This window comes from Anas platyrhynchos, chromosome Z (assembly GCF_047663525.1).
Source record: "Anas platyrhynchos isolate ZD024472 breed Pekin duck chromosome Z, IASCAAS_PekinDuck_T2T, whole genome shotgun sequence".
NCBI lineage: Eukaryota > Metazoa > Chordata > Aves > Anseriformes > Anatidae > Anas > Anas platyrhynchos.
The window spans coordinates 69,965,067-70,105,488 of NC_092621.1; the positions used below are offsets into that span (position 1 = coordinate 69,965,067).

At 45.6% G+C, this 140,422-nt stretch overlaps 5 protein-coding genes across 10 annotated transcripts; 3 read left to right on the top strand and 2 right to left on the bottom strand.

The window, feature by feature from the left end:
• The first annotated feature begins 4,267 nt into the window (after positions 1-4,267).
• TDRD7 (tudor domain containing 7) lies at positions 4,268-42,404 on the top strand. 3 transcript variants are annotated; one of them, XM_038170816.2, is made up of 17 exons: positions 4,268-4,404; positions 6,325-6,551; positions 10,464-10,605; positions 10,763-10,976; positions 14,462-14,547; positions 15,695-15,912; positions 25,682-26,259; positions 31,624-31,810; positions 33,437-33,548; positions 34,322-34,524; positions 34,663-34,797; positions 36,373-36,456; positions 36,610-36,744; positions 37,069-37,179; positions 38,727-39,226; positions 39,628-39,788; positions 41,907-42,404. In XM_038170816.2, the coding sequence occupies exons 2-17, from the start codon at positions 6,345-6,347 to the stop codon at positions 42,125-42,127; spliced, it is 3,294 nt and encodes a 1,097-aa protein (XP_038026744.1). In that variant the 5' UTR covers positions 4,268-4,404; positions 6,325-6,344; the 3' UTR covers positions 42,128-42,404. The 3 variants fall into 3 exon arrangements, with proteins under 3 accessions (XP_038026744.1, XP_038026745.1, XP_027302140.2); XM_038170817.2 differs by having other exon boundaries at positions 36,376-36,456; XM_027446339.3 differs by having other exon boundaries at positions 4,321-4,455.
• A 1,806-nt stretch (positions 42,405-44,210) lies between these two features.
• On the top strand, positions 44,211-60,707 carry TMOD1 (tropomodulin 1). 3 transcript variants are annotated; one of them, XM_038170819.2, is made up of 10 exons: positions 44,211-44,333; positions 46,453-46,616; positions 48,599-48,755; positions 50,166-50,285; positions 52,455-52,544; positions 53,466-53,596; positions 54,982-55,089; positions 55,678-55,821; positions 56,605-56,749; positions 59,194-60,707. In XM_038170819.2, the coding sequence occupies exons 2-10, from the start codon at positions 46,497-46,499 to the stop codon at positions 59,256-59,258; spliced, it is 1,080 nt and encodes a 359-aa protein (XP_038026747.1). In that variant the 5' UTR covers positions 44,211-44,333; positions 46,453-46,496; the 3' UTR covers positions 59,259-60,707. The 3 variants fall into 3 exon arrangements, with proteins under 3 accessions (XP_038026747.1, XP_038026748.1, XP_038026750.1); XM_038170820.2 differs by lacking the exon at positions 44,211-44,333 and adding an exon at positions 44,921-45,080; XM_038170822.2 differs by lacking the exon at positions 44,211-44,333 and adding an exon at positions 45,964-46,091.
• Positions 59,627-74,611, bottom strand: TSTD2 (thiosulfate sulfurtransferase like domain containing 2). The gene is made up of 8 exons (XM_038170818.2): positions 74,245-74,611; positions 73,583-73,691; positions 71,362-71,487; positions 70,120-70,225; positions 67,978-68,096; positions 66,759-66,917; positions 65,702-65,840; positions 59,627-64,351 (listed from the first exon to the last, which is right to left on the bottom strand). The coding sequence occupies exons 1-8, from the start codon at positions 74,592-74,594 to the stop codon at positions 64,092-64,094; spliced, it is 1,368 nt and encodes a 455-aa protein (XP_038026746.1). The 5' UTR covers positions 74,595-74,611; the 3' UTR covers positions 59,627-64,091.
• Positions 74,612-74,659: 48 nt separating this feature from the next.
• Positions 74,660-106,099, top strand: NCBP1 (nuclear cap binding protein subunit 1). Its single transcript, XM_027446939.3, has 23 exons — positions 74,660-74,859; positions 74,990-75,075; positions 75,313-75,413; positions 76,542-76,698; positions 78,734-78,841; positions 79,392-79,513; positions 79,956-80,025; positions 81,429-81,644; positions 82,208-82,305; positions 83,650-83,713; positions 86,894-87,004; positions 88,231-88,295; positions 89,004-89,066; positions 90,423-90,497; positions 92,197-92,300; positions 93,124-93,246; positions 94,515-94,617; positions 95,956-96,049; positions 98,576-98,679; positions 99,513-99,627; positions 102,134-102,265; positions 102,674-102,787; positions 103,678-106,099. The coding sequence occupies exons 1-23, from the start codon at positions 74,817-74,819 to the stop codon at positions 103,789-103,791; spliced, it is 2,382 nt and encodes a 793-aa protein (XP_027302740.1). The 5' UTR covers positions 74,660-74,816; the 3' UTR covers positions 103,792-106,099.
• Positions 106,100-107,186: 1,087 nt separating this feature from the next.
• On the bottom strand, positions 107,187-116,326 carry XPA (XPA, DNA damage recognition and repair factor). 2 transcript variants are annotated; one of them, XM_027446941.3, is made up of 7 exons: positions 116,183-116,326; positions 114,379-114,633; positions 113,658-113,789; positions 111,415-111,520; positions 109,644-109,809; positions 108,799-108,916; positions 107,187-107,418 (listed from the first exon to the last, which is right to left on the bottom strand). In XM_027446941.3, the coding sequence occupies exons 2-7, from the start codon at positions 114,542-114,544 to the stop codon at positions 107,270-107,272; spliced, it is 837 nt and encodes a 278-aa protein (XP_027302742.1). In that variant the 5' UTR covers positions 114,545-114,633; positions 116,183-116,326; the 3' UTR covers positions 107,187-107,269. The 2 variants fall into 2 exon arrangements, 1 of the variants encoding a protein (XP_027302742.1); XR_011805795.1 differs by lacking the exon at positions 116,183-116,326 and having other exon boundaries at positions 107,387-107,418; positions 108,799-108,951; positions 114,379-115,429.
• Between the last annotated feature and the right edge of the window lie 24,096 nt (positions 116,327-140,422).

Consider the following 140,422-nt stretch of genomic DNA (forward strand, 5'->3'; position numbering starts at 1 on the left):
GTCTTTCTGCAGCTTTGAGACCTGCTGGCCTCTCTCACAACTTTCAAAGCCTCTTTGGCTATTTTGTGACTTGCAAGTGTCCTGACCTCTTCTTCTGCCCTTTTATTGGTCTCCTCTGCCTGCTCCTGTCTGCTTTCTGACCATCTCCCTAGCACTATGGCTTTGCTCCCAGACTCCTTCCCAGTGCTGGAGCCATGACCATATATTGCTGTGGTGGAAATAAACCTAGGGGACTGCTTGTTCTCCTCCTCCTTGGTAGCTGGGGTGCTGGGAAGCTCCTTATGCCCAGGGACTTGAGGGCTACCAGTCTAAAACGGACCAGGGCTGGCACCGAGGTGTAGCCACCTCTGTGGTGGCAGCCAGGCTTGGTGAGGTTGAGGGGTTTTCTTCATGCTTGCCAGGAGCACAGCAGCCACATGTTTGTAGGCCTCCAGGCTGTGCAAGGACCAAAAAGCTGATAAGCTCCTGGAGGAGCTGCTTGGTGCACCTTGGCAAGAAGACACTGTATGTCCCCAGCAATGGCCTGCCTGTCTAGGCTGTATCTCCACACATTCATCAGGACAAGCTTCACAAAAGCTGCCAGTATCTGGTGATCTCCAAAGAGGCGCTCAGTTCCCACCACAGCCAGGGGAGCATGACCGATTCAGGAACCCCTTCATCCCCCACCACACACAGGCAGGGGAGGAATGCTCTGAGGAGATACAGAGAGGCTGAATGTCCTCAAGGCTTCATGGAGAATAATGGAGTGATTGACCGCAATTGCTGGAAAAACAGCCAAACACATCTCAATACCAGAGGGAACCAGAGGGTGCCTTTGTTTTAGACAGTTGGAATCAGCTAACCATAAAAACCAGTTGTGTAACTGGCTGTCTCTGACTTCAAGAAATGCAGACTTGAAGCAGAGCGACACTAGTTTTAGGGGGTGTACATACTGCTGTGTGTACACATAATGTATACATATACAGATACATAATGTGACTTGTGTATGTAATAAATGCTAAATGCTATGATCCTATGACTAATCAATATTTATTTATTCATTACACAGGTAACTGCAGCCAGTATTCAGCTTATTGTTTTACTTTTCTATAGAGCCCTGTCATCTCTCAGGAAGCGACTTTGCCTGTGGTGACTCTGCCTTTGCCTGGGAGCTGGTGAAGTTGCACTACAAACACCATGAAGCCCAAGGAGCTGAGATGCACACCCTGCCAGAAGGACCTCGCTCTGCAGTGGCTATGGCCTCAAGCTGCAGGTATGCACAGTTCACTCCTTCAGACCCAGAGGGTGAGGAAGAAAAAAATATGCTCACCCACATGTCACCTGTGGGACTGTTAACAGTCTTTAGCAGCACATGTTCTCTCTCTTTGCCTTATGATAGTAATTTAGCAAGTATAATAGGGTACAATTTAGCAAGCATAATAGCAAGTACTTCAAAATACCTCAAAAACAATGAACAAAGGACTTATAAAAACTGAACTCCAGGCTTGAATTGGTGGCAACCCACATATGTCTTCTTTGCAATTAGGGCCAGTCAGTAATGTGACCAAATGCATATTCTGGAGATGAATAATGAGATTTACAGTTACACTGCAATTTGACAATACACTGGAATTGCAGCAGTCTGTGAAGTGTAATGTGAATTTATATTGTGATTGCTGAATCATCGTACTGTTATAAATGAAGATACAACTCAATCTGAATTTAGTAATATTTATAAAAGGCAAGTAAACAGTGCTGGGTGCGCAGGGAGTCTGTACCAACACGCACACACAAACATCAAACTTTTTCTAAACATACAGAACATTGCTTTTACATACTAAACCCGAGTACACCTATACATATGTACAATCAGAAAAGGTATCAATTGAAACAGAAACATGGCAAAGTTTCCGAATTCTGGCAAGTGTTTAACAAACAATCCTTTAAGTCTGTTACTATTAATGTCTATGACTGGAGGAGCATAGTTGGAGTTGGTAATCCTGGTTGAAGTGCTCTCATATCTTCCATGACTTCATCAGTTTCTCTCAGATCATATACAAGTCTCCATTTTCCATTCCTTTTCTTGATTACAAACACCGGAGAATTCCAGGGCTAGTCATGGGAGCAATATGTCTCGCTTTAAGTTGTTCAGCAACTCGGCCTTTGGACTTTATGTATCCTATTCTTCCTGGATCGAAGGAAAACATTTCCAACTCCTTTTCAAGGCCAACAGAGCCTGGGTCAAAAGGCATGTTCAGGTCACCAGGGGGTGAAACAGCAAAGGCCTGCGATGGCTGTAGTGGTGTGGGGGCCTCTGGTGAAGCAGGAGTATCAGTGGACGAACCTGCAGCTCCCTCACTGTCTGGCAAACCACACGTGTCTGACTGTGGGCCCACAGGGCTCTTTAAGGCCTCAGAGACTGCTCGCCAGGTGCCGAGCAATCCCACTGCCACCTTCTCATTTTTAGCTGCAGAGTCCCACACCCTGACCTCAGTTTGGTCCCATGTTTCAGGCGCATAAACTGTCTGATTGTTAATAAGGAGAATAAGCTGTAAGGTTACCAGGACAGTCTTTGTTCCTAAGGACGTACGATTCCCCCTAACACACAACTGCTGACCAGCGAGGGGTAGTTGTTTGCGCGGCTCCGCTTCTCTCAGCTTGAGCTTCTCTCCAGCTCCGGTGCGACCATTTCCAGCGACTTTCTGGACGAGCTTCTTTGGGCAGTTTGCTGAGTTTGGCCGAACCTATCTTCATGAGGTAATCCATGTGCCTGTTCCTGTCCTGGTCTCTGTTCTGCCAGCCTGTCCCTATTCATTCATTTTTTCTACTCCTTACTGATGACATAACTTCATTATATCGTGTTGCCTTTTCATCTTGAGGACAGGCTCCCCTCTTACACCCTTCTCCCCACAGCAGTCCTTTTCAAAACAACTTTTCATTGGTCAACAACCTTGCCCAGCAACCAGCAACCCCCCAGCAACTTCCATGCCTTAATGGCTGGAGAACAAGCAACCCCAGACAGCATGGTCTCCTGAATGACCCTTCTTTGTTCCCTCTAAACTGTTTACATTTAAACTCTTTACATTTCTGATGGCCTCATCGTTAAGAGTCTGATGTTATCATCAACCATGGGGCTTGTCAACCCCCGTGGCCACACTCCCATATCTCCCCCTTCTTTATTAACATCAACCATCTTCTTGACACGAATTATTACTCCATATATCACAGTACTAAATCAAAATCCCTTGTAGATGCAAATAGCCTCAAATAAGTAAACTCCATATTAAACATCAAACTTCCCACGTGTGAAGTATCTAGAAAAGCCTCATCAGAGAACACAGGCCTGACAGGAAGCAGTCTCTAGAGGCTGTTGTGGTGGTGGCAGAAGGCAGCTGTCAGCAAGTCTTGGGCAGCCATTACAGGCAGCCCTTTACACGCACACTCCCATGCAGTACACAGCACAAGCAAGGTTCAGCATCTCATCCTCGGCCCCCGTTGTGTGCTCCTGTTGGCACTGGCTTGCTTCTGTGGGGCCAGCCTCTGGCTTGCCTTTGGCAGCCCTCCACGGATTTGCCGTCACGAAGCTTGGCCTGATGTCCCCTCTAATGCTGTCCTCGGGAGCAGATCACATCTCCACAGGATCACCGCGTTGTTTAGGTTGGAAAAGACCTCTAAGAGCACCGAGTCCAACCGCTGACCCAGCAGTGCCAAGTCTACCACTGAACCACATCCCTAAGCACCACATCTCTTTTGGATGCCTCTAGGGGTGGTGACTCAACCATGTCCCTGGGCAGCCTGCTCCCATGCCTCACAACCCTTCCTGTGAAGAAAGTTGTCCTGATATCCAACCTAAACCTGGCACAACCTGAAGCCATTAACTCTTGCCCTACTGTGGATAAGGAGGGGGTGTTGCTGTGGGCGGGATGTGGGGTTATGGGGCCAGGATGGTGGTTTTATTTGCTTTGGGCAGGTGGCAAGTGTGAGGAGGGACACCCCACTCTCACAGCGTTCACAGATGGAGATGTTTAAGTGAATTAACTTAAACCACGCTTGGCAGTCGGGCACGGCCCCGCCGCCGGGATCAAGGGGCGCTGAGGCGGAGCGGGCGGGGCGGGGCACCCCAAGATGGCCGCGCCTCCTCTCCCCTGAGGAGGAGAAGGGGGGGGGAGAGAGCTGAGCAACGCGCGCGCGCGCCTCACGGGGGCGGGGCGCGCCGAAGGGCGCAGCGAGGGGGCGGGCGCTGGTTGGCCGCGGGCGGGCGGGGGCTGATCCGCCTCGAGCAGCGATTGGGCGTCGCCTTCACTCCCGCCCCTCCCGGAAGGAGGAGGTGAAGCCAGGCCCCGCCCCCTGCCCCGCCCCGTTACGGGCAGCCCCCGCCCGGCTCTGCCCGGCCCCGCGGTGGCGGTGGCGGCGGCGGGAGCGGCGGTAAGGGCGCGGCGGGGGGCGCGCGGTGTGCCCCGAGCGGGCGCTGCCGTGGTGAGCGCGGCTGGGCTGGGGCAGGAGAAGGGGGGGTCTGGGAAAGGAAACAGGGATGTGGACGCGTTGTTAAAACGAGGGGGTGAAGGAGGAGGACCCCAAAAGCTCGCTGATGCTCCCGGGTGGACGTGGCACGCACCAAAACCGCGGTCTGAGCATGCAGCCAGGGAGGTTGTTGGTGGCATTTCACTGCCCCATGCACTTGTCCCGGCCGTGGCGTCCCCAGGAGAGCTGGACTTCCCGGTCCGCCCTGCTGGCAGGTGACCAGCGCCTCCTCTGCCTCCCCAAAGGGTGGCCGTGCAGCTGGGGCTCGCAGGGTTGGGGCTGAGCACCGTGGGGCTGCAGCCCCGTGCCCCCAGGAGGTGTGTAAGTGTGTGTGTGACCTGGGTGCCACCTGGGTGCTCTAAATCCGTGCTCTGCAGCAGAGCTGGAAGCGTTGTGAAGTCCTCTATGGTAGAGGCAGCTCCAGAATGAGCAAATGCAACAGCGCTGGTGTTTCTGCAAGATTAGAAGGTGCTGGGGTGCCTGCTCGGGGTGCCCTCCTGCCCCCGAGCAGAGCTAAGTGCAGCCGCAGCCATTTACCAGGTGCTGTGAGGTTTTACAAGCTGCCGGAGAAACGCTGGTCTCTCTGTGCGGTTTCACTGACAGCCTGCCCCCCTGCAAGAGAAAAGGCGTGTTGTTGAGCCAGTGATACCGAAACTTCTGTGACCTGCTGATTTGCAGCAGCTGATTACACTGCTTCTGTAGGCACATGTGCACGCGCCATGCTGTACGCCCGTGTGGTGTTGTGTAGGTCCACGGGTGTGTAAATATGAGCATATGTGAACACGGAAAACAGAGACACCAGCTTGGGTTAGTGAGCTGCTGTGTGTGCATGAAGTAAAGCTGCTCGGAGTCGGGCTTAATGCTGTGCTTTCTTGCTCAGAGTCACCCCATTGTGTGCTTGGGGTGCACCAAACCAGGCACAGTGTTAGTATCTGTGTGTGCACTGAAATGCGTACTGTAGCGCCTGAAACATGCTGAGGATTGGGATTTCTCTTCCGTTTCAAGTTGGTGTGATTTCCCCCAAAAAAGGGAAACAACGGGGAGAAGTGTCCTGGGGACCAGCCGACTGCACAACTAGTCTTTTAGGACCAAGGACATCATCCGCCTTGCCCAGAATTTATCCTCACTGGCTTGGGTAGGGACCAAATTGCTTTAATCTGTGCAGCCCTGCCCTCAGGCGTTGACTGGGGTTGGGCTCACCGGCCGTGCCCAAGCACCGTGCCCAAGCACCTTCCTCCCTCAGCATCACGGTGAGGCCAGGCATGGGCTGGGTTGGTGAGCATGAGGGGCTTTGACCCTGGTGGAGAGCGCCTGGAGTGGCTCATGTTGGAGAAGGAGCTCCCTGGTGCTTTGTAACCGCAGCTGGTGGACCCACATCTGGGAGCGGATGAGGGATGGGAGCTCCCCCAGCACCCATCTTCAGACCGGGGCCACCCGCCCTGGCCAGGAGGGAGCCCTGGTCGCAGCCCGACCCGTGGCGGGGGGCTGCCGCCTTGTCCCAGCAGCCATTTTGCGTGAGGGGGCTGCCATTTTGTTCCGCGCCACACAGCGGCTCTGTGATCAGCCCTTGGCCCCACCACACCTGGCGGGGTCCCGTGTGCTGTGGGAGATTGGGGGCTGCTGTTTTGGGGCTCTGTTGTGCCCCTCGTCTCCCTGTGCCACTACACAATCCACCTGCAGGACCCTGCCAGCATCCCCACAAATACATCAACATCTCCAAAGTCACCGAGCCATTTTGTGACCGCTCACCTGGAGGGAGGCTGAACAGCGAGTTGTGGTGTTAGCTGGTGTTTGTTAAAATGCTTCTTTTTCCTCTTTTTGTAGTGGAGGTGTTATAGGCGAAGATGCAGGAGCCTGACCTGGTTGCGAAAACGCTGCGAGCTGTCCTTCACTCCAACAAGCATGGCATACCCCTGTCAGAACTTCAGGGCGAATACAAGCTGCTGACTGGCGAGTGGATTCCCTTCCGGCACTTAGGGCACAACACGCTGGAAGGCTACCTGCAGAGCATCCCGGGAGTAGTCAGAATCGAAGGGAGTAAAATGGGAGAGGTAAGCATCCGTCATACATGAGAGGTGCAGCAAGCTGGAAACAGCATCTGTGTTTGTAAAGTGTGCAGAGTTCATAATTTTACCTCTGCTTATGTCATTATTTTTTTCTTTTTTGAGAAAAATGTGTGGTACACTAATGCTATCAGAGGTAGAATCTGTGGCATAGACCAGGTGCCCCTTACTTTCGTGAGTCTGTATATGGATCAGAAAGTACTATTTGCAGAAGGTGATGGGGACTTTTCTCCTGTGCAGGAGTTCTGGCTGGAGAGATACTTTGCCTGGCAATAGGGCTGTGGTCCCTGTTTCAACATTTTTTTCCTTTGGGGGGATATTAACGGGTTGTCATGGGAACAGAACATTTACTCTTGTGCCTGTGTCTTGAGCATGTTTTCAGGATGTGGTTCTGGCACCTTTTTCCTACACCAAAACTGTTGTAGGTGCCATTGTGTACAAGCCTGACAGTGTTTGCTTGAGGCTTAGTGCTCTTTTTTTTGGTCAAGAACTGCAGTGCTGCAGGACTTTGAAGACTTGCCATACAAGTCTGTGAAGAGCCCATAGAGGTGAAGTGTTAAGATGTGCCTCAGCTTAGTAAGTTTGTGAGGGACAAGCAGTGAGTGCAAATATCCTGGATCCACTGTTGTTTTTCTTTGTTTTTGTGGAGGAGGTGGAGCAGAGCTCAGCAGAGAAAATCAGTGTGGTAGAAGTTTTCCTTTATCTCTCAGCCTTGCTGCAATAGCCTGTGTTGCCTGTCAGCTTGGAAGCAGCTTGCCAGAACCACAGGCCTCCTTGTCCGAGTCTAAAGTTCCTGGTTGTGAGTTGAAAGGCAATGCTGTGCCTTTCTGCATCCCTTCTTGATGGTTGACCCATGAGCTGTATGACTGCAGATGATGTGTTAGAGAGGAGAGTTTGAAGCCTCTTGCTGGTTGGAGCCATTTCTGAAATCTGTGTCAGCTTGGGGAGAGCAAGCTAGCAGATGTTTGACAAAATAGTATGGCTGTAAGATCTCACCAGGTCTGGAGAGACAGTGATAAAGGCCAAGTTCATATGCTAGCTCAGCTGGGTCAGGGTGGCATCTGGGAGCTCAGAGTGAGGTCCTCCTGGTTAGCTGTGAGGAGTGTGATGAGAGGCATCCCAGAACTCTTCGGATTTCAAGCAGATGCCTGGAAAAGCAGTCCTGTTCTTAAGCAAGAGGATCCCTTGCTGCCTTTTTGCAACTGTCGGAATTTGCCCCTTTGGAACCAGTAAGCAAATCTGAGGTTCTCTTTTGCTTGCTCCAGGTCTGCATTGGCTGCAGCTATGCCAATAACATGAATGCAAATACCTCTGGGATGGTTTGTGGTGCTGCAACTTAATGCTTCCTCATGGTGGCTTGGGCTAATAGCCATCTGTTTCTAACTTCGGCCTTGCAGGGTGTAATCTGTTATCCTCCCTTTCCCTTGACAGCCTTGCTTATCCTGTAATGCGATGTGTGTGCTGAGAGCCTTGTGGACACTAGGGCAATGCTAGAGGCGGTGCCTTCCCTGGGGCAGCTGTGAGGAGAGATTGAAATGTAGCTGCACGAGGTAGAAAAAGAGGAAGAAACAGAACAGGACTCTTGAGGTAGTTCAGTAGGGCTCACTTTGGTGTTGGTGTGCTGGTAATGACTGGAGCAACTAAAAGGAAGCGCTCTGAAAACACAGGAGGCAGAAGTTGCTCATGAAGACTGAACCACACGTTGTTGCTTTATGACTCGCCTGTGTTTGCTCTTCAGAATGAGACCAGGGCAGGCACTGAGCAGAGGGTGGTTGTGTACTTGCAGGGGCTGGGAACTGCCTTGTTCTGGGCGTCTTTTGTGAAGGGGGAGGACTTCTTGCCCTCAGTTGTGTACCTTTTTAAACCAGGAGTGATGGAGGAAGGGTGAGGATGACCAGCAGTCACATGAGGGAATGGAGGACCAAGCCACAAGACAAATGTGTGAAGTGAATGAAACAGAAGAGTCGCTGACAATCAGGGCTGACAGTTGTGCATCCACGTGAACAAGGAAGTGCCTGTTAGGATTGTGAGGATTTTTTCTTTTTAGGAAATGAGCACAACTGAGCACCTCTCCCAAGTGCCTGCACACTCCTGCAGACAGCCTGTGGGGCATGCACAGGGGCAGTCTGAGGTCTGCGCACATCAGCAGGGCTGTGGTCTCACTGGGGTGACAGAGACCTGTTGTGGTGGCTGTGAGTGAGTCTAGTAAAAGCAGTAGCAAAGTGTGAACAAATTCAAAGGGAACAGGCTGCCTCTGAGCTGCTTTAAAGACAAGTGAGTGCTTCTGTCTGTCAGGTGTCCTTCCTGCCCAAGCAGCGGAGACAAGTTATTCCCTCCAGACCAAATAAGATTCTGACAAGAGGGCTCTGTTGCACTCTTTTGAACATGTCTCTGTGAAGGGATCTGACGAGCTGCTTAGTTTTGCAGGTTCTTTCACGTGCTCCCCAGGGAGCCCATAGTTTACAATGGCCATGCCTACTCTTCACAGGCAGAATTTGTTCTTTCTGTTGTGAAGGCTTTGGGCTGAATTGTCAGGAAAAGCCACTCTGTAGCATAGAGTTAGTGATCTCACAGTAAAGCCGTGCCCCTGAAGTCATTGTAAAGTGATAAAACGGGTAGAAGCTGACAACTTGCAGACTTAAAATGCTCAAAGGCTTACCAGAAAACCACAGAGACCAGCTGTTAATGTAAACACAGCGGGTTAATCAGGCAGTCTGTTAAGGCTTGCTGTGAGGGGGGTGTGCATCGCATGCTGGAGTCCAGTTTCATCTTTCAGTTTCGGTTTAGGAATATTGCGTAGTACAGCGGTACTGGAAACCTCCTGCTCTCAAACCGTTTCAGCTAAGGAGAGCTGGAACTGGAGGAGGGGAAAAAAAAAAAAAACAACAACAGCTCATCCTGTTGGACCAACAACAGCTCGTCCTGACAAACAGGGTATCAAATAAACCTTGCAGGAGGCACGCCTGGGTCAGCAGGGAGCTCTAGACCGAACTCTGCCTTTAAAGGGAAACTAAGAGGCAGGGACAGAATTGTTTGGGATGGAAGGAATACAGGGATGCTGCCTGTGCAGGGATGCAGTTAAGAAAAGCTGCAGCCAGCATGGAGCTGAATCTGGTGGAGGACGTGCAGAGCAAGATGAAACATTACTACGGGCTCATATCAGGGAAAAGGATGACTGGAGAAAATGTGGAGGAAGACACGTGGGTGTAGTCAGTGTGGGTTTGTGAAGGGAAGCCTCACCTGGGCAGCCTGGTGTCCTTCTGTAACAGGGTGACCTGCTCTGCGTGTTCACAGCGTGGCAGTGCTGTGTGATGTGCTGGTGAACAACCTAGGTGAGGGAGCAGAGTCTCCAGGTGACTGATGAGCGGAGAGCAGATGGATGTGTCCCCAGCCAGGGGGAGCTCAGCAAGTGGGATGCAAACTGGGCTCGTCCCAGGCTGGGCCCAACCTGAGGAGGGAAGGGATGGAGAGCCTCGGCTGCCTGCCCCGTTGGTCTCTGAGATGCTGTGGCAGCAGAGGGAGGCTGAGTCCTTTGCCAAAGTGTCTGCTGGAGGGGGAATGGGCTTAAGTTGCGCCAGGGAAGGTTTAGGTTGGATGTTAGGAAGAACTTTTTTACTGCGAGGGTTGTTAGACATTGGAACAGGCTGCCCAGGGAAGTGGTGGAGTCACCATCCCTGGAGGTCTTTAAAAGACGTTTAGATGTAGAGCTGAGGGATATGGTTTAGTGGGGACTGTCAGCGTTAGGTCAGAGGTTGGACCCGATGATCTTGAGGTCTCTTCCAACCTAGAAATTCTGTGATTCTGTGAAATACAGACTTGCTGTAAGCCCTTCTGCTGCCTGAGAATGAGCTTGGGCCTCGGTGACTGTTCCCACCCCCGTCCCCTTCCTGTCCCACACAGATGACTTGCCATGCTGTTGCTTGCCCCGAGACCGTGCAGATCGCTCAGCTGGTGGCCCGGCAGAGGAGTTCCAAGAAGAAGATGGGTCGGCAAGTGAACTGCCAGATGAGGCTGAAGAACACGTCTCCGGTTGTGCTTGTAGGTAAGCCCCGGGCTGCTGCGAAAGGCCTGCCTTTCTCAAGGGGTCGTGCAGCTGCTGAAGCAGAAATCATTTTCCCTGAGGTGCATCAGGGAGCTACTGGCTGTTTGGGCTGGGTAGGGGAGAGCATTGCTGACAGCTGCATCTGCAAACTCTCCAGGGAAGCCCAAAGGGATGCTGCGACAGCCCCAGTCCCTGAGCGTGCCCGAAGAAGGCGGCAAGAAGCCGGTTCCCCGCGTGCCGCGGGGCAGAGGGGTGGCGTGCGGCGTGGTGAAGCCCACCATGGAGAGCGCCCGCTCTGCTGTGCCTCCAGCCGCTGGGAGCGGCCCGCCCAAGGAGATCCCGATGCAGAGGCACGTCACTGTGGTCAGCAGGTCAGTGTGCGTGCCTGGGAGAGGCACAGCAGCGCGTGGCGGGTCCGTGGGTGCTGCCATGTCCCCGGTGTGCTTCAGGAATCCGGGCTGGAGGCCTGTGGGCATGTGGGTGGGTGCTGCGGAGGGGGAAAGGTGACCTGAGTGTCCTTTCTGGAAGCAGCCTGGGTGAGCTGGGGCACCCCGTGAGCCGGAGGAGCCGTTCTGCTGGGCTGGCACTCCCTGCCAGCATCCACGGTGCAGGCGGCTTAGGGAGCTGCTGGGCCATCATTTCTCTTTGTGCGCTGCTCGCTGACTGTGCAGGGCAGCGTTTGCCATCCCCATTGTGGCCCCGATTGTGCCACTAATCCCCCGCAGGCCCTGGGGACAGTCAGCAGCCCAGGGCAGAGCGAGACCTAATCCCACTGTGACATGGCACAGGCTGTTAGGCTTCGGCCCCGGTGGGTCTTTGGAAGGCTACAGAAGCATTTTTGTGGAGCTCGGAGATTTGCAGTGCTTGAAGTGGAGCTAGGTGGATTACAGCCCTGTTCTGACACACTGCGTGCTCCGTTTATGTTCCTCTCTGCAGGTTCCCCTCTGCTCCTTTCAGGGAACATCTTGTGTTCTCCTTTCATTTCTAGCATCTGTCCCTACCCTGCTCAGGAGGTGAAACTGCAGTGAAAATGTGCTTTGGCCCAGGTAGCTGTGGAGAAGACACCTTTAGCTGTTGGAAAGAGCCCAAGTGCTGGCCTCTTTGCATGGGCACCTGCTAGAGGTTGTGTTTCTGGAGGAGAGGATCATACACTGTTTTAGCATAAGGCTGTGTTGTGGCCCACGTGACTGGATTAATTCTTCCAGCCTGAAGCAGGAGCAGCAAGATCCACATCTGATGTCCTTGCTGCTGGGGATGTTTGTGCCTCCGGACCTGCTGTGTTTGCTTGTGTGGGCTTTGGGGATTGCGGGAGGGAGGAAAGCTGCTTGGAGCCAGGAGGTGCTGGCCTCCAGCCAGTTTGCAAGCGAGCAGAGGAGTGACCAGCACACCCAGAAACCTTGGCTCTGAGCAGGCTCTTCAGCGCCTTGTAGCCAAGCCCTGCAGTGAGGCAGCAGACGGCAGATCTCTTGTGGCTCCCAAGTCAGTCTCCCACCTCTCCAGTGCTCTCTGGTGTTTTGCTGGGGGTTTTCATGACCGTAGCTTCTGGATCTTGCTGCAGCTTGGTCTTGGGTGCAGGGAATCCAGCAGTTTCTCCTCCATATCCTATCACACATGAGGGAGAGATGCTGAAGGCAGCTGCAGTGGCAGCAGGTTGTTTGCAGCTGTGCTCCCAGGCCTCCCTGCAGATGCTGCTGAGGGCTCAGGGAGGCTGCCTTTCTATCAGCAGTCAGCTCATGCCAGCGTAGCCCTGCGCATGCTGCTGTGGCCCCACAAGCCCAAAGGAGGAAGACTTTGCTTGTAAAGCAAACCACGGGGGTCACCGAAGTGTTGGAAAGCGGTGGCAGAGATGAAAGCAGGTGGAGATGCTTGGTGACCCCCGTGCTTGGACCAGCAGGCAGCGTTTGCTGCCTGGCCCCTCTCCTGGGATTGTTCTCTGGCCTTTGGACAGTGCTGAGCTCGACGGCGTGGGCCCGGCCGAGGTAAGGTGGCAGGCGGGGAGCAGCGTGCCTGCCTGAAGGAGCAGGCTGTGGGCTGTGCACGGGCACGTGGCAATGCTGCATGGCTGGCCGAGCATTCATCTGAGAAGAGCCTGGCTGCTGCTGTCTTCTCTCCGTGGTGTGGTTGGGAGGCCTCTTGCTGGGAGCATGAAGCCTTGCAGGCCGTTGTGTTGTCTGTGTCTGCATGCTGGTGACAAGCACGTTGCCCCCGTGACTATAAAGCATCAATGCATGTATGGAGAGGTATTTGCAGGAGAAAGGGATCCTGGCTTTTAGGGTCTGCATGACCAGTCACGAGGCACCTAAGCAGAGACTGCTGCCACTGTGACAGGGGGTGTGAGCTGTGCCCGGGAGATAAAGGTGCTCCTGTGATGTGTCCAGAGGGTGGAAGTCTCTCCGTGTATGCCACGGGAGCTGTGTGTGAGTGTCTGTCTGGGTTTGGTGTGGGTGACCTTTACCTTTGCGCTTCCAAGTCTCATCCCACTTGAGTTTCACAAATGTGGTTGCAGTTCATCTGCTGCTCAGTACTGCTGCTCTCTCCTCTCTGGCTTTTGGGGATGACAGCACTGAACGGTAGCTCTCCTGACCACTAATGCTGTGGGACTGGTGCCAGTACAGAAGTGCTATTTTTGGTCAAAGATACAACCCACAGCTGATGACGGAGCAGTTTTGTCACTTCATGAGGATATCAGAAAAGCGAGGGATACTTCTTCTAGCTAGATCTTGAAGATACTGCCTAGAAGGGGTGTGGATGCAGGAAGCCTCTTTCTGATTAGTGGTTCTGCTCTAATTAATGGTCAGTGTGAAGGCACCTTAATAATGTGCTAGTCGTGGCTTCCTCTTGCTGTAGTTACTGACTTCAGCATAACACTTGACCCTGCCCTGCCTTTAGACAGCCCAGATGAAGCTGGGAGAATCTCTGCTGGTGTCTGTGTGGCTGGTGGTTTCCTCCAGAGCTACCCCAGGACTCCGGAGGTGGCCTGTCTCCTCGCTGGCCCTGTGGGCAGAGACCATCTGCAGAGCCAGCTCAGTGCATGTGCGGTGGTTGCTGTGGTTTGGGGTTCACAGCAACTTGTCACGCTTGTGTGATGGGCTGCACTGGTGTGTTTTCCACCCTGATTGCTGCACTGCTGTTCTTCCTAGCATGCATGTCTTTGGGAAGGGCTTCGTCCTGGCCCTTGAGCTCTTTTCTCCAACTCTTACCCCGTCTTGCTTGCAGTGTAAGTGCTGGTGTGGCCTCTCTGCAGTCAGGAGCTTGTTACACTGAATGTGCTCCCAGCATAAGCTGCTGCTGGCTGGGGGAGATCAGAAGAACACCTGCGAGTATGCTGCTGGTATCCTTTATGTCAGAGACCTCTCCAGAGAGGAATGTGTTGAGCAGCGTAGAAGCAGCATTGAGTTCCCATGTATTTTAGGTGTGCTGCTGACTTCTGAAGCCTAATGCTTTCAGGAGACTGACATGGCAACCAAAAAGGTGAGTGCAGTCCTGTTCAGCAGCAAGACTGAGACACCAGCCAGAAGAAAGACCAAATCATGAGGCTAAGCGTGTCAAATGTCAAGATTGCCATCTGTGTTGCTGGGCCTGGACGCTCTCTTTGTCCTAATTCTGTCTTGCCGTGTGTTTTGTTCCTCCCAGTGGTCAGGGTAGTAAGGCAAGCTAGAAAAACCACACGTTGATTTGCCTTGCCATTGCTAATCAAGCTGTCTTCCATGTTAGGACAATGTGAGTTTGCTCTTGTGCATAGGGCCAGCAAGAAGTTTGTGGACTACATATTATTTAATGTATAGGTCGTGTGAGCAAACAGAATGCTCTCCAGAGCCAGGAGAATGATTTGAAGCAATTCTATTTTCAATTTTAGGTCTGACAAGAGACTGACTGTCCCACCACGATTTCAAAAGGAGCTGCAAGTTCACTTGTCCAGAAAATCTTCTGTCGATTCAAATGGTAAGTTTGCCTAACAAGCAAGTTTTTTTTTTTTCCATTTCAGTACTTCTTTTGAATGAAGACAGTTATGGGTAAGGTATGAAGTCCTGTGAGTGAACACCCTCACTTTGACTTCATGGTGCTGAGGGAACATGAGCTTACTTGTCTGTCTCTTTGTTTCTGTCTTCTAGGAAAGTCCTTGTAGTAAATGTAAAAGCCAATCACATAGTGTGAGTGAGTAGCTTGGAAACTGGAGGACTATGCTTAACTTCACTGCTAGGGTATGGATATAATAGAGGAGGGTGAAATCTTGGTTTTCAGAAGGAAACAGCCACAGAAATCCTGGCACACTAACCTGGCTGTCCTTCCAGAAAATGTCCTTCTGCCTGCCTGTTTCCCAGTGGCTGTGTGGGGGTCAGGCTTGGCAAACGATGGTTGCTTTCTTTGGGACCTGCCAGGCTGATTTGTGAAGCTGCAGGTCTCGTAGTGAATGCTTCCCCTCCAAGGGGGAAATGGGGTAGAGACGAGGGAGCACTCAAGCCAGTGATGTGAACCTCCAGCTGGGATAATGACTGCCTTTCTCCTACACACAGTGTAGGAAAACCACCCAGAGTAGATAGACAGCTGCTGTTCCCAGCTTGGCTGGAGGGGTTCCTTGCATGAAGTAGCATAGAAGGACTGGGTGATGGATTCAGACTCTTGCTTGTGACAAATCTTAGAATAAAAGGTGAATCTTTGGTCTATTTTGTGTATCACTGAATTTAGAAACATATTCAATATTTTGCGGCATCTTTGTTGTGTTTGTACACAAAAACAAACTGTCCTCAGTCTGTCTTGGGATACTGCCTCAGCACTGCCTCTGAGCAGTGTGGATAAAGGTTCTGTATCATCTTCCAGGATCCTTTCTGAAAAAGCATTTAGCACCTTCTTAAGAAAATGACGATAGTGATTGAGAAAATAGCTCCAGACCAATTAGTTACTAGATGTCTGAGGCTTCCATGGGACTTTCCAACAGCAAGTAACTTGAAACAGTTGTGTTGTACAAGCGTGCAGCATTTTAGAGTTAGTATTATGCTGGGAGCTTCCATATTTAATTTTAAGTAAGTGGGTGGGCATCTGTCTCTGCTGATAAGGCCATTCACTTCATGGCTGTGTTTTTATTTAACAGATAACTTAAATACATCCATTGTGGAAACACGTACTGCTGCCTCTGGTCGTTCTGCCCCTAATATTAATGAAGTCCAAAACCGCATTAAGGAGATCTTGAACAAGTACAGAAATGGTATTTGGGTATCGAAGATGGCACAGATCTACCAGGAAATGTACTGGGATGAGCTCAGCACAGCAGTGCTCAGTCAGCTTGAGCATTGGCCTCATATCTGCACAGTAAGTATTGAATATCATTTTTGTGGAAGATGTCAGATTTCACTGCTTATTTGCCAAACGTTATTTTAGGTAGCCTTGCATTTTCTTTCAAGATATGTAGCTGTTGTGTTTTTATAAAAAGAGTGTCTTTGGAACAACATCCAAAAAGTCATTCCTTACTGGTCTGACATTGTTTTGGAGAAGAAAGGTCAGCCTTTGTGGCCTCCTGGCGCAAGTGCTCAGTGTTGCTGAGTTTCCACCTTCGCACCTTTGACACCAGCTGTAACACTAACAACCCAAATAATAGCTAATGACACTTCCCTACCATGCAGTGTTTTTTATTTTTCTCCTTTGCATTTTTCATTTTTTATTTTCACCCTTTGCTTTTCCACATTGCAGGGCCTTCTTTTCCCCTTCTAAATCTTCGAGCTACCAGAAAATTCTTCAGAACAGTCTTAGGTCTATCTGTAGTTTTTATCGTCCTTTGGACTTTTTAGTAGGTATTTCCCACATCTGAAGTCAAGATTATATGATTTTTATTGTGTAAGTTAGGCTTATGATGCAATTAGTTGAAAGTTAAGTGATAATGTTGAGGGAAAGGGTTACAGCTCTCCTCCTTCCTGCCCTCCACTGATGTCAGTTATCTCCTGCTCATCAGGGGCATCTTCATCCTTTGTATTAGGAACAGGCATCAGGCTGAGCCTACGCTTACAGGTCTGCCTAGTGCCATCATCACTGGGTTAAGGATCTTCAGTCGCTGTGCTTTTGTCCCTTCTCTGCGCTGTTCCATTTAGTGTTTAATGCCTTCTTTGCACCAAGGCTTTGCTTAGCTTTACTTTAAAAGGCCAGTTGTATCAGTGAACTTCAACATCTGTCAAACCAAGACACCAGAAGGCTTTTAAAGTAGTGAGAACCTGTGTCTGCCTGAAGTGATTTTCATTCCATATTGCTAAGTATTCTATCATAAACGTTAAATAAGTTTCACTGATAAATGCTTGCTCTTCAGGAATAGCAGCATTTGCATGCTATTAGCACATGTTGTTCTAACACATACATAAAATGCATTTGTTGCATCTTATTACAGACAGCAGTAATTTACACAAACAGCACCAATTTGTTTTGATGGCTGATGATCAGCTCCTATGTTACCCGTACAGCAGGCTGTTCTGATTTAGTTGCTTAATTCATGCAGCAAATTTTAGTCTTGTCTTTTTCTTGGATGATATTCCAGACAAATGTTAGTGTTCATGCAGGATCTTCTATCTGTATCTGCTTTCCATTTGCTTGTTATCTGTTGGGCCTCTTTTTTTTCTGGCAAATAAATACATTCATTTTAGTGTAAATAAGTGGTCATTAAATCTGTGGAAATATTCTAACACAGCAAGCACAGTACCACAGCAATCAGAGCTATCAAGTTGCCTTGGCACAGTCAGTCTTATTGTAGAGGACTGTTAATGAGCCTGTAGGGTCTGACTCGAATACTCTATTGACTTGTGTAAAGAACGCTCATGGCTCTGGCATGGAAAAGTTTGAACTGCTACCCAGGCTGCCTTGTATGAAGGCTACCATGCATGTCTTAAACAGTATTTATTTCTGGTTCAAACAAGTGGCCTGCAGGTGTACAACAGTGTAGATCCTTTGAAATGCCATAGGGCAGAGTCACAGAATCACAGAATGGTTGATATTGAAAGGGACTTCTGGAAATCCTCTAGTCCTGCCTTCCTGTTTAAACAGGGTCTGCTAAAGCACATTACCCAGGATTCTTTTCAGGCAGCTTTTGAATAGCTTCAGGGAAGAAGACTCCACAACCTCTCTGGGCATCAATAAAGAAGATTTCATGACTAATTTCTGAATTACTTCTGCATCTTTTGGTAGTTAACAATGCGTGTGTCTGCCAGCCTCGGAACAGGAAAAATGCCTGGTGTTTCTCTCAGCATCTTAGATAGACAACACACACTCTTACTGAATGTCATCTGATCAGTAGTAGCTTAGTGAGCCTTGTATTACTCTTCAGTATCACCAGACTAACTGTTTGAGGTCTCTGCCCTGGACAGTGTCACTTCTTAATAATTCACATCCTTAATTTTTTCTCAAGAAAGAAGGAATTTCATACTTTCCTTCCAGGGAAATGATCTTCTTCATGTTTAGGTTACAACCAAGAGTACTGGAAAAGTTTCCTATCCAGTGCGCTGAAGCCTCCAGAAATTGCTGTGATTTACAGGTGGATGGCCTTGCTTTCAGACTTCAACTTTCAGTCAAGAGGACCTACTACATCTGTTGGTGACTGTTATCCATTGGTCTGCTACCTCCCTTCTTTGGGTTAGTTTGCTTGAGCATCCTGCTTGTAGTATCTCATTTTGCACAGCTAGACACAAAAGTACAAAGTAATTATTCAGTGGCTATAATCTCACTGAAGTTTGGCTATGATCTATGAACAATTAGGCTGAGAATAAATAGGCTGATCATCCTTACATGATAACAGAAGGTCTCTGCTGGCCAGACAGACCTCGGTCAGGAGGACAGAGGTGTGTTTCAACAACTCTGTCATTCAGTTCCTCAGTGTTGCTGAATTGTCTGCTTCCATCGCCAGCAAGACTACTGCTGTGGTGGATCCATCTGACTCATGCCTTCATTTTTTCTTTCAGAATCTTACACCTTTCCATTTGTCAGGTTACTTTTTCATGCATCTCTGAGCTGTTAATGATACTCATTTCAGTGATCCTATCCCTGTGTCATTTCTTACCTTTCTACAGATTTTTTTTCACAAGTCTTTCTCACAACTTAACAAATTTTTTTTTAGAACTCTGAGCCAAAGTTGTGTAGCTCTGCTGTGTTTGGGCTTAGCCTTGAATCCTTGGGATGCAGGCAGCTGAACCTCTGAGGGAGAGAGAACACTACAGCAGAGGTATGGGAGTGAGAGGGATGCAGTCGTGTAAACAAACAAGTTCATTGTTTTTTGGAAGTCACAAATGATCAAAAGGTAATAATTTACTTTTGGTACTGTCTGCATGTTTTGTGGTATCTTTTGCAGTCTCCTTATAAACCTCCTTACTGAGCAGCATGTATGTTTTAAAGACTTTTTCCTTGCACTTGCTCAGCTCTCCTCGAGTATCTGAACTTCTATGCAGGTCACCAAGGATGGGATGAGTCAGGAAAGATGAAATTCCTACATCTTTTCTCAAAACATTTAGTTGGATTTCCAATGTGTTTTTTTTTTTAAAAAAAAAAAAAGCTTTTAGAGAATTACACAGTCTTAGGGCAATCGGAAAGGTCCTTGCATGAACGTGTAACTACTCTGAGATAGTAAACTTAACAAAACTGAAACGGTTAATTTTTCAGAAAGTCAGGAAATCATTCTGGGGTTTCACAGGGCTGCAGCTGGAAGTGTGCTGGTCAGGACTGTTGTGTTGGTGAAGGATGCGAATACATGCTGAGCTGGTTGATGATGCAGGGCAGTTCCAGGTTACAAAGACCCTGGCTCTCTGAAGAAGTGCAGAACTCCCTAATACCAGGTAGCTGGTCTGTAACATTGCAGCTGAAACTTAACTACAGCAACTGCAGTCCTACTGCAAGCACTCTGTTATTGCACGTAAAATCGTGGGTTCTGAGTGGACTGTTAAACTTGGTAAAAGTGATCTTGTTTTTTATGGTAACTTCATGAAATTTTTGTTCAGAAAAAAATGCAAGTGAAGGGAAGCACATAAAAAGCAATAGAGAACCAAAGAACAAACACTGTGCCACTGGGCAAATACGTTGTGCGATTACAGGTCAAAATCAGATGTGCTTCTCCAGACTCCACCCAGAAAATACTCAAACACTTCCTGAGAGATAAAGCAGAATGAAGGGGTGATTCAGAAGGATGACCAGGGTTAAGATAAGTGGTGGCTGCTGTATGAACAACAATTAAGTTAATTGATTTAGGTAAGGAAAGATGGAAACACAGGCTATAGAATAGTAAGAGACCTAGAGAAGGCGAATGGGGAGTGATCATCTTGGGTTCAAAAGCAACCAAATACATTCACAGGATAATCCCTGGCCTCAAGTAGCCATGAACTACTTTATTCCAAAGAAACTGTCACTAATCAATAGCCCTTGAACCATGGGATATTTAAAGTGGGAGGAAGAGGTGTCATTACAATTGTCCTCTACTCTGTGCTCTTTCCTAAGAACCTTGTTATTGGTTTCCACTTGGACATTTGTATGTTGACTCCTGGTTGCATCTATCCAGCACAGTTCTGGGCTTCCAAGTATAAAAGAGGCATGAACAGAGAGTCAAAGAGCCACAAAGATGAAGGGACTGGAACATCTTTCCTATGAGAAAGGGCTGAGAGAGCTGGGATGGTATAGCCTAGAAAAGAGAGATGGTTCAGGGGTGATCTTATTTATTATATAAATACCTGAAGGGAGGGTGCAAAGAAGTTGGAGTGAGTCTCTTTCCAGTGGTGGCCACTGACAGGACAAGAGGCAGTAGTCACAAACTGAAACGTGCAAAGGTTTACTTTGTACATCAGGAAACACTTCTGAACTGTGAGGGTGCCTGAGCACTAGCACAGGTTGCCCAGAGGAGCTTTGGAGCTTCCCTCCTTGGAGATCTTCAAAAGCCACGTGGATGTGGTCCCGGGCAACCTGCTTTTGGTGGCCCTGCTTGAGCCAGGGGGTTGGAACAGATGCCGTCCAGAGTCCCCTTCTGGGACTGCAATGAGTTATTTTGTTTGAATCAGTGTGATGGTTCTGATAAGTGTGTTTTAGAGCGATTTTGAGGACCTGTTTTATACCAAGAATAATGGAGCCAGGCTTTTCCTGTTCACCACAAAGTGAAGATGCTCTGCATCTGCTATTGAACACTACTCTCTACTGTGCATTTCATTGCCCTGCCTTGCAGAAGAATCACAGAAAATAGCTGCATGTGCTAATTGTGAATAGAGGCTTGAAAATGTCATTGAGTGACACTTTCTTACTAGAAACTCATTTCAAGGTGTTTTCTCCACTTCCTTCCTGGAAGGTATCCTATCTAGGGAGCTTGCCAGAGTAGCTGCTTTTTCATCGTCATTGTGCACAGCATTTAGACGAGACTCAGCCTTATCTTGGTCATTCTGGCACAGCAAAATGGATTTTCTTTTGATTTTATATATATATGAGCATAGTGATTTAGTTGCACATCATCAAGCATGCTTGTACAAAGCTTTTTTCCTAGCAATACATACAAGAGTTTGTCTGCCTTCATCACTCTGTATGTGTATATGAAAAGGAATTGACTTATTCTTCTTTTCCATTCTACTTGGCTTTCTCAGTTGCAGTGTCAGTATTTAGCCTGGAATCTTTTTTTTTTATTTGAAGCTTTATTATTTTGGACTCCAGATTTTAATTTTTAAGATCTTCCTCTGTTTCTCAGCCCTAGGACAAACATGTTTTTCCTCTTTGTAGCATGATTCAGCCTCTGTTGTCCTTGATAATGCGTTCTGACAGCTGTTGGCACTCTCTTGTACTCTCTAACAGAGAAGCAACAGCAGGCATGGTGTGCCTGCAAAGCAGGCCTGCCAGCTGTATTAATAGGATGGACCTTGCAGGTAAAGCTGTAAGCTCTGCTGCGTACCACGTTGAGATATTTGTGATAAAGAAAGGTGGCTGATTTGAGGAGTTGCTCACGAGTGAAGCTTTTTGCTTATAGTTACAGGCTTCCACAGTGGTGTGCATCCTTCAAGGTCTCTTGGCCATAGTAATGACTGGCAGAGTCTGTTTTTTCTTGAATATTAGTTTTTGAGCAAGAAATGTTAGCCCAATGATGTCCACCTGGGCTAAGTTATACTGAAGTATGTGGAAACATCTTATTGAAATAGGAGCATTTTCCTGCCTCTAAACTGTTGGCTCAGTCAGCATCTATCTACACTCTCCTCAAGAGAGAGCTTCAACGCCTGGAGGACCTCAGACCTATTATTGGAGCTAAGAGGCTTAAAGGTCGGTAAGGATCTTCTCTCTTTAGTCTGCTGCCAGTCTTCAGCATGTGAAGTTTAATAGTCCTGTCAGCTAAAATGTGTTCACCTCTGTTGCAGCACTAGTTAAACAGCTAGCCAAGAGACAGCAGTGCCTAAAGGTAAACTTTAGCCTTCTTGAACAGATCGTTGTCCTGGTAATGCCAAGTACTTTCTGGAACTGAAAGTTTCCTTGGCTGGTCCTTTAAGCAAATTCCTCAGTCTTGTACATGGCCACTTAGGGTATCCTAAAGTCCTCTGTGCCTAGAATGCCGTTACTTGCCAAGGCAGTGTGCTTTGATTCTTTTTTCTAGGCTATTCATTATACTTTGGTCTCTTGAGTACATTTTGTAGGCAAAGCGTAGATGGAGTGCTACACTTGCAAAGATTTGTTAGTTGTTTGTGCTTGTTTTTTTGCTTCTGTTGCTGTTTTAAACCAAGCTCCTTTCTTTGGCTGAGGTTCTAGGGGCACAATAAGATTCCTCATGCCAGAGGGTACAAATACATCTCAGTCCAGTTGCTTTCTCCTAGGACACGAGCTCGTAAGAGCAGTGCATGATGTTTCCTTTGATTTTAGAAAGGCTCTTGGCACAGTTGCTGTCTTGTTCACCGGGTGGGGTTGATGTATAAATTAGATCAGTGGACTAAAAGGTAGAGTGGAAAACGGATGAGACATCTGGTCTCTGATAGCTTTCAGCAGTATGAGGTGCAGTGAGCGTTTGCTTACAAGTATTCATACTCTGGAAGAGAAGCTGTGGGATACCTGTCCTCAGAGGTCTTGCCAGCACCTGTGCTTGTACTTGTTGTTAAATTATGTTGTGGAATAACACCTTCTGTAGGGAGAAGCTTCATCTGTGTATGGATAAAATGCTGTGCTTGTTGAAGAGGCCTTATAATTGCTAAGGGAATTTAAAGTGAGTTGAGATTACTTCATTGCCTGCAGTCTTTCTCTAGCTTAACGTCATTAGGAATAAAAAGGCCTGTGGACTTCTTCAGAGACTCTTTTTAATGCAAGATCCCATTTCAACTTAACTGTATTGTATCTTCAGGTCATACATGTATAATCTGTCTTGATTCATTCAGGGATAAGCGTCTTTATATCAACTACTTGCAGATAATAAAAAGTGAAGATTGGAGATGTAGACCTAAGAGCTTATTTTTACACATTCTGTACTTAAAATCTGTCTCTTTACTTTCCTGTGACATTCCTGGGTCAGGTAACAACAGCCTTCCAGATTAGGGCATTGTACTAATTTTGTTTTTTTGTTTTTTTTTCCCCCCCACCATAAAGTCAACAATAACAGCCAGATAAGCATCTTCTGGTTTTAAACTCTTAATTTTAACTTAAACTCTAGTTTTAACTCTAATTTTAACTGCATTATGACTTCCACCAAGATGTCATGAGTATTGTAGCCTATAACTCATATTCAGTTTTTGAGATACTGCTTTTGAGGCCCTGACCTCTGTATCTCTCTGATGTAGTTTCAGCTTAAACTGTAGTGGTTACATTTTTTTCCTGAGATCTATATTTTTGAAATTAAAAAAAAAAAAAGCTTCAGATTTAAATCCAGGTCAAAGGACAGGCTCCTCAGTGATACTAGGTTCTAGAACAGCCAAGGTTTTTCTCTTGCAGAGCTGATGATCTCATGCAGTTTAGCAGAGCCTGGAGGAAAGAAAGTGAAGGGGATATCTAATTAGTCTTCCACTGTCTAAAGGTGTTATATGGAGAAAACTAACTCAGAGGTGCTTAATGAAAGGGCAAGAATCAGGATTGCAAAAAGAAAAAATCTGTTTGTCCATGGTAAAAATAAATAAATAAATTCTTTACCATGTGAGTGGTGCAACACCACAGGAATCTCCGTCCTTGAACCTTTCAGAATTTTCAAAATTGAGCAAGGCTGTTGTGAACAATTTGATTTGCCTTTGGTGTCAGCCCTGCTTTGAGCAGGAGGTTGGGCTAGGGACCTCCTGACAACACAGACTTTTTCCCTTATTGGAAGATAGTGAGCCATGTACAGGTTCCTCCTGATACTGCAGGTGTCACTGTAAAGGTATTTTGACCTTCTAGTTGGTATGGCAGGGCACATTTTGTAACTTCTTGTATCTAGCTAACCAGCAGAGATCCTTATGAACTTCAATGCAAGTTCCACTGTCTCACTGATGAAGTCCTTTGTATAATTTTTGTATGTTGGTAGCCTATAGTAGATGCATACTCTTCACCATTTGGGCCAGCTGCCCTGGCTGTGTCCCCTCCCAGCTCCTGGTGCATCCCCAGCCTCCTCACTGGTGGGGCAGCATGAGAAGCTGAAAGGTCCTTGGCTCTGTGCAAGCACTGCTCTGCAACAACCAAAACATCTGTGTGTTGTCAGCGTTGTTCTCACTCTAAGTCCAAAACACAGCGCCATACCAGCTACTGTGAAAAAAATGAACATGATCCTAGCTGCAGCCAGGATATGTAGTAGCCCTTAATGGCTAAACAACGACTTAAGACTCTAAACAATGTGGGGCATGTGGCAATTTGGAATGTGTGAATAGCTGTGTGTAGGAGAAAATATGTGGTTCTTGACACAGTAATGGCCATTTTTAACAGCTGTTCAATGCATTGTAACTAAATGTTCTTGTCTCATTAATACTGTCTTGATAAAGAGACATACTGTTCTTGTGTAAAATAGTGCTTTAAATCTTCTTGTTCTGCTTATAAGTAGCTAACACAACAGCAAAGAATGATTTTTAGCAAGGTTTATAAAGTTCTGATGGGCATAGATACCACTATCCTGAAGGGAAATGCTGGGCCTGAGTAATAGCAAGTAATCTAACTATTCAATTTGTTCTTCACTGATCTTTCTCTGAAAAGGGCTTTGGCATAATGTCTACCCAGGAAACTGATGTAAGTTATTTTCTTCTGAGGAAGAAACATCAAAGTGGAGTTATGTAAAACTTAAGGGAAAAAAAAATCTATATTGTAGGACATGGTCAGGTTTCAGGACCAACATATAGGCACTGATAGCTTTTGTTACCTCAGTTCTACATAGGTATCCCTGCTAACCCACAGTGAGATTGATCTGAGTTGAAACTGTAGCTTTAGGAAATTTAATTCTTATTGTGAATTTGTTTCTGCAGTTCTCAAGTGGTGCTGCTTTCATGGTTGTGACTTCAGACTTTGTGGGATGCTCACTATTGAAACTGTCAAAAAGTAGAGACATATGGACTGGCAAAACATCTGAGTGTAGAGGGAAGTTATGGACATGGTTTAAAATTGCCTAATCGATTTCCTTAAATTTAATATGATTCAGATTTTTTTCCTTAATTTCAGAACTTCTTTAAAGAAAATAGCATTCCCTGAGTGCAATAGCAGGCTGGTTTTGTGACACTGCCTGACAGGTGTTCTCTTGTTTCTTAAGTATGCAATTGAATTCCCTTTCAGTTGGAGAACTGTGATGGAAACATCTGTTTATAATATGCTTCTCTGTGTGGAAGAGTTTTGGGGGAGGTTAATGTGCCGAAGACTTAAGTTTTGTGGAGTGTGTGTCTTTTGTTTCTTCGAGGAGAAAGGAGATAAGTTTATTTGGAAAACCAACTGCTGGTTGTAATGCACAGCTTTCATATTTGCACTGTCCTGATGTCATATTTGCTTGGTATTCCCCCAAAATCAGGAAGCATTACAAGAAATGACTTCTGTGTAGTAATCAGCTCAAGTTTAGTTCCTTGTGGGTGTCTGCCTCAAACTCTGTATGAAATGCATGTTACAAAAATGTAATCGTTAAAATGATTAAGACTTTAGAGATGCAACTGATTGTTAATTCTGCTTTTTGTTTTCCAAGGTGGAGAAAGTATGCACAGGTGATCAGATAGATGGGCTTCTTTATCCTGCTAAGGGAATATCGCCACCTGTGAAAAGTGATACAGAGCAAGAAAAGGCATCTCAGAATGTCACTTCAAAAGTGGACCCGTTGTTAAAACCAAGTATGGAGTCTGATTCTGCCTCACTTAGTAGTGACTTCAAGCAAAAAGTTGTTAATATCCTGAAGAAGTATTCCAGTGGTCTCTGGGCTAATGCACTTCCCAAATTGTACCAAGACACTTACCAAGCAAAATTTCCAGAAGGCATTCTAAATAACCTGGAGTTGCTCTCAGATATATGCGTTGTTAATTATGTATCTAATGCCCCCAAAAAGGCTATCCTCTACGTAAAACCCCAAAGATGCACCGATGAGAATCTGAATGTCACAGAGAAGGTCCAGACACCCGACAATGTGAAGGCCACAGCTGAACACCAGTATGAAGAATCCAAGGAGTGGTATCCAGAAAAAGTAACTGTTCCTCCTCTACTCATTCCATCAGAAGGACCTGTCTCCATCATGGTGGTAGAATTGAACAACACTAATGAGGTTATAATTAGGCAAGTTCACACTTCAGAATCTCTTATTTGCTTAATTTATAAATTCATGAATGCATACTATGCAGATCTGCAGGACTTCATTTACCTGTGTTGATAATGAAACTTAAGAATTTTTTTTGTGTTTAAATAGAAGACTGCTAAACTCTGAGCTGATCAGTTCTAACGTTAGTTTGTCCGAGGCTCAAAGCAGATCTGGCTTTTTAGAGTAACACTTCTATAGCACGTTAGTAATATTAGAGGTAGTATCCAGATACTGCTTTAAGGTATTAAGGTGTTTTTCTTCTGTTACTACCTAGGTGTGAGCTGTACATGTTCAGCTTATACTGCAGTTTTCACATTTTGAGCTTCCATCCAACAACAAATGGCTAGTGCTGCTTGGTTTGATGATTGATCAGTCTAGCCTCAGAGAACAGTGTAAGAAACAGATGGTATCACTATGTTATGTATATGGTACTGTACTCTTTCAGGAAATAACTATACTTCATTGTTAGGAAAAAAAATACAGATCCTAGCAGGATTTAAAAAATGAAAAAGCAGTAACGCTTTTTATCTAGGATTTCTCAAATTCAACTGTTAAACAGGTTTATCTGTCACTTCAGAGCATGAATTGCATAGCTGTCTGGTAATATACTAAATTGACAGCTCTCTGTTTTTTTCCCTTTAGTTTCTGCAGTTTCAGTTTTCACTAGATAGTTTCAGACATTCTCAAGGGTCCTGATTAGGATCTAAGTAAGTACGTTTGCGGTTCACTTACAGATCCTCTCACTATGCAATTAATACCCTTTTCCTCACTACTGGCTGGAAATATTCAACACTAGAGTTAAGGCTGATATTTAGATGTTCTTCTTTTCTAGCTGTCACTGATGTATTGGAACGCAAAGAACTGAACTTTCTTTGTGTCAGCCCAGGGGTTTGGTTCCCTGAAATCATGGAACCATAATAGCTGATGACTTGTAGTGAAAATCCCCGTACTTGGGGAGTTATAATGGCAACGTTCTCAAATGAAAACTTCTATCTTTGTTTCAGCTGCTAGCCCAATCCCTATTTTGTGCTTTTTCCTTGTTTCTGTAGGTCTTATAAATTCATTTTGTAACCGTTCTACCAGCATGGCATTTTGCTGTATATGTGGAGTAACATATCTTAGCTTTCTGATCTGTCATTTTAGGGGCGTTTCCAGTAATTAGTTTGGAAAAACTGTTCCTGATGAATATTCACTCTCTGTGGTTTGGCTCCAGTTACAAGGTTACCAGAACTGTGCTTTTCTTTTTTTTTTTTCTTTTTTTCTGGAATTAATGATCTATTTGGTTGGATTCATAGCGTGGCTTAATGCTTGTTGGTCCGATGGTTTTGCTTTTCTTATGAAGAGTATGAGATGTCCTCCGCTAATTCAGACTAGTACTCTCTCGTTTGGTTTTTGGGACATGATGAAAGAAAAGTAAGAGGACTTCTTTCAGGAGGCAGTTAAGGGTGTTTGAAGACTGAATGTTAGAGCAGCTTTTCTGAGCACGTCTTCACAGGTCATCCACATGAATTGTTCTGTAAGCGATGCCATCTCTGCCTCCTTCTTTCATGGAAAGCATACTTCTGAATGACTGCTTAATTACAGAAGTACAACACAAATCAGGCCTGAATGTGCCTGAGGAGGATTGTAGGCCAACCTGCTGCACAAGGCAGGGTCAACCCTGAGGTCAGACGAGGTTGATCAGGGCTTAGCCAGTTAGGTGTTGAAAATCTTCCTAGGATGGGGACTGCATAACCTTTCTGGGCAGCGTGCCCCTCTGCTCAGCTGCCTCATGGGGGGGAGTTTGTTCCTTTCATGCGGTTTGACCCTCTCCTGCTTCAAAGCATGACCATTGCCTCTTGTCTTCCCACCAGAGCCACTGAAGGACATCGTTCTGTCTTTGTGGTGAGTTCCTGGAGCACCACGCTGAGCTCCCACTGAGGCCATCTCTTCTCCGAGCTGAGCAGCACAGTTCTCGCAGCCTTTCCTCACCTGGCAGGTCTTCTAGCCCCCGGCTGTCTTGATGATGTCTTAGCTGACACAGTGTTTCAGATGTGATCTACCAAATACCAAGTAAAGGAGGATATTCACTTCCTTCCCCTGGCTGGCTTTGTTTCTCTTCATACAGCCAGGATGTTTGCCAGAGTCTCTGCTAGCCAGGCACGCTGCTGGTTCACACTCAGCTTGCATCTGCCTTGACACCTAGACCCTTTTCTGCAGTTCTTCTCAGCAGCTGGTCTGTCCCCTCCATTTGCCACAGTTTCTTCCTTCCCAGGTGCCGTAAGTGATGCTAATTCTTGTTAAATACCACAACCTTCCTGGCAGCCTGTTCCTCACCCTGTCCAGCTCTCTGTGAATGGCAGACCTGCCCTGAAGCATATTGGCTGTGATACCTGTTTGTTGTCACCTGCAAACTGAAGCAAGCAGTCCCTTACCTCCTCCAGGTCACTGATAGGTTAGGACAAGTCTTGGGTTAGGTCTGTGAAGTGCTCCATTTGTCGCTGACCCCCAGATAAAGCATAACCCATTAACCTCTGCCCTCTGAGCTCTCCACCAGGATGTTTTTAAATCCATTCACAGTTCAGCACTGCAGTTTCTGAACCTGGATACCAGCATGTTGTGGGAGACTGTGTCAAAAGCCTTCCAACGCTGAGGTAAATGACATCCACTGCTCTCCCCACTTCACACAAATGCAGCCATCACAGAAGGCACTGAAGTTGATCAGACGTGATTTATTTTTGCTAAATCCATATTGGCTTTCTTCATCACAGACTTCATTTGCTCAGAAATGTGTTTCAGAAGGACATGATAAACAATTTTTCCAGGGACCAAAGTGAGTCATGCTTGCCTGGAGTTCCCTAGATTATGTTTTTTTGGTCTTTTCTGAGGATAAGTGCAATATTTGACACTGTCATTGGTGTCTTTACCCATTCTCCATGAACTTTTGAAGTTTCTGCTTCAGAACACTAATCATGCAGCCTTCCTGTTGCTGCAGGTTTATTGGCCTAGGTGAGAGAAAGGAACTTGGCTCTAGCCAGGAGGTAATATTTTTGTCTCTCTTAAGAATGAGCAATATAGTAAATCTCTGGTAATAGGTGTTCTCTGACGCTGAATAATTGCCTTAATCATTTCATTTAATTAGCCTGTCTGTAGGGAATAATGTAGAATGCCCCAAGTCCCGCAGGTTAAGCTGCTGTGTGACGCTGAGCTGAGCCTGCTTTTGTTAAACTTCCTCTAAAGTAGCAGTTCTCAAATTTTGGACGGTGCATTTTGGACAACATTAAATAATAAAAGTTTCTCAGCTTGTCAGCTCTGTGTAGGTACCTGGCAGTGATCAGTGGCTTCTTGGCCTCAGGTGCAGTGTGCTGAGAGATGCATACGCTTCATGGGCAAGGTCGTTAATCTTCAAGATGAAACTGGACTTGAAGGGAAAATATTTCTGCCATAGCAAGAAAATATTCCTGCAAGATATAAGAAAGAAACAATGCGTGGGCTCGCCTTCGCTGTGCGTGTAGTAACAGTCACTTCCATGTGATTTGTGCAAGCACCGTGCAGTGGCTATTGGTTGCTGTGTTTTTTCTGTCTTGGGGATGGAGCAATATGTCTTTATACTTTCTTGGTATGTGATTAGCTGTTGCTTAGCTGAAACCTTTCTACTGCAGTGCTAATTAAGATGAAACGGGAAGGTTTGGTGCTATTCTCAGATTTGGTACAATTCTTCAAGGATTTTCTTGTCCATGAAAGTGAGGTGATTGAAGCTCTCGTAGGTGCTCTGTGTACATCTACAGCTGTGATTGGAGAGATGTTATGCTGGATGTGACACCTGGCTTCTCACAAGAAATAATTAACTCACATTTTATTCTCAGTTATTTTGAGTTTCTGTGCTGTGGTATGGTAAACTTTTCCATCTTTTATCTTTTTGAATAGAACACTTCATAGCTTGTTTTGCTATAGAAGGATACAACCCTCTGTTCCTTCCACAGTGCAGCATCAGGCTTTCTTTACTTGGCCCATGAAGCAGCTCCAGTTGAGACTAGCAATAATGCTGTGCGCACTCTAGTCTGGCCACGTGTATATAACACCTTTTTTGAGGTCATTTTCCAAGATTTGTTTCTAAAGAATATGAAAAATAACTTTCCAGTTGGCTTTTAACAGTCAAAATCTTCCTCAGTAGGATCCTTACCCGTTACCAGAAAAACATGAGGCAGGAAGTTTTGAATGATTTTTCTACTTCGTGATACTCCTCCTGTCCTTTAAATATCCTTATGAAACCGATGCTAAGAAGTGAACTTCTAGGCTTTGTATACCTGCTTGTGTTGCTGTACTCCACGTCCACTGTGGAGGAGATGAGTGTTTACATAGAGGCAAGGTGGCTGTCAGTCTGAAAAGCAGCGTTTAATTGAACGGGAAGGTAGCAGAGAAATCCCCGTTTTCCTGAGGACAGCCTGGAATGCGATCAGGTTTAACTTAAGCATTATAACAAAGGTGGCCCAGTGTGCTACTGTACAGTGCCTGCCCTAATCCTGTGCGTAAGCAGAACTTCGGAATAAACCTGGCTTGTTATAGGGTGAAACAGAAAACTGTGTGGTAGAAATTAGTGGCATTAGTCATTCTAGGAACAACTTTTAATGTAGTTAAAGCAGTAGCTGCTAATACAAGTATGAGAATAGATTTTTCCTTCTGTGCTAAGCTGACTTGTTTCTGAAGTTATTCACAATTTCCCATTTGTAGTTTTCAGTAAATTAAGAAGATTCACGCAACTCAGATTACTTCAGTATAAAACATTAGGTTGGCAGCCTACTACCAGGCTTGTTCTGAAGGCCAGGAGTAAACAGCACATAGTTTGAGAGGGATCTGTAAAACTATTTTAGATGCCTTGTGCTTTGACTGACATTAGTAAAAAGCTGATAAACTGGTGTTTGCTGAGGACTGAGTAACTTCAGAGATGTCATATGTTAAATGTTAAGAAACTGGTATGTCATATCAGGTTTTTTTTTTTTAACACCTCATCCCAGATATTTTGCTCTTGTAGACAGGTTCCTCTACATGGTTAGACATGGTAATAATTATGTAAGATCTCTTACTAAAGGTATAATTGAGCATGTTAGATTCTACAGTGCTGGACCACATTTAACTATGAACAATAGTACTACATTTTGTCAGTTACTACTTTTCTATAGCCTTGCCAGTGGAGAAGACTCTTGATACCAATGTCCTTAAAATATGTATTATATCCATAATTTATTCATATATATGTATAAAGGTACTTGGGTTTTTATTCAGCTTGAATTGATCTAACTCCTGTGTGCGTGTTTTGTTTTTGTTTGTTTGTCTGCTTGGTTTTTTTTATTGGAACACTGTAGGTATGTGGGGAAAGATTATTCTTACGCGCAGGAACAAATGGAAGATGACATGAGAGCATACTATAGTCAGAACCGCGCAGTGTTACAAGCTCAGTCTCTGAGTGTTGGGCAACTTGTTGTTGTACACACTGAAGATGAGGCCTGGCTGCGTGCTCGGATAATTTCTGTGGAAGACAAGAAAATAAAGGCAAGCAGTTATTTGTTTTGGCACTCTGTGAAAGATTTTAAATGTTTTGTTGTTTTTTTGTTGGTTTTTTTTAGGTACACAGTCAATTCCCAAGCATGGTGCACTGCTAGCATTGTCTCCTTTCCCAACCTGAAGTACTTCTCTTTTCTGTTATAGGAGAAGTTAAGACTTTTAAAGTCTTTCTTTTAAGTTGTGTGATTGTCAAAAATAAATGGTCTTTCAGTGTTGTTGTTTGTTTTTTTTCCACAGATATTTTGGATTTTGTGGAAGTTTGGGATTTTATACAGGGCTGGGCACTAAAGCGCCTTAGTGCTGAAAATTTACCTTTGATAGTAATGGGAGGAATGGGTGTGGTGGTGCTACTTGGAATGGGGAAGGAGAAAATTCAATAGCTAATAGGTTTCAGATCTTGCTTGAAGTCTTGTACTGAAGTATCTATCATGTGCATTAATTAGCAAGACAGTGAGAAGGATACACTTGTGCTTAAACTTCCCTTTCAGACAAGTCTGGTATCCTGGGAGTTGCATCTGTTGTGCACGTTAATTAAACCCCTCTGAGATTATTTAACTCCTCTGTTAAATGTTTCCTGAGCCAAGGGGATGTTTCTTGACATCCACAGAGAAATTAGACTACATAATTGAACTGTAAGAACAATGTCAGATTTTCCAGTTATTTCTTGCTTAATCAAATGTTAATGATAACTTTTTTCATTTCTTCCCATAGTTGGGTGACTTTTTACCCAGATCTCCTTAACATACATATAAAATTGATCCATTTCATAAATTTTTAAATAACGCATGAGATAGACTGAGTTTTTCTGAAAGCATGATAACCTTCAGCTAGAACTTGAAGGAACAGGTTGTCACAGAATTCAGTTTTGTGAAAGATTACATTGGCTTCAGAGAAAAATAGCAAGCTTGCCTCTGATTTTTGTCTAGGCATAGCTAGCAGCCAAAAGAAGACTACTACTACACTGCAGCATTTGCTTGCTGGTCATCCACCACTGCTCGGACTCCCTATTGAAAGTTTGTTGTGCAGATATTTTGCATGATATAGTTTAGAAATAAGTTGTAAAAAGCCCTATGTATGCCTTCTTTCTCTCACCTTAGTTCTGATTACCTACTGCCAACCAACACTTTTACTACTGACTTCCTGCAGTGTTTGTGGTATTTGTGTCAAAGTTACTGGAAATATAACTCCAAATAGTCCTCTTAAGGCTGTAGAACAAAATACAAAACACACTATGGCACTTATATAGAACTTGAGTCTTCAACACTTTGAAAACTCTAAAATTGCAGCTTTATTATCTTCGTTCATGTGGTTTAAGTTAATATGCTGAGTCCTTCCAGCCCTGTTTCTATGAAGAGTTGAGATTGTGTTAGAGAGGATGGTTTTGCAGAATTCTTGAGAAGACCTTCCTTGAAAGCTCTGAATATTTAAGTAGTGAAATAAACATTAGAGTAATGGTTCTATGTAGCTGTATCACTATAATTAGCAAAAAATGCAATGCCTGTTTAATGGTTGCACAGAGGATGTGGTAGCTGAATACATTTTCCCTAGTCTCAAGAATGTGTATTTAAAGTTCTATTAATGATCTTATGCTTTTATCTCACTTTCCCTTACCAGGTGTACTATGTTGACCATGGCTTCAGTGAAGTTGTTGAAAGCAACAGTGTGTACAAACTACACAAGCAGTTCTGTTCGCTTCCATTTCAAGTTGCAAAATGTAAACTGGCAGGTAAGAGAAGGCTGGTGCTGTCTATACAGCTTGCTGTTGCATGACTTACGGATTGAACCATCTCAGTTTGAGAATTCTGATCCTTGTTTGGAATAACTACGTATGTTAGATTCTGCCCAAGATAGTCAGTGTAAGCAGACACAGGTGTGTGTGGACAGCAGGATGTCAAGAAGAGTTTTATAAAAAAAACCTTGATATCAGAAGACCCCAGTATCTCCAATAGAGCTTAGTTGTTACTACACTTAGCTTGGATGGGTTTGTTCCTTTAATACATGCATGTCTAAAGAAATAACCTGTTGTGTGAAGCATGTACTAGCATGACTCCTTTTTCCACAAATGAGACCTAATGTGATCATTTAGTTATTTTAAAGTGATTCTTCCCCTCTTAGCACTCTCAGGCTTCCTAGACTGTGCTAGAAATTATTTAATTTCCTAAAACTGGTGGGCATTTCTAACTTCTAAGATGTTAGTTCTAAGATTCTAAAATGTTCTAAGAACATTTTATTTTAAATATTTCAAATTGACAAGAATAAACTTGAATGCAGTTCCTTTTTTTGTCTGCATATTTTCCTTGATTCTTTCTGAAGAAGATTTTTTTTTTCCCCTCAAAGATGCCTTTGTGTTAAAAAAGGAGACAGTAGAATGCAAGTTGAGGTGCAATACAACCTTCCAACTACATCCTGATTCTTGGAAAGGTTCCTGTTGTAAACACAGCTGTTTATTATATTTCCCTTCATTAAAGTAATACATAAAAAGTATGGTGTGTCTTACAGGGCTGGAAGTCTTCTGTGATGATCCTGCCCTAGTAAAGGCTGTAGACTTGCAGGCATGCTCCAAGATACTTGCTGTGGAAATACTGGAAAGGAGTGATACTCCTCTTTTTGTTCTCTATGACACTTCTGGAGAAGATGACATCAACATTAATGCTACTTGTCTGAAGGCTTTGTATGACAAATCCTTTGAACTACACCTACAGGTACCATCTACTTCTTTTCTTTTTAATTTATTAAAAATCATTGACCACAGAGGTCTTGATGGACAAAGAACAGTACTCACAAATGTGCTAACTTTGTGTGTATGTGTCCCCTTTCTTGTCAAAATCTTACTGTTGCAGGTAGATGCACTATATACAAATGTCAGAGTAACCAGTGTTCTCTCAGATGGAAGTCTGTATTGCCAACTGCCATCTAAAGGCTTGTCTAGGCTTTCTGAAATCTTGCAGAAGATAGAAGACCACTTCCTTCACAAGGTAGGTCTGTGATGAGGGAGAAGTCAAGTCATGTGGCCTTTTCAGTGCACCAGTCCTTATTTTGTAGAAAAGTTCAGATTTCTGAGACATGTGAACACTTAAAAAGGCTGAAAAACCTGTTCCTAGTTTTTATGCATGCGGTTTTCAAGGTTAAAATGTTTTCTGATGCTCTTTTGTTCAAATGCTGTCTCTTAAGATTCAATAACTACTACTAACTTCGCTTGAATAGTTAAAACAGTACCAAAATGGCTCATAATGGGAAGCTTCCTGTAGAAACTGCTCTAGGTTGATAGAAAACCTGTGGATGTTCTGCCATACTTTTTTTTCTGGAATATTTATTTATGTGATGGAGTTGAGGTGTATGAATAGCCTGACCTACAGCACGCTCTTTGCAAAGTGACGACAAAAGCAGCGTGACCAAGGTCTGTTCTTTTTAGCCTGGCTTCCTTCAATATTCAACAGCCTTGACCTGATGTGCTGCATATATTGTCTTTGTATCCTTAGCTTTTAAATGTTGTTTAATTTCAATCAGAACTGATGTATAGAAGACATTTTCAAAAGAATGAAGTTACTTTAAAGTAGCCATGTAATAGAGAGGTCTAATAACTCATCTACGTTTTACACACATGTACAACAACCCTTCCTATAGTCAAGATTTTATATGAAAGAAAAAATGTTTACAGTATTGAATTTGTTCAACGTCCAGCTGAAACATGAGAGAATCAAATCATGAAATGCAGATCCTTGAAAAGTAAGACTCTGTTAGAATTACTGCTTGTAAAACTAACTTTTAAGAGTTTTTTTTTTTTTAGAAGTCGAACTTTAGGCCTGTTCTGGACCACGCTCCGTTTGGAAGTACTTTATATTGTATAAGTACTTTGTATGTCTTGGTTATCAAGATTCAGTTTCAAGTAAGCTGAACACTGAAGGAAAGAGTGTGAGATATACCCTGAAAGGTTTAGCTACATAAAGGCAGACAACTGTCCAGATTTGCTGGACAGTGTGTTAGGGTTTCGTTGCTATCAAAGACAGACCTTGACTTTACAGTTTCTCATGAGGTTTTTTGTTTTGCCTGCGAATTTAGTCACAATAAGGTGTTTATGGGTCTCCAGCGGGAACCTCTTCATGCTTTTTGCAATGTTCCTAGTGTCTTCTAACACTGGTTAGGATCATCGCAGTGAATGTCAGCCCCATGAGGCTTTGAGTCCACGTTAAATGTAGTTTAGAATATACGAGAGGAAATTCTTCAGTTATCTATCACAGTTCCACAGTGCTGTTGCTTTTCAGAACATTAAAGTTAGTGGTCAGTGATCTTTATATTCTGTGCTTCCAAAGGTTTTTTTTCCTGGTAGTTCATATTCTCTTGGTTCCACAGCTCAGACTTAAAGCTTTATTAATGGGGCAAGCGTAAATAATGATACAGAAAATGTTTCTGAGGATGGAAAGAAACTATTTTTGAGACAGCTCTGTTGCTTCTCAGAACTGTTTAATCTATTTGTAGCATTTGAAATGGCTCGTTAAGTATCAGCTAGGAATGATTCTGTGCATTTTAATTTTTGTTTTTTGCATTTGCAGCAGACATCAGAGTTTAATGTATCACTGCCTTTCTGTGGGAAAATCTGCTTGTTACCTTGCAAAGGAAAATGGGCACGTGTAGAGGTAAGAAGCTTTCAAAGAACAGCAACAGTTTTCCCACATAGAAAAGGCTCTTCAGCTAAATCCGAATTCTTACTTTCCTTGAAACATTTTACAGTGTATGCTTCACTGTTGTGTTTTTAACCTTAAAATGATTGTCTTCCTGTCTTATTTCAGATAACAATCATTCACAGTAGACGGGCGCTTGGTGTACGCTTCGTGGACACTGGAACAGTTGCAACTGTAGAAGCTTCAGACCTAAGAGAAATCCCATCACAATTCCTGAGAGAAGTAATTGCAATACCTCCTCAGGTATAAAGACAAGTTTAAGGTGACCTATACTAGATCTCTTGATAGTGGTGCTACTTCTAGGTTTATGCTATGATTTTTTTGTTTTGTTTCATCGTGTTCAACAATGGAGAGCATTTCATTATGCACCTCTGCCTGAAATAACTTGTAATGTAGTCCCACTGACAGGATGCTGTGGTAATAGTGAACTAGTAATGATAAGGTTTTGCATGTCCCTCTGTCTATTTCTGTTTGTCATATATTATTGAATCTATGACAATTAATGAGTTTTCTGAGAATGGCAACTTGTGGACTAGTTTCCATATTTTTATATGCTTCTGTTCTTAGGCTGTAACATGCTGCCTAGCAGATCTGCCTCCCAACACTGGCATGTGGACTCCAGATGCTGTACTGTGGCTGAGAGATAAAGTAACAAGTTGTCCTGAATTTAGCATGAAGGTAAATAGTCAAAATGCCTGTATGACCTTAAATCCATAGGCCTGTGGAAAAAAAAACAGTGAAAGAACAACTTTGAAAACTTAACCATTCATCAGAATTTATTTCTGTTATGCAGTTTAAAAGTTTGTAGCCATCTCTTGGACATAAGTGTAATACAAAGTCCCTTTCTTATGATGTTTGACATAAGAATATTTGGCTCATTAGCAGTTTCTCTTTTCCTCTGAAGAATTTTAGCAGCTGATTGCCTTTCTCATTTTCCTGTGCCAGTCCAGATATGGAGCTAGAGTTATTTTATGAACTGTTAAGAAAGAAATAGTTGTTTGTGTTTTACCACATAAATGTTCCATAGATCTTAAATGATTTTTATGCCTCTTAAGTGAAGATAACCTTTTTTCATTCTGGTCTTTGAAAGTGGTTTTAGTTTTCATTTGTTGTTTTTTTCTAATCCAGTGTGACTTAGTATTTGCTATCATTTAATTAAGGGTTTCGGTTATATTTGAGATAAAATTATTTCCATTGGCAATGTTTCCTTTCCGGTTTAGTTTACTGAAGCCACCATTATAAAGGAAATCTTTTTGCTATCTGGAGACTAGACAAAGATGATTTCCTGTTAAAAATCTGATTCCAAGTACTGGCAGAGCACTTGGAAAGCATGTTTTGTAGTTTTTTTTTTGATCTTTTTGCTTCTTTTAACCCAGGAGGCTGTGCAGTTAAAACATAGCTCATGTAGTCTGGAACTTGTGGCTGTTGCAACTGCCTTTTCTAAACGTCCTTTTCAAGATAATTTGAGTTTGATATTAGTTTTTATTTGATTATATAATAGAAGAAACACAAATGATTTAATTTTGGAAAGTTTTTATTTGTCTTCCATTTGCTGCCTATAAGTAGCAATATCCTTTGCAGATTATTAGAGGAAAGATAGAAAAATCAACAGAGGAAGCTGTAAACAAATGTTATGTACTATGTCATATGAAAATTTCAGTGCTTTATTATCAATAATGCTAGTTGCTGCCAATGATATATGCCCTTAAATAAGATATTTTTTATGCCAGTGCTTGGAAATTATACATGATACAAACCTAGAAGCTTTTTTTCACCTTTTTTTCATTCCATTCTTAATTTACTAGGTTTCACCTCCCATAATGACAGGAAGAGATTTCTGAAGGATTAAGTGTTAATATTTGATAGCATTACTTAATTGTTTAGAATTGTATGGCTAATTTATAATTGTGGCTAATGTCTTCCAGAAAACTGCAATCGTACATGCTTGTGCCAAGCAATATTGAGATTGAACTGGTTGGGCAGAACAAAACTTGATTCAAACTTTGTATATGCTTTACATTAGTGGAATAAATATCAATGCTATTTTTAGCACCTGTGATTGGCTTACTATCCAACAATTTCGTTAACTTATTTGAGAGAATCTTGAAAATACTTCACGGGAGTAAACTTGCTGCTTTTCTGTTAAGGCTTTAGTCTGCTGTTCAACGCCAGATGTGCATTTAGTAGTTGATAACTGAAAATTAAACTGTACTTTCTTTCTAAAGGTGGTTAAACAGGATGCTGCAAAGGGAATTGCACACGTTTACTTGTTTGCTCCAGAGAATTTCCCTGACGTGGATCGTAGTGTCAATCGTCAGATTGTAAATGCAGACCTGTGGAAGCATCAGAAAGATGTTTTCTTGAGCGTTACGCCCAGGGGGACCACCTCCGCCAAAGTGACAGGTGATACAGTTTCAGCACTGCAGTTAAATCGGGGAAGGCTAGAGAAGAGTTTCTCTGATTCAGCTGAGCCTGCTGTGGAGCCCAGTAGTGCTGTGTCTGCCAGTGATATGCCTCCACCCCTACCCTTGTCAAAGGTTGGTGGGCTCATGGATGTCTATGTCTCAGTGGCATGCCATCCAGGTCACTTTGTTGTCCAGCCTTGGAAAGAGCTACATAACCTGGAAGCCCTAATGGAAGAAATGATCTTGTACTACAGCATGGCTGAAGAGAGACCTGTGAACATTGAAAAAAACAAGTTGTATGCAGCTAAAATTGAAAATCAGTAAGTACATACTTAGATTAAGAATCTCTGAAGGCAAGCTTTTACCTACAGCAGTACTTAAATCTTGGTAAATCATCATGCATAGCTGTTTTGGAGTTAGTGACAGAATTACACATTTTTCTTTAAAGCTTGGCCTTGTTGCAATTTTGGGGGGAAATGCTTTGTCTGCATTGTTAACAAGGTGGCAGATCTCTGGCTATAGCTGAGAGATTAAGGAAGTAAATGAGGTTGCAGTCTCGTCACGTTTCCAGATAGTTGTTCAAAGGACTTCATTCAGATAGTACCAGATCTGGGAAGCTTGAGACACATTGGTTAGAATCTTTCCGTCGTGTATTGCTTTTCTGGTGCCCTGACAGTGGACAAATATAAATCGTGTTTATTCTTGTTCTTCCTCTTTTCAGTTGGTACAGGGTGATAATAAAAGGAATCCTTAGAAATGGGTTTCTGTCAGTGTACGAGCTGGACTATGGTAAACATGAGCTTGTCAGCATAGAGAAGGTACAGCCACTCCTGGATAAATTCAGAAAACTACCTTTCCAAGCTATAAGAGCTCAGCTTGCAGGTAGGTGGTAATCATTTACTCTTCTTTTTATTTATTTTAAGTCTTACATCAGTGAGGATACCAAATGCCTATAAATGTAAATGGGACAAAGCTGAATGTTAGTGTCTTTTTTTCTAGAGTGAACATGCACCTGCTTGCAAAAACATGCTCAGTGCATGCATGCTTATGCTATCAAAGTAGATCTCCTTTTCTTCTTTACATAGGTGTTGATGGTTTGGGTTTCCTACCTATTTAATGGAGCACTTTTAGCACGTATAAAACTGAAGATTGCTTAAATTCTAACAGCAGCTGTTTCTTATAAATATTTACCTGTGTGTGGTGGCTAATATGCAAAGGACCCAGGGAAATCAAATCCAAATGTTTTTTTGGATCTTTAAACGTAACCTATTATGAAGCGTGGAAGTTACAATAAATCTGTTGATAGGAACTGATGTTCTGATTATTGTAGTTTACATAAAATTAGGGGCAAGATGCTGAGTTTCTGGAGGTGTTAATCTTTCTTATCTTGTCCATATTGTAACTTACTGTTTTCTAGTAAATATTTGGAACTCAAAATTGCCTGAAATACATTGGTTTTCACAAACTAACTCCATGGGGAGGGTGGGGGCTTTCATCAAACTTAAGTAAGCTTAGTTTAATTATGGGCATACAGGGTGTGCATACATCTAAAAAAATAAATAAGAAAGTTACAACTTGTTCCCTCCTTAATGTATTTTCCTTCTTGTTCAAATTTATTTCATTTTGGCATTGCTTTCAGATTCATGTCTCTTCTTACCTGCTACTTTCTACCTCTGTTTGGTAAACTTAGACTTAGTTAGCTTAGACTTCAATTACAGAATACACTTGCTTGAAGTGACAGACCAGTTGGTGCTCTGTTGGTTGCTTTCTGCGGATCTGCCTTCCAGCATAGCCTCAGTGTGACCTTGGGGACTGCTTTAGACAGGTCAAGTTGGATGTGTTCCCACTAGGCTGGGGTCCTAGGAGGTCAGTGCTGAAATGAAGCTGATTTCTAGCTCTGTCTGTGTACTGGGGTAGTACAGGATCTTGCCAAGAGGGCCTGCAAGTCATCAATTCTTCCTGCTTCACAGAATCCTGAGTAGCTAGCTGAGCTGGCTTCTGAGCTGCCACATACAGTCGAAGCAGGCCAGCTAGGCCCAGAAGACAGATAACTATCTTCTTCCTATTCTTCCACTTTTTTCTTCCCTTTTTGTCTTACCTGTTGTCTTTCAGACTCTGGTCTGTTTTCTTGTTCAATTCTATTTGCTTACCAACCCGGCTTTCCTTCTGTAACCTGTGAGGATTGACAGGTCTGTGGTGTCCTGTCCTGTTAGCAAGCTGCTGATAATAGTAGAAGCAGTGTTACCACTTCTGTTTTGTTTCCTTTATCTGTAACTTACTGCCTGGGAATTTGCAACATTTTAAGTCCTTTGTGCCTAGATGCTCTGCACCAGCAGTGGTCTGGGGAGACTGAATTCCTAGTCTGCAGGAGCTGCTTCTTCCTTGGTGGTTTACAGCCGTATCCAAACCCAGTTTGGATTCTAGCATCATGTCCCTGAGCAGGCCCACCTCTGTGGGATCTCAAAAAACAGTAGGAGTTGTGAGACATTTAGGAGTCATTTCTATTTACTTCTTCTCTCTGCAGGTCTAGTTTGGGATTTGAAGGCTTGGCAGGTTTTTTAGTTGCTAATGCTCTTTTGAGATGAAGAAAATCTAAATCTAGGCTACTGTTTCAGCATCCTCAGGCAGAATACAAATCACTAGTTTCTTCTGAAAAGATCTTTAGTTTCCTTCTTGTCTAGGTAACATGGCTTGGTCATACATCACAGCTACTATACTTGGAAAAACTCAGTGAGTCAGTGCGTTTGCCTTTCACTTTTGTGAAGCTATCTGTAGATTTAGACTTTAAGAAAAAAATAAATGTTCTAGCCTCTGCAATAATTAACATTGTTTGTGTGGGAGATGAGTGAGCTTTTTTTTTTCCTGGAGTTAAGCTGCCTTCACTAGTACTTGAATATCTGTTTTCTCAAGGTTTTAAACCCCCTGCTTCTATATAAGCTTGGTCACTCAGATTGTTCTAGTCTGTAAATAACATACTCTTCTGCTTTACATTTGTCCTAGGAGTGAAAAGCCAGCAGTGGTCAGAAGAGGCGTCAATAATGTTTCGGAATCGAGTAGAGAAGAAACCCTTGGTGGCGCAGATACAGGCAATTAATGAAAGTACTAACTCTTGGGATCGAAAAATAGTGACTTACTTAGTGGACACGTCTCTTCCAGATATTGATACGTGGATTCATGACTTTGTGTCTCAAAGTCTTGCGGAACTTTCAAAAGCTGATTAATCACCACTTCTGAAACGTAGCGGCTCAGATTCTTTAGCAATAAAATAAATTAACAGGCTTTGAAGAGAAATGTAACTTCTTACATTGCCTTGATGACATGAAGGGTATGAACTTGTGAAATGTGTGTTCAGTGAAAAAGATTTGTTTAACAAGTTTGGGTTATATTGACTTCAGGTTGACTTTATGAAAAATTGCACTTTTGTTTACCACTGAAATGATAGAGTTTGGGTGAAAATACTAAAAAAGTTATTTATCAATAAAACAATGGTGACTTGTTCTTGTGATCTTTCCCTGAGTGGGGGGGAGGCATATGTCATAGTTGGTACTTCTAACCATTACTGGATACTACTCCCGTGTTGTTTTTTGTTTTTTTTTTTTTTTTAACTAGAATTTTTATTGCTTGGGAAACAAGGAAGCAGTCCTCAATGTTTTTGAATTTAGTGACTGAGGTGTGCATTTTTGATGGGTTTTTCCCCCTTCCTTAGCATGCTAAGAATTGAATAGTTGAAAATGCCTTGTTTGGGGCAGGGGAGTTTGCCTGGGATTATAGGACCTAACTTTCACAGAAGGGTATGGAGTTCCCTGTGCTTACTAGTCTGGATGCTGTTTGTTAGGAATGATACTACTTTTCTGAATTCTACCCCATTTCCTCTGCTTGCTAAATTCAAGGCATTCCTTTCCCTCCTTTTCTAATAATTTGTTTTCTTACTTGTTTCTGAGAAACTTTAAACAACTGCTTTTCCCACGAGGCAGGAGCAAACAATGTCCCATAAGCACACAGATGATTGCTTTGAACACAGTATTTTTGCCTCCCTTCAGATTGTGAGGACCTTGGTTTTTAGAGGTGGTGTAGATATTATTATAGTTGATGGCCTGCTGCCTGCATGGGTAAGAGAAAATGGACAGAAACATGCGGTGCCTGTGTAACAGCAAGATGGGAGAAAATGCCTGCGGAAGCAGTGGGTGACATTGTACTACAAAGAAAGCCAGAGACTGTGGAGCCCAGCACCCAAAGACATGCAAAAGGATGGTATCGTCTGCCTCTCTGGGTTGCCAATGTGTCTAACCTCTTAAGATTTCCATTGATTTTTTTTTTTTTTTTTTTGCATGCAACACTGCGTGTTACCTGGTATATACAGCTTCTGGTTGCCGTTTTAGCAAGGTTACTATCAGGCTTACAAGAGCTTTCAGCTGCTTTTAATTAATCATTCTTCCAGGATTTTTTATAGTTTCTCCTTCCTCAGCTGCAAAGGTGATGAATGTAGGTAAAAGAATCAAAGTGATCTCCAGCTGCCGTAGGATAAATATTGATGTAAAAGAGTTTTCTTTCTACGTAGGACTGCTGCTGAGCCAAAAAATCCGGATGGTGTGGGTCATTAGGATGAGAAAAGCACTTTCCTGAGCTTCTGGAGAGTGGGAGAGCTTTCTTGTGTGCCTAAGAGCATATGACACCTACACCTGCAAGCTTGCAAATGTTGCTGGAAAAGTTTAATGGCACAGGGTAATTTTGTGGAGCTGTAGTGAAGTTTGTCGGGTTGTTCGAAGAATACCTGGGCTGTGTTTGCACACTATGAGGTTTGCTGATCTGTTGTTGGCCAGGAGTAGACGTGCACCTGCAAAGTGATGGAGTGGAGCAGACCTGGGATTTACGCTTGTAGTAGCAGGGGGAGCAGCCTGGTAGATGCTCAGGAAATTAAGATGCTTTTTGAGCTGCTTGTCCTATCCTTCTAGGGTATGCTTCACTGTCTCCCTGGTTATAGCTGGCTGCTCCAGAGTCCAAAAAGCCCAGACACGAAGCAAGGAGAACATTCACTCAGTCTCACTGCCTTTACGCTGGAGCCTTCAATTGGGCTGGTTGTGACTGTTATTTTTCTGAAGTTATTTTATATTTTCTGAAGATATTTTTCTTCCTTGGAGCCGGTGTGGCGCTGTGTTTTGGATTTGGGATGAGAGCAATGCTGATAACACACCGATGTTGCTGCAGGGCACAGATTGCAGAGAGCCAAGGACCTTGCTTTCTCACGCCACTCTGCCAGCAGGCAGGCTGGGGGTGCAGCAGGAGCTGGGAGGGGACAGAAGCAGGACAGGTGACCCAAACTGGCCAAAGGGATGTCCTGGGCAGTGTGGCATCATCTGGGGGCATAAAACAGGGGGGGAGAGGGGGCTGCTGCTGCTTGGGGAGCAAACGGATATCAGTCAGGGAGTGGTGAGCCATTTCACACCTTTTTACTCTTTTTTTCCTTTTCTTTGGTATTTCCCTTCTTTCATGCTAAACTCTCCTGGTCTCAGCCTCCAAGTTCTTGCACTTCTGCCTTTTTCCATTTTCTTCCACACCCTGCTGCACTGGGGGGGGAGCTGCTGGGGTTAACCCACATCAGTCTGCACCCAGCGTGGGGCTCGGAGGGTTGGGGTGTTGGTATGCCTGACTGAAGTGCGACAGAGGTCAAAACTGTTTATAACATGATATAATAATGATATTTGTTTAATAATTGCTGGCTGTAATGCTGATCTATTCACTCACGACGTTGCTTTATGCATCCCCCTCCTCGCTGTACGCCCCGGTCACCCCCGGCGGCTGGTTGAAGGTTGGCGGCGGTGCTGTCAGCTCGCTGCACTGCCCGACCCTCGCTTATCTCACGATAATCGCACGATACAAGCGCTCAGCCATCGGTGCAATCCCTCAGTTGTGCCTCACCGCAGCCTCGGTGCGTGGAGCCCACGGGGGGGCTCCCTTGCGGGGCAGGGAAAGGAGGGGAGGGGAATGGAAGGGGAGAGGAGGGCGGCTCCGAGGGGAGTTGCCGTGGCTCTGGGGAAGGGGTGGGCGGCCGGGGGCCTCTCCCCTCCCCTCCCCGCCCCGCTGGGTGCCGGGCCGGGCCGTGCTGTGCTGTGCCGGGCCGGACCCCCGCCCCCCGGCTCGGCTCGGCTCGGCTCGGCTCGGCTCGGCGGTGCTGCGGTAAGCGGGCACGGCTCGGATCTTGGGGTCGGGACGGGGCCGAGGGGCTGCAGCCTGTCCCCCCCCGGCATGGGGCACCTGCTGCGGGTGGAGGAGCCTCTGCCCGTGCCCCCCGCTGGCTGTCAGGGCTCCTCTCCCCCTGCCCTTCCTTGGGCACGGCTGGGCTGGGGGTCGCTGCCGGGGGGGTTTCAGCCGGGGCGAGCCCTGGGCGCGCAGAGCCTTGCCCCCCTCGTCCTTCGTCTCTGCTGCCTTCCTGACGGCTTTCCGTACAAATCCTGGTTTGTTTTTGTTTTTTTTTGGCGAACACCTGCTTAAAGTTGTGGTGGGGTCAGCTCTGATCAGTTTCTGTGTGCTGTGCGTGCGGTTTGTTGTGGTGCCGCCTGAGCGAGGACTATGGGTAGGTTTAATTAAAAGTGACCAGAGATCAACGCTGCGGGCTTCGGAAGGCACCGAGGACACGCCTGGTGGAAAGGACCTGTGGTGAACCGGGTTAATCCTCTCCCAAACTCCCAGAAGTGGCTGGAGGAGCATCCAACACACGGCTCCGTGCCTGCGGGACATCTCTCCCCTGGACAGGGACAGAGATGGAGGTGCACGAACACAGCTCCTCACGGTCTGTGAGCCTCCAGGTCGGGGTCCCCGGGACCTCCTGCCTCCCAGCTCTGCCCTGATAAGCCCCTGATAAGCGAGGCATCGCGCCCAGGTGGCGAGTGGCAGGAATGTGGGGACAGCGGGCGGGCGCGCCAGGGGAGGCCGAGCCTCGCAGCAGATGACGGCTCTAAATTTAAGGGCTCGCTGTCGAGCCGCTACGCGTTAATGTGCCCTTTCGTGGGCAGGCTAAAGATAATTTTCCTATCTAGAGCCGCAGCTGCCTTACAAGTCCCGCAGGAAGGAGCGCTCAGGTCTGCAGCCTCGTGGGGATTTGCAGGGCTCGGAGGGACTCGGCGATGCTGCACATCTCCTCTCCCTCCTGGCCGCAGCAGTGCCACGTGCACAGCGGTGCTCCCAAGGGTGGGTGAGCTGCAGGCTTTACCACCTGTGGCTTATTGCCCCCAAAAAGATGAATTGCCTGGGATGTTGTGTTAACACCCCGCATTGCTTGGGTGTCCCCAGCCAGAGCCCCGTGCTGATACATCCCCTGCGAGTCCGTGGTGGGGCGAGCATCACGCTGCTCTCCTGGCCCTGGGTTGCTACGTGCATCTGGAAGTGGGCAGGGGGGCCCTGAGCAATCTGACCTGGCTTCGGAACCAGCCACGCTTTGGGCATAAATCTTGCGCAAGTCTGAGTCCGTGATAGCCAGCGTTCCCCCACCAGCAGGGCTGCGGGGTCATGTTTCATGCATTCACGGCTACGCTCCGTGTTTTCATTTCAGGTCCTGTTTCGGCGTGAGAGTGATATTCGCCGGACTGCTCCAAGATGTCTTACAGAAAGGAGCTAGAGAAATACCGGGACCTGGACGAAGACAAGATTCTTGGTACCCTGACGGAGGAGGAGCTCAGGCAGTTGGAGAATGACCTGCAAGAGCTGGATCCTGATGTAAGTCGTCTCGAAATGAGGCTTGGGAGGTGGTAAATCCCACATAGCTGTGGGCAAATGTGCTGCATTAGTAACCTGTGCCTCGGTGGGGTCCTTTGCAGAGCCTCTACTCGGTGCAGGGATGGGACAGGCTGGCCCCAGACGGGCAGGAGCAGTTGTGCTCCTGCACCGTGAGCACAGGCTCTATGTGGGGCTTTGTTTTTGCCGTGTCCCCCTGCCCGTGCCTAGGATGCATGCTGTGGTGTGACCAGCACCGTACTGGTCTCTGGCCCAATAATTAAATTGACAGTCTTTTGGAGTAAAACCTGCTGATAGTTTTGGTGTTGTACACCGCTTTTTGCAGCAGGGTGCTTGGGCTTACACCATCCTGACACCCTTATATTTTAGGAAGACCTACCTTGATATTTAGGAATCACTGCTTCTCATCAGGCCACATTCAGGCAGTGTTTTGGGTTTTATTGGCTGGGTGCTTCTTTTCACAGCAAACTCCAAATGTCCAGTATTTTCCTGTCTGCAGTCAGAAAAGCAAACCCCCGAGCTCTGCAAACTGGGCCGGTTGCTCTCTAGCCTCCCAACATCATCTGGAGCTGCACAAATGCAGATGCTGGGCCTGCTGATGCCAAACAGTGAAAACATTTTTGGAGGCAAGGCTGTGCTGTGGCAGGGGCTGCGCGGAGCCAACTGGCAGGCCTTTGGGTTACGGCAGCGTTAGATGATGAGGCTGGGCACTGCCAAGTGAGAAATTGTTCCTGCAACATGCGGTTAATGCTTCGGGGGGAAATGATGGGCAGTGCAGATTGCATCATCAGTGCTTTTAATTGCAGTGCCAGCACAGGAGAGTAATTAAGAGGAGGCAGGCTGCCTCCCAGGATCGTGTCTGCGTGGTGGTGGGCTGGTTACAGCTGGCCCAGGAGATGTGGAGATGGACAGGGTTCTGTGAAAGGTGTGGAAAGGTAAAATAATGGTGACAGCCCTGCCGTGCAGCTGTGGCCTGGGTACCCGAGCTGCATCCCCACCTTGCACAGCTTGAAGCCTGAGCAAGAAAGCTGTTCCTTACGCCTCCTGGCTGGTGCGTTAGTGGTGTGCTGCTGAGTGGCCCACCAAGGTTGGCTGTGGCTAATTACTTGCTATTAGTAATCATTCTTCCCAGGCTTTTCACTGAAGCAGATTTAAGTTACAGTGAATTACTGAGGTGGGCACAGAAAAGTCAGCATGTTGTTGAAAATCACCTTGGGTGTCTTAAGGAAAACAAATGTTGCCTTCTGTCCAGCAGAGCTTTAAAGAACACGCTTAGTGTCAGATCTGGGAACAGACTTATTGCATTAAGGCTGTTCTATATTTAAATATAAGCAGGTGCATACGTGCCGTATGTGTCAGGCACAAAGCAACTTCCTGCGGCGGCTGACGTGGCAGAGTAACGAGGAGGCAGCTTGGAAAAAAGGGCTGGGGCTCTGGGGCTGTGGAGCTGCAGGCACCACCGTCCTGGCCTGTGGACCACCACAACCCTCTGCTGGAAAGACATGGGGATTTTTCCAGGCTGATGTTCATGGGACCAGGGGGCACAGCCCCCACCTCCAGTGGGGTCCTCTGGCCCATGGACAGACAGATAGGGAGGAGATCTGCTGAGCTTAGGAGGTATCAAAGGTGGTGAGCACGTGGGAGGAGGCTAAAGGAAGAGCAGGAGGGGATGGCTGAGAGCCCCCAGAGAGAAGGACGGAGCTGATGTTGTGGAGAAGCATCCACCTGGCAGCGTGGAGATCTTGCCCGTGGAGCTGGTGTCTGAACTCTCGTGCTGGGGGAGGGAAGGAGCATCGTGTCTTAGCAGAGATGGGAGCCGCTGGGGCTGGATGGAGACAGGTTCTGAGACTTTGAGAAGTCCAGCAAGTGTAAGAAAGGCGATGCAAGAGGAGAGGTGGGTAGGGGTGAGTGTGTGAGGGATGCAGGCCTGCAGAGATGACCCGTGTTTCTCCCCCCGTGCCCAGAACGCGCTGCTGCCGGCAGGGCTCAGGCAGAGGGATCAGACGCAAAAGCCACCAACTGGCCCGTTCAAAAGGGAAGAGCTCATGGCCCACCTGGAAAAGCAGGCAAAAGACGTTAAAGACAGAGAAGACTTGGTTCCTTTCACAGGCGAAAAGAGAGGTATGGTCACCCCTCACACCCCAGCACGAGCACCTGGGCATGTCAAAACTGCACAGCCCCTAGTGCAGCCTTCCTCAAAGCTTCCTGCCCCTTCTTAGCGATCCCTGTGCCTTGCTGAGGGAGAGCTTGTTTTACAGCATTTTTATTTAAAAAAATGAGTTCTCCTTGAATGATGCAAACAGAAAGATGTCACTGAGCTCCATCAGGAAGATGTAGCAGCTTTGAGCATGCCTGAGCCCGGCTGTGGTCACCAGCCTGGCCAGGACGGCAGCAGGAGGCAGCACTCAGCCAGAGGCGTTTTGGGTTTTTCAGCTTCTGTGCTGAGTTAATTATAATTCAATCCGATGCAATCTCAGACACGTTAAACATCATTTCACCTGCGACAAGCTGCTGAGTGAAGGCACGGTTTGTGTCGAGTGTCAGCCAGAGACGGTGAATTACATTTTTATTCTACAGTATACACATCATATGTATGCACATATAAATATATTATATATATTTATGTATAAAATACATATATTTTTAAATTACATGCTGCCTATTTTTGCAGAGCAGCTGTGGCCCCTCCGGCAGGAGATGAGCGGTTTCGCCCGGCGCCGTTTATAGCCGCCTCCATCTCTCTCCGGGAGAGCCCGCCGTGCAGTTGCTTCTTCCTTGGGGCTAAATTTAGCTGCCTCTGCGTCTGCACAGCCCCGAGCGGCTGGATTGTTGTTTCTCCCCTCCGGTGTTGCTGACTCTGGTTTCAGAGAGGGGACGAAAATAGCCCCGGCTGGTATGCCAGGCCCTGCGCTCGCTATCTCCCTGCGGCGATGCGGGGCTGCTGCAGGATGCTGTCTGCCCTGCTGCTGGTGTCTCCTCACAGCCTCCTCCTGGCCAGCCGTGGTGGAGGTGTCCCTGCCCAGCACGTGTCCACCTTCAGAAGCCCAAGGGTGGCAGAGGGGAGCTCTGCTTGCTGCTTGTCCCTGCTCCGCTCGTGGGGGGGTGGCAGTGCTCTGAGGGACAGCACTGGATCCAGGCCACCGTCCTCCCTTGGTCCACCCAAGTGTTGGCAAACCTGCATCCCTTTTACATTTCTCCAAGCAGCCTTCAAAGAAGTGAAGTCCTACCACATCAGGCTGTGCTTTCAGAGCACCATGCGTTGAAAAGTTGCTCTGTATGAAAGTAACACAAGGCTGCTGCAGGTACCACCACCACACTGATAAAAGCATCCTGCTCCACAGCCGGAGGTGCCTGGCCCATTGCCCCCTGTCACATTGCAGCAGGACACAGACCTGCTAACAGGAAGGGGTTCTTCATCTGCTCTGATCTTTTATCTAGGTCCTTGTGCCCCCCTGCCCTTTCCACCCCGCTCTGTGGTGGCGGGACGGGTGCTGCGGCTGTGCTGAGCATGACCTCACTTTGCATTTGCAGGGAAAGTTTGGATCCCTAAGGAGAAGCCGATGGATCCTGTTCTGGAAAGCGTGACTCTGGAGCCGGAGCTGGAGGAAGCCCTCGCTAATGCCTCTGATGCAGAGCTCTGTGACATTGCTGGTAAAACAGCTACACGTGACGTGGGGTTTGAGTTATTTAGCTACTGATTTATCTTTGCTCTTTTGTGGGACGTGAGCTATTGAGCTCTCTGCTGTTTATGTGAATGCCGTCGGTTTTGACAGGATTTGTTTCTTCGTAAAAAAGGAAACATATATTTAGAGTTACTTCCAGCCCAGCACCCCCGTGTGATTCACTCAGGAGCACGGACCGGAGCTGAGGAGGGAGAAGCAGGATTTATCCACGGGCTCTTTGTTTCTCTTTTCTCTGCCACTGAACCTAGCAAACTGCAGCCTGTAGCCCATCTCCTTTGGGAACACAGCTCCCTTTAAGCCAAACCCTTGGGAAACAAATCAAACAGACACGGTGAAACATGAATTTCTTGTTCTATTAATGGAGCTGTCAGGCTGGGGTCTTCCAAAGTATGGTGTGCCATTCACTGGAGCAGCCAAGCCCCGTGCAAACCAAGAAGGACAGGCATGGTCCCTGCTCTGAGGGGTTCTACCTCTTGTTTTGGTTAAATTCAAGCATTGCCTCATTGCTGCTTTGCAGGCTGTGGTGTCTGAGTGGAGGAGACCCCCAGCAAGCCTCCTTGCTTGCTGCTTTAGAGAATGCAATGTTGGTATCTTGGCAAAGCCAGCAGCGTGGACATATCTCTGTGGCTGAGACCAAAGCAGTGCGTGAACACCTCTCGGTTGCTTTGCCAGGCTCACATCCCATGCTGGTCTAGCTCCCGATGGGTAATTCAGTGCTTCTGGCTTCTTCCTCCAGTTCTGTCTCCTTCTGATGTCTGTACTCTGCAGCAGTGTCCTTTCTGCTGCGAGATAGCCTGTAGGATAACCACACCACACAGGCATCTTCCACGCAGTAATAACCACCTTCATGCTCAGAAATGCATTTCTGCACGAGGGCTTCCAGTGCACTTGCCCTGGCTGAGCATTGTGTCTCTTGGTTTTGCTCTTTCACTCTGCCCCTAACATCCTGTAAAGCACTTCTCTCTAAAATCCATCTTTCTAAGCCCCAGACCTGTGAAGCAATTACTTTCACCTAGAAATGCTGCTGAGGGCACTTTGTTCTGCAGGCCTGGGGGGAACACACTCGAGAGCTGATGTGATACAAGCTGTGCTGAAGGCTCAATATTGACAGTGTTGCTTTTCCGAGTTTGCCAAGGCTGTGAAACAGCTCCTGCCTATTTAGCAGGGCTCGCTGTCAGCCGTGGCACATTGGCTCCCTTCCTTGGCAAGCCCGGTAGGACAGCTCTTGTGGGTGGCTCCCAAAAAGTCCTGGAAGGGTTTCTGTGCCTTTGGTCCACCGGGGGAGGCAGAAATGGGATGTCTTCATTTGGCTTGTGTGCTCGTGGATAATGCACGGTAAGCACCAGACTTGACAATGCTGCGGGTCACTGTCATCTACCAGCATGAACTCTACCTCAGCAAGAGAGCAGAAGGGCAAAGCCACGTGGCTGTAATAGCAAATCCTTCCCCTGCTTGCAGCCCAGGTGTTTACGGTCCTGGCTGGTAGAGGGTTTTTGTTGTCGCACCAAGCTGCACATGGGGGGGTGTCAAAAGTGCTGAGCCTGCGAGTTACTTTTGGTCTTTTCTTTGTTTTAACTGCTGTGCCCGTCCCAAGGTCAATACTTGTTCATATGTGCCTGTATACGACAAGTGTCCACATGCCTGCATTTTTCTGCAGGAAGTCATATAGTTATTTTAAAATAATAATAATAATAATAATTTAAAAAATCTCAAAACCTGGCGTGGCATGTGCCCAGGTGAGCGGGGTGATGAGGATGTGCAGGCTCCTGCTGGCCTGGACCCTGAGATTAAATCCTGGTGATGGCATTTTTTTTTTTCAGTTTTGTCTTCCCCGCTGTGTTTTCACATGGCCCTGGGTTGAGGCTGGTGCTGGGAAGCCTTGGCTGTTTGTTTGCTGTCCGTGCAGCATTCCTCTTCTCTGAGTCAAGCTGTACTGGCATGAATAAGGGTGCATTTGAGCCCTGTTGTGTGTCTGTGACAGCTGGGGGTGGTCCCACCTTTGTGCCTTGCTTTGTGCCGATACAGAAAAATGCAGTATGCTGCTGGCCCCATCCTGGGCAGCACGGGCACGAGCGTCTTCTCCTGGCTGTGGAGCCCGCAATAACTCGAGGTTTTTCTCCTTTCCTTTTGCCTGTAGCCATCCTTGGCATGCACACCTTGATGAGCAACCAGCAGTACTACCAGGCACTGGGGAGCAGTACTATCGTGAACAAAGAAGGGCTTAACAGTAAGTGATCCAGAGCGCGTCGCAGGCTGCAGCCTTTCCCTGCCAGCTTGGACACAGAGGCAAAGTGGGAATTATTTTTAGGCTGAGGGTTGGGCTTTTATTTTTGCTGGACTCCTGCCACCCCTGCCACGCTCGTGTGTGAGCAAAGACCCCTTCCTTGGCTGGCACGCGAGTGCTACAGCTGTCCAGCTCTGGGCTGGTGCCTGCCAGGGAGGCGCTTCCTCTGCAGCCTGCCATCTCCTGGTGTTTGCTGGGGAGATGGGATGTTGCCCCTTCCCAGGGGAGCCGTGTGGGTGGATGTGATTCCTCCCAGAGACAATTCACACCTCACCTAGGGAGATTGCCTAGAAACGTTAATCCCCTTTGAGCAGAAAAGGTGTCTCCTGGGCAGTTGTTCCTGCCAAAATCATTTCTTGCTGCCAAAAGTCAAGCACATCACTTTCCAAAGGAGGTGGGAACATCTATTCTGTCTTTCCAAATGAAACCTGAGAGGAGAGGACAGGAGCCCCTCAGAGGAGTGGTGGTGACGTCCTGTGCTCCCAGAGCTTGCCTGGCTGAGGAAGCTGCTGCACCAGATCATCCCTGATCCCCACTCAGACACTGAGCCATTGACCACAACCCTTCGGATGCAGGCATCCAAACACGGGTGGCATGCCTGCCACTGGCTCTGGTCCCTGACAGCACACAGCAGCAGGCACCAGCTGCCCCGTGCTGGTTGCCCCCAGTGCCAGGCAGCATTTCAGGACACACATGAGTGTGGGTAGGTCTGGCAAGAGCTTGTGCAGTCTTTTGTCTCGTGTCTGCCTCTCAGGTTGTATGTTCCTCCCAGTGCTGCTCCGGGAAGGCAGGCAGCACACCTAAGGGGGATGTGCTGCTGCTCTGGCTAATTCTGGTTTTGCCCATCTTGCTTTTCACCTGCAGGCGTTATTAAACCCACGCAGTACAAGCCCGTTCCTGATGAGGAGCCGAACTCGACGGATGTGGAAGAAACTCTGAAAAGAATCCAGAGCAACGATCCTGACCTTGAGGAAGTCAACTTTAACAATATCATGGTATGTCCTGCTCTCCTCTCCCACCAACAGCACCACACAGAGGGCAGAGCCCAAGCCTGCTTTGCTGCGCAGGGTATTAATGCCATGCCACTGCGTGTAGCCAGGCAAGAAGCCCCAGCGCTTCCCACCTTTTGGGCAGGAGGCATTGCTGCCTGCTGTGGGATAATGATGTGGAGCTGGTGGCAGGAGAGTGCCGTCAGCTGCCTGGAGGAGCCGTGTGCTCTCTGGACTGAGGGCAGGTGCAGAAAACCACCTCCAGCCTGTCTGGTTTGAAGTGTTCCGAGTTGTTGTAGTGGTTTCGTCAGCCACGTTTGTTGGAGGGGATATTCCTGTAAGGTAAAACAGTGGGAGGAAAATGGCTTCTTAATCTTGACACTTGCTAAGCAAATATGAAGAAACATCCCTTCTTGTACATAACCCAGTCCACCTCCCACCCGTCCCTTCTCTGGGGCTCCTTCTCTTCTTGTAGAAAGCAAACCAGGACACGGCACCACTTTTTACGTGGCCTCTGGGTACATACATGTACTGAAAAATACAGCTGCTGTCTGTCCCCTGGCTTGAGGACCCCCAGCCCATGGGGTTTGCTGAATGATGATGCATTCATATGGCAGGAATGTTAACAGCATGTGCATGTTAAAAACACCTGTGCCATCCCACCTGCACCTTTCTGTAGCATAAAGGTTTTTACCTTCATGTGCTTGACACCAGCCACGTGATCTTGCAGATGAAAATGCCTGCCTCTGACAAGAGTACCTAAAATGTTCAATAAGCAAAAAGTACTCATTTTGCTGAACTCAGAATAAGCGTAGATGTATTTTCTGGGCTGGGAACTAGTATGGCAAATGTTAGCCAGAAATATATTATTTTATAGCAATATTTACCTTGTTTTACGTTGCTTTATTACAGTCAGAAGTGAATGCAGTTTGTTCTACAGGGAGATCATTTCAGGTCTTTCTGGATCAGGCCCTGTAGGTAGAAATTTTCCATAACATTACATGGCTGTTGCTCAGTGCTGTCATTTATACTTAAAAGCACAGGAGCAGTGCTTTGTAGGCTCATGGATCCTAGCTACACACACCCCCGTGAGCCCGTGTTCACAAGTAGCTGAGTTTCTAGGTAATTAAATTAAACAGCAGAGACGTTGCATCTTGAAATTAAGGGAGTGAGCTATCAGCAGAGTGGGAAACGGGATGAAGACATCGCTACAGTCCTCAGGATATGTTAATTATAGCTAGAGAACTTGAAAAAACATTCATCAGCCCCTTCCTAAATTACCTCAGTCTGGTGTCGATCTCAATAATAATTTTGAAATACTATTTAAATGTATTGCATATCCTTCATATAGATGATGACCTAACTCTGGCTTTCTGCATTTCTTTTCACAGAATATCCCCATACCAACTTTAAAAGCCTGTGCTGAAGCACTGAAGACCAACACCTATGTGAAGAAGTTCAGCATTGTTGGAACGAAGAGCAACGATCCTGTTGCTTTCGTAAGTGTGATGCCACACGGTATCAGCTGCTAGTGACAACGTTGTGACAGGGCTTGCTCTTGGGCAAGGTGCTTTTGGAGTCACACACTCGCTGCTTCGTCACAGTTAAGTCACACTGGGCACGTTCTGCACCTCAGGCTTTTGGTGCAGGTGTTTCAGTCACAAGCAGTAATGAAAGCCAGAATCAAACCTCAATTCCTTTGCTTCCCTGTTCATTTGTGGAGGATTCAGCTGTTTATTCCAGAAGACAGCCCTTTAGTCCCACTAGGTCTGATATTTGCCTGCGGGATTCTTCCAGAAGAAGAGTGGTGGGCAAGAGGAGGCAGGGCTGACCCCCTGCCACCACCATGCTGGCTTCACAAGAGGGACAAGGAGAAGGGCTGTCACCTTTTGGGGTGGAGTTAAATATTGATCTGTACGAGGCATTGCCGTGCCCTCCAGCACACTCAGATGCAAAAATGCCCCAGGAACAGGAGGGAATCCCCTTTGCCACCAGGTCCCCCAGGTATCCCCCAGAGCAGAGGGGCTCCAGGGTGCTCTGGCCCTGCTTGTCTCATGCCAGCTCTTCCTGCCCACCTCTGCCCGCAGGCGCTGGCTGAAATGCTGAAGGTCAACAGCACGCTGAAGAGCCTGAACGTGGAGTCAAACTTCATCTCTGGGGCCGGCATCCTGGCTCTCGTTGAATCGCTCCAGGGCAACACAGCCCTGGAGGAGCTTCGGATTGACAACCAGGTAAAGTGCAGGTGGTCAGGAGCTCTGCTCAGGGGAAGATGTCCTGTTTGCTGGATGGAGGTCAAGTGGCTGGACAAGGTGGAGGGTGACCTAAGGTGGCCGTGGGCTTAATGGTTACTTAGTAAAAATGAAATTTGTACTGCAGTGCAGGGAAGGAGCAGATAACACGGCAGGAGGGCTGTAGAGTGTGCTGCAGTACAGATGCCTTGGCAAGTTTAGTTTCTCCAGAAACCAAACCAAGGGTGGAAGTGAAGCGGCTGAGCCGTGAGGAGCTCTGGGGCAGGCGACTGTGAGGTCAAGATGATAGGATCTCCAGGCTCCTCTTCGCTGCACGTCTCTTCAAGAAATAGTCTTTGGGCAAGGTGACTTGCGTGAGGTGTGTGCTGGAGGAGCTGGAGCCACTGGGCTGTACCAGGAGCAGGCCAGCAGGCGTCCCAGCAGTGCCATGTCAGGGATGCTGGAGGAGCAGCGGATCCAGAAGGAGGGGAGGGGGTAAGGTGAGCAGATCCCTGCTCCTTCTGAACGCCCTCTGACCCAACCAGCTCGGCAGGGGCTGTGGGACTGGCTGCATCTCCAGGCAGGGGGGGACAGAGGTGGGCAAGCTGCCTACAACAATAAAATATTTAAGATTAAGAGGCTCAAGCATTCCCCACATAGCCAGGGAGAAGCAGAAGCTGGTCCATCCCTGAGCCAGCTGGTGGCAGCTGAGGGCTGTGGGTGAACTGACAGCAGCAACAGGAGGACACCTTCACTCACCTGCTTCTCTGTTCTCTCCTCCCAAAGAGCCAGCCCCTGGGCAACAAAGTGGAAATGGAAATTGCGAGCATACTGGAAAAAAACACCACCCTGCTGAAGTTTGGGTACTGTTTCACCCAGCAAGGTCCCCGGCTCCGCGCGTCCATTGCCATGATGAACAACAACGACCTCAGTGAGTGGGGCGGGGGGCAGAACCTTGCTAAAAAGAGTTAAAAAAGGGGGTGTGGGGGGTGTGCTGGAGTCAGGTACCAGCTCTTGAGGGGCCCAGCGATGCCGGTTGTGCTCCAAACCCAGCGACACTGGAGCCCAGACCCCCAGGAGGGCGGGTTTCTGGCCGTAAGGGAGGGTCTCGATGTGAAGGAGTGCGGGCTGTTAATGTGCTTGGGCAGCAACGTGCGTGATGTGGCACACAGGTTGCGAGCTGACAGCACTTGTGATTCCTGCCAACTGCTCGTCTTCCTCCAGTTTCACTTCCACTTTAACGAGGAGATGAAAAATAGGAGAGCTGAACTTTGAAGGCAGCGGGGCTTGGCCCACCCCCCTCAGCAAAGCAAACTGGAAGTTTCCTGGGGGGAGGTGGGGAAGCCACATGGCTTGGAGTTATATTTATACTCTCAACGAAGTGAGCACGTTTTCGTGAAGGAAAATGTGGGCCAGCCTGTAAAGTGCTGTTTCAGCTAATGAACGTGGCAGAGGCTTTCCACTGCTTGGCTTCAAGGTGCTGTAGAGCACTGGAAACCCGTCCAGTGGAGCAATATCATAGAATCATAGAATATCCTGAGTTGGAAGGGACCCTTAAGGATCATCAAGTCCAACTCTTGACACCGCACAGGTCTACCCAAAAGTTCAGACCATGTGACTAAGCGCACAGTCCAATCTCTTCTTAAATTCAGTCAGGCTCGGTGCAGTGACCACTTCCCTGGGGAGCCTGTTCCAGTGTGCAACCACTCTCTCTGTGAAGAACCCCCTCCTTATGTCAAGCCTAAACTTCCCCTGCCTCAGCTTAACCCCGTTCCCGCGGGTCCTGTCACTGGTGTTAACGGAGAAAAGGTCTCCTGCCTCTCGACACCCCCTTACGAGGAAGTTGTAGACTGCGATGAGGTCTCCCCTCAGCCTCCTCTTCTCCAGGCTGATTAGAAGTGCCAGCGCTGCTGGGTAGACAGGGTGGCTGTAAACATGACCTCCAAACACTCCTGAGGAAAGACCTGAGGTATAAATGCCAGTTGGCAAGGAACGGCGAAAAGCTGGAAACCTGTATTTTAATCCACAGGAGGTTCACCACATACAGGGTCCTCTAGTCCTCCATCCATCAGCTTCGGGCTTAAAAAGCATAGAGAAATAGCTCTAAGTGGCTGTCGTACTTAAACAGATGACAAATATATGTATTTATTTTAATAAAAAGGCGGTCTTGCTTCAGACGGCGCTGTGCTGTTATGAAACGTGGCCAAGCATAGCGCTACGTGCCAGTTCTCCACTAACCACACAGCATGCTTATTACCGTCCACTGGGCTATTTGTTCTGCCTGCCGCTGCATTGCTGGTCGCTACAGAGCTGCTCCGGGAAAGGCTTGCTGTTTTCCATCTTGTAGAGAAAGGTTTTTAATGAACATAAATACACAGTGTTCAACTGAAAGATCTGGAGCTAGTGTTTGAATTGTTCCTGCGTTGGAAGGAAGGAGCGTACAGCTTTGCCTCCCATGCAGCAGGTGTACGTTTTGTCTCTTTGGCCATTAAGATCTGCATTTTTTGTCTGATTTGGTTCTTGTTTGCAGCTCGCATTCATCGGTGTCATGGTCTCTGGCCATAGCTTCTCAGCTCTACACCTGGACAATGTATAAGTATAGAAAACTTTTATTTTCATCCCTGCCAGCAATAGCTCTCTGCTGCACTCCAGCGCTCTTGCCTACCATCACCTGGCGCTGCCAGAGCTTGGTCTTGGTCCTGTAGCTTCTGTTCTCTGAGATGCCCTGCCTGAGCCAGCTGCGACAGCATTTACATTCATCCCCATGAGCTAACTTCTGCATCCTCTTTACACTTTTTTTTTTCCTTACACACAGTTCTTGAAAAATCATAGACGCAGCTCTCAGAGCTGCAAATCAACTTTGAGAGTAGTTACAGAGCTGAGTTTAAGAGTAGTTACAGACCACGTTAACCATGATCAAAGGGCTGGAGGCACAAGGTATAAGTTTAAAATTTTTTTTTATTTTTTTATTTTTTTTAATTTGAGAGAGTGATTAGGAAAAACAAGCAGAAAAAAACAACTGTGGTGTCTATCTCCTGCTGTCTTCACATCAGTCAGATGCCTTCTAGCAGAGGTGCTTCAGCCAACGTTAGATTACCAAAACAGCATGAAATGTACTTGACTGTAGAGTAAGACAGGTGAGGCTCAAAGTAGCCTTTAGCCGTAACAAAGGGACGGAAAACTCAGCTTAATTCCCTTAACTTTAAACTCTCTAGGGCTGTACCTGCTGCTTAGAGCTGGAACTCAGAGCTCGCGCTGTTCTTTCTCTCCTGGCAGAAATCATGCCTCTAAGATCTTTCTCACAGCGGGCAAGCCACATCTGCCATCCCCGTCCTCCCCCTGCCGTGACTGACTCCTCTTCCTCTTCTTTTTCAGTGAGGAAGAGCAGACTCGCGGAGCTGAACGGGCCCATCTTCCCCAAGTGCAGGACCGGCGTGTAGCTCCTGGCTGCGGCGGTCACTCCCAGTGCTCTCTGCTCCACTGTGGAAAGCCAAAGGCTGAAGTGCCTTGACAGCGTATGTGTGGTGCCTGGGTTCTGTTTTATGCACTAATGGTTTAAGTTAACTAGTGGCTGTAGTTGAAGATTTTTTATCCAGTAGGACTGTTGGTGTGTTCTGTAGAGTTGGAAACTATTCAAGCCAGGAACAGCCTGACAGTTTTACACAATCGCAGTTTAGAGTACATCCCAGTGTGAAGGTGACTTAATTAACCTGGGACCTGACTTTTCTATAAACCTTTCTGCACGGTGTTTCGTATAATAGTTAGGATGTGGTATGCATGAGTGAAGGATTCAACTGTTTCACACAAATTACAGAAGTGTTAAAAAAATACTTTATTTTTTTTTGAAATTGATCTCAAATATCTATAGAGGAGCAACTAGTTTAACAAGCACTTCTGCTGTCCAGAAACAGGCTGATTTCAGGAGCTGTGAATTGTAATTTTTTACTGACAGTTGCTGAGTCAAGTAGCTGGAGATGCTGTTTCAAACGCATCCCTGTGTTTCTCAGAAAAGATCGATTCCCTACCCTTATCCCCCCCGCTAAATTTAAATTAAGGCCACCAATTATAAAACCCTCAAAAACTGATGTAGGAGGATGGGTTAATATTGTTCTATCCTGTGCATGCCTGAATAAAAACATCAGCTTTATAGAGACCTGCTGCAAACACCAACTCCCCAGAAATAGCCAAGCTAATCAGTAAGAGACCGTCCTCTCTTCTAGTCCCCACCCCTCTCAGTTACATGACCTCAAAAGCGTGTGTCCAGATTTTCACCAGCAATGAGTCAAATCCTCTCTCCCCACTGTTTTGTTGAGAAGATCCTGCCCATTAATTAAATTTTGTTACGCTGGGGATTGTTTTGCTTACTCTCCCCGCTAACATCTGCATAAATGCAACGCTGAACACTGCGATGTTTCCTGCTAGCAGAAACATCCCGGCTGTGAACTTAGGCTGCACACAGCCTGGCAGCTTTTCGTCAGCCCACCACCCGTCCTCTAGCCTGGGAGCAATGCCCCCAGGAACACGCAGCTCCCAGGCGTGCTGTGGATTGAACCCAGCACTGTCCCACCCCAAATGCCTGCTGTTACCGTGGCTGGGATCCTGGAGGTTCTCCTGGCAGACGTGTTGCTGTACTAAGGGCTTATTCTTGGTCTGATGTAAACACAGCCTAGCAAAATACTAGAATTTGTCTGTACGCATCTGTTAAGAACAGAGTCCTGCAGCCTCTTGCATGTACTCCAGGAAAGACCCCAGATTTCTACAGAGCTCGTGTGCAGATAGAACTTAGCTCTGAAAAAATAAAGCAGAGAAACACTTTACTGTCAGCAATGTGGGAAACATACTTGTTGCTCTTAAAATCTTAATAAATATGCTAATGATGCCAAATGAAACGCTTCACTGTAGCTTCTTCCTCCTGCCCCCCCCAAGCCCTGCAAATTCCATTTCATAAGGTTAAAAGAATACAGAATAAAAAGGCTTGAAGACATATTAAAAAATAATAATTAAAAAAAAAATCTGGCAGACAGCCTCCTACCACGTGCACTGCAAATAATTTGACTAATTCATCAGGCCAGAGGCACAGTTCCCACTGAGCCATCCACATGGATCTGCCTGGTTTGGGCACCTTGTGTTCTGCTCTGGGACATCCTGATGGTGCTCAGAAACCTGAACATGCACAGAGACTCCTGCCTGGCAGCATTTTGCCTCGAACAACAACAGCAGCCCTTTAAAAATAACACTTTTTCCTCTGTTGTGCTATAGCAGCATCCACTTTAACCATGTAGTTCACACTAAGCTGGTGGGATTGCTCCAGGTTCCTCAGCTGATCCTTGCTCACAGAGCTGCTTTGCTCAGCGCCAGGCTCTGTGGTGAAAGGCATCAAGTCGTGCAGCAACAGCTACAAAATGGTGATGTTCAGGGGCAAAGAGCTCCCCGTTTTGCCCCAGCAGCTCTCCAGGAAAAGGGGAAAAAGCCATGGGGTGCCTGCAGCACCTGGTGGTCACAGCCTGTCCCGCTTAACTCTCACCTTCTCTTACCTTCTCCGCTGCTGCCTTAGTGCACAAGGACCAGCAGAGGTCCTGCAGCCCTCCTCTGCCTCCGAGGTAGGATCTCCCACTGCCAGGAACTCTCAGGACTGCACCTCACAGCCACGGCTCCCCGGTGGCAGAGGGCTAGCTGGTTTCCAGCATTTGCTGCTGCAGAACTAAGCACCACCACCAGACAAACCAAGTGTGCTTGTGCCGTACTGTAGAAACTCTGACGGAAGCACTAAGGGTTGTTTATCATCGCAGCAGTTCCAGAGGCTTTCATATAAAATACAGCCTGCCCTGCCTCATTCTGCACTGAGAACTGATACGCAAACAGCCTGCCACAGGGATTATAGTGCTTCAGATTTGCAGACAGAGTAAATTATAATATCTGGTCCTTTTTCATTTCACACCTGACAGAGAGAGACAGAACATACGCAGGTTTGAGGACTGCCGTCAGTGCTCTAGACCAAGCCTGCACATAGAGCTTGTGATTTTTCCCACTGATATTCCAGGCCTCAAAACAAGCACAGAATGGCCAGCAAAACCTGGGAGGTGAGATGCCAGGGGACTACAGGTCCTGCTTCGACTTCTGCTTAAGGTTCCTACTGATAGGAATTTCCCAACCTTCCCTCTCGTATGGATTGCAGCATACAGAATTGCTGTTTTTTTTTTTTTTCCATTCTGGAGTGATTCCCCAGGCAGACACTTCAGCTTCAAAGTCCTGCTTCACGAGAAGAGCTGTCACAAGGACTGTTACCTCTGAGTGCAGGGCAGCAGTGCTGAAGTGCTTTGCTGTGCTCTGGCTGCAACATAGCCAGTGCCCCCATCTTTAAGCTGCCAGTCAAGACACCAGCGTGGCCGTGCCAAATTCACAGCTCTGTGGGAGAGGGTTACAGCCTATCTGAGAGTAACATTGCCCTAACTGTCACTAAGCAACTACAGAAACCTGAGTAATCGTGCTTTTTTCTTGCCTTTAAAAGAAGTTGCTGGTTTAAAACACAAAATGAAAACTGAAACCACCAGTAACTGATTTTGATTCCCTAATGACTTAGTACCAAGGATGGGTGTAAGCTGCAAAGACACTTTTCAGTCGTGACACATCTTCTGTGTTACTAATAACTTTCCTGCAGCAGCAGGCACACCAAGCACCAGGCAGGGAAGTACCCTGAGGTACTATGTTGTGGGATCCTTTCGAAGTCCAAGACGGTTTCTCCACTAATAGGCACTGAAAACTGCATAAACATCTCCCAGCTTTTGAAAAATTCAAGCCATGTTTACAAAGCACAGATTCTCCCAAAATATTGGATAATTTAACTTGGATAAGGGACCTGGCCATCTCCTTACGGCTGCTGCTGACACTCACTCCTGTCAGCATCACTACCGGTGCCATCGCTGGTATTTTGATGGTCTCCGTGCTCCCCTCTCCGTGTGTCTCAGTTCCAGCACACTCCAAGCTGTTGTCTTTTCTCTGGTGCGAGCAGAGCTGGGTACTTCACGTACTGACCAGCTGAAAGAAGCAGTTCCCAGGCAGATGGAAGCGTCAGAACAAGAGTTACTTCTGCTGCTCAACCCACAGGTCACACACAATGAGTGCAGCTGAGCAGGCAGCACCTGTGAGCAACACACATCCTCAGCCTTTGCTCCTCCCACCAGGTTTATGCTGCAGTCAAAGGCAACTGCTCCTTGCTTCTTCCTCACTGGTGTAAAGCACGAGATGCACGCATATGGCATGTACACAGAACCACAGAATCATTAAGGTTGGAAGAAACCTTCAAGATCACCTGGTCCAACCATCCCCTGCCACCAATGTCACCACTAAACCATGTCCCCAAGCACCACGTCGAACCTGTCCTTGAACACCCCCAGGGACAGTAACTCCATCACCTCCCTGGGCTACTGGTTCCAGTGCCTGACTGCTCTTTCTGACAGAAATGTCTCCTCATTGCCAACCTGAGCCTCCCCTGCTGCAACTTGAGTACATATATGCGTTTATGTACTAAGGAAATGATCTTATAGCATCAATCACCTGTGGCAATATGGTTAAATTCCATATGATATAGTATAGAATTATGGCTTAATGTGGAAATTGTGAAAACCTTTGTTGACATTTGTAGAAAAAATGCTATCTTTAGAAAGTAAAAATCACATTGATGCTAGAGTAACAAACTATGAATTCACTTTTATAGAATTTTTTCCTTGTGTGAGTTCCTAATCCCACTGGAATCATGGAAGTCACTGGAGTCATGATTTAGAGTCATAATAAATTCCACATGGGAATACCTTCAGCTCTAAACTGGTCACGTAGCCAGAAATTGGTAAATCTGCAGTCTTCATCATGCTAGCACTAGCTATTGAAGCAAATGCATGATTAAAGGAGCAGGCAGACAGATCCACCTCCAGGCAGGAAGAACAGAATGGATTTTTTTTTTTTTTGGTTTAAGTTTCTTTATAATTGTGAGCAGCTGTGTCCCATCACATTCTCTGCTGCAAAATCCCCATGGTAGAGGCCCTGCTACGAGACTGTACCCAGAAAGAGGAATCCTGTAGCACCGGTGATAGGTTGGGCACTCTGGTAATTTACACTCAAGTAATGCACAGTTTTTCAGGACTTAAAGGCGGGTCATAAACAAGACTTCCAAAGCCAACAGATTTTTGTGATTTCCAAACCTAGCTGAGGAGCAGACAGGGATCTGGTTTTAGAAGCCCTTTGCATTAGCACAATGTCAGATTAACTAATGAAACAACTTAAACTTTTCCTGCATCCAGCGTCCCTCGCGAGATACGTTCAACAGGTACCCTTGGCCTTCTCTTTGTACATTCGCACTCCTCCTTCAGCGTCTGTCCTGAAGCCCTTGAAGTCACCTCGAGCTCCTTCTCTTGACACACAGGACAGCAAGCTGTAAGACCTTTGTTTCGACAACTTGGACATGTCAGGACGAGCTGCCGGCAGTGCTGGCTGGAACAAAGTTTGTACTGGTCCCACAGCGTCCCACAGTACCTGCACGCTGGAGTGAGGAGAAAAAAAAAAAGCACGTTAACACCCTCATGGTCCCATGTGTCCCCCTTGCAGAGGGCTTCCAGTGGCACCAAGAGGCTAAAATCTCATTTAAGAGGGTATCCATTTGTATTCCAGGTATTTTATTCCTGCTTTAGCTTGGTATTCCAGAACATAGATAATTTTTGAACTTCTGACGTAAAAAAACTCCAGGCAGCTGTCATTCCAGACACAGTGCCCGCTGCTGCTTCCTCGAGCTCAGAGCAGACAGATCTGACAGAGCAGGTCTCTGCTGCCAGGAGAACCATGAAGAACCAAGTGCTGGTGGGAAGGAGCCCAGCACCCAGGGACGCTGCCTGAAAGCGATGCCATGGGGCTCCTTTCCACCTGGAAGCAGTGGCATATGGGGAGTCACCTGCAGTCCTAGCAGAGTCCTTCCACAGCATCAGACAGGTTTTGACCCTTTAACAAAAAGCTTTCTGCCCATTTCAGCTGCACCATTGAGAAGGTGCCTACTTCAACACCTCCCCTTGAAGCTTCTGTGAAAAATGGCTGTGATATACCCAGAGTGTGTTCTGCTGCTACACCAAGCCAGGAACCTTCACGATGAGTATGGTAAAATGCAGAGGAGGAGTGGGAGGTTACGCTCAGAACGTTACCCACTCTGAGAAAAAAAAGCACTGCTTCCAAAAAAAAAACCAAAAAAAAAAAAGCCAGAGCCAAGTTCCTTCTATTTGTACCTAGCAACAGAGAAGATGACAACAGGCATTTCATTTGAAACAGCTGAAGAGTGACCCAAGCCAGGCGATCAGGCAATGTTCGTAACAACTTCAGCTGGAGGTCACGGAGATTCTACAGGCTGCAGAAACTATGAAGGCATAAAACAACTAACTGCTGCAGAGCGCAGTGCCTCCACGTTCCCAGTGCCTGTCAGTCTGTGCTAACACTCTCAGACCTCTGCAGCAGAGACCAGCTGACACCAGGAGAACTCTAACGCTGTGGTTACTTGGCCAACCACAGTCTGATCATCTCTGTGGTCAACAAGTGGGTAACAACAGCAGTGTGTGACATCCCTGCAGCTGCTGATGGCTCATAACTGCAGCTGTTCTGCAGGGGAGGCTTCATTTTACTCACCCAGCTTTAGGGAACTCTGTTTAGTGCCCTCTTTAGCTCTCGTTTGTGTTTTGTGTGTCAAAACCTTGATTAGAGTTGATTATCACAAACAGTGACAGTACTAACAGATCAACGTGAGTACGAGGATGAAATACACATGCCAGTCTGTCCCCCCTGTTCTATGCATCTCTGTGGAAAACTCTGCCATAGCTTCCCAGCATTTTGCACGCAGGTTATCTAGCCTTACCTGAGATGACATCTTCATTGGAGCAAATGGAGAAACGATCGTCAAATACAAACAGCTTCCCCCTGTAGAATCCATCCGGGAACTCTTCCAGGTACTTGTGGATTCCACCTTTTAGCTGGTACACCTCTTTGCACACTGCCTGTTTCAAGCACAACAGCAGAAATGCTGAAGGAGACGGCAGCAGTGGGGCTGGGCCAGAGCTACCCAAGCGGATTTGGAAATGACACCAGGGGTGATGGAACAGCAGCAGTTTCTCAGCAACCATCAGATGGCAGCAGGTGCACGCACAAATCTAGTCAGCACCACTGGGTGGCTGGCTGACATCAGCCTAAAGAAGCAATTGACAGTACAGCCAAAAAAAGGCTGGTAGCCACCTCAGATGAGGGAGGTTTGCTGCATCCCAGATTAAGCACTTCTGAACCTCTGTGAACCACTGCTGCCTCTGTGTTTTTGTTTGTTTGTTTTGTGCTGAACTGTTTACAGGAGCAGAATTTCTCAAGATTCACGTTCGTGCAGTAGAGAAAGAATCAAGGTTTACATCTCTGGATGTAAATGTTCACTTCTCTTAAGGTAGGGACCCAGGACAACGGTGGCATGGAAGACACAATTAGAACAATAAAATGTGTGAAGGGTTTAACTCCACAACACTGGGAAATCACTGACTTGATGGCTTTCCTCACACAAAATGCTCAGGCTGTACAGTAACGAGCACAGAGCATAACCTAGATAGAGCTCGTGGAAACACGGCAGAGTGCTCTCAAACCCTCCTCAAACACCACTAGAATGGTCGAGGCACTTACAAATAAATACCTCTTCTCAGTGAATGGTTCACTTCTTTCACAGAGCAATCGCTGCTGTGACTGCAGTCCATGCACATCGTGCTGAGCTGCAATAAACAATCCGTGTCCGTGACAGGCAGCACAAAGCAAATGTGAGACACCCTTCTCCCCACACCAAGCACTTTATGCTCAGTAAGGATTTAACAACAAAAGAGAAGACAATCACCCTCACTGCAGTCTCAACTCCCGACACTTGTGCCCTCAGAATGACATTTCACCTTGCTCCGTAGGTAAGCAGAGCCTCTTTCACAGCGAATGCCTCCCGTGCAGTACATCAGGACACGCTTGTTTTTAAAAAGCTCCAGGTTTTCATCGACATAGCTGGGAAAATAGCTGAACTTCCTGATGTCTGGAGCCAGACAGCCCTGGAAGTGTCCCTGAAATAACAACAGACGGGCATGTGAGTGGTTATACGCTGTCTTACCTGGCAAGGTCTACGCCTCAGGCTACAGGAAGTAACAAATTTTGGGGCCAGGACAACTGGGTCACTGCACACAGCCAACAATGCAATACTTTTCTCAGAAGAAAGGCTGAGAGAGCTGGGGCTGTTGAGCCTGAAGAAGGTGGTCCCTGGGAGACCTCACTGCAGCTTTTCAGCGCTTACAGGTGGCTTATGAAAAAGATGGAGAGCAACTTTTTTATCTGACAGGACAAGGGGGAATGGTGTTAAACTGCAAGAAGGGAGATTTAGATTGGATGTTAGGAGGAAGTTCTTCACTGAGAAGGTGGTGAGGCACTGGAACAGGCTGACCAGAGAGATTGTGGATGCCCCACCCCTGGAGGTGTTCAAGGCCAGGACACCTCCTGGCCTTGGATGAGGCCTGCGCACCCTGATCTAGTGGGTGGCATCCCTACCATGGCAGGGGGCTTGGAACTGGATGATCTTTAAGGTCCCTTCCAACCCAAACTGTTTTGTGGTTCTGCAATACTTCAGGCTGCTCCTCAACTGCATTCATGCAACAAAATAGCTGATAAAATATGAGAAAATTCAGGACACACTTCTTATCCAAGCACGGAGATAGGCAGAACAGGATTGTCAGAGGATACACTACAGCAGTGCAGGAGAGCTGGTACGTGGGAAACGGAAGGACAGGACGCCCCCATTCTTCTTGGCATGTGGGGCACTGCAAAAATGCTAGAAAACGTCCTTACATGTTACACTATGTTTACTTCAAACAATAAACTTCTCGCTGCTCTTGGCCTATGGACTGCTTTGTCTTCTTCCTGCCTCAAGTTGTACAAGCCCTCTGCCTGGCAGGATCCATACTGGGTTGCTCCACAGGGTCATGCGGGGTCCTCCACTGCTTGTGTCTAACAGCCACTGGTACTATTTCAGTCAATGTCACCTCTCCTCCTGAGTAAAGGTACACCCCTGCCACACGAACTGCTTCCGTTCAGCACCTGCAACCCTGCAAGAAGCAGGCAAGCACCACTTACAATTTTACTCTCATAGAAGTTCCTGCAATCCAGCAAGATGGTATCGCTTTGTCCTTGACTGGCCTGAGACAGATACTGCTCTACTTCTCTGTGAAATTCCTGAGGGGATAAATGGATTCCTTTAGAAAAAAAAAATAAAGACAGAGATAAAGAAGTTGTGAGAATGAGAACTACAATATGTCATATATGATCTCTCACTGGTTCAGATTCTCCTCAAAGTTCCAGCCTAAAAGACATTTTTTTTCTGCGACAATTCAGAGTTTGCATCCCAACCCAACCACCTAAGTTTATCTGTGTTCAGCTTCTACTGGTGAATGAACGAAAACACAACACTGTTCCAGCTGTTCCACATGACAGAAGCAGCAGCAGACAGTTGCCTGTCTGTATGACCTTTGTTTTGTTCCCCTGGCAACTCTTACAACTGTGAAAAACAGCGTAATGTGTTTCCTTCCACTTGGCTCATCTTTCATTGTATTTGGATGGGCAGAACCCTAGAGACACAACTTTTTCACTGAAATTAATCCCTTTTGAACAAAACGGAAAATTTCTGCAAGCATGTACTACTTGCAATGCAACTTGAATTTACTTAAAGTTTCTCAACTTTTAGGTTGCTCAGCTGACTGGAAAACAAAGTCTCCCTCACCAAAATCCCCTACTTACAGAAGTCTGCCAGCGACAAAACCTCTTGATAGAAAAAAAATGTCCAGAACTGCTCTGCTAATTGTTATTTGTAGAGCTACTGCTCACTGTCCAGATGTACAGTAATACAAGTACAATTTAGGACAGCTCACAGAAGTTTTATGAAGTATGATCACAGCAAGAGAACAAGAGGACAGCAGCTCTCCCTTTGCTGCCGTTCTCAGCCAAGTGACTAAAGAGACCCAACCTACATATATATACACTGTTTTAGGAAAAGAGAAGGGAGTGATGAAAAACGATCACTCCGATGCTAACAAAGCCAGGTATCCCCAGCTGGGAGGGACAAACACTAAACAATCATTTACATGTCCACAAGGGCAGGTATCCATTCCTGGGAGGGATGGGCTCTGTAAGAAGCTTGTTAACTGCTGTAATGGCAAGAAGAAATCAGCATAATGTGAATAACATGGCAGCATGCAGAGATGGCTCTTAGCATAGCCCACAGGAGTTTTACATCCAGTATAATGTCAGCTCAGAAGCAGGGAGTTGAAACAATCACAGACTGATAGCTTTTACTTGAAATGAATGTTTTTTTTATTTGGGATAAACTTCACAGCCAGACTTCTCAAATCTTTAATACGAGTAAGTCTACCAACATGTTACCATCTACGTAAGTGTCCTCATAGCAGGTGCGTAGCTATGTACTTCTTGTTGGGCTTAATCCATACTAAGCAGCTATAAGTGGCAGAAAACAAATGCTGCCTGTGCCGGGGGCTGGCATGATCCTGATACAAAACCTGGTTCTGCTTTACTGTGATAGGAGCATGACTATTTTAACTTCAACACAAGGAAAGTCAGGTCAGCAGTCCCAAGCGTAGGAAAATGCATATAAATACCCAAGTGTAAGCTTCAGCGGGATTCTGGCACCTTATTAAAAAAGTTAAGTACAGCTCTCTGCATCCACAGCATGACAATCCACTGGATCCACAAGACTATGGAAAACTCTTCCTATACAAGTTGGTTCTTACAGCAAGCTGATAGAGCACTGGAGCTCTTTATACTTACCATTTCTGAGCTAGCACCTACAAAATATTTATAACAAATACTCTCGTGCTTTGAAGCGTCTTTCCCAATCATCACAAGTAATCTCACCTGAGATCTGCCTTTAGCAGGTGTCCAGAGCCATTCCCGGACTAAAGAATAAAGTATTTGCTTACTCCAAAAGTCATTTGGACTATTACAATTTGCTACAAAAAGGACAGCTAGCTCTCAGCTTTTTGAAGCAGAGAAGCACTTAGCACAACAAAATCTGGGCCAGCAAATTCCCTACATCATTGACTTCTGACTACTGGTAAGGAATCAATTCATCTACTTCAGATGCTTTCTGTATCTGCTGTGTCCTGGCCACTGTGCAGCAGGAAGTATTTCTTGGTGAAGACACTTTGTTCTTCGCTTACCTCTCAGTGTGATGAGAGGCTTTGTTTTTTCATGAAATCAACTTACCGGTTTCCTTATAAGAGACTTTTTCTGGATCTATGCCCATAGGTACGATTTCTTTAAATACTCCAACTCGAAGGTCTGGGAAGCAGTGAGCTCCTCCTGCACTTCTCTAGGAAATTAAACACAGAAATAATCCAACACGGTTGCCAGGTGTCAAGATCAAAAACATCCACTCATTGTAATTTCTACATTCCACTGGAATATGGAAGTATCTTGGTGGCTGGGGGAAAGATACAGCATGTGGAGGATCCATGAGACATTCTGTAACAACAAAAGCTAACACAAGAGTGTTGGTGCTCTGAGGGGTAATGCAGGGCTGGAGGTTTTGCCAAAGTAAAATTCCATCCCCACTTCGTTTTTGCAACTGCACATCACTAACTAAAAGGTCAGATTTATCCTTGAAATTCATCCAAACACAACACACAACTGAAGAGCTACAACTGAATGAGCACTGCAGTTCTGTGCGAGATTTGAGTGTCACGAGCTTCACGAGCTCTTTGATTTAGTTATTTGCTGAGAACAAAATGGTACTCCGGGCAAACAAAACTGTGCAGAAAACAAAATGGTCATCAAAGCAGCAGCCTTCCTTCCTCACAGAGAAAGGATGTACAGAGATGGGGCAGCAGAAGCCCACCAGAATGCCACGTGGTGCCAGCTACAGCTGCCACCACCACTGCAATCAACAAACGTGTTCAGGCTCAGGTAGAAGTCAGCACCCCACCCTCCCTCTGGTCAGGCACTGACTGGAGTAGGGAAGAACCCCGTGACTCTGCCTGTGTATTTTTTTTTTTAAACACATCCAAATCATGGAATTGACAGTGGACAGCATCGGGACACCAAAGCCTGCAAGAAACCTAAACCAGCAGGCTTCTAGGTGAGGATCTCACATCTGAGTGAAGAAGGGAGTGGGGGAGTATTTTGTGTGGATTAGTGTAAGCTGTGATGCCTAGGTTTTGGCAGTCAAGTCAGAGGAAATGCATGTTGAAGGATAGTGGAGAAGTGTTATCTCTCCCTCACCTGTGTGCAGCCCGCATGACTTTGCATCTGCTGCCACCACTGCTCACAGCACCTGCTACAACAGCTTGCACCAGCAGATATCTGAACATAGTTAGTTTAGGAATTTACCAGTGCAGGCAGAGCAGAACTGCTAGAGCAAAAGTGTATTACCAAATAGCAGTGTGCCCATTCCTCAAACATCACAAGTCCTGCATTAATAACATCTGTGTTGAAATTACATTTTCATACCTTGAAATCATCTTGACACAAAATGTCTTTGAACAGAGGCTGGGAAAGCATGACTTCAATGTAGAGACTGGTGGCTACTTTGCTTCCACCCACTGTTCCGTTGATTCCTTCTGAAGCAACTCGTACCTGGAAGGCAAGAGGAGAAGCTGGGGCTAAGGTTTAGTAACAGCAGAAACAGATCGTGGTGAAACGTGCAAAATATGACTGGGTGAACAAAAGGCAGATGTCAAAGTAGGTTCAGAGGAGAGACTACTGAGGAAGGAAGGAAGGAAGGAAGGAAGGAAGGAAGGAAGGAAGGAAGGAAAAGAGTTATAGCAAAGGTGAGCAGAAAGAACATAGTAAAACAAAAACTGAAATAAAAACCCAGTAATTGCTTTTAAGCCATTTCAGAAGACTGACATCAGGAGAGTCTGGTAAGCTCAAGCAATAAAACGGTAACTGGTTAACAAACACATCCTGCAGTCAGAATTAAAATCCCCACTGAAGTCTGCTTCAGGAACAATGGGAGGGTGCTTGGTGATAAAAGGAAAATGTGGATATGCATAATATGGCGTGCGATATTAAACGCCAGTGTGAGTCATTTTACCTACAGCACTGACGTAAATGAAGAAAAACTCTGAGCTGGTGAAAAAAAGACTGAATATAAAAATGGAGGAAAAAAATGTTTGAAAAGACAACTGCTGAACCTGATTTGGAAAAGAAATAAATTGAAAAAAAAAAAAAAACAAGGGGGAAAAAAAAACACAAACCCAACCACCAGACAAGATACATGATCAAAAAGAAAAGCTAATGCGTCAGGATATTTCAGCCCCAGACTGTGCAGATGTAGAACAGGGACGGTGTGTTCCTTTCATTCCCTCTAAGCAAGGAAGGCTGGGCTTGTACAATGCAGAGCTTTGCATGCAGGTCTGTACAATCTGTTCTGCTTTAAACAGCAGCAGCTCTGGGAAAATTGTCAGAGATGAGACGCAAATCTGTTAGCTGAGTTAGAGTGCCGTGAGAAATTTCTGTTCCCACTCCTGAGATACAGGAAATTAAGAGCAAGAAAATGAAGCAAAGGGAGTAGTAAAAACTTTGGGAAGGAAACATCAAAAAATAAACAAAACAACCAACAGTGCTTTGACAGTACAGTCCATCCTGGTTGAGTCTTCTGTGTATGAAACGGCCCCAAGTTGTGCCAGGGGAGGTTTAGGTTGTATATCAGGACAAGAAACCCAGCAGGCGTTAAGAAATAAAAAGAATTGGAAGTAGAAAATCCAAACAGGAGGAAATGGGGGCAGATATTCTCTGCAGAGATTCAGACCAAGAAAGGGGAGGCATCTGCCAGCATCAGGATTGTGGACAAGTGGCTCCAGTGCACCCACACAGTTAGTCACAGCGTGCAGAGGCTGGTCTCCTACCGCTGGCAGAGAAAGAAAGGCTACTCAGAGAGACAAGTCACAGACAAAAGCAGTGTCCTGCTCAGAGCTGTCCTCTTGGAAAACCTCCCTCCCCACGGATAGCCTAGGGACATCAGCTTTTCGAGCCTGAAGCGCCCCCACCCACAGCCTCCAGAAGCCAGCTGGACTCTTTGTTCTCTCCTCCAAGGAACGAAAAGCACAAAGGTGCTGTTCAGGAACCAGCACTGATACCTGGTGGCATTACCTAAGCTGCCAGTTGCTCCCTTCTCACTCCTGACAGCGTGAAGTGACCCTGCCTATGAGCCCGCTGCACCTCAAGGAGGCAGCAACACACCACGCAGCCGGGTTGTGCTGTGCTGCATGAGCAGCTTCGCCTTCGGGATGTGCTGCACACACAGGCTGGGCTCCCTCCCACCCCCGTGTCCTTGGCTGCGTGTGAAAGATCCTCCAGAAGTTCCCACGCGAGCACCCCTTCTGTCTGACAGCAAGCATGGTGGCTGGGCTTCTTCTCCTGGTAATAAACCCTGCAGCAGGTTGAATGACCAGAGTGGGTTAACCCTTCCACGGACAGGGCGTGCACAACTCCTGCTTCTCAGCATCAAAAGGGGCGTACGATTACCTGTAGCTTCTTCTTCTCTGTAGCTTTAGCTTTAATAAGAAACTTTCTAAACGATACTTTACAGTGTCTGGGTGCTTTTCTTAACGGAGTGGTAACAGACAAAACAGCTGAGGACCCACCAAGCCGCATCACCCTGCATGAAACGCAGACAACACTTTCCAAAGATGACACAAGGAAACACAGCTGTATCTTGCAGCCTTACCTTGCCAGTGAGGTGCAGGTGCACGCACAGCGCCCTTTGCCAGGCGCAGAGCTTCTCCGGGTCCCTCACCTCGCAGTAGCAGTAATACAGCAGCACCTCTCCCGCCTTGCTGCCCACAGCACGGCAACGGGCGAACACAGAGGAACAGGACGTTAGCGTCAGAATGTGGACAGAATAGAGACGTATGTTATCGGTGATAAGTTCTCAAAAAGTGGGAAATTTCCTTGCGGTGGGGAGAAAACAAAGCCTGGAGGGGGGAGCACTGCGGGGTTTGGATGGTGTCCGGGAGGGAGGGTGGGGAATGGGGGCAGCTCCTGCATGCCTTGGGACCGGTCACATAGGGAGCTGTGCAGCACAGGACACCTAATACACGTTTCCCTTAACGGACAGACTACAAAAACTCATTTTTTTTAATTATTATTTATATTTTTTTTTAGTTATGGGCATGCAACCGTCTCACGAAGCGCTCAGCCCTGCAAGCTCACACACACCCCGAATAAAACCAGATTTTGAGTAAGGTGGCGGGTGCCTGCGCTCTGAGCAGCAGGAGGGGTTCTCTACTATAAAAAAAAAAAACAAAAGGTTTTATTTATAAATAAGCGACAAAGCTTCGTTCACTGGGGGTGCGGGGGGGGGGGGGGTGTCCCGGGGCTGCTCCTTACCTCTGCAGCTCCGCGGGGCCGAGGTGCCGGGTGTCGGGCAGCTCCTCGCTCAGCTCCGTGCCGCCAGCGGGCCCCGCTGCCCCTCGCTGCGCCTCACCGGGTCCCGTCCCCGTCCCCGTCCCCGTCCCCATCCCCGCGCCCAGCAGCTCGGCGCCGTGCTGGGTGCCCACATGCCGGTGGATGCCGCCGCGCTCGCGGAACGTCTGCCGGCAGCAGCGCCACCACACGGCGCCCGCCGCGCCCGCCGGCACCTCCCTGGCCTTCACGAAGGCGGAGAAAGCCGCACGGAGCCGCTTCCGAGCCCCGCGCCCCGCCACCACCACCTCCGCCGCCGCCTCGCCGGGCGCCATCTTGGCCCCCCCCTTCTTCCTCCTCCTCCTCCTCCTCCTCCTCCTCCTCCTCCCTCAGGGGGACACCGGAAGTCCGCCATAGCCCCCCCCTCCCCCCGGAAGCGGGGGCGCGGGCAGGGCGGAAGCGGGCGGCGCGCGCACATCGCTCCCCGCGCGGCGCGGAGCGGCACGACCCGGAGCCTTCCTCCCCCCCCTCCTCATCCTCCTCATCCTCATCGCGACATGTCGCGGCGGCGGCACAGCGACGATAGCGACGACAGCGATGGTGAGTGCCCAACCCCCCCCCCCCCCCCCCCCTTCCCGTTTATCCCTCCCGGTAGCCGTTGAGCCGCGCCAGCGGCTGCTTGCTAACGGCTTTTAACGGCTCTCCAACCGCCGCGCGTGTGTCGGAGCAGGGCAGCCCCACAAGCGGCGGAGGACGTCGGAGCCGTCCGAGATCGAGGAGAGGCTGGAGTCGCTGATCTGCAGGGTGGGGGAGAAGGTAAAAGGGCCAGCGGGACGGGACGGGTCGGGACGGGGCGCTGCGCCAGGCGTTAATTAGCGCCCCGGGGTTAATTGGGGCCCGCACGCAGCCCCTGTGTGTGTGTGGGGGGGGGGCTGAGGGCTGGGGGCTGGCTCGCGGTGCCTGGTGGTGGTGATGGGGCTGCGTTGTTGTTTGTTTTATTTATTTTATTACTATTATTGTTATTATTATCTTTATTTATGGCGCCTTCCTCAGAGCAATTCGTCCTTGGAGAGCAACTTGGAGGGCCTAGCCGGCGTTTTGGAGGCGGATCTGCCCAACTACAAGAGCAAGATACTGAGGATCCTGTGCACTGTGTACGTATGCAGAAGGCCTGGGGCCGGGTCAGGGAGATGCTGGTTTTCCCCCAGTGCTAAAGGCACAGTGTGTTTCCTTGAAACAGGTGCAGGGCTTGAAGCAGATGAAAGAACCTCAGAGCAGCTCCTCGGCAGCAACAAAAATAGGACAGTACTGGGTGACAGCCTGTTTCCCAACAAAACACTTAAAGGCACTAAAGCCATTGGCTGCTAATACTGCGTCTCACCGGCTGTGCTCTCTTCTTGCTGCTGGTTCCTCTCCTCTGGTGATGCGATGCTCCTGTCTTCTTAAGCCCCTTTTCTGCAGGCGGGGAGCTGGGAGCATGGAAGAGCTGCCAGCAGGCTCTCCCTGGCTGACAGCACTCCTCTCACCCAGCAAGGAGCAGAAGCTGCACTGGGCTGTGTCGGGTCACAGGAGATGGGGCTGAGGGAGGAGGGGTCCCCACATGGCTTATGGTAGCGTACAAGAGCAGTACGAAGAAAGAGCGTGGTGAGGAGGGAGAGCGTTTGAGCAGTGGCTTGTGCTATAGTTTTGCAAGTGCATTAAATCTAGTTTGTAGCAATGTTTGCTACAATAGCAGCTTTTCCCAATAGCAGTGCAACACACTGAAATACAGAGTTAACCTACAGATATTCAAAGTATGGTTGAGGGAAATTTATTGCTTTATAGCAGGACCCAGCCTTGTCTGTTTCTTCCCTCTGTTGCCTCTAAATCAGCTACTTCGACAAGAGGAACCTGGGGTCAAAATTAAGAGCGTAAAAGGTGTACATCTCTTGTGCAGTCTTGTTGATTATCCTAAAGTATGAACTTAAAATAGCATCTTACATCTTTGTGTTTGTTCTATCACAATATTTGGTGAACTCTGCAGAATGCTTAGCAATTTGAAATAAATGTCATAAATGTTGTCAAAAGTGATGCCTGCCTTTCTAAATGACGGTAATTCTGAAAAAGAGATTGCCAGGCAAAGTATTAACCACGGGACAGAACTAACAATTCTGCTAGCACTTTTTCTTATTTCCACCTGAAATGAGTTTAACTTACTGTAAGCAAATTCCGAGCTGCTGTGCCGTTGCCACTTGGCACATGATGAATAAACTTCTAACACCGTGTTTCTTTTTCTGTGTCAGTGCACGTCTGTTACCAGAAAAGCTTACTGTTTACACGACACTAGTTGGGTTGCTGAATGCCAGAAACTACAACTTTGGTGGGGAATTTGTAGAAGCCATGATTCGTCAGCTTAAAGAATGTCTGAAAGTCAATATGTACAATGAAGCTGTCCACTTAGTAAGTTGTTTTTTTATTTATCTGTCTTTCTACATTTTTCTACATCCTTTTTTTCTTCCTTCCTTTCACGTTTTTTGTTCCAGGACACCTTTCTGTGTGTATTACAGTCTTTCCTGGCATCAACACATGGTGCACTGTAGGTATACCAAGAGGAAACGTCTGCTAACGTGAGAAGTATTTCCTTCCAAAGGGGAGAAAAGTCACATTAAAGTTGCAAAACTGACTTCCAACTGTGTATTTTCTCGGTGACAAATTAACTTGCAGTAAGCAGAGTGCCCTAACCTTTTCTATTTTCTCCTGTGAAATTTGAAGGGTGAATGGAAGTCATGTTATTTTTTTGTTTAAACGTGTTTGTTGTTCTTGTGGCTCCCATGGAGAGGGGGGGAAGAAAAAAAACAAAAACAACATAGAACCATAAGTTTTGTTCATAACAGCTGATTCATGGCTGTTACCAGGGCTGTGTTTTCCTTCTGCTAAAGAGGGGTAAAAATCAAATGGACAGGTTTGTATGCTGTCTTTCTCTGAAATCACATGCTCAGCTCTCACTGCTTGTAGATTTGGTCTGCAAAAATAATATTAGAACTTCAGAGATGTCTGATTTAGAAGCCCAGTGGCAAGCTCCCATGCTTCATTTGAAGCCCACAGGTAAAAATTAAAATTCTGGTATTTTACTATATTTTGTCAAGTGACTGCTGCTCAGGAGTGGGACTTTTTTGCTAATAAAATTGAATTTGAGTGTACTGTCCCTTGCTTTCAGCTCCACCTTCTCTGGTCATGCTTACTTAAAAATGCCCTGTGAGGGAATGACAGCTAAGATAGTGGCAGTAGAAAGCTGCCCTCAGCTTTGCCAAAGACTTCTCAAAGACTGTTTAGTGCAATAAATATCAGGAAAGTAAGAGTTTGTTACTCTCATCTGTTGCAGTTGTTTTTCGAGTGCTGCACTGTGCTTAGCTCAAATTGCTTCCCCAAGACTTCTTTGCAATGATTTGCCTTCAAAAAAAGTGTTTTTTTATGTGTTTGTGGTGGTTTTTGACTACTTTCTTGTGAGTATGCCATTAAGAAAAAATAAGTCTGTAAGAAAAAAAAAAAAGTGGGGATGTCATTACTAGCACTGAATTTCAACCTATATTGTTTGTCAAGATTATGGTCATACCATGAGAGTTTGGGTCATACCAGAAACTTGTTTAAGTTTGAAGGCAGGATACAAATCTATCAAAAGAGTGGTGAAGAAAAAAATAATGCAGTAAACCCTTCCCAGGTAGGTCCCAGCGTAACCTGTAGCACTGCTGTGCCCTAGATTTTTCTACTTAAATTGCCATTTCTGTCAGTCTGGATTTCTAAATAGTATGCAGCCAAATAAAGGGCATATTTTTGCCATGGAGAATTTTTTCTTCTCAGGCAGTTAAGGCCATTTGGTTCCCAGCATGCCATCCATTTAGCGTCTTTCTGAAACCTGAAAATAACAGCATTTTGCATAGGCTTTCTCCGTGTAGCTGTATTTATGAACAAATAGCTAGAAATTCAATATGTATGAAAGACTCGTGTAAATGGCGTACAGATTTCAGCCCTGCTGTTCCTGGCGCACCTCTGGACTACTGAAGCAATGGATCAATCCGTCTTCAGCATTTTAGAACTGTTTGTTTGTTTGCCCTGTTCCTGTAATTTTAGTGATCCTTTGCAAGTATAGAAGAGAGAAGTGTGAGTTCCTTTTTTCTATAGTATCAGTTTGCATGCCTTTAAATGCATATCGGTGTTTCCTACTGTTTCTTAATTAGGAATATCATCTTTGCAATGTTACTGCAGTGGAACAGACTACAGACATTATAGCAAACAACGTTAGGTAGTGCTTCTGTTACTTGTTCTTTGGAGTTGACAGGTGGGTTTGTACAGAGTGTGGTTTTTCTGCCTTCCTTATACTGAACAAATACCGTGTTTATTTTTTTTTTATTTTTTTATTTTTTGTTGTTCAAGTAATTTTTATTCATGTGCAGTCAGTTAAAATATATTCATGTAAAACATTTTTGGTCTTTTTTAGGTCCGTTTTCTATCTGACCTTGTGAACTGTCACGTAATAGCTGCACCGTCAATGGTTGCTATGTTTGAGAACTTTGTGAGTGTGACACAGGAGGAAGATGTACCCCAAGTAAGCAAAAGATCCATAGGCTTCTCTAGGGCTGTTTTAATGGCACTATTACTGTATCAAAACTTCTATACTTCAGCTTCAAACAGGGAAGTTTTAGAGGTAGCAACCTAAATGGACTGTCACGTGGAGGTTCCTTGGCATGAGTAGAAGTTGCCTCTGGTGCTTAGAAAATAATATGTATATGGTAAGAAAGCATGGGCCTTTATATTGAGGTAGCTGAACCAAATTCTTTTTACTTTACCTTGGCAACTGCATAGTGCCTGGATTGTTCTGCCAAGCTTGTTTACAGTTGTGACACAGATAATCTGCAGAAGGACTGTGAAGGGGGTAAGTTTTCCAAGTTTCCTGTCATGGTTCAAGTTAAAAATCATACATTCCAATAATAAATTTTTTTCATGGCTTGCCAATCCAGTCTTTAACAGCTGATCTTTATGTCCCCACAAAACAATAGTTTTTTGTAATGTTTTAGTTTAAATTAAAATGGGATGTATGTATGAAAACTTACAGAGCTTAATTGTACGCTTAGTTTTCAGAATTCTCCTTCTTGTAGGTCCGATGTGACTGGTACATGTTTGCGTTTCTGTCATCTTTGCCTTGGGTTGGAAAGGAGTTATATGAGAAAAAGGATGCTGAGATGGATCGCCTCTTGTCTCAGACAGAAAGCTATCTGAAGTAAGTTGTAAGCTGTTAAAATAATCCTAAAGTTACTTATTCAAGCATGAATTAATAGCTTTGATTATTCATATAAAAACTCTATCAAGTCTGACGTCTGAGTTGTTTGGGGAAGGAACATTGAAAAACAGAAGGATAGATTTTGTTTCTAATTGGAAAAGTTTTTTTTATATTGTTTAGTGCTAGGGTATGTGGAAGGTCCTGCCCAACTCACACTCAGCTGTGATGTGCGTGCTGGTAGGTTACTTCAGTGTTCTACAGTTTTTGCCTAGATGGTTCAAGTTAACGTTGCTGTCGAGATACTTTAAATAAATACAAACCTTCTTTTTGTGTACCATAGACTTCATCAGCTGAAGAGACTTAAGTGGTAGTACAGTCACACACAAAAAATGCTGTCCTAAATTAGCCTTTAATAGTAAAGCTTTCTGTTCTGTGTAAACAGACGCCGCCAGAAGATTCATGTACCCATGCTTCAAGTTTGGACTGCTGATAAACCACATCCACAAGAAGAGGTGACTGGTTTTTACTTTACGTTCTTTCAGAAAGTTTGAAACACAATTTTTGCCTGAAGCGTCCTTTAATCAGAACTATAAAATTAAGAGGTATCTCTAAAAGTGTTAATGCTTTGAATTATCTCCTGTTTGTCATTATTTCTGAGAAGTCCTGGATAAGGAGTTCTCTTTTAAGTCTTGGACCAAAGCATAAGGTTTTATGGGGTGAGTAGGAGACAGCTGACAAGTCCCTGACTAAATGTTATTAAATGAAGAGTGGTTGTAAGCTGGAGTATTCTTTTTGGACTTGCATGTGCAGGGCTTCTTGCTAAAAGGGCTTTTATGACAAGCAGCGTGTAATTACTTACTCATCCCTTACTGTTTTCTCCCTGCAAGAAAGAAACCTTTGAAGTGGCTTCACTTCCCCTAGGAAGTGCTAAACAAACACGTAGAAGCTGTATGCAGCAGTTACTGTGTCATCTTTCACAATTAAACTTCAAAATATTAGGTGGACGAGGTGGCATCTGGCTGGCTTAGGTAGAATTTGCCTTTTCTGTTTATTTTTTTCGCAGTTACTTTCTTTTTTTTTCCTCCTCCCTTGAGTTTGAGGATAATTTTTGTTGGAAAGCAATGAAAATTAGGTTGATTTTTCTCAGAAATTTTGGAACTTGGGCCTTTTTGTACATTTTGTTCACTGTTCTGATTAAATCAGATGCCTATTTTTAAATTCCCAGTCTTAACAATTGCCTTGTTAGTCATAATTTGAAGAAATGGGCTTTCTGATTATGATTGATATGTCAACATGAGCGTTCTGCCTACCCAATATCTAGATTTCCTTACTTAGTTATGCAGAGAACAGATTAGCAGAGTGCATTTGAGACCTGCTGTTATCCAGAGTACTGTAAACATTACTATTCACTTTAGGTGCCTGTACTAGTTATGTTTCCATTTCATAGTGTGATGATTTCAGTAAATGCAAAGCACTTTCAAATGAAGATGCTTCTTGTGTTGGTTATACCTTGAAAACTGCGTTCAGTAAGGCCACAGGCTGTAGCGGTTTGTGGCCTCCAGAGGTCCTGGACCGCTTTTATCAGGACTGTAGAAAGCAACTAAACCAGGCAAACTGCTATCATGGTCTCCTGGGCTTTGTTTTAGTGTTCTGAAAACGTATCAGTGTTTAAGTTTTGCTAACAAAATATTGTGTGGAATTTGCAACACCTCTGGTGGTTAGAGTTCCTAAATTATCTCTTGGTTTACTGAATCATTAGATCCCGCAATAAGCGGTTAAAGCAACTGTTTTTTCTTTTCTGAATGCAATGCAGAATTTAAAACATAAATTTTTGATTGTGCCGTGAGCTGCAAGCTTTGTTACTCATTCAGCATACCTGATGTTTCTCTTTTTTTTTTTTTTTTTTGTCTTTCAGTATTTAGATTGCCTTTGGTCTCAGATTCAGAAGTTGAAAAAAGACCGCTGGCAAGAGCGACACATTCTGAGGCCCTACTTGGCTTTTGATAGCATTCTTTGTGAAGCACTGCAACACAATCTGCCTCCGTTCACTCCTCCGCCTCACACTGAAGATTCGGTGTATCCGATGCCAAGGGTTATTTTTAGGATGTTTGACTATACAGATGACCCCGAGGTACGTGACTCCCGTGGAGGAGCTGATTTTACAATTAGGTTCAGGGGTCAGCAGCAGACATATAGACAAAAGTATATAGGAATAGGAAAGAATATGTATTGATTTCCCCAAGTACTTTTATACCTCCCTTTGCTTAAAGTCTGCTACCTTTTACCTTCATTTCTTGATGCTCAATTTTTGTCACCAATGAGACCATGACCAGTATTCTCTCCACTCTATCCTGGCCATTTTTTAGCCGTATTTTCACTCAGGCATGTTTTTTTCTGAGCTGCTTGTTATTAACCTGCCTCATTGCTATGTGGACCAAAAGAAGAAGTGGATGCTTCATGAACTCGTGATTATATTCTCTAATTTTGTTGCCTTTTATGAGCCCTTGTATTCATTTTGTTTTAAATATAAGTCTGAGGTTTGCATGCAACTGTGTCACACCAACTTCTCAGTAGGATATAGGGCAGCTGAGAGCTCACCATATTTGTTGTTTTTTTATTTTTTTTTTCCATGTGTACATAGAAGTAGTATAGTTTGCCTAACTTTCATGAATCTTCATTTGTTTTTTGAACTAGGGCCCTGTCATGCCTGGCAGTCACTCTGTTGAACGATTTGTAATAGAAGAGAACCTTCACTGCATCATCAAATCCCACTGGAAAGAGAGAAAAACTTGGTAGGAAGAGCTAATGCTATGGGGCCCTGGTGCTTACATACTACCATGGTTTCAGTAGTATCAGGGATACGCAGAGTCCTGCACTGGTTACACAAGAGCTTGGGATTAAATGTTTCCTAGAGTGTTTGATTAACTTCATTTACTACATTTAACCGTATTAAAACTGTTAGCTGCAATACTGTGGGGCTCTAATACACTGATCATGAAGATTACATATAATCCTGGGGCCGGTGGAACGGTATCTTCTTGAGAAGGGAATTACTTGATAATAAAGAATGTGGTGCAAAAATTTATACAGACACACATAACCCTTCATTGGAGCCCTATGGAGAGTATGGTTGTGTTACTCTTCCTGGAGTTTTAAAGAAGCTTATTTGTTCAGGCAGGATGAGCATTGAGCTGGTGTTCACAAAGATGCTTTTGCTTCCTGCTCCTTGTTGCCCTCTTCTCATAGGGATTGCATGGCAGAGAAAATGGAGCCAGCTCTGGGTACTCATTGCAGGGTCAACAAATTACATGTGTTTGAATTTGGAAGCGCCAGTAACCAGTCAAGGCACATTTCTTCATTTCTTTTTTCTGGGTAATATCTGGTGGGTGTAATTGGTAACTGAGGTTGTTTGCCACAGGTAATTAATTATCTGTGTCATGCTTCCATGAAAAACCCACCAAACTAGGTATAGTGTACAAAAAATGGACAAAACCAATGCTTGATGGGGTGTGATAAAGTTTTTTCCTTGCAGCTTTTTCATTCAGAAGGAACTGGAAATGCAAGGTTGTTGCAGTTATTGGAAGAGTCTGTTAATTCCCTGAGAAAGTAAATGAGGCAGATTCGAGATTTGCCAGAGGTAGAAATAAAATAAAGAGAGTATCAGTTGTTTGCTGTGAAATAATGGTAGGTGATAAAGAGCTGGTTAAAAGAGGAAGCATCTGAAACTTGGGAGTTTCTTATACAACCTGTTAGCTCAATTGTGCTTTCAAGTCATTCTGAACATCTGTTTCAGTTTGGATTTTTTTTCCACTTCGTATGTGCGTGCCAGAATTTCACGTCACCATGCAAAACTACTTTGCTTAGCGTTACAGAATTCAAATGTTATAGCAAACGAGAAATAAAATACATCTTTACAGGTCATAGTTCAGGCAGTGCCGGTGAGCTCTTGTGCTGCTCGTGTTGTAAGTGTCCTGTGGAACAACGGCCAGTCTTTGGAAGTGCTGTTGATTTGTGTGTGTGCTGATTTTGTGTGAATTCTTGCCCAGAATTAAGCATTTCCTGTAGATTTGTTACTGTATCTTTACATCATGTTTGCTGTGTTATATTCAGAACTAAACGTACCTATGGTTTTGCAGTGCTGCCCAGCTGTTGAGCTATCCAGGAAATAACAAGATCCCCTTGAACTACCACATAGTCGAGGTATGTGTTGTATAGGTAACTTCTTTCGTAGCTCCTTATTTCACAAATAAGACATCCCAATTAGCTCCATGATAGATCAATTAAATTACAGCTTGATTTGGGAGTCAACCAGAAGCTCACTGAATTCTAGGAATAACTTCAATGAGCAAGTTATATACAATCAAATGCTAGTTTTATTCTTTTTGTTGTAACTTTAACTTAGTGTGGGGGAGCTTTGGTCAAGTACTGAAATTTCTTAGTGCACTAGTATTGCAGGTTGTAGCATCTCCCAAACATTCTTGCTTCTAATTTATCCCATAGTTGAAGAGTTGGCTACAATTGAGTCACTTTTGCTTTAAAAAAAAAAAAAAAAAGGCACAAATTTGAAATATAGGAAACTCCTTTTAAACATAAGAAGACCGTGTTGTTGTGGTTTGGTTGGCTGGTTGTTTTTTCTTCAGTGAATGTGCTTAAACCCTGAAAAAGCTTGCCCATGGAAGGTGTAAATTCTCCATCCTTGGAGTATAAAACCCTCCAAAAAGCAGCCCTGGGCAACGTCTTGTAGGTGACCCCGCCTTGGGCAAGGGGACTTGACTAAATAATCTCCAGCCAACCTGAGCTGCTCTGTGTGATTCTGCGGGTGGATCTTCTAAATGAACATATTGGTCTGGCCCCGTAAAGATCTTGAAGTGAAATAGTGATGTTTCCTCCAGGGCACTTCCCATGTTAGAGGAGTTTAATTAAACGTAATGTGTATCAGAAGAGAAGAGCAGCGTAGGTTTTCTCGTAATGCCTCTTTTCAAAGGTCTATTTTCATGATACAGAGCTGTATAAAACTTCATTAATTTCTAATAAAAAATTGAAAGGAATTGACAGATTTCAGTAATAATCCTGACTTATATAAAGGCTTTATGAAGAAGTAACTGTCTATAAATAGGAATTTCGTAGTTAATTATAACAAGAAATAATCTAACGTAGAAGGTGTATCTTAATAAAGATGGGATTGAGAATTCCTGTTGGCACCAAAATGCCAAATATTCTGAATGCTGGTAAGTTGTATTATGTTTGGTCATGTTGCTCTATTTGTACTCTGAATTCAGAAGAGAGGAATCTCAAAATTGATAATAATTTTCTGTCTTAACATCAAAATATCTTCAGTGGTCTTATCTTCAATATCTTCTGGTGCTGTATATGGCTATATGGCTAGGTGCTTTATGCTCAGCTCAGTGTTAGTGCCAGCAAGTAGTTACTGCAATTCCTGATGAAATAAGGTACTTAAACACCTTGGAAATCCACTGATTCAAAGACTTGGAGGAGATGAAATTAAAAAGTCTGCATAGACGAAGTGACTGGAGACAAATGCAGGACTGGTGTATGAATTGTATTGACTATATCTGTCACAATTTCATTTTTCTTGCAATTTTGAGTTGTTTTAGAATGTTAACGTTATTACTTATGACTGTGTATTTTTAAAGAAGTTCCTGAATTTTTAAGGCTTAGCATGCATTTTGCAGACTTGTTCATTCTGCTTGCTACTACTCCTTTGTAAGGTTTCTCTTAACATTCAAGCCAGAAATTTATTGCTTTCAACAGCAGTTCAGCAGTTTCATCTGTGAAATTTCACTAACTTTTGTCATATGGCACAGAACAGTCGATATAATGTTGTCTAACAAAGAAATTAATAAAATAAATAAAGTATTATTTAAGATTGAGACCATAAGCATAAATGTAGCCTGAAACTGCTCAGTATCTTCCCAAATATATGTATTTTTGAGGTCCGTTAGGCTGAATGCTGTAGTTTGTCAGGCCGAGCTGTGTTTGTCAGAATGCTCTGTGCTCCCTAGAACCTGTGCAAAATATTCTGAAACGTGGCACCTTTCAGCAGCTGCTTATAAGCATATTTGTGGTATTACTGGTAGCTGTGAACAGAGAGTGTCTCAGCAGCGTGACTGGGTTGCTGTACTGGTATGACCTGTTGTGCGCTTATGGCTTTTGGACAGAGTTTGGATGTTCAGGTTTTCAGAGCCCTGACCTTTCTTGTGACCTGGTTATTTTCACAAAGTGCTGCATGCCAGTTTGAAACACTTCATCTGAACGTTTGATAACAAACCCATGATGAACATCAGAACTATTGCCTTGAGGAGTGTCTCAGAGAGGTATTTAGTGGTTGTCCAATTGTTGCTGTTTCCCATCTTCAGAACAGGAGTAGTTCTGTGCCTGACAGGGTCCCATCCACACCTTTTTATCATGTTTTTCAACATTATGTCCAAATTATTTTGTCGTGGAAAGGTTCTTCAGTTCCTTATGGTCTCTTCATGCTTTTAAATTCATCCTCAGAATATAAAGTTCTAGTCACTGTGTTTTCACGTGCTGTTTGTGATGTCTATAAATGGATGTTGATTTCTTACACTAGTAAGATTATCTGCTGCTTACTCGTTTAAGCTTTAATTCTTCTCTTCCGTGTTTATTTGGAAGTTGTCAGTAATTTAAATCTAGTTGAGAATGGCATGCAAACTAAACAGAAGCTCAGACATGAACGTTGTATAGTGATGATTTCTTCATAGCCCTTAAAGGTTGATGTCCTATTATTTATTTCGGCGAAGTTGAAAATAAAACATGAATGCAGGACTGTTTTTAGCTTTCTTACAAGGATCCTCAGCCAAGTGGTACAGGGCATGTATTTTTGTTGTATAAAATGCTGGTTGTAATTTTCAGTTTCAAGTTGTGGCTTTTATTTATATAAGTTTTTCCATATAGAAGAAAACAGGCCACTGTGGAAAAGTACAGGTTTATTTTTCTTGTAAATAGTCTCTCGTATTAAGTGAAGCTTAAGCATATGGTATATTTAATATTTATTATTTAAGAGGATTAGATAATTTCAGCTTTGGTTTGCTCAGATCATTTGGTGATGATGCAATATGGCATATTAAAACCATGCACATTGCTAGGCATGTATAATGCTGGGATGGTGTAGTATTAATTTGGACGATGAGGGCAGTTGCTCACTGTTTTTGTGTGATGTAGAGTTACCATTGTCTTTACAAATTTCACTTTTTTTTTTTTTCTGGAACATATATTTGACAGTAATATGAAGTCATTTGTGTATGTTGTTGTTCAAGGTTGATGTCACTGTTCTGGAGCTGAGGGTTTCGGAGGCTGACGTCAGGCTGTGCTCTAATTGTATGCCTTCCTCTCCTACAGGTGATATTTGCAGAATTGTTTCAGCTTCCGTCTCCGCCACACATCGAAGTCATGTACACGACGCTGCTGATTGAACTGTGCAAACTTCAGCCTGGTTCTTTACCACAAGTCGTATCCTTTCCTTGCTGCTGGAGAGCATTTTTAAAATGGAGTCTTTATGTTATTTGTTCCGTGGGTGCGGAGACAGCAATAAATACTGTCAGTAATAATGCCTGTTACACTCACATGAAAGAACAGCACAGCCCACATAGCACAGATCTAGTCTTGCTGGTTGGGCAAGACTCTTCAGATTTCTGGACACTGTTCTGGTACTTCCTCTCACCTACCCAAGAAGTGCTGTTTTAGTGAGGGGATAAAATATTAGCTCTCCTGTTTGTCAGTATAGCCTGTTAGGTCTGGATAATGTGTGGCATGGTCACAGATGCATTACAGGCTGAGAAAGAAAGGAAGTGACAAACTTGATCTTTTGTTCTAACAGCTAAGTGAGTGCTCCTACTCTTTTTTTTTTCCTCCAGTAGGAAGTGTAGCAGATGATTTAAAGGAACTTGCTTGAGTTCCCACTCAAATGCTCCCACTACGAGCATTTGAAAGGTCAGTAATCATCCGTCAGCACAGATAGTGTAGCTAAATGCTGAAGAAGGATGCATGACTCCCAGCTAATTCTGACTATTACATTGTCCCTGTTGTGCTGCCATTTTAGATCATGTTAGCTCATCGTTTCAGGTCACGCTATAGACTCTGAGAATGGAGGACTGTGAACAGATGCCTGCTAACTTCATTCACAAATTTTCATTATATTTCATGATATCACTCACTTTTTGAAAACCATACAATCTCATTGATCTATTCCTAGAGTTGTGTGGCCCTCTGTGCAGGAAGTTTTTAGTGTTAATATGGACGCCATAAGGATAAAGCCCTTCTGGGTGAAATCAGTGTAGACATACTTTCTCAATACTACAGTGTTGATCAAAGATTATGGGTAAGCTTCGACAGCAACCTGTGAAGCCATGATGGTGAGATTACAGAAATACTCCATTAGGAAGTTGGTGTCCATTTATATCAGTGCAGTTTCCCTTCTTGTGTGATCAGAATTCTGACTTTCTGTAGAAGAATCACATAGTCTTGTTACAATAACAGAAGAAAAATAGACTGGGATTAGAAGGTAGAACTCACTTCTTGGCCTGTAGTCTTTGTTCTTTTCCACTGTGTTTTTTCTGTGATTTACATGATCCTGGAGCAGTCAGTACAAGAGTTGATAAGATTCTATTCAAAAACTGAAAAGAACTACAACTGACTTATTTAATGCTTCTCTGTTAACCTTAATAAGAAACTTTCAGCTTGCACAAGCGACAGAAATGCTCTACATGCGTTTGGATACAATGAATACAACCTGTGTAGACAGGTAAAAGTGTTCTGGAGATGACAGAAAGTGTTATTAATTCTTCTTGTGCATTGGGTATTGAGGAATATGTGGAAGGAATAATCCAAAATCTGTGTTAGAACTTTATGGTGCTGTTCAAAATGATTTTGGGGGCTCTGGAATTGATCAGTCTAAATAGAAAGTAGGTGACTCTTGGCCTCCTTATAAACACTCCATGGTGAGTTGGTAAGAACTTTCTCATGTTCCAGCCTGGTATTCCAGTTCATTTCTAGTTGACTGGTACTAAGCCTGCTCCCTAGCGGCCTGGCAAGTGAGTGGGAAATGGAGTCTCGACACACGTGCCACCCAGAGGAGGAGAGTGGCTGTCATTTTGCTGTTTGAGTAAAGCCTGTGTTGTGCAGGAGAGCTGCTAACTACTCATCAAAAATGTGAAAGTTGCATATGCACACAAAGTTTACGTTTTGTTAGCTTAGTATGTCGTCTGTATGTATGGAACAACAGAATGTGACAGGCTGTCTTGTTCTTCCAAAATAGCTAGTTTCTGTTTCTCTGAACTTGGTCTTTCATATCTGTCAATATAAATGTAATGCTATAATGGCTTTAGAGTTCAAGCTTGCTTTTGACAAGTAGAATACGTTTACAGGAAAATCTCAATTGAAAGCTTTCCTGCACTTCTGGTATTTAATGGAGTTGTTTTTTTTTTTGTTTTTTTTTTTCCTTTTGATAAAGATTTATTAATTGGTTTTCTCACCACTTGAGCAACTTCCAGTTCCGTTGGAGCTGGGAAGATTGGTAAGTTTCTCTCCTTTTAATCTGAACCTCATATTGCAAAAACCTTAAACTTTCAAACTTATTCATGAAATGTCACAGTATACTGGCCCTGTTAATTGCTTTCCTCTAGCTTTTCAGAGATCTTTTTATAATCTGTTCACCACCATTCAGTGGCAGGTTATCTTGATAATCTTTTTAGTTACTGTATTGTCTGTCACTGACTAGCTTTGTGAAGAATCTCATGTAAGTGCAAGTGTGCCCTAAGGAGAAATAGAAATTTCTTTAGATTGTGCTGTGCCCTCGGTCAGTTGTTGGCAAATTCTCTGAAATGGCTCCTTATTTTAATGATTTGTTCTGATGCTTCCTCTCTTTGTATCCTGTGTTCAGGCTGTGATGATGCTCTCTCTCCTACTCTAATCTTTCATTTTAACCTTTGTCCTTGGGACCTTGGGGTCTGTTTCCCTCCTGCCAAATCCTGGTACACAAAGTTCCAGCATAGCTGCACCAGCTACCCATTCTTATCTTGCCAAATCATGAATTTGTATTCCTGGCTGGAGATCCCTGGACTCTATCACTGTTTAACCACAGGTTTCTCAGGTTTTGTGTTCCAGACGCCATTCTGGCTCTTTACTGCCATCTTGTTGCTCACTCTCTCCATTTTAGCAATATCACTTTGGCGTTCAGTCCTCTTTACAGACCTAACTTCTGCAGCCTGCTACCATACACACTCTCCATAGGTGATCTGCCCAAGCCTCATGGAGAGGGGTGCAATACGTTGCTGTGGCATTACTTAAGTTTCTTGTGTTGTCCTTGTAGAGTTAAGTGCTTGCTGGTTACTCTAGTATACATCCATGTTGGCTGACCAGTCAGTGCTCTTCAAAGAGCTGATTTTTCTTTGCATGGATGTTCCTTGATGGGAATGCTTATGTGGGTTTCTATCACAAGCTGCCATTTTTCACAAATCTTGAAAGTGTAACTATATTTGAGATTTTTCTTCAACTGAAATGCATTTGAAATCAGCCAGAAGTTCAGAAATTCCTGTGAGGGAGGAACAGACTATGAAATCACACAGGGTTCTTTTCCTCAGGAAAAAGAAAGCAGGCTAACCATCAGCACAAGCTATTTTTGGTCTGGTGGGGAAAAGAGTGCTACTTAAAAACATAGCACACAAAAGATGAACTTTCAAGATTGCTGATAATAAGGAAATAGTGATAAACCACCTCATTGTCTTAAAAATGCCTACACCATAAAACAGAAAGTGTTAAGCAGTCCAGCTATGCTTAGGCCATGATTGTTTTGCACGTAGTAGGCTAAGCCAAAAAGAGACTAACTCACAAATTCTTTCACTAAAAGCTATTGCATTCTGTCCTTTGATAGGTCAGATTGTCTTACTCAGGACCTTGAAAAGCCCAAACCCAAATTTGTGAGAGAGGTTTTGGAAAAATGCATGCGGTAAGTAACACCCTTAGATAGTTGAGTTTTAAACAAAGGTTGATCTTTTCTTCTGGATATAGTCAAATTCATTTTAACTTGACTCTTATCTTACACATGTCTGTTCTTAATGATTCAGTTTCAGCTAAGAGATGAGTCTGTACTATTTTGTTCTGGCCTACATACTGTAGGACACTTAGAACACTAATTCTATCAGAGTGAGGGAGAAATAGGTGGAGCAAATGTTACTGAGCTAGCTATCTCTAGGTATGCCCACCTATGTTTACAAAAAGATGTACTTCACCATAGGCATGGAAAGAAACAGAATTCAGTCACTATTTCTGGAAAGTATTAGGCATTCGCAGAGATAGAGGGAACTGATTATAAGTTATTCTAAAAGAATCAAGACCATTCATAGCTTCTGGGCCTCTATGATGTTGCTTGTATAGCTTCTGGGCCTCTATGATGTTGCTTGTATTTAAAAATAACAATAGTAGTAATTCACAAACAAGTTTCTCCAAAGCCCAACAATAAGAGTACACAATCAGGACTAGACTTAGGATTCTAGAGAGAGAAGGATATAGAAGGGAGAAAGAGCAAAATGTTCAAAAAGCCTATGTTGTTCAGTGTCCCACATGGAAACATTAATCCATATTAGAGTGAATTCAATATAGGAAGGGTGAAAGTATTGTACTACAAAATGAATGCATTTTTTTCTGTTACATTCTTCCATTTCACTGGAAACTGGTAGTGAAATTTAAGCCTTTATAGTAATCAAATCAGTTGGAAAGTAAAATCGAGAGATTTGTAGACATGAAGACATTTAATATTTTTTTCTGCTTGGATTACCAATGTCTTACTAGTTTTCTAGAAAGCATTTTAGGCTTTTGCATAAAGCATCCTACCAAGCAGCTTCTAAATCTTTTCACAAGCTAAGTTGTGAAGATGATACTCTCAGTATCAAAGTATTTGAATAGAGAGCATCTTCTGGTAAGTTACTTTTACTAACAGGTAGAAGCTACCACTGTATTGAAGAAACATCTGTGAAATGTAAAGACCAGAAAAAAAACATTGTAAATCAGTGACTTTGGTGTTGGCCCTGATGTTACAGTGTTGTGGTTTAACCTGGCCAGCAGCTACACACCACACAGCCATTCGCTCACCCGCCTCGCTCCCTCTCTGGAATGAGAGAAACAGGAAAATGAAGCGTATGGGTTGAGATAAAGACAGTTTATTAGGACAGAAAATAAAGGAAAGTAATAACAATAATGATGATAATAGTAGTAATAACAATAATGTGTACAAAGCAACTGATGCTCAATGCAATTGCTCACCACCCGCTGACCGATGCCCAGCCTAACCCTGAGCAGCCGGCTCCCCAACCCCGACTAGCCACCCCTATATATTGTTTAGTGTGACCCCATATGGTATGGAATACCCCTTTGGCCAGTTTGGGTCAGCTGTCCCGGGTCTGTCCCCTCCCAGCTCCTGCTGCACCCCCAGCCTGCCCGTTGGCAGGACAGAGCCAGGAGCTGAGAAGTCCTTGGCTTAGTGTAAGCACTGCTCTGCAACAACCAAAACATTGGTGTGTTATCAACATTATTCTCATCCTGAATCCAAAACACAGCACCATGCCAGCTACTAGGAGGAAAATTAACTATCGTAGCTGATACCAAGACATATAGCCATCTTCATTCTGCTCTGTGAAACTTATTTCCAGACTCTCCTACCATCAGCGAATAATAGACATTGTTCCTGCAAGCTTTTCTGTCCTCAGTCCTGCAAATCCAGTGTGCATTTACAAATATGGAGATGAAAGCAATAGTAAGTATTACGTGGTAGGTTACTTGAGTGGTCGAATTCAAGTGTTTCAGAACAAGGGAGCACACTAGATTGAGCATATCGGTTGCCTTCATAAAGCAAAGTGCAGGTGAAACAAATATAAGTGATTTTTTTTATGGGCACATATGTTCCATATGAGCAATTATTACAAAGTCTGGATCTCTGTATTACTATCTTTTTTAATTTTGTAAAAGAAAAGAAAATCCAGATACATTAAGTTACTTTTGCTGAGGTGGTTGTGGTATTGTACAGTATTGCATTGTTTGTCAGAGGACTAAAGTTGGAAAATCTATTTTCCCTGTTCAGGCACAATCCTATACAGAAGTAAGCAGATGAAATGATAATATGGGCTTATTTTTTTTACCTTCATAAAACAGTAGAGCATTCTACCAGTAAAATGGGTTTAATGAAACAGCAAATAATGTGGAGATTGACGTAGAGACTTTTTACAACCAATAATAAAAAAATTAATAGACAATCCTAAACATAAAGGTTTCGCCACCAAAGATGAAGTGAGGAAAAACAAGGCAATATTATGTCTTTAGGAAAGTGGGGGAAGCTGAAATATAACCTCAGAAAGGGAGAGTGATATGTTGACCTCAGCTCTAAAGATTGTACTGAATGTTTTGAATTTAACATGAAGACTAGGAAACCTGCTGAGCAGTGTTATGGAATAGTGGTATGGACAATGTCAAAAACTGCTAGTTTTAAGCGTATCTGGGAATTGTACTTGCTTCTCTGAGAGGCAAACTGATGATAAAAAATACTCAATTGTCTACTGATTTTTTTTGACCTCTGTGTTTAGGGTCTCTTCCTGGATATACTGTGGCACTCTGTTTAACAATTGCAATTAAAAACAAGGCCAGTAATGATGAAATCTTCAGCATTTTAAAAGATGTGCCTAATCCAAACCAGGATGATGATGATGGTAAGATACCTGCTAGGCTTTGCAAGGCTCTAAATACTTCCGTATGCACTGATTTACACTCCTCTAGAGCTATGTGTGTGCTGGTTAACTGAACTGTTTGTTTCTTCCTTCCTACATTTGGCTTTTAATGTATTAGTAAATAAAAATCATGCACTGTTGTTAAGGTTTGTTGTAAACGTGTTACATGCAGAAGCAAACCTCTTTTTCTTAACAGAGGTAACCCAGTGCTCGAGATGGCTTTTCCTGGAATTGTCGTCAGAGGCATCATGAAGGAATTTAACATTTCCCTTGCCTTCATAGTACAGTTCATGCTGTTTGCCTTACCCTGGCAATTCAGTTCTTTTGCCCTTGTCTAAAAGCTCCCCTCTTCTCAGTGCAGTCTCACGGCAGACAAGACAGCCGCATGCTGGTGTTAATCTTGCATAGAAGGTAGTTCTCTTCCTCCTACAATAGAAACTCACAATGGGACTCCATGCAAGTTCTGCTGAGCTTTGCAGCCTCAGGCAGTATTGATTGCTAAAGCCCATGCATTTTAGGGGGTAAGAATGAGTACGAGATGGAGAATTTGTCTTCTGAGAAGTGATCTGTGCAATGGGGATGGTTTCATAGTATATAGTATATTTCCATAGTAACAGCAATTGCTCTACCATGCAAGCAGAGAGCACCAGTAATAAGTTTCTTGTCCTGAGATCCTCTATCATGTCTCCTGATGTGGTTTAGGTGTCACCCAGTAACCAGTGTTGCCTGTCCTGCTTGTCTTCATCTGTAGATCTACAGGAAAGATTTAGCACCATTCACCTCTATACCCGTGTTCACTATGCACACTTGTTTGACCTTCTCCCATATTAGAAATAGCCACCCTTTCCTAATCATCCTTAGCTTCACCTGTGCTCATCCACTGTCCTTTCCTAATGGTCTACCAGGCCTTCAGCTTGATGCAAACCTCCTTGGCTCTCCCTCTCTGCTGCTGTTACATGCTTGTAGTGGGACTATGTCTCTGATACCTTCTTCAGTGGCCTGGAATTCACCCCGTGTGTTTTCCCTGTGACAAAACGGGGGTGTGAATATCTGCAATACATATAATACTTGGTAAAATAAGTACTTGGAAAGTCTTTACCAGCTCCCTGCTCAGCCTTGCACGACCCTCTTGCCATTTTATTTTTTTTTTTGTGAAATGAGTTAAAACCATAAGTTACTGTTCCAGTTTTATGTGTAGTTTACGTGCTCTGCTTGAGGTACTTACGGTTTGAACTTCAAATAACTTGCAGATGAAGGATTTACCTTCAACCCTCTGAAAATAGAAGTCTTTGTTCAGACCCTGCTCCATCTAGCTGCAAAGTCTTTCAGCCACTCTTTCAGTGCCCTGGCGAAGTAAGTGTAATACGTATGTTCTTTTGGGGCTAACAGAACTGTTTAATTCTGACAACAAAATGACTGACAAGAAAGCTGATCTCCAGGCTTCAGCCAGGAGATCAGGCTTCACAATGCAGTAGGATTTGGAGAACTAGTGATGCTGCTTACTGAAGGAATGTAGTGTAAATGCTAGCTCACATATGTGAATGGAGTTAACAAAGGTATATTGAGCTGTGTGACGTATGTCACAGCGGTGTGATGCACATCAGATGAGTGAGACAGGTTTGGAACCTAAATCCATTTTAGGATTACTCATTTGCTGCGCATATGAGGAAAAAGGGATGTCTCTTTATGTTCGAATGACTGGGTAACAGTCATCACGTTATCTTTACTATGAGTATGACTAACAAACAGTAAAACCTGGAGAAAATGAGAAGAAAATAGGAAATTTAAAAGCAGCTTGCTACAAATGTCTGTATGTAACAAAACAAAGTAAGATCAATTCCTGAGTATTTTGGAGAGCACCCCTTAACAAAATTCTTTAAAGAGTTTACTTTACCTTTTTTTCAGCAAAATGAGATAAAATAGCTCATTTTTAGTACTGTGTAATTTGCAGGTGTTATTAAATGGCCGTGATCTGGGAAAGGTAGCTAAATACGTCTTAATGGATTATTTTTGTGTTTGCCAGTAAAAATACAAAGAGGTAATACAAAAACCTGCTCTTGGAAGCTCTGTAAAGGCCGTGTTTACAAGAAGCTGTTGCAGTAACCTGCAATCAGTAGTACAAGAGGCCGGCTGATGTAAATACGCAGAGCCATAATATTTTCCCTGCTGCAGACCAGCAGTGGCAGGCATGAGATCAAAAAGGTCTAAATAGTGCTTTATAGTTACATTACAATAAGCCGATTTGTGAACACTGTGTGGCATTGAGCATAACTATGCTAAAATTGAGGCTTTAGCTGCACTTCTGTCAAAAAGAGGCAGATTGGTTAAGTGTCTAAAGTTATGGAAACACATATCGAGAAGGTCTAAGGCTCAAAAAGGCAAGCAAATTTTGCTTCAGTTGTGTAGCTAAGTACACCAAGCATGAAAGTGCCTCCTGCTTTCTGTGAGAGTATGAGAAATGTAGTCCACTGGCAGGGAGAAAGTTCACCACCGAGATTCAAGCAGCTTTTAGGGCTGTAGATTTTTTTTTTGGCTCAGACTGATTATATTTTCTGTAGATTAATTGTTCAAGAATTGCTGCAGATAGTCCCAGAATTCTCATTTTGGGCAGTCTAAACCACCTGCCTCATATCTCGTGCTCTTTTGACCTGATCCCAACCCCTCCACTGACTATTCTGTATCTGTTAAAAGGTTTCATGAAGTCTTTAAAACACTTGCTGAAAGTGATGAGGGAAAACTCCATGTTCTGAGGGTTGTATATGAGGTTTGGAAGAATCACCCACAGGTAAGAGGTTGCAATGTAGTTGTGAGTTTTGACTCACAGAGGTCATATTAAATAAAAAGCAGTATAGTTTGCTTTATGTCCTTTAAAAGATTCTTGACTATTGACTTATTTGAAGGAAAGTTCAAATTGTGTTTACTGTTAGTAGTGCCTAAAAAGAAGGTTGGAGGTGAAGTATATACTGTGAAGCCATTTGTTCCTCAGTAAATTACGGGAGAGCAAAGGCTGTCATTCTGACTCAGCTTCATGCTATGTTTTTTGTCAAATAAGAGTGTAATTTTGCTAAAAACTTGTATCTGCTCAAAAATTGGAAACTGGTGTTGACGTGTGGAATGGAAAAATGTGATGTAGATCTCATAACAAAAGCAGGCAAAATTTTTGGATATGAGAAAACCTGATTTCAGAGCATTTTTTCACTTGGTAGTGAAAGCCATGCAGTTATTCCACAAAGATCATGTTGGAGTCACTGTTGTGCATGTGCAAAGTGAGTAGAGCTGCAGTCAATAACTGTTCAGAACAGATCAGTCTGACAGTACCATGATTACATTCAATCTCGAGCCAGAGGAAATAACACCCTGGAAGACCTATGAAAAATACCTCACTTGTTTAAGCCGTTCAGTTTCCTCACAGCAGTTGTTTTCTCCCTCAGCTGTCATTCTTCTATAAATAGAAATCAATAAGGAACTCATGCTGAATTTGCCTGCATTAATTATTTCATGTATTCCATACTGATGTGTTTGTGTTACACATAACCGTGTTTGAAAGTGGACCGTATTTCACAGCTGCATAGTCCAGACTTTCCGAAGCAATTCCACTGAGAGCAATGGATAATTCCTGCATCTGCTACTGGACCTGTGGTCTGTTCTCTAGGGCTCATAAGGGTAAAAACTTAGTGCCTAACAGAGATATAAGATCTTGTCTAGGTATCTTTTAAGTACAGTAAAAAAAATAATAAATAAAATAAAGAAAGAAATAGTTTTTTATATATAAAATTTCCTGCGCAAAACACTGACCTTGAAAATGTGATGATTGCAATCTGACCTACTTCTTACTACTGTCCTTTAACTGGATCAGAAGAAATTATGTTACTGCAATCTAATATCCATATCCTCTTCATCCGTTTGTACTGCAGTAGGACCAAACCGAGATGGAGGTTTCAAACCCATACTTAATGGTTACATTAGACTTTTATGAATAAATCAAGATTGCTTTAAAACAAGTTATGAAGGCCTTGATCATGGAGCCTAAATTTCCTCTCCTCCATGTATCACAGTTCAGTTTTTTTGCTTCTTGTTAAGCACTTTCTTTTCTGTGAGTCCACAACCTCTGGCACATAGACTCTGTACGGAGTCTGTTTTATGCAGCTCACCCTGCTCCCGTATAAATGGGAACGTCTTTTGATTTGGTTCAGACTAACAGTAGTATTTCTGAGGCATATAATAGTAATGAGTGATCTCTGTTGCAGATAGTGATTTAGCAGCAGGAATCAGTAGTCCCTGGACCAATTTAGAAAGGTTGTGTTGGTGACTTCATAAAGAGAAACTCCAACACTGAGATGAAATCTTTTCCCCAAATTCTAAGCCATTTTCTAAGCCACTTTCTTGGAAGATCAGGCTAAGTAATCAGAGATTCGCCTTGGCATTACAGGAAGGCAAATAGAGCACAGGATGCTATCCTGGGACTTGAAAGTTGAGTCCTGAGTCTTCTGTATGATTCATCCAGTTATTTTAATTTTCCTTCCTTAAAAGGAGCTTTGTTACACTTCCTAATGTGACAATGGCTGGTTGTGAGGATAAATACATTGCAGGCTGTGGTTTTCAGATGTTGTGGTATTCAAGCACATGAATAACTAAGATAAGCCTTTTTTTCTTTTTTTTGAACAGCTTCTAACTGCTTTGGTCTGTAGCTCTTCTCTGCAGTTGCCTACTAGATTACTTGCAAAGCTTCTGGAATCATGACACTGCCTGTAGCAGGCAAACACTTCCATTGACTTCAGAGCACCGGCTCTGTCCTAATATGAGTAGTTCCTGTGGGGAAGAGCTTATTGTCACATTTGAAAACTGTTGCAGTGTGAGGAGAGTAGGCCAACAGTTGTTCTTTATGGTGATACAGGAGTTGTATAGGCTGTGGTTTTAGTGCTTTGATGACAACGCTTGGAGTTGTCCATGACGCTTCACTTCCAACTCTGATGCTTGTATTTTTTGCTTGTGTATGGAAATATGTAACTTTATGAAGAGTGATGCGATACTTTCACAAGAAGAAAAAAAGGTTATTAAACAAAATGAGAATGCTTGCTTTATGCAGTTGATACAGATCCTCTAACGTAAGTAGCTTTAGGCTAGACTAACCAGATGTCATCTCTAGACAGCAGTAGCTTTTTTAAGTATTTGAAATTACCCAGTAATACCACTAATATTGAGTTGCATCAAACCACCTCTGAGGCTGGAGTACTTTGCGTAGGCTGAATGTTACCACAAGACCTTTTCTTATTTTGGTAGAAATGACTATCTTGTCTTTCACAAAATACAGATGATTGCTGTGCTTGTGGACAAGATGATTCGGACACAAATTGTTGACTGTGCTGCAGTAGCAAACTGGATCTTCTCCTCGGAGCTTGCACATGATTTTACTAGGTAACACGAACTTGTCTTAGGTTGTTTTTCTATGAATTACTATTTTAAGTGGCCACTACATCTATGAAAACTGAGTAGTGTAAGCGAATGGTACAATTAACATTGTTCCGTCTACAAAATACCTACTTCAGCATCTTTCTTTCTGAGTTGGTGTTGTGCTTTAACCTGGCCGGCAGCTACACACCACATAGCCGTTTGCTCACCTTCCCCCTCCCTCTCTGGGATGAGAGAAATGGGAAAATGAAGTGTGTGGGTTGAGATAAAGACAGTTTATTAGGACAGAAAATAAAGGAAAATAATAACAATAATGATAATGGTACTAATAACAATAATATGTACGAAACAAGTGATGCACAGTGCAATTGCTCTCCACCTGCTGACCAATGTCCAGCCTAACCTTGGCTAGCCACCCCTATATATTGTTCAGCATGACCCCAGATGGTATGGAATACCCCTTTGGCTATTTTGGGTCAGCTGTCCCGGGTCTGTCCCTTCCCAGCTCCTGCTGCACCCCCAGCCTGCCCGCTGGCAGGACAGAGCCAGGAGCTGAAACGTCCTCAGCTTAGTGTAAGCACTGCTCTGCAACAACCAAAACATCAGTGTGTTATCAACATTATTCTCATCCTAAATCCAAAACACAGCACCACGCCAGCTACTAGGAGGAAAATTAACTCTGTCCTAACTGAAACCAGGACAGCTGGCATTGTGTGTTTGTATGACGAGGCAAGAATGTTGCTAGCATGTCATTTTGCAAGTAGTCTCTAAACATACCAAAGTGGAAGAACACTGGAAAACATTCTTAGGCAAAGCTTGTTACTCTGTTGTGTATGTAGGTTTTATATCTGGGAAATCTTACATTCCACAATTCGTAAGATGAATAAGCATGTTCTGAAGATTCATAAGGAACTGGAGGAGACTAAGGCAAGATTGGCCAGACAGCACAAAAGAGTGAGTAATTTGTTTGTAATTCTTAATTATTTTAAGCTAAGTTACACAAACCTGCATGCTGCCAGACTGATGCATAATTGCTTTTGGGGAAGGACAGACTAAATATGCTTATCAGGAAGTATGTATGCAGACATGGTCATTTGTAGCACTTAAAAACGTTAAAAACTGATTGCGTGTTATCAATCTGCATTTCTGAAGTTTGCAATTACGTAAGAAATCAGTAAAATCTTTAGGGGAATTCACGTCTATTTACTCTGTCCAAGCTTTCTCTCACAAGCTTCTCTTCCAATATGAGCATGTCTTCCATTTCTCTTCTTATCTGGATTCCAAATTACCTTATTAGGTAACACTGAGAACAGTTACAAACTATTTACATATTTACAGTAAGTTCTGTTAAAGAGTACTCTTGTGGCTTCCATGCAGAAGTGCACGGAAACAGCTATTTGCTATTGAAAAGTTGGCTGTTACTGTTCTTCTGATGGATGCTGCTGGATTCTGACACTGGCACCTGTCATTTCCTTCTTCCAGGTTATTTTTCTGAATGCTTTTTGCATGATGCGAGTTACTGTATGCAACAAACTGATGAACAATCTGCTGTTGTGTTCTCTTGTCCCAAGTAGGACAGTAAGATGGGGTGAGAGCGTGTCTTCTGTGGCAGTTGCTGAGGACAGGACCCTTGGCTGAATGTAATACTAGGCCGTGACAGTATGAAGTCAGTTTATAGACATGTTGAGAGTCACAGAGAGTAAGAAAGAATTTCCTAGTTAATGCATAGTCTGTGAGTGTGCGTACTTGCACAAAACCCCTAGCTAGTCCCAAAACTAAGTCAGAATTTGGCACGTGGCACAGAGGCTGCTTGTGGTTTTTGAAGAAACCTGCACAAGTCATTTGATTCCAGGAGTACCTGTGAAGATTTCACCAACATCTCACAGTTAGCTTGTGCAAGTTTATCGCAGCCTCTTCGTCTTTTTCTGTTCACTCCAAGCAGCAGCTGTCATAGTTGTTTGCATCCTTAATGTACATTGATCAGCAGTTAATAAATGCCGGTAATTATTGAAGACTTGGATGCAATCATTGATCTCACTGTGAGACAAAGAGCTTCTCTGGCATCTTGAAACGAATACATCAGTGTTTTTGTTTCTGTACTTGTCTAATGCTGCAGCTCTTTATTACTGAATTCTTTAAATGAGTATTGTGCCAGGAAGAAGCATTTGTATGCAACAGTGAGTAGTCCTGCAGGCTGGTGCTCTGCTGCATGACCATTCCTTTTAGAGGAAGGAAACCATCAAATTTTGATGTCCCCAGCATGAAATGGATTGCCTTATTATGGAATGAGTCCAAGCCTTCTCTTAGGTCCCATTGATCTTTCATCATTTTAAGTTCAAGTAACCTCTGTAGATGGGGAAAAAGTAAGTTCCTATAGAAAGAATAAAATAAAGTCCTCAGGTTCACATTTGATCTGGAAAGCCTTTTTTTTTTTTTTTTTTTTTTTTAACACTGACTCAGAGCTATCAGTGTCTTCTGATTGTGAATTTCAGTTGTCATGCAGTAGGTGAGTTAAGATGTCCCCACATTTGTCACAAGTCGCTCATGTTCATTTTACAAATATTTTAAGTTTTTAGCTGTTGATTGTATGGGCATTTTTTACATGGAAACAATGGGGTATGACACAATATCTACATCTGAATGTATCCTAATCCATTTGGTTCTCGCCATCCTCCTGTATCCCATTTAGTCTTGTGTAAAACTTTGTTATCTGAGATCACAGTCTGATACCATGTACTTGTGGGCATTTTGTGGAGCATTTGTTTCCCGTTTGTTTTTCTTTGGGAGTGGGGGTGGTTCGTTTGGTTTGGTTTAGCTTCAGGCAGCGAGAAAATTGCATGTTACTAGTTTGGTTTCCACCCTGTCCCTTTGTAGTCTTGGAGCTGTAGTCTCTGTTTGGTCATGAATAAGGGGAGGTCCCACTTCAGCACCTTGGGCTAATAAAATGGCTGGTTTTCCATGTGTGCTAAGCAGCCAGATTCGTCTGACCTCTAGCACAAAGGCACTTTATTTTTTTTGTAGTCCTGAGATTTCACAACTGTTCGCTGGATGAATTGCCTGTCCTGTAGCAATGGCCACAATTTAAAACATCTATGCCTTTTTTTTTTTTTTTTTTAAAGCTGTTCATTATCTGGTAATGATAAAGTCAGCAGGCATTATTACCTTCTATTGTTTCTCCAGTATGTAAAAGCTTAGTAAATCTTTAAGCTTTCTCTGGCTGCTCTGATACTTTGATTTTTTTCAAGCCTTTTCCACACTGGTGTCTTTTCTTCCAAGTAGGTTTTCTGTTATTATACTCTAAGTAAATATCCTAAAGTATGCAGTTCTTGCCAAGCTAAAAAGCAGCTTCAGTTGCTGCTCTTCAGTTTCTCTGTAGACCTTTTCACAGGTAAAACCAGAATGCATTAACAGTATCCACAGGTAGCCAGGTTGCTAGTTAGTGTGTTATTGTCACTTACAGCGAGACAGCGATGATGACGACCGAAGCAGTGATCGGGAAGATGGACCTCTAGAAGAGCAGATAGAGCGTTTGCAGGAGAAAGTTGAGTCAGCTCAGAGTGAGCAGAAGAATCTCTTCCTTGTTATATTCCAGGTAATGACGGGCAAGGTCTCATCCCACTTCTAAGGTTACTGAATTTATACGCTTTTGGTGTCACTTGTATCTTAGACATACTGTCGGGATGAGGAAAAGGGAATAGGAAAACAGGTTGATGGGCTTAATGTGGTTTAGAGTCGATTCAGATCATCCCACAGCAAAGACTGCTGCTGAGCAGAATCTGTTTAGTTTCACGTGCACAGGAGCAGAATTCTGCTAGTATAGTTTCCTGAACAACCAGAAGGTAAGTTGGTTTTGTGTGCTAATTAAGCGTCTGCCAAGCAAAATGATTACTCTCACGTTGCTGCTCAAAGTTTCTGTCCCTAAGATACCCTTAGTTGAAGTTAGGAACCTGCTTTCATTTGATGAGATGAAATAAGTATTACTTTTTTTCCTCTCTTGAAGCGTTTCATTATGTTGTTAACTGAGCACTTAGTGCGCTGTGAAACCGGTGGAATCGATGTATTTACACCTTGGTACAAGAGCTGTATAGAGAGGTTGCAGCAGATCTTCCTACAAGTAAGTTCCATTTCTCGGTTTGGAAGGGTGTGGGCAGGCGCATGCTGGGTTGAAAAGCTTTTGTGGCTGGAGAGCGGAGCACTCCGTTAGAGCAGTAGGTGGCAGCATTATATCTCTGCAGGCTACTGCAGGGCTTGGCCATAACTTTCTGGTTCTGGCCGCTTCTTTGCCACATGCTGGTGGAAGGACTGGATCTTGCAAAGTAGATTCTGAGCTGTGACTATGAAATTAGCTGAGCTACTTTTGACTGTGCTTATCGTAAGGGCAAAGCTCTGAGCAAACAAGAATACTAAAATAGAAGTCTCTTAAATACGTGGATGAAAATACTGCAAAATTCCGTTTACTAAGATGTATAAATATATCAGAAATTCAAACGGGAATTCTTGGCACTGTATTAAATCAGGTAACAAGCACAGATGAAATGATGAAGGCTACAGTAATGAAAAAATTGTAGCAGTGTGAGCAGGACATATATCAAAAGATGGGTGACTGCAAGGGAGTGTCAGCGTAATTCTCCCATGGGCTGAACCCTTCCCTGGCCATAGATGTGACTTCAGAGCATGGCAAATAACTTGAATCTCTGAAGATATTTCCGCAGTTGCCTCTGGACATGGCATACTGCATGCAATTCAGTGTTCGGGAGTGGAAAGCCACAGAGAGCATGGTGCTTCTTGAAACAGGCTATCAGTGTGTGCTTTCTTTTCTTTGTGCAGTCAGTGGTAGTTCTGCATCGTGCCTTTCTTATCAGCGGCTAATGTCTCATGGAAATGAGATGCGCTCGGCAATTTGGGTGAAAATACTTGATCTGTGATTCTTAAATGTATTGACTTCTCTTCCTGTTCTTATATAAAGATAAATAAAAAACAAAACTTTTTTTTTTTATCTGCCAGCATCACCAGATAATCCAGCAGTACATGGTGACCCTGGAGAACCTCCTGTTTACAGCTGAACTGGACCACCACATACTGGCTGTGTTTCAGCAGTTCTGTGCTCTGCAGGCCTGAGGAGTATTCGTGGGCAGAGTGGCAGAGTCTTGTCTGCAGGACTTTAATGAATTAATTTTTTTTTTTATGCGAAACATGGGGATGAAAAACTTTTTGACTAAAACTGGCTTTCATGTGCTCCTACGTAAAACAATACAGTACTCTAACCTACAGCAAACTGTGTAAGCATCATAAGCCTTACTAGATACGATTCATAGGGGATTGACATAAAGTAAAATACAAATTCTTTTAATCTGTCTTTTAATTTGGTTTGACTCTTGACTTCATGCTAGCATTTTTCCCCCCCTCTTTGTTTATATGAAAAGGAAAACCAGGCAAAAACTACTATAGGATTTGTTACCTCTGCCTGGCCCTTAAATCAAAGGAATTGCAAAAATGTGAAACAATTTGTAGTGTTTTGTGAGTGTGAAGGGGAATGCGCTTTCTCAGTGAACAGTGTGGTAAGTTCTCTAGGATGGCACAGGAAAAAGTGTCTTAATTTTGGGCACGTGAAACATTGAGATAAGCTTTCAAAGTAGGATACAGCATACGGATTTATTATCAAGCCAGCTAGATTTTCAGAGTTTGAAAGAACATGGTTGTAATACAATTGAAATATGTTTTTTAAATGTATTGTCTGGTGTCTTATTCCAGTAGCTATAAACAATCAGTAGAGGAACTTCATGTACGTCTTCTGAAAAATGCAATCCTTTTTGCAGTAGGATCAAAGAACCATGAACTGCTCCTGGCAGTCGTCTCCACTGGTAGTAGGCAGAGACAGTCAGCAACACTCGGAGTGGGACGGATTTTCTACTGCTGTACTGCTCACCTCACGGAGGTGTAGGGGCCTCCAGCCCCACAGCGGAGAGGGAAGGGCAGTGTCCAGCTTGTTCCTTAACTCCAGCCTGTAGCTAGCTGGGCTGCACCTGCAGGGATCCCAGAAGCCCTTCTGGTACTGGCTGCAGATAAACCAAGTGCCCTCGCCTTACCTGGCTTAGTGACAACTGCTTCGTGGTGGCTGTATCTGCTGCCCTTCCCTTGCTTCAAAGCGTGGCAACAGCATGTGGCTCCCATGTCTTCAGAAAGCGTTTTAATGCTAAACTGATACCTTATAGGAGAGTTAGACTGGGGAAACACAACCTGAAAATAGAGTAGCCTTAGTTTCGAGTTATGCAAATGATTTACTTATATAAATGCCAAATCAGCAGTCTGTTTTACGGTAAGCAGTGACGAATGGCAAAGACACTGCCTTAGGTGCTCAGGTCTGTACTGTGCAGCGTACTTCCAAGCCGTTTATGGTCTCTTTATTTTGCTGGTGAATGTTTAAAGAATTTTGTACCTAGTGCTACTCAGTTCAAGCTCAAAAGTGATGAATTTTGGGTAATTTTGTTCCTTGTTGAAGTTTTGTTCAAATTTTTTTTCAGTGTTATGCCTAGTAATGCATTTCATCCCAACATTAATGAGTTGACCTCCTAATCAAGTGAGGAGGGTTAAAAAAAAAAAAAAATACATTTTTTACTTTGAGTGTTGATTTAAGCTTGTATGTGGCCTGTAGCAATTGGATATATCTCATAGATTAAATCTGTTACTTCTGCTTTGTCTGCTTCCCCTCTCTGATTTGACTGACCCCTCCCTTTTAGAGTATACTGTTAAGTGTTACGAATTTGCTTTATGCAAGGGTTTTGTCAGTTGTGCACAGACTTCTGCTTCAGACCTTTCTGTTAATGTTCTTGAGTAATCAAATAGCCTTTTTTTGAAGAAACATTTAGCATTGTAGAGAGTTTAATTGATTTTTTTTTCCACTGTCTCAGATCAGTGAGGAATTCTGATATTAACCAGTGGTGGGGATCTAACTGACTGTGATGTGATTTCTGTAAAAGCGATGATGCGGATAAAACTTGCAAACCTGTAACTTCCTCTCAGCCTCAGCAAATAATGGTGCTCAGGATCCAGTCGCAAACACCTGTGTGCGGACAGCGTAATCCTGTGATTTAAAACCAAATAGCAATGTCTTTCACAACTGGTTGAACTTCCCGTGTGTGCATGGGCTTTGATTACATCCCTGCAGTCTGTGGGAAGCCCTGTACTCCCGGTCGGTCTGGCGGCACACGGCTGGGTGGACTGGACTGGGAAACCGGTTGGATCTCTGGGAGAAAGAAGGAATGACACGCTTGTACCTAAAAGCGATACGGGCAGCTAGCTGCAGGAACTTGGAGCTGCCGCAGTACAGGGGTTGGCAGATAGCATAAAGATGCTGTAGAACTGTGGCGTGCTTGGAAAAAATCCACAATTAAAAGATGAAAATAAATGAAGGCACAGCAGCTTGCTACGGGGAGTGTTTGTCCGAGCTGTTTTTGGGGGGTGGCGCTGAAGCAGCGCAGCCATCAGAGGGTTGTACTGCGCTAGGTGCGGCCGGGTTCGGACCCGTTTCCCCTGTGCCACGGCTGCCAGTCCGCACAGCCAAGGGTGTGCGTGCTGCCCGCTGGCACAGACGCCTTCCCTCTCCTTGCCACCAGACAGCCAGGGACTGGTAGCACTCCCAGCCCTCTGCCCGGCCATGTTTTGGGGCTGCACTGCCTCAGCAGCTTCCCCGAGGCCTGCCCCGTGTCAGCGTGGTGGACAAAGGGCAGGGCTGACCGGAGGTGGCTCCCTGTCTGCAGCCATTTCCACGCGCATTCCTCGGCAGCAGGAAGGGCAGAGGAAAGTTGGAAAAGGGAGGAGGGCGCGCTGGGACCGAGTTGTCCCCCTGCGCACGCCGAGAGCAGGCAGGTACGTTCAGTCAGCGCGGCAGGGGAACGCTGCTCCCGGCCTCGCTCAGCACCAGGAGAGGGAGTTGCCAGGAATTACTCACACCTCCCTCCAAAATGGAGGTGAGCGCAGGGAGCCATCTTGCGCTGCCTGGGCCAAGCAGGGAACAGCAGCAGAGGAGGGCTGCTCGCTGCCAGAAGGGTGCTGGCCTCACAGCCCCTCACAGCGGGCTGCTTTCTGTGGGGAATGCTCCTTCCCCCCAAAAAACACCCTTGCTGCAGGCAGAGGGCTCCAGCTCCCCATGAAGGAGAGGAGGCTGCCTCCTGCTGTGCTAACTGCACCAGCCATGTTAGTTCTCAGTGTGCTTAGAAAGGACAAGGACGAGGACCAGGGTACTGTAACCCGTGGGGAAAGGCATCTCCCACCCTCACTTACAGATACCCCGTGCCCTGCTGCCCATGACAGGTCTTAGTAACTGGAAACCAGCTGGGGGAAGTTTTCCACCTTTAATTTCATCAGAATAGCGTAATGATGCCAACTTATCTTTCACCAGCAAGGTAACAATTTCTTGAACTGTTACAAATGTGCATCTTCCACCCCAAGACGTGCCCAGAAAGCCCACCCTTACTGTTCTGTAGTTTCTCACAAAGAAACATTCTTCACCCAAGTTGTCCACGCTTTGGTCATAATTAGTTTATTTGACTTTAATACAAAATACAATTAAAAAGATACTTAAATTAGAAAAAAAAAATTACATCTTCTCATAAGTTAATTCATGGCCACATACAGTACATGTCTTTTTGTATGTATCTTCATCAATGTTTTCTTCTGGTCCGTATTCATGCTCGTGGATGCTAGCTGCTCTCTTCCACAAACTGTTCCTCACTGCACGGCGGAGCTCTGAGGAGAAAGTTAAGAGGATTTTTTTGAGAGGGTGAAGCGTTAGTGAATAAAACTCAAGCCACCCACCTTTTGAGGCCTACCCTTGACAACTTGCTTTCGGCCTGTCTGACATAAATTTGTTCTTGCAATACTCGTTTGCAGGAACAAGTTTTGATTTGCCTCGCAGTCAGCTTCGCCTTGTTCACAGGGTTTTAAAGGACAGGAAATACAATGACAAAATTTCCCAGCAGGTTTTCCACCTGGAGTAAGCATGTATTGCCTCATACATGCTGCCCTTCAAAGCTATCCAGAAGGGCTGGCTGGAAGGAGGAGGCAAGCATGAAGCACCTCATTGTTTTACATGACTAAGAAGAAGCACTTCTCATTCAGGTCACAGTATTCGTCCTAAATGACTCTGCATTCTCCCAGCTCTACGCCCAGTAGCAAGTTGCCTATCCAGCAGCTGCAGTGAAGTCAGCGCCCCGCGGTCGAGCCTGACATACTACTTTCTGCATGTTGCAAGTGGGTGGCAGGAATACTAAGCAGCAGAGGGTAGTAACATTTCCAGCCAAGTCATTTAGGCTGCAAACGCCGTCATGTTAAGGCCTGTCCTTGCCCTGAACTCCATCATCCCTGCCACGGTCTGCTGCAATCCCTCCTGTTTGCTCAGCCCTCTGTGCTGCCTCCTCCAGACAATGCCAGCGCGGCCAGCCCGAGCCCTTTGGCTCCGAGTGCGAGCCCCGCACAGGCAGCACCGCGCCGACACCACGGCAAGCCTCAGCTCTTGCTAAGAAACAGACGCGCAGGCTCTTAAAATGACCGGCGTGTCTGAGCTGAAAGCCTTTTTTTGTAGTTTCACCTACCCGCTGAATACTCTCCTAAATATTAATTTCTTAGGAAAAATACGGATGAAAACCAGTAAAACTCTGAGCTGGAACATTGTGAACAGTGGGAAAAGGCGTTTTCTGCCTTCATTTACAGTTATCCCACTGCACATGTATGATTTCTGAATTATAACCCACTGACAAAAAAAACCTGCTTTCTTCAAGTCAGAAAGAGTAACAAAGACAATCCCAGGCATAATCTAGGTCATACCAAAGAATTTTTAAAACGCTGTAATGGACTCTTATACATCATTTCTGTCACTTGCAGCATTTCCACAGGACAAGAGGCTAACTCAGTTTGTAAGGGACCTCAGATCTCTAGTCCCACCCTCTGCTCCGAAGAGTTAGCTAGCCACGAGGTCAGACCGGACTGCTCCAGGCTTACTCACACAGGTCATGCAGAGCCTCCATTTTGTCACACCGAATGCTAACCACTTTGATCGGATACAGAAATAACCTGACGCGGAATTGGACGTTCCTTTAAGTATAGCATTATGCAAGTCTGAGCATTTACCTTTAACCTTCTTATCAAACTTTTTCTGTTTTATCTTCTCTCGGCTGTCACGGCGGAGTTCCTTTGCTTCTTGCAATGATTCTTCACTACCCCAGACTTCAAGAGAACGCTTGATTACCTACAGGATGGACACAAATGTGTTTCTTTTTTCCCCTGAAACGATAAAAATAAACTATTCTAACTCACAGGCACAATTTCCCCCTATACATATGCAAACTAAGTCAAGCCTACCACCAAGAATCCTGTCTCTGCCTCCTATCTCTTCGCCTTTGAACTGCAAATGTGAGCATTCCTTCCACACCGACAGATAGCTTAGGAGATTTGTTTTAGCACCAGCTAGATTAACTTCCTTAAACCAAACCCCCGCTCTGAATTTGTGCACATTCAAGCAAAGCAGCAGCATTCCTGAGAAAAGGAGGGAACGGGAAATTACAGCCTTGTAAAATCGACTTGCTGCTCTCGCTCCCAGGGCAGAGCTGCAGACCCGGGGCCGCGAGCCACAAAGGGCCACAGGCAGCAGCAGCTGCCCCACGCCTTTCAGGTCAGCACTGAAAGGCCATTAACTTTTACGGCCCGTACTTGTGCAAACAGCGGTACCGAGATCTTGGTCCATAAATGTCTTTAAAAGGCCTTAAAACACGGACATTTTCATGAATTTGGCCCATACCTCGCTACTTCGACCATAAAGAAAATTTACACAAGCCAAACTTAATATACCTGGCTTTATCAAAATGACTCAGCAATCAGGACTGAAGTGATAAATTCTGGTCATCGAAGTCACACAAAGGTAAAAAAAAAAAAAAAAAAAAAAGAAAGAGTCTGAAATACTCCAACGGTTTCTATACCTGCAGCTTTAAATAAAGTTTCATGTCACCCCACCGAGGGTTGTGAGGGTTTTTCTTCACAATAAATCTGAGCACTGGCTCCCTCTTGTCTAAGTCACAGTCTTTGAGAAGATACTCTTCTTTGGCTTCTGTCCTTGTTATAAGCTTATGCTTATCTTCAGCATCTCTGGAAGACGTAAAACAATCATGAAAAAGCTACACGTGAAAACTACTTATCGGTTTCTTGAAAACTACTTATCAGTCTCTAAGTCCCCATCCCATCCCCAAGCATTCCTGAAATACCAGCAGCCTTCATCCTCTCAATTTTTAATGTATGCAATTAATTTTGAATTCGAACACTCTAGCTAAACTCTGATACAGGTTTACTGGAATTATGTTAGAAAACCCTCCAATTTGAGCGAATATAAACTGTTTCTTTGTTTCTCTGGAAGGGCTTTTTTGTTTTTTATTTATTTTCTTACACTAGGAATAACTGAAACTTGGGAGATTATGAGTAGCTTTAGGCTATTCACCTAACCCAGATGTAACTCAGAGGACAAAAGTACAAGCCTGACACATGGTCAAGAGAAAAAGAATGTGTAATGTGAGACAGGTCAGATCACCTGAGACAGAATATACACACTCCATATGCTGCTAGATCCCAGAAAGAGATTAGCACACAGAACTCATTTCTAAATGCAATTCAGCAAGCATCGGGAAAGAGTCAAATAAAGACCTTAAAATGCTGCAGTTTTAGCCAGACAGATGAAAAACTGTCTTAACTGCAGCGGCACTCACCAATTAATGGAAAAAAAATTTACAAAATCCTGACTTAAGGACAACTGAAAACTGCTTCATCTGGAACAGTTTGCCAAGCAGGAAGTGCCAGCAACCGTCATCAAGGAAGTAGTGCTGTAAATACAGCTTTACCAAATCTCAAAGTTCATAGTAAAGGCTATTGCACCACCGACTCCTTCAACATTCGGCTGCGAGAGCCACTAGTCCAAAGGGTAACTGCCTTCAAGTCCCCAGGCCCTCTCCTCCCGTGCCTTTTTCCACCCCCGAAGAGGCAGCACTTTGTCCCTGGAGGCGATGAGCTGCCTGTGGCTTACGCAGGCACTCTGCCACTCCACGTGGTTACCTGGGAAGCTCCCCGAACGCACTCGCAGCCATCTTTTCTCCTGCTCCATCCCCTCTCCCACCCGTCCCTACGCTCAGAGGGGTGGGCTGCCTCACCGCCCAGCACTGCCCGGCCATGCCGGCGGCCTCCCGAGCATGCCCCCTGCCTGAAGGCAGAGCAGGGGGCCGCCTCCCTGCACACCCCGCGGGCTCTGCTCTCGGGCTGCCATGTTGCAGGCCCACCTCTAACTTCTGGCTACCCAAAGTTGCTTCACTGCGACAGGGAATTCTCTCCCAGGACCTGCCCCGTGTTATAAAGCAGACACTGCGTTATGCATCCGAGTTAGTTATTTAAACAGTGCCCTCCACCAGGCATGAATTTGCATGCCGACAGGCTCGCTAGCCACTCCCAGACATTGTTTCTAGAACATTACACAAACCTCTACTTAGGTCCTGCATCCAACACAGGCTCATGAGGTGACGCTGCCATTTTTCACTTTCATAATGGAAAATACAGAGGACATCAGTCAACTTCCTCTTACTTTTTCAGTAAGTCTAAAGTTACTGAGAAACCTCTCTGCTGACGGCCTTTTAATTAAGGGCTAATTAACCAAATTACAGCTAGCAATCTTTACACAAAATAAAGCTTCCCTCTCCTGATTATCTGTAATACCTGCAATTATCACAAGTTGCCCAATCAAAGTGCTGCATAAGGTAGGAATCCATGAATTCTTTGCCACAGTCTCCACAGATGAGATAGTCAAATTCTAGCACAGGTGCTAATGGAAAGAAAGATTTTTTTTTTTTAAAAGGAACTACCACCAGGTTGAACACAAACATATGGAATTGGTATCACAAGCAACTTTACTAAAATTTACATTTGGTTTTATACTATTCATTACAGGCTCGTTTAATTCCTCTGTTAAAGTTTTCCCGAAAGATACAGTAAAAATTCAGAACCATCATCATGCAATCCCATCTTTGCTGACAGATTTCATTATATTTTTAATGGAAGGTTCACTGCATTTAGTATCGGATTTCAACATTCGAGAGCACACATTTGTTTCAACTTAACAATTGCTAAGCGAGAAAGAAAATTCCCCCGCATTTCCCCATGAGGTGCTTTATATCCCCTCCTACCGCTTCCTCCCTTCCGGCCCTCAAAGCACGTCCTGATATGCAGGAGACATGCGGGCAGGGACGGGAGAAACCAGAGAAGGGGATGGCGGCAGGGGAGGGTGGCTCGAGCAGGAAGCAGTACAGGAGCCGCACTGGCATTACAATCCAACTCAGCTCTGCTCCAGTTTTCTTCCTAGCTCGGCCACACCTGCCTCTCCCAAAAAGAGCTCAACGGAGGCCTGGGGCAGTTGGCAAGGCTCTTGCGCATTCCAGCTGGCAGAAATGGAGGTGGATGGCCAGAGAGCTGCTAGGAGTGGAATGGGGATGGAGCTCCACTACAATCCTCTCCCCAAGCCCTCTCAGCACTGCTCCAAGCCCAGGCTCATCCCAGTGCCGGCCATCACTCCTGGCCGCATCCTCGCCGGGTAGAGATCACCTCCAGCGTCATCGCCATCTGCTTTATGCTCCATGTGACACCCTGAAACACTGATTCGGGTACCCGCAGCTAGAAGGAACGCTCGTTTGAACAGTGACATTAAAAAAAAAAAAAAATCCTAGCAGAAAATTAGTGGTTTTATACAGTTTTGTAAGCTGAAGAGCAGTAGCGGTGAAGAGCATTAATAATACCTGAAATAGAAAATTAATTCTTGACATGCAACATCATACATTTTTAATAGTGTTTGCATTTATAGCCGATTGAATCTAGCAAAGCCGACATTTTATCCCAATTCAGTCTCGCTAGCGACAGTGGGGCGGGCGCTTCAGCACTTCGCATAGCCATGCTCTTACATCACGTTTCGTAATTTAAAGCAGTACTCCCGAACATAAAGGCATTTTATTAGGACAATGACGTTATGAATTATACAGCAAGAACGACCCCAGTGCAAAGGCATCCCAGATCTACTTTTTTTTTAAAAAAAAGAAAAAAAAAAAAAGAATAGAAGAGCATAAGCCTCTCGAAAGCAGTAAAGGCTGCTAGCCGTTTATACTCTTAACGAAATCCGGTGGTGATTTCTAACAAAGAGATACACTGCACCAACGGCCCTGCAGTTGATTCAGAGCAGAACAAAGCAAGACAAAGACATTCCCAGAGAAGAAAGTGGATCTATTTTTGGATTCCTACTTCTCCATTTGCTTTTTGGAGAGGGAATATCACGAGGCAATATGTCGAAATCCTCCACCGAACGATCAGCAACTTGGCGTCAACGTTTTATAACGATAAAAGCTGACACTGCAGCAGCGCCCAGATCGCGGCATAAAGGCTAGCGAAAAACCTCAGAATTCCCCCACACCGACGGAACCGCGCGAATTTAGGCTTAAATAGGTCTTACAAACCCGAAATCCCGAAAGAAATCACGGAAATAGCGTTTACCGGGGGCTGGGAAAAAAGCCGCTAAGCCCAAGGGCACACGCGGCGTCCCACTTCCGCGGCTTAAAATTCTTCCTTTTTCATCGCGTCTCGCTCGCTCGCGAGCCGCCCGAATACCGATGGATGCAGGCGCGCCAGAAATCGCGCTAATCCAGCGAGACGCGTTGGGGGAAGAAAAGGAGGAGGGAGGGGAAAGGGGTGGGGGGAAGAGGGTGGGAAATGGAGGGAAAGGAAAAAAAAAATGGGGGAGAAAAAAAAAAAAAAAAAAAAAGCTGCCGAACCCGCCCTGCTCGCTCAGCCCGACCCGGCTCAGTGTCGCCCCCGCGCCTTCCTGCCCGCCCCCGCCAGCTCCACGCACGCGGCGCCGCCTGCTCCTCCCGGCGCCCCGGCCACCTCTTTCCTGCACCGCTCCCTCCAGCCATTATTACCGGGGGGACGCACGATCCTGGCGGCGGCGCTGCCGCGCTCTTCCTCCTCCTTCTCCTCCTCCTCCTCCTCCTCCAGGAAGAAGCCCCCTCCCGTGTCCACGACCTTGGCGGGGGCCCGCACCCGCACGCCGCCTGCGGAAGACAAACGGGGGAGGGAAGAAGGGAGGAAGGGAAGGGAAGGGAGGGAGGGGAGAGAAGGGGAGGGGAGGGAGGGAGGCGCCGCGTTACGCGCCCGCGCACCGGGGCCGGCCCCGCGCCGCCGCCAACAGGGGGCGAGCGCGGGCGCGCGCCCTCCCCCCGCGGCGCGAGGCGGGGGGCCCGCGGCGAGAGCGCGCGCGCGCGCACAGAGCCCCCCCCTTTCCCTCCCCTCCCCCCCCCCCACCCTCACCCCACACGCGTGGTAGCGAAGAGGGGGGGGAAGGGAAAAAGGAGAGGGAAGAAGGAGAAGGGGGGGGGGGGAGAGGCGCGCGCGCGCGCCGCCGCCCCTCCCCCACCTCACTAACGGCCGCGCGCGCGCTGCCCCCCCCCCCACCTCCCCTCCCCCCCCCCACCTCACCTCACCAACCGCCCCCGCCGCCTCGCGCCCAACGGCTGGCGGCCCCCCCCCCCTCCCCTTATCCCCTCAGGACCCCCCCCAGCCCCCCGCCTCGCCTCACGAGGCGCCCCCCAGCCCCGATCCCCATCCCCAGCCCCGCTCCCAGCCCCGTCTCCTCCATCCGACCTGCGGCAGGGTAGGGCCGTGCCGCCAGCCGCGCCTGCCGCAGTGCCAGCGCCCGCTGCCGGTTCCGCTCCATCTTGGCCAGCGCCGCCGCCGACAAGGGCGGCCGCTTCTCCTTCTCCTTCTCTTTCTCCTCCTCCTCCTTCTCTGCTCTCACTGCCGCGGCCATGGCGGCCGTGCTGCGGGCGCCGCGCTCCCCCCCGGCTCCGCCAGCGCCGGGCTCGCCCTTCCCCTCGCCCAGCCGCCGCCGCACTGCGCCTGCGCACAGAGGGAGGCAGGGAGGGGAGCCCCCCGCCCGCCTTCTGCGCAGGCGCGCGGCGCGCGGCCCCGCCCACGCGGGCGCCCCCTCCCCCCCCCTCCTCTCCCCTCCCCAGCCCCGTCCCGCCGCCGTGCGGGGGGTGCCGGGAAACGGGAGGGGGAGGGGAGGGAGGGGTGGGTGGGTTGGGAAGGGGGGGTAAGGGGGGGGTCTGCGTGGCGCCGGGATATGGGGGGGGTGCAGGGGGGTATGGGGGGGGGGAGGGGAGGGGAAGGGGGCTCCGCTGGGGAAGGGGGAGGGGGAGGGGAGAGGCGGGAAGCGGGCGGTGGGGGAGGGGAGCGCATGACCCTGCGATTTCCCCGCGCGCGCCTTTTCGAGGGCTTTCTGCACCCCCCCCCCCCCCATCCCATCCTCCCCTCAGCACACACCTCACGCCACCCCTCCCCTCCCTTCCCCTCCCCTTCAGCACCCCCCCACCCCCCCCACCCGGCATTATTGAGCAATACGGTGTGAGTTTAAAATTAAAAAAATAAAAATGAAATAAAAATAAAATAATGAAATGAGCGGAACGATGGGAGCCGGGCGGAAGGCGCCGCGCAGCCCGGCTAATGACCCTTTTGTCCTCAGAGCACCACACGGGGCCTCGCCCCGCTCCCAAGATGGAGGGCGGCGCTGCCCCGGCCCGCGCCGTGACGGGGCGGGAGGCCTGGCGGGCCTCAGCCCCCGCCGCGGCCTTTTCTTGCCTCAAAATCCGAAAACTGACCGAAAACCCCACCAAAAATTAAAAAAAAAGCCATTTTTCCCTTCCCCCACCCACAAAACCCCCCAAAATAGCCCCCACCGCGCTCCATTTTCCTCCCCCAGCACGTTCCTACAGCCACCACCCCACCACGCTTCCCCCCAAAAAGAATAAAATAAAAATAATTTAAAAAACCACAAAGCCCACCACGCTTTCTGTCCTGATATCCCCCCACCTCACACTTTCCTCAAAAAAAAAAAAAAAAAAAAAAAAAAGGATGGTTTATTACCGCGGCCGCCGGCAGCGCGGGTGACCTACAGCGGTCACGGCGATCGGTACCTCATTTTGTTCATTCTTTTCATTTTTTTTCCCTCTTTTTTGTGTTCTTTCTCGGCTCTTAGCGCTTCCCCCGGCGGCTGTGCGCGGCCCAGCAGCCCAAGGCGAAGGAGCCGCGCCGGGGCCCCGCCGCCCCGGTTATGGACGCGGCGCCCGCACCAAGGGCTTTGTCATGCAAATGCCGCCCATACACAGCCACCCCGAGGGGCAGCGGCCCCGGGGCTGCCCGCAGCCCGGCCCCGTCCTTCAGGAGCCGGCAGCGGGGCCACCAGCCCCGAGCTTTGCTCCCTTGGCCGCGGGCCGAGCCGCGGTGACCTTACAGCGCGGCGCCCTCCTCCCCACCCCCCCCCCTTCCCTCACACAGCTCCCTTGGGGCTCGCTGCCCCCAAATCCCCCCCAAAAAAGCCGCCCCCAACCCCTGCCCGCCTGCCCTGCCCCGGTCTCCCCGCGGTAATTATCATCTCCTGGGTAATTACCTGCACGCACCGTGCCCCTGCCGCCCCGCCAGCGCCGGGTGCCCGCGGCCCCCTCACGTGGGCCCGCTGCTAGTGTCGGCGGCAGCCGGCAGAGTGTGCTGCAAACGCTGCGAAAAGGACGCCCTGCTCCTGGGAAACGACACGTTATATATATATATATTTATATATATATATTTATATATTTATATTTAAACGCGGAGCGAGGCGTTTCAGCCGGCCCAGCTGCTCGCCCCGGCGGCAGGGAGTTCCTCCCCCCCCCCCCCCCATCGGTGCTCCCCGTGCCACAAATTGCCCTCACGCATTTTTGGTAACCTTCAGGGTTTTAATCCTCAAGCCCTCCGCTCCCACCGAGGTTTCTGACAAAGTTGGGAAAGTGCCGCAGTGCACATGGCCAGATGCGCCTGGCAGCCAGGCAGCCGGGGCTAGCGGGAGGCATTTTGGGCGATGAAAAGCACAGGGAGCGGTGCTGGCCTGCAGGGAAAGAGCCTGAGGGACGGTGTGGGGCGAGCACACACTCCTCCAGCCTCACTCCTTTAAGCTTTCCTAAAGATGGACCTGCAAAGAGATCGGCAAACACGCCACAAGGCATTGACATGAAAGTTGCTTGAAGCCCGGTGTTTACTGGGTGGCTTGGAAGTTGAACTGTTTGCTTGGGAAACAAGCACGTGCGCTTGGGTGCCCTTCATTTTCCCCCCCTTCACTCTATGGGAGGAGAAATTCAGGGAGAAGTTAACTTCTGAGTTGTGCCTGGGGGTTGGCAAATGGTTCGATACGAGCCACACATCAAAACTGCGTTAAAACGTAAAGTGTGGGACCATGCAAAAAAAAAGGGGGGGGGGGGGGGCTTCAAGGGTAGAAGGATATTGTTATTATGCAACCAAATCAGAATTAGGATTAATAGGAAATTAGAACATATAAACAAAAGCAAATTCAGAGGCAAGGCACTTAAGCAAACTAAGCCATGGGCCACAGTGGCTCATGCAATGCAGCTAGTGCTTGATTAAGGGGAACTGTTTCAGAAGCATATGCTACATATTTTTTCTTAGTTTTTCATTTCTTCTTTTCTTTTTCTCAGGGTCAGTCTGGCTAGGCAGTCAGAACAGACTATTCTCCCCAACTCTGCTTCCTCCCAGAATGAATCAAATGCAATGCTTCTAATTTTCCTGGCTGGGAAAAGGCAGTAGGACAGATAGCGACACATTCGCAAGGGTTTGCAGACTGTCTTGTATGCACTCTTTTAGTCATGTGTTAGTACTCATGATATTAAACATGCACAGCCTAATGGGTGCACAGGATTTAATCATAATTATAACCATGTTTTAGAGAGTTTTTTCAGGTGCTGTGTGCCAAGCAATTCTTGGTATTACTTGGCCGCTGGTAGCCAATAGCAGCCATCATTAATCAGCAAGTGCAGACATGCATTAATTCATACCCATGGTGAATAGCATCAGTGAGTAGCTGAGTGTGGGGAGCCAGCAAACCAGTGGCTTGACAGCTCATCATTCCCTTGGAGAAAAGGGTAGGGAGCAAGATAGGAATGTCTGCTGACAATACAAAGCTTTTTTAAGTTAGCAAGAATGAGGGTCATCTGTAAAGAATTGTGGGTGGCTAGGCAGCAAGAAAAGATTAAACTCAGGGTAGATAAATGTAACGTGATGCGTTTGGGGAAGCCTAGTCCTAAGTTTGCATAAATGACGGCGATATCTGAATTGGTTGCAGCCATAATTATATATATATATATATATATATATATATATATATATATATATAATTTTTTAATATATATAGTTATATTTATGCTGCCCCACAAATCCATGATGAGCTTGCACCGTGAGCGCTGTATCCAGTTGTATTTCCAGCTTTTCAGAAAGGATAAACTGGAAATGGGTGATAAACTATTTGGCATTGCCTCCCTTGAAAACAAAACAAAACAAAAAAATCAACAATCGAGTAGGCTTGTACTCTTCACCCAGACAAGAAATTACCTGGAAAGGATAAGCCTGAGGCCTACCACATCCTAGGTGATTATGAGGGGATGGATGGCCATTGACTTTTGGAGCACACACCATCAGATTTGTGGTGGTAGGCTCTACACAAACCTGAGGAGGTTGTTCATTCCTCCCGCAGTGCCTCTCTGCATGACTGTGCGCTGCACAGAAGGTGTTTCTCTGGCGCCTGGGGCAGATGGGCCAAGTATTTGGAAGAGGTCTGTGCTTATCATAGTGAATGAACACCCCCTCAGGCTCCGGAAATCCCCTGAGCTGAATATAGTTGGAGGCTGTGGGAGTGTTGCAGAGGAGGTATCATGTATTTGCCTCATTTCTCCTCTTCCCTCAGTGTTTGCCCATGCCCAGTGGTGGAAATGGGGCAGATGGATTCATTATCCAAGACAGCAAGCCTCTTCCTTATAGTCACTGAGAATCATGCAGTAGCTGATATTTAGATATTTAGATACCTGGGGCCACACAGCAGCCATAATCCTGTTTGCTGGGGTCTTTCAAACCAGCTTCAGCATTCATCTGTGTTGGGAATTACCTGCAGAGCAGCTGCTGTGCTGTATGTTTACATTTAGACTCACGATATACTTATTTCTCTGTGTCCACGAAGTCGTAATACCAATCTGCATTCAGACACATACCTACAACATAACTTTTTTTTTTTTTGTCCTCTTTCAGTAAAAATATTTGTTCCATGAGAAACAGATCCAATAACATCGTATTTCCAATGGGTTTGTCTTTCAAAGGGAGTGGCGCTGCAGAAAAAAAAAAATCACATTTCAGCTCTCTCCCCTCTCCCTCTGATGGTTCAGGTGGTAGCATGAATTTTAGCCGCATTTGAGTTGTGTAGTCAGCAGCTGACCAGCCAATACACACACTCTGATTAAATGGTTGGCTGCTGCCTCCTAGCATGACTAAGGGATTGGATTTTGCCCAATGATTTCAAGTGTCTTTATGGGAGAGAACTTCTTGCCTCCTTGGGGATGCAAGGCAAAAAATACCATGCCCTCTGAGATTATATTTCCATCAGGTTTCTAATTTGCTACACCTTTATCTTACATTATCTTAAATAAATAGAAGGCAAAGCATTCCTTGTGTCTTGGTGAAAGAGGAGAGTGTGACGTAGGAAAAATGAAGGGAGCTTGTTAAGGCCAAATACAAGTGCACCTGCTTGGGTTTGTACGTTCTCTTTCTGAATTCACCTATGCCATAGCTCAGAGATAGGCAGTGAGTCATCCTCTTGGACAGAATGGGACATGCAGAGTAAATTAAGTTTGTCATCCCTCTGTGAGATCTCCTCATTTGTTCACGAGCTGTAGGAGGGGATTTTCATAGTAATGTGACCTGTCTTCATGCTCCATTTATCATCTCCCAACTGATGTATATAATCTTGACTGAGCAGGTAGATAATGGAGGAAGCACGGAGAGCATTGAATGCTTGAGCAACAGATCTGAAAAGCACAGGTAGGCAAGAACTGGAGTGCAAACGTTTACAGGCCAAAACTGGCATTCTTCCCTGACAGGAGAGCCTAATGCAAGTTTGTTATTATTTTCCTGTTACAGAATATGACAGAATGTGAAATTACAAATTAAATCTCTTTTATTTGCTAGCATTTTTCATGACTTTTCTGTTTTATTACTTTTCTTGAGTAGGACTTTAATGTGTTTGCTTTTAATAGCGAAGAAGATAACCAGAAAACGCTGGTTTCACATCCATGAGCAGGCAAGTGTCAAGGCGTGATGAAAAAATGTTGCTTGCTTTTTATAGTTCCAGAGATCACCACAAAGCTGACTACACACTTCTGTTGCTGGCTGGCAGTCCAGAAAGAGAAATCCTCTTCCACTGCTTTACCAGGAAAGCCCATCTCCCACCCATACAAAGAATGGGAAAACGTGGCAACACAGCAGACGTGCTCTGCAACTGCAGCGCAGCAGCCCCTGATGATTTGGTAATAACTTCAGTGCAAAGAGTAACAAAGCAGTAGAAAGATATATATATATATTTATGAAACCAGGGCACTGGGAGTTTTTTTCTGGGTCCCAGTCTGGGAGCAGCACTCCACATGGGCCCTCACAAGGGCAGAGCAGAGCGGGGCACTCATCTCCTCGCCCTGCTGGTCACTCTTCCCTTGGTGCAGCCCAGACTGCAGTTGGTCTTCTGGGCTGCAAGCGCACCCTGCTGGCTCATGCCGAGCTTTTCCTCCACCAGAACCCACAGTTCTCTCTCTCAGAGCTGCTCTCAGCGAGTCCTTCTCCCACTCTGCCTGTCCTCATGCCTGGAATTACCCTGACCCAGCTGCAGCATGGTCCCAAGGCAGACCCCTGAGGGACACCACTCGTCACCGGCCTCCACCCCCCCCTTCCCCAAATGCACAGGGCTTGCAGTGGGTAGGGACACTCACAAACCACGTAAAAGGGATGTGTGAGCTGGTAGATTTATTTCTCTCTCAATATTCCTTTTTTTTTTTTTTTTTTTTTTTTTTTTTTTTTTTTTGTCAGTTATTTAATGCATTCAAAGAAGCTTTTCCATAGCAACATAGAAACTTTGCCTAATGCTTTAATTACTTCTTTCTTTCTATTAAGAGCAGCTCAGGCATTTCTGAGACAGAAAATCAATACATCATCAATTACACTAATCTCAGGGACATGAGATCTAGCTGTATTGATGATGAAAGGCTGCACATTCTGGGGAAAAGTGTAGACTTCTGGCCTTCCTGAAGCATTTAAGGAGATTCACAATGTAAGCATTTATAAAGAAACTTCAGGTTTCTGCTGCATATAATTCAAAGTACCACACTCTTTTTAAAAATGATACTATAAAGAGAATCTTTCTGTGACTGCTTCCAAGTCAGCTTCAGTTGTTCCTGTCTGCAGAGTAGCTGGAAGAGAAAATGATGAAACAGCTGATGAAATCTGCTGTAGCAAGAAAATCACGTCCCAGTTTCCAGGATTCAAGCAAGATGCAACTCTTCCAGCACTTGCAGATCTCTGCAAAACGTTTTGGTGCTGTCAACCATGGGTTTGATCAGATAACATTCCCTAAAATTTGGTTTCCGGCTATTAGCAACAAATGGGATGACTTCTTCCCACATGCGCCCCCAGGCCCCTGTTCTGCTCTTCAGGATGGACGCTACCGGGAACTGAGGCTGCTTCAGCGTGCTGGAGGACAGGAGGAAAAGGAGGGTCTGGGGCTGATCTTAGTAACTGGCCCATGTATTTTAGGTAACATGTTACATGTAACGTGTGTCCTGGGCTCACAACAACTAGTTGTGAGAGAAATATGGAGCCAACATATGGCTTAAGCCTCCCAGGAATGCGGGGCTATCTAGCAGGAGGTGCTTCAGAGATACTACATCATTCACAATCTTGAGCGTAATCTGAAAGTAAGCTCCGAGCATGACCAGAAAATAACTCCTGACCAGGGTCTTAACATGCTACTTGGATTTCTTGAATTAGTTGATTGTGTTTTCTTAGCTCTGTTGTGTTTCCTTAGGGGAAAATTTGGGTTTGCTTGTCCAGAAAGAATAACAGTGACCACAGCAATTTTGCATGCAGCATGAATAGATTTATCTCTTGGAACAGAAAAGTGGATTCCAAGGGCTTCAATCCCCCTTAAAAGCCCCGGGTTAAACTGAAACCATTCATGAGAGAAGGAAAATTGAAAGAGTTCTTGATGCTCTCAGCTCGTTTCTTACATGTTTGAGAAATGCACTGCATTCCTGTGTTACTTCCCCTCCATTCAAATATTTCTTGCTAATGTGCTCAAATCAAAGCCTTGCAGAGCAGCAGGTCCTTCCATTTTTATCTCCAGCTGGTTTATTCTCAGAATTGGTTTTCTTTGCTGAAGAGGTACACCGAGCTCTGCAATTTGCCAGAGCCCTTTTCCTGGGGATTGTGGTATGTCCAATTTTCGCCTGGAGCCTGGGGAGTAATTTGGAGTGGGGGTGGGGAGTGGGGGTGGGGGTGGAATCTTTGTCTCTTCCCGGCCAGATTTGGGGTCTAGTGAAAGCACGCTGCACTTTTGTTGCAGGGGACTACAGTTCCTTGGTTTTTTGCCTCAGCCGGAGTTTTAATTACATCAGGGGTCAAAGGCTCCCTGTTTTCAGCGGTCTTTTGAATGCGGAGGCAATGGAATGATTCGCCTCCGAGCGGAGGCATTCACACTTCCCTCCACATCTGGCCGTGCCCTGGTGAAGACCCGTCACACGCCGCTGCCCACCATTGTAGCCGATTCACCACCACTGCAGACCCATGCTGGGAGGAATGTGATGCTTTTCGTGAGCCTGGGTGTGCTCTGCCTCTCTCACATGGCTGCGGATAAGCCTTTCTGTAGCACTCAATCAGCTTGGAGTTTGGTCTGCCAAAGTTTGTATCTAGTTTAAAAAAAAAAAAATCACTTTTTAAATTTATTTTTTTCCCCCGTTTCTGTTTGTTTTGTTTGTTTTTGAGATTTTCAAGAGGTTGTGAACTTTGCATTTTTTTTTCTAGCTTGCATTTGAAGTATTTATGAGTTCCTACTCCTTTTTTTTTTTTTTTTTTTTTTTTACAGCTTTTATGAGATAGCGAAGTCCTGGCAACATCCCATGGATTAATTAGCCTCTTCCTTGGTGTCAACCAGAGTCTGAAAGTGCCTGTACAAATTGCCTCAAACATCCGTGGACTTGGACACATTATCTGTATTACCCACTCCATCTATTCTCTGAGCACTGCTATTTCTGATCGTATATTAAGCAGCATGCAATGCTTTATCTGTGTTTTACTTCTCCTAGATCTGCCCCTCCTCTTGTCAATGGGAGCCATCTTCTGGAGCATCTTAGTGCAGGGAGTTACAACCTCAGTTTCTGCCCTAATGCTCTGGTAACTTACATACTTTTTTTTTTTTTTTTTTTTTTTTTCTTTTTTCTTTTCTTTCACTCATTTTATTAATTCATGTGGTACCATGAAACTTGCTGTCTTACCTCTTCTTACCATTCCCAGAGTGATTGCTCAGAACTGAACACTGCATCAAACATAAAATATGGATGTATAAAATGAGTTTACAAAAACATGTATGCAACAGATATACAACATACGCGTAAATATGTAAAATATGTAAATAAATAAGGTATGTATACAACATAAAACCATCTTTGTTTGGGCAGAATCCTGGTTGTAAAGTTCCTCACGCTGGACAGCAGTTGTGTTAACTCTTGTGTTTACCTGGGAAATCCCAGAGGACCCACTCAGTAAACAGTAGACTTTGGTGGCAAGAGATAACAAGAATGTTACTTGACAATTTAATCACGGAGTACAATAAATAAATAAAGTTAAGTAAAAAGTGATATTGATATGATGCTGCAAACTCGTGTGCAGGAGCACCTGTCTAGAATGTGCTTGGAAATGAAAGTGAGACAAAGCATATTTGCTGGCTACTTGGCATTGAAACCATTCTTCCTAAACTTTTGATTTGGGGAAAACTCAATCCATGTCTCTTTCCTTGGGCAGTTTCTGTAACCCCTGCTCAGCCAAAGCTAACTGAAGCTAACTTGACCAAAGCTGCCTGTACGTTACTTACACATCCCAGCAGAGTGCTTATTTTCTAATTCTCTTTTTATGTCTGATGATTGTCAGATAATAACTTCTGTATCATCTTATAGTAAGCGCTATTCTTAGGCTCCTTAAAAAAGTTAGGATTAAATAGGAAGTCTACACGTTCCATAATTCCTTCAGAGAACACCAGCAGGATCTGCAGAGATATGGAAAACGTGACTCCCTTTTACAGAAGCCACATTACTTTCTTCTCATCTTTATGCAAGCATCCATTAACTTCTGTTATAGGTTCTAATAAGGTCTCTGATATGGAGACCAAATATTCTGCTGTGTCATTTTCTCTGTCCCTCCTGAGGAATTCCTTGAAAAAAAAAAAAAAGAAAACCTGAAAGACTTAAAAGATTTATTTTACCTTAAATTACAGAAAGCATTAAAACATTCTTTATTGATCTGTAGCATTTTTGGCGAATAAACGAAATAAAACCTCGCAGTTGTATCAGCTGAATTGAGAAAGCATGAACAGCATACAGAATATTCACAGGAATATTTTAATAGGCTTTTTGGGTAGGCTGTTTGCTTGAGAAAGCAGATATATTAACCGCTGATTTAAAAAGATTTAGCTAATATCTGTGACGACAACCACTAGAGGGTGCTCTTATTTCTGTCCTGTGAGTGCCTTTGCACTTTCATCCTCATAGCTCATGGGATAACCAAAACTACACAAATTTAGGTGAATTCATAATGGGTGGAATCTTGATGAGTTATCTGAAATCATGCATAAAGCTTGGCTGCATATTGCCCACCCAAACAGTCTTCCTCTGACTGGATAATGTCTAAACCAGGCAATTCATCTGCAGTGCAGCTTCGCTTTAAAATGTTGTGGTTGTTGTCGTTGTTTTAAATTAACATTGCCATAACAATAGCAAAGATTTCCATCTAGCTCAGTTGCAAGTGTCACAGTTAAAAAGTACATATTAAAATGTTTTGTATTCAATGTGAAATTTAATTATCTCTTCCAAAAAGGAAAAGATTTTTCATGTTTGATATTGCAAACGCTGCAGTCAGAGTTTTGCAAGCAGACAGCCTTCTGCAAAAGGACTTTGATTTTGCTTTGGGTCTTGTTAGTGATTTTTCGGGGAAGCTGGTCAAGGGTTGCTACTCCATGTTTAAAAACACCTCATTTTCCATGTCCCAGGGCACTCACAGCTGTGATGGGTTGTTCTCTAGCATGCACATTGCCAGCAGATCAGGGCCTTGTCTGTAAGTGCTGGTCTCTGCCGAAAGTAGCAAGAGGTGCAGGGACTCAGTGACTTCACAAAATGGCTTCTGGGTGCTTCAAGCCGGGAATTCAATCTGACACACAGCCCTGACACCCTGAGATGGTGTGAAATCGTCCTTTTCGCTGAGTTTTATGGTCCTCTTACCGTCTGTGTAAAATGGGAGCGTATCCATCTTGGTTTTAAAACGCCCCTGAGATTTGTAACAGAGGGTGAGTGTAATGTTGGAGCACCACGGTAGGCACTGGCTGCTAGTCTCTGGTAGCCAAGGTAGTCACTTGACAGCCATCTAGGTAAATACTTATGTTAAACATGACTCAATGTACAGGTAAGCCACTTGGCTAACCTGGTTTTAAGTGTGATGCTACGAGACTGCTGTGTTTGCACACACATCACTAGTCTTTTGTGCCGATTTATGCTGAAACCATAACAACTCCCAAGTGGACCACCCACCCTACGGTGCAGGAATGCTTTTTATACAATTGAGAGACCTTTAGGTTGTTTCCTTCTCTTTTATTTTATTTTTTTTAAAGTCACGTTCCTCCGAATCTGTCATTTATAGAACAATAGGTGCAAATAATGGTAGCAATGTTCAGTTTTTCTATGTGTTCGCACTTGCTGACAAGAGACCATCAAGATTAGGGGAGGGAGTTTTGTTTCAGTCGGATGAGATTACTCCTGCTGCAATTCACACTGTGCAGTTCTGAATGAAGCAGCCAGCTTCTGGCCGATTTCTTTTCTCCCTTTCCCTGAAACTGAAAGGAGGCAGCCCTGAGAGGCACAACAACTGAAGCAAAAGCTGAGGTAGGTGCTCCTGAACTAGCCCAAACCGCAGCTCTGTCACTCTGGAGTTAGAAACCCAGGAATTACAACCCAGGGGCTTCTCTCCACAGCAGAGCTGCTGTCTGGCACCACAGGGCAGTGAAGGCAGACCTGTCTTTACAAGGGTCCTCCAGCAGCTCCGGGGTGCCTCTGCCAGGACCATTCGTGTTTCTCCGAGCGCCAAGTTGCTCCAGTGTTAGAGCTACCATGGCAGACCTGACGCTGCTCCCAAATGTCCATTCACTGCAGCTGGTACTGTTTCTCCACACCAATTCTAATCATATTTGTTGAAGGATATTTCCGAGACTTTCTTGCTGATGTATTTTGGTTAAAAATGCAGGCGTGCAAGGCAAACAGTGACGGAAAGCGCATCCTTTCTGTGCACTCTGTAGCACAAACATATTTCTCTGTATTTAACGTGACTTTCAGCCAGCACACAAGTCATGTGTAAGTCATGGGGACATATTCCAATCTCCTCAAGACCCCACTGATCCCCTCTCAGTGAGCACTCTGTTGTGAATATGTAGCATCGCTGGTGATGACAGCTGCTGGCCAACAGCAAGAACACATAAATGATGAGGAGCACATCAGAGTCAGTAAAAATATCTAGACACCCATCAGAAATGAGGAGCAGGTTAATTAAACAGAGTTTAATTCATTTTAAATAAATTTAAAACCGAGCAAGCCAGCTCCAGTTTTCCTGCTGCTGGTTTACAAGATCTCAAAGCAGGTGGAGTCCATGCACTAAAATCACCTTGTAGACAAAGCATATCATTTTGCAGCATTTGTCTCTCTTCATACACTAGCCCTGCTGACTAGCAGTGTGTAGTTCAGTCCTGTTCAGAGATGAGAAGAGGAGCTGGAGATGAGCTAAATAAGCGTACCATTTCATAAATTTTAGAGACCTCAGGATCTAGAAAGTGTCTCTAGAACCGGGATTCCTTAACAAGTCTCCTTTTTCCCAGACAGAAATTTTGTCCAATCCAAAAACAAACAAACAAACAAACAAAACAAAACAAAACAAAACAAAACAAAAATATATTTTTCTTCCAGCATTTGTGGGTGTCTGGTAGTCTATTCAAAGAGTGTGTAACCCAGCATAAATATCTCAGTATCTCAGAATGCACTGTCAGTATCCAGGAATCCTGAGTGGAGACCAAGACGTGTATAGATGCACTTTTCTTTTTTTCATACCTCCAATGGATTCAAAAGTCCTGAAAGCTTCACAACTTCTGCGGTCAGCCTTCATGTGCTCAGCCAGACCTGGGTGTTCTGGGCATGCCTGTAAAATCTGTGTGCCCAGTAAGCACAACGTGTGTACACAGCGATCAGCCTGCAACTGCGGCACCACATGCGTGCTTTTATCTGAAACATAATCTGGGATTAGATATGGGAGCCTTATACAAAAATGTTACTGATTATTATGTCACTACCCCAACCGAGAGTCCGATCTTGGATGAAAAGTCCTGTGTCAAGTTTGTGCTTGAGGCAGCTTGGCTCCAGCCACAATGTGTAAAGAATCTCCCACAAGATAACAGCATTCAACCACCATCAAAAGATTAATATGCATTGCTGGGCCAGTTTCTGTCGCTCCCGAGACCTCCAGCTGCACAAAAAAAAAGGCAAATGAGTAGAGCTCCTTGGTTGACTATTCTAGATCTGGCCCAGCTCAGTGCGTTCAGCTTTAAACAATTCTGAATTTGCTTAGTAAACACCTCAGACAGCCCAGAAACTGGGGAAATGAGTGAGACCAAAAAGCGGTATATGCTTTGAGTGGCTTTCATGCTTATCTTTTTGGTCAGCAAAGAAATACATGAACAGGTGTCTCCAACTTCGGCACAGCCCTGTCAGACATGCTCTGTCCCCTGAAGTTTTCTGTTAGTGACAGGAGATGCTCTGCAGGTAGCGTCAGCGTTGCAATGATTTATGCTTCCTTTCACTTCTGCCAGAAGGAGCAAACGACAGAAGAGAGAAAGAGAAAAATGAGGTTGTTGTTACTGAGCAGGTGGAGGGGATTTCGGTGAAGGGATTCAGCTGAAGGTGTAGGCCCGAGTTCTGCCTGCCTGCTCTAACTCTCCTGTTAGCCCCAACAAGCGTCTCTCCGAGCGATGATTTTGCTCACCCCTTGCAGCCTGGCAAAAATTTAGGTTTCTCATCTAAGCTCCTTTACATTGCATGCGGCATTAATGGGGTGGGGGGCAGTGGGAAGCGCTGTGGACGATTTGGCCCCCATGTTTTACGAGGGACTGAATCTGGCCCTACGGCAGACCAGCAGGCAGTGTGATTGCCTGTTCCCACCTTTTCTGTAAGGACAGTAGCTCCTCAGCACAGACCTGTGAGGTTTGTGGGAGGCAACACCTGCGAGATCTGCGGGAATTGCAGAAAATCTAGAGCAGAAAATCCTTCAGCCCGGTAGTCAGAAGAGTGTCTGAGGGTGCTTCGGCATGTGTAGCAGATGTAGCACCTCCCTCGTGCAAAGCCTTTCCAGGACTGCAGGGCAGGCAGCAGAGCAGAGGTGCAGCGTGAGTCACTGAGCTGAAGGCTGAGCACTGAACCACCCAAGAAGTCTGCGGGCTGGTGTCTCAATCGCACATGGAGGATGTTCTCCTGTCAAAAGCGTTTATCTGCTTGGTTGAACGTGGACGATCAGTCCTGGCTTGCAAGGCTGGTCACACTGGATGGGATTCCAAGAATCTGATGGAGTCATGTCAGAAGGCATCTCTGGAAGTTTCCAGTCCAGCACCATGCTCCTAGTTTTTTCCTCACATCCAACTCGTGCAACATGTGCCCAGGGCTTCCTCCCTTTCACTGGGCACCCCCAAGAAGAGCCTGGCTCTGTCTTCTCTGAAATGTCCTTTAGGCAGTAGAAGACTGTAAACAGATCACCTGCAGCAGTCTCTTTTCCAAACTAAAGAGAGAGACTTGCTTTCCTACAAAGCATGATCTGTTTTGCAGAATGGCTTCAGCTGATAACTTATCTTTACAGTGATCAAGGACGTGTCAATCTCCAGCCCACTGCATGGCAGCCAGGCACATCTCTAGATGTGCTTTAGAAGGCAGCCTGCTGACTGGAAGTAGCTGCAGACAGTTTTTAATGGTCACATGAAAGCAGTCTGTATGACACCAACTAAACACACCTCTGTGAAGGAACAAAAAGGTGGGCTCTCACCACCAGATATCAGTCCCTCTTTCAGGCGCTGCTGCACGAAGGTGAGGCCTGGCAGGGCACATTCCCTGTGCCAGCATGGCCCACACACCTCCCCGCTCAGCACCATGGCTCGCCGAGGTGGGCATGCTCCTCCTGACTACAACAGTGTTTCCCTTACAGGCTTTGGAGGCTCTTCTCTTCTGTCGTGACTATGTGAATTGGTCTTGTGGGTTTTCTGAGCTAGGCAAAATGGGTGGATATGCAACGTCTGGTGGTAACGGGTCACAAGGCCGACCTGTGGATGGGAGGAAGAAATGCCTCCTCCAGCTGAAAGTGAACCTGCCATCTGCTAGTTTTGCGTGCTGCCTCTTTGCTCTCGTACCCAGACACACAAGCAGTTACTGGCTCCTGACCCTCGCTTTGCCTCTCACCGCTGATAAGATCTGCTTTCATGCTCGTCGTTTCGTTCTTCGCATCGGTGTCTCTTGGTGTAGCTGGCTGATGAGGAAACTTTCCCTTGCTCCCAGTCATGCCCCCAGTACGTTTCCGTCCTTTCCCAGTTCTTCCACCTCCTTTCTGAGCTGGAGGCATAGAGGTTAAACGTTGCTCAGTGGCACTGAAAGAGGCGTGTGAAGGAGGAGACTTAAATGGGACTGTTTGGATATGCTTAATAATTAGCTGGTTGTTAGTTGTTTATCTCACATTGTCTCTGGCTGGCTGAAGGCTTCTCAGTGATGTAGGCAAAAATGACAACCCGGACAAGGTCTTCCCTGCATCACTGCCAGCTGCTCCTCCGTCCAGGTCCTGGTCCTCCTGGCAGCTTCAGTAAAGGTCCCAGTGGTGTTGTAACCTTTTCCATCTTGCCTAACTTACTGCCTGCCAAGACGTGTTTTGAAAGCAGTCCCTTCCCCTGCCCTGAGGATGAGAGCTGTGTTATTAACAGAGCACTTTTAAAGAAAGACTGCTGCTTTTATTTCATTCCCCTCGTTTCTCTCCTCTCCGCAGTGGTCAAAAGGTACTGTTTCAAGGTGGCATCTGAAAAAAAACCTCACTCATTTGTCACGGGGAGGTTGGCACAGTGGTGACAGGACCACCCTAGCGATGTAACCTGAAGGTGTTTTCTGTATCCATTGCTGGGGCTGGTTTCAGCACCCAATTGCTTGCAAGCCCTGCAAGCGATTCAGGCTGAACTAATACCAGAGTTATTAAAGTACCTGAATCCCGTAGCTTTACTACTTGAAGGTGGCTTCTCAGATGTGCCTGAAGAAGCACAGACAGCTCTTCCATGGAGGGAAGAACCATGGTGTGCACGTGTGTGTGAGGCAGAAAAGCACCCAGGACTGCAGACGGAGGGAAGGCAGGCAGGATTTTCCATTTGCTGTCAGCGTTTTTTAGATATTTGTAAATACTTGGGTCTGTATTTGGCCTAGGAGTCAGCCCCCATTTTCTATCTCACAGCCCAGACTCAGAAGCTCATTGTGCAGGGTGGTGGCAGCCCAGTGCCAGAGCAAGAGCTGTCCTAAGGGAGGCGAGATGCGCTCAGCAGAAGAACAGAGGAAGCAGTAGTCTGTAATTTACTACTAGGAATGAGGTGCTAGTGAGATGTGCTATGGTTTTTACAGAATTATCCTCTCATGCTGTTGAAATACTTTCTCCTTCCAAGTCATAAAATACAGTTGAAAAGCACAAACACTTCTTTAAGAGAGCAGTGAACAACAGATTATTGCAAACCATTTTTTCCAGCTGTCATCCCTGGTCTTCTTACCCACAAGCCATCCCCACAGTTCAAGGCACAGTGGTTATGGAGGTGTTTTGGATAAATGTACAACACCGTGCTGCTCAGTAATGAGATCTACATCACTTGTGATAAGAGAAGACATGACGTGTATGCTGCTTTGGCCTTAAATCCCCTGGCAACTGTCCCTCCCTGTCCCCCAGTGCTGCTTCAAAACCCAGTTTTCACCTAAACACCATCTCTGTGCTTTCCTTTAACTCCCACCCAATTCTGTGGGGGATCTTGGATGTATGAGTGCTCCTTCCTCTGGCTGCATACCCAATAAAGAGTTTTTACAAACCTAGAAGCTGGACAGAAATTTTGTGCTGACCTCTGACTCCTCGCAGCAAACATTTGCCCACTGGGGGAATCAGGTTTTCTCGTTTGAGGGATTCCTGTATATGAGCGTCCTCTCAAAGCCCTGGCAGGATGAAGCCACTCCTGCTGGCAGCAATTAAAACTCATGCCACGAGAGGAAACGCTGGGATTGGTGGCGTCCAGGCTCCTGGGGAGGAGGAGGAACGGCTGATGCAGGGCATTGTCATTCACACAACCCGTGTATCTGCATGGGTATCTGAACATGTGTTTCAGCAGCTCTGCCTTTTTTTTTTTTTTTTTTCTGTGTGCATTTTTGGATATTGCTGGGGCTAAGGGAGAAGGAGCCCCACTCTTCATAGCAGAGGTCTACGGTACGGGCATTTTGTAGGGTGGCATACAGCACTGCTGGGAAAGAAGGGTGTGAGGAGGCACCGGCTGTGCCCAGGACCACCAAGGTGTGTCTGCAATGGTCGGTGAAACCAGGCTGCACCACCACGGTCACTTCCCCTTAGACCCCTGAGGAGATTTAACCAGGTAGACATGGGCAGAGCTGTGCCAGCTGGCCCCCAGGCCATGCAATGGCCCTGGTGATCCTTTGGGAAACTCCTTTAACTCTCATCACCCGCACCCCGACAGGGTCAGGTCACGAACAAACACAGGTAAGGTCCCGATGGCACAGACCGCCTGCACCCCTGACCCCTGGGCACCCCTTTCCCTTCACCCTCCTTTCTGCAAGCTCCTCAGCAGCCGTACGGGCTGAGCAGATGGCGTGTGTTTCTGTGCTTATTTAGGGGACTCGTTGCTCGGAGGGCTGCCTGCAGGCAGCGTGGCACAGGCGCTACCACACGTTCCTGCCAGGGCTGCGGGGATGGGGGCTGTTCTCACTGAGCCTCTCTCATCCAAGCAGGTCAAGCTCTGATCCAAGCAGGTCACGTTCCCAGGCGCACAGCACTGCCCAAGCAGTCGGAGAGGTGGCTTTTATTCTCCCTAGCTTCTCCCAGGAAAATCTGAGCAAACCAAAATGGAAAGCTTGCACGCAGAGGGAAATGGCAGCCGCTCCTTGGCACTGCTGCCACCTGTCCCAGCTCTTGGGAATACGGTGACAACTTAAGGCTGAGGCAATGTGAACAGGCTTGTCTGTATCACTGGTCCTGCTGGGGAGCCCCAGCAGCCCTCCAGACGGCAGGGACAGCCCTGGGCAGGAGCCATCTGACTGCCCAGGCAGGAGAGATGCTCCTCAGCTCTGCCAGCAAGGAGGATGGAGCTGGGAGCCAAAGCGAGAGGGAGCTCAGGGCCAGCAAGGGAGCAGGAGGGCTGAGGAGGATACCTGTTCCTCTGATACTCTGCTCTCTTCTCCTGGTGAGAAAAACACCCAGAAGAGCCCTTCTGCGGTGCTGGTGCACCCGTGACTTCGTCACTGCATCCACGAAGAGAGAGGCAGGCAGTTCTCAACCTGCCTGATTGCTGCTGTGGGCATGGTTTGTACTTGCTCCATTTCTGCCTGTCTCGTTGCTTCACGGTTCATTTGGCTGAACTCTTCATACAAAATAACGTGTTAGACGAGCTCGGCGCTGGGAACACTGCGGGAAGGCGCTAGGGCTGTCCGGGGAAGGGATGGGCAGAAGGGACTCTGCTTTCAGCATCCGCACCGACTGCCTACCAAGCAATTGGGCTTGTTTGCTTTGTTAACCCATCCAGAATAATAATAACGTTTCAAGGCAGAGAAACACACCTATGAAACCAAACCCCTGTGGCCAGGGACTGTGCCCCTGAGCCTCCCACTGTGCGTCCTGCCAGCTTGTTGCAGCTCCTTGCTTTGTGTCGAACAAGGAGAAGTGAGGCCAGCACGTGCCTGACGTTTGAGCTGAAAAAAAAACTTCAGTGACAAATTATTTGGAGGAGATATTTCCCTTCCAGAGCTTCACTTCCAGCTCTGCTGCAAAGCATGCTACCGAGCTTAAAGAGCCTAAGGAATGGTTGCTTTTTATTTATTTATCTATCTGTTTGTTTTGAAAACAGCGCCGGGAGGGATGCCCTGCTCAGAACCATCTGCTGCAGCGGGGCACTGCAATGCACAAACGTGGTTTGGGAAAGGGAAAGGACGGGTGAAAGCATGGACCACAAGGATAAGAGAGACGTGGTCTGATTTTGCAGGCTGTGTGCTGGTGCCTGCTTGGCAGCGAGGGGACTGCTGAGGGGCTGGGAGTGCTGGATCCCCTCCGTCCTGCCCCACCACTGAGTGTGTGAGATGGGTGCACTGGGGAGAGAGGCAAGGCGAGCATCTGCGCCCCCTGTTCTGGCTTAGACCAGAGCTAAGGGAAGATTAGAGGAGAGCAATCTTGCTTTCATGGTGCAGTTAGTGGAAAGAGCAAGCTGAGGTTCTCCAAATTTGCATCTCATCTTGAGAATTGCTCTCCACATCCTGGCTCTGAAAGCTCCCTTGCAGACAGCGATGCCAGGTGGGCAAGAGGGGGCTCACGAGGCACCCTCAGACCCCTGGCTGAGCTCACGGGTGCATGTAAAACAAGCCCTACCTCAGTCACTCCAAAGGACAGCATGGCCACTCAGCCATGGCCACTTCAGCACTCAGAAATGCTGAAAGCCTCCCTTATTCCTAAATCAAACGAGATTTAAATCCACACCTAAGGGTCAAAAATAAAATAAAATAAAATAAAATAAAATAAAATAAAATAAAATAAAATAAAATAAAATAAAATAAAATAAAATAAAATAAAATAAAATAAAATAAAATCCTGGAATAATATATATTGGAAAAAGAACACATGGAGGGCCCCAGTCCAATGCCCTACCTGAAGCAGGACTCACCAAAGCGAGGCCAGGCTGCCCAGGCCTTGTCCTGTCAAGTGTGAAGCATCTCCAAGGACAGAGTCCCACCACCTTTTTGGGTCTTGTCCTCACCACTCTCCTGGGAAGGATTTTTTTCCTTACGTCCACCTCTTCTCCAATGCATGGCCATGGCCACGTGCACCTGGAAGAATGTCTGACAGGCACCTACTGATTTTAGCAATCCTCTCTGGAGGTACAGTGCATGTGACATATTTCCTCCGTGTTTGGGAGCATTTCTTACACACTTTCATATTATTTGATTATTTACATCATTTCTCTCTGTATTTATGTTCCTGCAATTTCCAGCTGACATTTTTTTACAGAACAGCGTGCAAGGAGTACTTTTGACAAACACATGTAGTGACTGGTTTCAGAAAGATGGGGCAGGGCTCACCTTACAGACGTTTTTAGACTTAATTAGGAAGAGTTGTGGGGAAGAAACAGCTGCACCTACATTTTTTTTTTTCTGTTTCCCACTGCTTTTAGCTGCTGCAGTGTGGGATACACTTTTCCATGTGCAAAGCAAAGTCAGACTGACCCTGTACAAGCACAGTGGTAAGCCTTCTGGAGCCGGCTCCCAGCTGCCCGTTGAACTGGTTGCCCTCCCTGGGAAACAACGTGGGTCTGCAGAGCACCCCCAGCACTTGTGTGGCCAACTCTGCCAAAGCACCAGCTGCTGCACCAGAGTCAGGGATTCTGTCTGCATTCACTGCAGTGCAGGTCTTATATGGATGTAGTTGCCCCTTTCACCTACCTCTAGGAAAGACCATGTTCTTGCTTCACTTCGTGGTGACAATCAGGTTGATGGGAGAGATTAAAAGTGCCCTTGGACAGGGACCTTGCCTTCTGTCACATATATATATATACATTTTAATGCAGAAAAATATTTATTTTCTAATGGCTGAGAAATTTAACTGATCACTGGTGGTCCTCTGGAACTGCAAGTTGTTCATGTAAGCCACTAGCTGGCTAAGTTCTGTAGACTGCTGTGAGTCAAGTTTCCATTTCCCCAGAGGTGGTTGGAAGAGATCTTGCAAGCTCTCCAGCATTAAAGTTTTCTTCTTTTTCCCCTCTATTTTCTTTGTAGATTTCTTTCCATCCAAGTTTTTTTCTTTTCTTTTCTTTTTTTTTTTTTTTTTTTTTTTTTTTTTTTTTTTTTCAGGATTTGCAGGCAGATTTTATGAACAACTTTATTTCACCTTTTGGAAATGAATGACCTCTGGTTTATTTTCAAGCTTTTCAGTAGCCAGAACGGCACATTACTCATCTGTTCTCATTAAACAGAATTCAGGAATGGCTGAAATCCCAGGAACTCGTGTACAGAGAATATAAACAAGTTGACGCTTTTGCTACATTGAGTTTTAAAACTGCATTGCATCTCTGCATGTTTTTAAAGTGTCAGAAATGGAACAGATGCCCAGAAGACAGTCATGTCAAATTATGTTTGGGTGTTTGGAGCAGATCATTATTGTATAGGTAGGGTCCAGAAATAAGCAGTAAAGGCATTGGGAGTAAATTCCAGATCCACACATCTTCCCAACAGAGTGGCAACTTATACACAGCATAATTGCTTGCGCTGAATTTCATGTATATGTCTTCAATTTTTAATGTAATTAAAACATTGTGGCACTATGTCTAGGATTGCCTTCCATGAAATACTACAAAATTGAAAGGCAAGTAGTGAATTTTCAATAAATAATGAAAGTTCTTTTTCCCCCAAATCTTTGTGTTCAGGTGTTGCGTGTTTTCCCTGACACCAAGAGGACTATTGCTGCTATTCCAATGGCAAGCTGAGATCCTTATACAACCCTGTGTTTGCAGGAGTAGGGTTTTGAGAAAAGCACAGAGAGCAATGTAGGACTGAGAAATTCAAGAGAACTTGGGGCAGCACACACCTCCCGCACGTGATTGTTACCACTACAGTGCAGCACATTTTGGTGCTTAGGTGCTAAAATGAAGTTAGCCACACTAGACACACACAGCTCATGAGATGTGCACCAGCGCACAAGGAGACATAGGAGAAGATGGCACTTGCAAGTGATCCCACCTGCAGTCAGGCTCAGGCTGCCACCACCAAAGTCACCCCTGTACTTCCCTGTGTGCAGAAGTCCCCCTTGGGTCACCTGCTGGTGACCTGGTGCACAGAGCCCTCAGGTGCTCAGCTGGAAAGAGGCTGATCTACAACTCTGGCCTCTTGCTGAGGAAAGTGAGTGTAAAAGGGAGAGGGGAGGTATGAACTGCTCTTTGATACATTTTGCTTTGAGTTTTGCATTCTGGATTCTACACATCAGGAGAAACGTTGACATTGTTTGGACTGGACTTCCCAGATCGCTGTCAAAGAACCATAAGAATTTAGACTTAAGACTTAGCCCAAAGATGATTTTGGCTACAGGGTCGAGAAAATTCTTCTTTCATGTCTTTATACCATGGTAATGGTCTGGTGGTATTGCTCTAATGACAGTGTTAGATGGAACAAAATAGAACCTTGTGGGTTCTTCAGATCCTGATAAAAGCAGGAGAGAATTAATCCTCCATCCAAGAGCACACCTCTGTCTTCAGGGTCTGACACCTGTGTCTAGCAACACTGGAGCCATGTTCTAGGAAAATATTCATGCCAGATTTTGTATTGAATTTTGCCTAGGGATGGAGAGGAAGGTGGTGCCTGGCTCATGCCTATAATTATTTAATAATTATTGGGTCTTTGTGACTTTATTGTCTCAGCTTAATCTCATTGTTGTGAAAGTGCTCACATCTACATGCCTGGGGAGATAGATAGGCAGGTAAAAGCTAAATTCTACCTATTAGGTTAAAGCCATTTAACTCCTGGAGTTGCTCACCTGGCTCTTCTGCACAGTGGTTGCAAAATTCAGGAAGGACAATCTGTCTAAGCGTTTGAGCTCCTTAGTGTGTGTACACAGAAAACTGCCTTTCCAGAAGTGCTGAGGCTCAAAGCTCTTGCTGTTTAAGGAATGGTCTGCGATGCACAGGAATCAAACAGCTCTCTGATAAGAAAAAAAAAAAAAAAAAAAAGCACGGAGGAGTACAACTACTGGGCTTGTAACCAGATTGGCTTACTATCCTGAAGACTGGTAATGGGAAAGCAGCAATTCATCCTGAACTGTGGAGTTTATATTATCAGTATTAATCCTATTACAGGGTAGGATGGGCTACCTGCTCTTCTGGACTCGCCAGGAGTGCAGACCAAACTCGGTGCCTGTCTAAGTAATTCTCTCTGTGCTGATAATTTGATTGATATGTTCTGGGCTGTCTTGTTTATGAGACATATATAGTATCACAAATACAAAAGACTGTCATAGGGAGTGGTAAAATTGCCCTGGAATTACAGTCCTTCAAATCTGTAATAGTTAATGTGACTGCTCATTGCCTCGGAAATGTTTTGGGCGTGATAAAGCTTTATGTGCATGTTTGAAGTGCATATAAAAGACAGAATCTGAATAAGGGGAAAAGGGTGCAGCTCTCTCATTTTTGGCTTAGGGTGTCTAGGACATCATAGGACACATCCTGCTACTCTGTGTTCTAATAGGTGTGAGCCTGAAACACGGGCCTTCCAAGTGCCTGCTGAAGAGGGTGGGTTGCAAGCAGCAGGAGCAGCCAGGAGCCTCTGCATCTGTGAGGAGACAGAAATTGAAAGATGCCATGTCCCTTCTTTGTCGGAGGAGCCTGTGGGGTCCCTGGAAGAAGGAATTTACCAGCATGGAGGGCCACTGCTAGGCTGCACAAGGCTGCCACCCCTCTGCCCCTTGCCTTCCGTCTTTACTCACATTGTGCTATCTCCTGTCTGCTAGCAGCACCAGCTCCTGACACAGCTGCCAAAAGCAAGCAGGGCAGTTCAGTGCTCTGTCCTGCACAGGGATGAGCTTGGGGCTGAGGGGAGAGAGAGAAGTTGAAGTATAATCCCACTGGGACGGAATAGGTGCTACCAGGTTCCTGGAAGGTGGGGAGAAAGCATGTCTGCTTTGTAGTCGAGGCATACCTGTTCTTGCAGCTGGACCTCTCTCCAGGTGAAGGAGCTGGGTTCCTTCTTGTTCCCAGAGCACCAAGTAGTAGTGGCCCAGTGGGACTTTCTTCTGCGTCCTTCTGGCCTGCAGACCACAGCTACAGCTTTCAGATGCTGACGCTGCTTTTCATCAGCAGTGCAGTTATCACCTGGAGATTGAACATCACAGTCATTCCACAGGCGCTCCACCTTAAATCAACCTGAAAGTTAAAGTTAGGGCAGGATATGGCAGCTCCTTGCTAAGCTGGGTATTTTACTGCATGCCCATGACACCATTGCATGCTTCTGGTTTCAGGGTGGAGTTCAAAATGTACCTTCTGCTCAGTAAAGCCTTTGTATCCTGACATCTCAGAGGTGCTAAGTGTTCACAAGGGAGGTCCTGTGGCTGAGTAGGGGTAAGCTGCTCAAAGTCTCTCTCCTGTAGCAGACCCTTACCTTCACAATTCACTTCCATTAACTTCGCTTCCTGGGTTTGAAACAGCAGAGCTCAAATCTGTGACCCCAAAAGCATGGTGGAAAATTCTTGTTCACCTGAGATATGTGCTTGGATGGGGAGGAAAGCAAGCCAGGGAGGTTAGTCCTGATGGCAGGTGCAGTGTTCCTCCCTCATCCTTTACATTGCAATGTTTTGCACTTTGTTAGCATATACATTTATTACTGATTTGGTAGTGATAGGGGCTCCATCTAAAATATGAGCTGGAGTATGCTGGAAAAACACCTTTTCTCTTCTATCTTCTACTTGACTGTAAGTAAACAATCCAAACAAATCCAGGTCCTGCCATTGCAGCCAGCTCCCAGCAGCTGTCCCTATCCCGGATTTGAAATCTACCACAGCCATGCCACAACTGAGCCAATTGCTTCATTTTATCAGTCTGTGAACACTTTTTCAAACGTAAAGCATGCTTTTTCTCAGCTGTGAGGATGGTATGAAAGTATTGTATCTATGGTGACATAATTCAGAAAAGTTCCCAAGGGCAAGAGCTTATGTTTGTTGTTTAGCTTGTAGTGGAGTCATTCTAGGTATGATTAAATGTGTTTGTCTTTTAAAATAGGTGAAATCCACAGCCTTTAGCTACTAGCAGACCTTCATAGCTATTCACATAGCTCACACATTGCTAACCGTCAGTGGAAGTCAGAAAAATTGGAGACTTACAGATAAAGCCCAGTTGAAGGACCCCTCCAGGAGGAAGGGTAGTGCTGGGTGTCTTCAGGATCTTCTGTGAAAGATTCTCTGAAATGCTGATTGAGAGGGTGCCCTGCCCAGCAAGCACTGCTGTGAAGTTGATGATGATATACAGGAAGAACCAGGTAAAGAGGTAACCTCCTCTTTCGATGTATCTTGTACTATAAGAGCAATTCCTGGTAGATTTCCTGTAAAGTACAATGAAACTTTTCATATCACAGAATCACAGAATGGTTGAGTTTGGAAGGGACCACTGGAGGTCATCTGGTCCAACTTCCCTGCTCAAGCAGGGACACCTGGAGATGGTTGCCCAGGACAGGGTCCAAATGGCTTCTGAAGATCTCCAAGGACTGAGACTCCACAACACCTCTGAGCAGCCTGTGCCAGTGCTCAGGCACCCTCACATTAAATAAATGCTTCCTGGAGTTTAGATGAAACCTCTTGTGTTTGTGCCCATTGCCTCTTACCCTGCCGCTGTGCACCACAGGAAAGAACCTGGATCCTTCTCCATTGCATCCTCTCTTCAGGTATTTGTAACATTGATGAGACACACCCTGATCCTCCTCTTCTCTAGGCTAGAAAGCCCCAGCTTCCTCAGCCTTTCCTCAGAGGAGAGGCTCTCCAACCCCTTCAGCATCTTTGTAGCCCTGTGTTGGACCCTTTCCAATGTGCCCATGACCTGCTTGTACTGGCAGGCCTAGCACTGGTCACAGTACTCCAGGTGCAGCCTTACCAGTGCTGAGTAAAGCGGAACGACCACCTCCTTTGACCTGCAGGCAATACTTTGCCTAATGCAGCCAAGAATACCATTTGTCTCCTTAGTATCAAGGGCACATTGCAGACTCATGTTCAACTTTGTGCCTGCCGGGACTCCTAGATCCTTTTCTGCCGAGCTGTCTTCCAGCTGGATGCCCCCCCCAGCACTTACTGCTGTCTGGGGCTGTTCCTTCCCAGTACAGCACTTGGGACTTTTCCGTGTTGAACTAGATGAAGTTCTTGTCAGCCCACCTCACCAGCTTGTTGGGGTCCCTCTGGGTGGCAGCATGGCCCTCTGGTCATGCAGCCGCTCCCCACAGTTTCATGTGAACATACTGAGGGTGCACTCTACCCTATTGTCCCAAACATCAGTGAAGACTTCTAGCAGCACCGTGACCACTGCCCTGTGGAGCCTGTCCCAGTGCTCGACCCCCTCTGGGTGCAGACCCTTTCCCTAACCCCCAGCCTGACCCTCCCCTGTCCCAGCACCATGCCGTCCCCTCGGGTCCTGTCGCTGTCCCCAGAGAGCAGAACTCAGAGCCTGCCCCTCCGCTCCCCTCTTGAGGGAGCT

Excerpts from the sequence above, each read along its gene's own strand:
- TMOD1 (XM_038170819.2), top strand. The coding sequence starts at position 46,497 with ATGTCTTACAGAAAGGAGCTAGAGAAATACCGGGACCTGGACGAAGAC. Across the intron at positions 55,090-55,677 it reads GCAACGATCCTGTTGCTTTC|GCGCTGGCTGAAATGCTGAA; the intron begins GTAAGTGTGATG and ends CTCTGCCCGCAG. Across the intron at positions 56,750-59,193 it reads GATGAACAACAACGACCTCA|TGAGGAAGAGCAGACTCGCG; the intron begins GTGAGTGGGGCG and ends CTTCTTTTTCAG.
- TDRD7 (XM_038170816.2), top strand. The coding sequence starts at position 6,345 with ATGCAGGAGCCTGACCTGGTTGCGAAAACGCTGCGAGCTGTCCTTCAC. Across the intron at positions 33,549-34,321 it reads TGCAAAATGTAAACTGGCAG|GGCTGGAAGTCTTCTGTGAT; the intron begins GTAAGAGAAGGC and ends TGTGTCTTACAG. Across the intron at positions 34,525-34,662 it reads CCTTTGAACTACACCTACAG|GTAGATGCACTATATACAAA; the intron begins GTACCATCTACT and ends TTACTGTTGCAG.
- NCBP1 (XM_027446939.3), top strand. The coding sequence starts at position 74,817 with ATGTCGCGGCGGCGGCACAGCGACGATAGCGACGACAGCGATG. Across the intron at positions 89,067-90,422 it reads CGTTGGAGCTGGGAAGATTG|GTCAGATTGTCTTACTCAGG; the intron begins GTAAGTTTCTCT and ends GTCCTTTGATAG. Across the intron at positions 90,498-92,196 it reads GTTTTGGAAAAATGCATGCG|ACTCTCCTACCATCAGCGAA; the intron begins GTAAGTAACACC and ends ACTTATTTCCAG.
- XPA (XM_027446941.3), bottom strand. The coding sequence starts at position 114,544 with ATGGCCGCGGCAGTGAGAGCAGAGAAGGAGGAGGAGGAGAAAGAGAAG. Across the intron at positions 111,521-113,657 it reads CAGGATCGTGCGTCCCCCCG|CACCTGTGCTAGAATTTGAC; the intron begins GTAATAATGGCT and ends TCTTTCCATTAG. Across the intron at positions 108,917-109,643 it reads AACTTTATTTAAAGCTGCAG|GTAATCAAGCGTTCTCTTGA; the intron begins GTATAGAAACCG and ends TCCATCCTGTAG.
- TSTD2 (XM_038170818.2), bottom strand. The coding sequence starts at position 74,594 with ATGGCGCCCGGCGAGGCGGCGGCGGAGGTGGTGGTGGCGGGGCGCGGG. Across the intron at positions 71,488-73,582 it reads ACCTGCACCTCACTGGCAAG|GTACGAGTTGCTTCAGAAGG; the intron begins GTAAGGCTGCAA and ends CTTGCCTTCCAG. Across the intron at positions 68,097-70,119 it reads AGTCTCTTATAAGGAAACCG|GAATCCATTTATCCCCTCAG; the intron begins GTAAGTTGATTT and ends TTTTTTCTAAAG.